At 36.9% G+C, this 116526-nt stretch overlaps 5 protein-coding genes and 2 long non-coding RNA genes across 37 annotated transcripts; 4 read left to right on the forward strand and 3 right to left on the reverse strand.

Moving 5' to 3' along the window:
• Nucleotides 1-5978: 5978 nt before the first annotated feature.
• On the reverse strand, nucleotides 5979-31416 carry LOC111246774 (mpv17-like protein 2). 12 transcript variants are annotated; one of them, XM_086985031.1, is made up of 6 exons: nucleotides 28274-28412; nucleotides 23110-23262; nucleotides 18893-19175; nucleotides 16248-16433; nucleotides 13807-14010; nucleotides 5979-11365 (listed from the first exon to the last, which is right to left on the reverse strand). In XM_086985031.1, exons 2-6 carry the CDS (start codon nucleotides 23143-23145, stop codon nucleotides 11226-11228), a joined length of 849 nt encoding a protein of 282 aa, XP_086841157.1. In that variant the 5' UTR covers nucleotides 23146-23262; nucleotides 28274-28412; the 3' UTR covers nucleotides 5979-11225. The 12 variants fall into 12 exon arrangements, with proteins under 12 accessions (XP_086841157.1, XP_086841158.1, XP_086841159.1 ...); XM_086985032.1 differs by lacking the exon at nucleotides 28274-28412 and adding an exon at nucleotides 25522-25689; XM_086985033.1 differs by lacking the exon at nucleotides 28274-28412 and adding an exon at nucleotides 25485-25504.
• Nucleotides 16305-19249, forward strand: LOC147757138 (uncharacterized). Its single transcript, XR_015324856.1, has 2 exons — nucleotides 16305-16445; nucleotides 18400-19249. It is a non-coding gene; the product is annotated as an uncharacterized LOC147757138 (long non-coding RNA).
• On the reverse strand, nucleotides 31290-39745 carry LOC147757139 (uncharacterized). Its single transcript, XR_015324855.1, has 3 exons — nucleotides 38743-39745; nucleotides 37989-38149; nucleotides 31290-36618 (listed from the first exon to the last, which is right to left on the reverse strand). It is a non-coding gene; the product is annotated as an uncharacterized LOC147757139 (long non-coding RNA).
• Nucleotides 39746-39912: 167 nt separating this feature from the next.
• LOC111247567 (tetratricopeptide repeat protein 38-like) lies at nucleotides 39913-53039 on the forward strand. Of its 4 annotated transcripts, none has more exons than XM_022798659.2 (11): nucleotides 39948-40405; nucleotides 41411-41551; nucleotides 42950-43107; nucleotides 43253-43415; nucleotides 45091-45174; nucleotides 45901-46047; nucleotides 46623-46759; nucleotides 49198-49295; nucleotides 50275-50398; nucleotides 52157-52259; nucleotides 52602-53039. In XM_022798659.2, the coding sequence occupies exons 2-11, from the start codon at nucleotides 41416-41418 to the stop codon at nucleotides 52682-52684; spliced, it is 1233 nt and encodes a 410-aa protein (XP_022654394.1). In that variant the 5' UTR covers nucleotides 39948-40405; nucleotides 41411-41415; the 3' UTR covers nucleotides 52685-53039. The 4 variants fall into 4 exon arrangements, with proteins under 4 accessions (XP_022654395.1, XP_022654394.1, XP_022654393.1 ...); XM_022798658.2 differs by having other exon boundaries at nucleotides 39963-40405; nucleotides 52481-53039; XM_022798660.2 differs by lacking the exon at nucleotides 42950-43107 and having other exon boundaries at nucleotides 39913-40405; nucleotides 52481-53039.
• A 14706-nt stretch (nucleotides 53040-67745) lies between these two features.
• On the forward strand, nucleotides 67746-80934 carry Usp7 (Ubiquitin-specific protease 7). Its single transcript, XM_022800141.2, has 5 exons — nucleotides 67746-69589; nucleotides 71505-71826; nucleotides 72177-72284; nucleotides 75014-76396; nucleotides 77486-80934. The coding sequence occupies exons 1-5, from the start codon at nucleotides 68307-68309 to the stop codon at nucleotides 77741-77743; spliced, it is 3354 nt and encodes a 1117-aa protein (XP_022655876.1). The 5' UTR covers nucleotides 67746-68306; the 3' UTR covers nucleotides 77744-80934.
• Nucleotides 80926-96029, reverse strand: LOC111248220 (protein LZIC-like). 14 transcript variants are annotated; one of them, XM_022800147.2, is made up of 8 exons: nucleotides 94478-94929; nucleotides 94015-94078; nucleotides 92334-92376; nucleotides 87591-87690; nucleotides 87200-87299; nucleotides 81699-81828; nucleotides 81325-81496; nucleotides 80926-81202 (listed from the first exon to the last, which is right to left on the reverse strand). In XM_022800147.2, the coding sequence occupies exons 3-8, from the start codon at nucleotides 92336-92338 to the stop codon at nucleotides 81143-81145; spliced, it is 567 nt and encodes a 188-aa protein (XP_022655882.1). In that variant the 5' UTR covers nucleotides 92339-92376; nucleotides 94015-94078; nucleotides 94478-94929; the 3' UTR covers nucleotides 80926-81142. The 14 variants fall into 14 exon arrangements, with proteins under 14 accessions (XP_022655882.1, XP_086841166.1, XP_022655883.1 ...); XM_086985040.1 differs by having other exon boundaries at nucleotides 94015-94143; XM_022800148.2 differs by having other exon boundaries at nucleotides 94466-94929.
• On the forward strand, nucleotides 95070-107897 carry LOC111248219 (uncharacterized). 4 transcript variants are annotated; one of them, XR_015324849.1, is made up of 9 exons: nucleotides 95070-95291; nucleotides 98672-98728; nucleotides 99301-99405; nucleotides 99569-99732; nucleotides 99882-100158; nucleotides 100326-100538; nucleotides 100706-101860; nucleotides 102541-102629; nucleotides 102907-107897. XR_015324849.1 is itself a non-coding variant. In XM_022800143.2 (8 exons), exons 1-7 carry the CDS (start codon nucleotides 95237-95239, stop codon nucleotides 101815-101817), a joined length of 1983 nt encoding a protein of 660 aa, XP_022655878.1. In that variant the 5' UTR covers nucleotides 95070-95236; the 3' UTR covers nucleotides 101818-101860; nucleotides 102907-107897. The 4 variants fall into 4 exon arrangements, 3 of the variants coding, with proteins under 3 accessions (XP_022655878.1, XP_086841155.1, XP_086841154.1); XM_022800143.2 differs by lacking the exon at nucleotides 102541-102629; XM_086985029.1 differs by lacking the exons at nucleotides 95070-95291; nucleotides 102541-102629 and adding an exon at nucleotides 95348-95435.
• The last annotated feature ends 8629 nt before the right edge of the window (nucleotides 107898-116526 follow it).

Consider the following 116526-nt stretch of genomic DNA (forward strand, 5'->3'; position numbering starts at 1 on the left):
GATTGTAATTGTGAGTAACGGATAATTGCATAGGTGTTCTGTTAGACAAAAGCCTACGACGACCTGATTAAACCTGATCAATGGAAAAATGTCGTCATTGTTTACGAACCTGTCTGTACTATTGGCATGTTCAATTTGCTTGTATTCATGCACAGCTTACGAAGTTTCGAGTTTGCAAGCCACGCCCAATGCGCCTGCGACATATATCTCTAATTAGATTGTTTTGACGAGTATTTTAAATTAGAAAGACGTAGTAATGGTATAATGGCTGTGCATAGCAACCATTTTTAGGGACTTAATTTTTTTTAATTAAAAGCAAAATAGTCAGGCATTTGTGCTAGTTAGTTTTGACTTTGAACCTAACTTTCTAGTGGACAGGCACTGGAAAAACAGCGACGCCCGATATAGCTTGGACCATTTGATAGTAGAGTGCTGCGAAATATGTTTGCTCAGGTTGTGCTAAATCGTTCTGCTATAAATATATCGGGAATCCATCCTACTTCATTCGCATCTGCAGTTTTGGACGAAATATAGAAGCAAGCAAAATGACAAAACGCAAGCAAAAAAAACGAGTGATTGTAACTGTAGTAAAGAAGTTTTTGATGAACATAAATCAAATTCCGTTTTAATATTTACACGACATAACGCCGTGAGCCTGAAACGCTTATTGAGGTGAAATATACAGCCATATCACAATACAGAAGGGTTTATCATATTATTATAAAGAATCCGTGTTGCTAGCTTTTTTGCATGCCCCAATTTTTCTAACATAGTAACTCGAATGCACTTATTTACACATGTAAACATACAGTCATATAGAACGGTAACATCAGCAGTAAGAAAACCATATAATTTCAATCGTCGGTAAACCTCGACTCCTATTTCAGTCCTTTTACGTGTTAAATGACTGCAGTATCTACAACAATAGCTCAGACAAATATAACAAGGACTGGTATGCTTATTAAGAGATACGCTAGTTTATTACAATGTGTTCATTGAAACCTTTGGCCCGCCATTCAATAAGGCAAGTTTTACCTTATCTTTTAGCAATGTGTCTCCAGATAGCTTGAATTCGTTAAGCAGCACCGGAAAGCGTTCATTGGAAAGGCAAGTGGGTGGACTATGCCAAAAACGGAGCCAAGCCCTGCTGGAGAACATGAGCTCATCTGCATAACGAATTACATTTAAAAACGCATGCCACCCCTTAATTCTGGTCAAAAAAGATCAACGATCAGAACAGAGAAAAGCAGTTTTACGTATGCATAGAAGAAAGTTTGCTTAATAATTTTTCCAGTTTCTGATATCATACTCGACGAAAACAAGGTAGTTTTTTAATAGCAGTGGTTTTAAGCAATCCTGATATCTTCCTGGAAACACTGTTTTAACCAACTTGTTTAGAATTAATGTCCTCAATCCAGAATCAAACGCTGCTTTAAAATTATTACGCAGATTTTGTCAATGCTTTCGGTGTTCTTCTTCACAAACAGCTTGATGACGGTCATCTTGGGTCTCTACTCTTGAAGTCAATTTTTATTCAATAGCACTTTATACATTTCTATAAAAAAGGAACAACTCATCGTTCAACTAAAATATAACAGAAGGCAACTTCTACAATCAACACTTTCTGTCATCTCCATGTCAATGGTTTCGTCGGCCATTTTTTACTCTTCGGTATGACAACCATGATGTTTTCATTCTACAATCCATAAGAGTCCCGCCACACGTTAAATAGCTAAGTCGGATGAAAGACCATTAGATAAGAATCCTTGAAATGCTCATTTGAACGCATCTACGCGCATCGAAAAAGGAATTGGAACTAGAGATACCTCAAATAATTTAAAAAGTATTACCCAGGAATCAACTTCAACCAGAATTCAACATTCATTCATTCAACAACTAATGGAACAAGGATAATGCTGAATTTCGTGTCGACTTTGCCATCTCGACAACCTCAGTAATGCGCTAATAATTTTAGTTAATTTTACTTAAAAGAACCTTAATCCTCAATAGATTGATCTTGAATAATAGGGCCACCCTTAAGAATACAGAAAAAATATAAATTTGGGTAAAAAATGATCTGTACATGTTGCTGCCTAGTCTAACAATCAATAAATCAAACGAATCAATTGGCGATTATAGACATCGTGCTCCATTAAAATCATTGCGAGTACCCTATTCAGTTTCAAATCGTTGGCATACATTTACACACAGTACCCTGTACATATTGTGTATTACGTGTGGATACTCAGAATAGAAAAGAGATGAATAATTATAGACTATCAAACTTTGATATACATACATATATATATAAGATGGTACATTACAGCTGGGGAAAACTTTAGTGGGTTGCTTGTTACTACGGCCATGCGTTAATTTTCTGCTTTGTACTTAATGAAGGCCTGTTCTCTCTAGAACAAAGCAGTAAATTTGAGCGAATATGAACTACTATACAATATTTCTACGCTGAGCGAACTACCCTCTAATACTAAAAATGTTCATTTTTCTCGAAATCGACAGTTGATTTTATCCTGAGTTTTCATGCGGCCGCTGAAAAATCTGAGGAGCAACTTGAAATAGACCAAAAAGATCTCAGTAGAGTTTAATCTAAAAAGCTCAAAAGCTCATCGAAATTATAGAGAAACCATATCATCAATATCGCTTGACGCACGACTTTTGTTACAAAGTTATTTGCGGATTAGGGTGAACTGTAAGTGACTAGTTAACGATCTTGGTTTCCATTTGAAGGTTTTATCACGGTGAATGGTGATTATATAGAACAAACATGACTGTCAGGAGTGATATTTCTAACACAGAAAAAAAAATTTCGTTGAAATATCTGTTTCTGTTTCGACATGGTTTTAGAGGCAATTTAAACGCGGCACCCTGTATATATATTCATATATGAGCAGTATCGCTTTCTAATTTAGACAGTGAGCAACACGAGCTAATAATGAGTCTTGTGATGGACGAACCCCGGTTATTGGGCATACCCTTTAAATACAAAGGGATTTTGCAATTTTTCAAGATTGCCTGTCGAGTAAAGACTTTATTCCCCTGTTTGCCTGAATTGCACGGTGCATATCTTGCAGGTGTCTTTAATCATACTACGTAATTAAAATGCACAAAGTTAATGTCTTCACGACTGTTTCTTAGATGGCATCAACAAAAGATGCCGGTGTCTTTTACACAATGTAGATTTAATTGGTAAAATCTTACTTCGGTAAGTCAAAGGCTCTACTGAAACCATTAACCTCATCTAGGAAGCATTACACATGCCGGACCTTTTGTGCTCCGATGAGTAATTTTGGGGCCTGCCTAACAAAATTAAGCTTGCCTGAAGTTTACGTAATCGTGCGAAAATTGTATTGATACTCACGGTGAATTACTACTTAGAAACATACCTGTATTTCATGGCAGTAAAACACCACATCATTTTACAGGCAACGGCCTTTGTGTTTTGCTTCTATATAAGATCCGAATGACGAACCATTCCTTAGTTAAGAGCACATGCTGCCCTTCGGCTTTTAAGTTTGTCCGTAAGGCCATTTATTACGTTTTGAAAGTTAACAAATCCAGAACACTTCTCACTTTCCTGTTGAAGTACGACATGCGGGGCACCGAAAGGATCTGTTCACGGAAGCGAGTGCGCTCACCTGCCGGTTCAAACAGGTAACCGCGACATCCTGATATTCATTTTAAAGTACAAACGAACACAGTGGAAATATACACCGCATCTATGACGGTATAGAATAAGAATCTAAGGAAGGACACATCACATCACTGGTTCCACTCTAAAATTATAAATTCAAGAAGACTATCAAGGGATCAGTATTAACAAAAAACGGCTCTAATGTATGAATATAAATAATATTAATGTGTAAATAATAACGTCAAGTTTAGTATATTTACGCGACTAAAAATAATTAGAAGTGATGCTATTACTTCAATTGCAAACTTCTTTTGATAAACGTCTTGAGTTCTCTTATATACTTGAATATTTGTAGAAAAATATAAGGAGTGACAGAGCCCAATGAAATAATAATACACCACCGAAAAGATCGCAAGTTGCACAGGCAACTGACGATCTTTCTGTCATTAAACCTCAACACTTATGCAGTACAGTATGTCCAGATTTTATTAAATAGCAATTGAAAAGCTATCACTGCGTGCGTAGCTCATGAAAATATAAGCTTTCCATTTCGATTGAGAAAGCATAGTACGCATGCTCGCAGAAAAGGCTTCGCCCTTTAATGCGGCCCATACTGGAGGTAAGTTTATTGAAACACAAGCAAATTAGATGCAAAACTCTTGGTTCTTCACCCTTAATATTATTTCTTATATAATTACATCTAGTTATCTATGTAATCAAGCGTTGGAACAAACTAGAGTCCTTGAGTTGACTTTTTTGATAAGTCCAGACATGTCGCTGGAATCAAAAAAGCAGGCTGACGTAGACTCTACCAACGCAGTACTTGGAAAACTGAGAGTAAAATTTGAATTACTTTTCACAGTGTACCTCTTTATTTCAAAAACTTTATAAATTAGTAAAATTAATTAATAAAGTTCTAAGAATTTTTTTATCTGTCTTGTCTTTTTTATTTCTTAGTGCAATTAGTACAATATCTTAAAATACCATTTACATCTTTTAGAAACTTATGCATCAGTTTTATTATTTCTTATTTTTATTTGAATATCATAATTTTGTCTTCAAATAATATTATTAAGATACAATGTTGTATGAGTTTGTAATTATATTTCGCTAGAAACCTCAAGTAAAGTCAATGGCGTTACTCTACTATCAATGAAATATAAGTCTGTCGATAAACAACATTGGCTTGACTACTTATATTTATAATATACATTTTTGTTAGTCCTATCCTCTAAATATACCTAATTTATCACTTAGGTATTATACACGTTTATCTCGTAGTGCAGCTAACATCGTGTGTCATTTGTCGGTTTTATGATTGCTTCTGCAACTACCATTTTGAAAGCAGTATGGTTTCAAATTAAACGGCTCCAAACATATCTATAAATTTTGTGTGTGCCTTATTATAGCCGAGTTTTATTAACTCTGTTGCGCAAGCCCTGGTTTTCGCTGATTTTACAGCCCTCTCCTGCGCGTAGTTGTTTGCTATTGGATGCTAAATCCTGATTATCACATGGCATTTAATCAGCCTGTACAACACGTTATGTTTGTCCTGTGACATGAAACAAACTGCGGCACCAAATGAGCGAATCTATTGGGAGAGTGATCAGCTAACTATGCGGATGGGAAGCTTGAACTTAGATACATTTTAGTAATGATATATTTGTTTGTTATAATTTAGTGTGTAAAGGACCAATGAATGTGCATGGGCTTGTTTACGACAGATTGGCTAACCACTTAGCATTTCAGTATATATATATATACTCTACTCTGAGCAAACGCCCAATTTAAATTCGGACCAATATAGCAGAATGTAAGTGCTTATTAAATATACGAATAATTTTTCCATGCATCTTACAGCCCTTGGCTCCAGTAAATAAAAAAAATAAAATAAACCGTACACGATAAAATGTATACCGAGTTTATTGATGAATGTGTATCCATTGATGACATTGCAGTTATGATGATGATAAACATTGTTATATTATATAACAATGACAAATAACATGTATAAACTATCAAAAGGTTTTAATTGTCACAATAACTACCATTACGGATAGAACTGTCAGCAAAATGTATATACAAAAATGTATAAATGTTTCTGCACTAAAGCCTAAACTTAAATGATAGACGTGTTTCTATTGATAAAAAAAATTATTTCACAAAATTAAATCACAGACGACAAATATAGTAAAATCGACGATTGCGAATCGTAAATTTCATTATCCCAGCAGCAGTAGTAAGAGGTTTTGAAAAGGATAACGCCTCTTAACGCCGATATCTCTACAGTCGACAATAATACCTATAGCACGATAAATACTGCCTGATAATTGACTATAGATTGAACCGGTTTATTTAGATCGAAAATGCAATAAATGTACATCTATAGAAAAACTTATTGTTCGGTATGATACCAGAGGAACAAACACCCGCGAATCAGCCAAGTGATTATTGCCGTTGATTGCGTTGATATACTTGGAGTAAACTATCGGTTGTATAAGCGAAACAATACGACTAATAATACGAAATATTAATTGCCGTACTATATGTACGCCAGTAAAATTTTCATTCAATGCAGTATATACATCATGATGCTTTGGCCTTATAAAAACAGAGGTGTCCTCTGCATACGGTTCAGATTCTCTATTTTAGACGTATCAAAAAGATTAAATCATACTCTACAGATTCTATACGTATTAAATTAGTCAATAATAATGAAAAGAGCCTTTCATAAGGAGAACCCTAATCGCACAGAGGAGGAAGAGGTTGATATCAGCACGTTATAAACGAGTAGATAAGATCATACGTACTACACTAAGATTTTTTTGGCATAGTGTAATTTATGGGAGTCAAAGGTTCTTGGAACACAAGTAAATTTGCTCTGCGCTTAGTATACGGATTTGGTCTCAAAGTTCAAGGAACGGAAAAAATGTGCGGTAAAACGTCTATGGAGGTTTAGATGTACATTATTTTCCAAGAAAATTCTTTCGAAAATGTCGCTCCGAAAAACGAGATAGTTATTAGTTACCTTTGATTCGCTTATCCCCACTTTTATATCCGATTATGTATTTTTTTAACATGTCAGGAAAATCCATCTTGTTCGATGTACCGCGTCATAGATTGCTACCGATAAAGCACAATTAGTAAGTGGATAGCCTGTACCTAGTCATCAGTAGAGGATGCCGGTTTATATTTACCAAGAATTAAATTAATAATTAAATTCAAGTAGGAAACGTCTCAGGAATTACATAGCTATACTCCACTACTTCAGCCGATGATTGAAAATGAATTATAATAATGACGAAATGAGTGACAGGCCATCTGGTCCCGTTTCAGCACTCTACAACAGTCCAACAGGACGTCCATTGGTAAGCCTATCAGAAACTATAAACCAATAATTGTCTTCTACATTCAGCTCGAAGCTATTCGGGCAATCAATTAAACATTTGTGCCTTTAATCTGTTTTATTTAAAAAATGCAAGAAAATGTAGGATATAAATCAATTACTGGTACAAAATTATTGATTTGATTGATACAAAAAATTGATACAAAATTAATTTTTTGTATCAATCAAAACAACCGTCCGAATCATATCCAGCATTCAGTTCATAAGTATATGTAAACCTAATTAGTTAAGAACAATACAGACAGTAAAGGATCTGAAGACTCAAGTATCCTCGAAAACCACTATTACCTCTATATCAATGCGAGCGAAAGTATAACCAAATATGTACTTCCAATACAAAGATCTGATGTTTCAAGAACATGTGTAAGAACCCATTATCCGAGCCTGATGGCCGGTCTTACATAGCAGTCTCCCATAATAACGTAACTGTTAATTGTATTAATTAGTTAAGTACACAGGTTTCCCGCAAAGCTTTTAAGGGGCCATGCACCAGAGATTAGAATTCATTTAGAGGAATGTGATATAGTGTGTCAGAAACATATAAAACGCTATCACTTGCATGCGGGACCAGTGACGTGTCAAGGAGAGAGGAAAAGCCTGGTATTCCTATAAACTTATATTCATGAAAAATTTCAAAGAACTTACTGAAAAATTATGAACTCTACAATATCATACTACATACGTAATTCATTTCCATTCCAAATTAAAATATAGTTGAAAACAAAGTAGAAGAGAAACTACTACACAAAATTGTGCATGGCTAAAAGATGAAGAGTAGAGTTTTAGATCCTATTTCACGTTTGGTCAAAACCTATTTCCTATTTTATATATTACTGAAATAATTGCGTTCCGAAAAAAAATATCTTTGAAATCAGACCTCTAAATAAAATCTTTTAATCATGTTAAAACGGTGGCATGCCAATGAAATGAAAAGAGCGCGAATATAATACACATAATCGAACGACATATTAGGGGCGGAAATCAGCAAGCAACTTCAAATATCTATGCACCTTAATATTTCCAAATATGTAATTAAACATTGTTTTCAGTTTAAAGTTATTAACTAAATACGTCATTATAACTCAGAATATTATAATAAAATTAACTTGATACATAATGATATATTATACACATAGCCTATAGGAACACTTTTAAAGACATTTAGGTCGTTATTTTGGGAATGCAGTTATCCATCAGCTTGACACGGCCTCTGGATGGAGATGTGCTCATGATGAGCTAAACGGGAGCTTCCAAAAATACAATCAATATCTTAATACTGAGAAGGGTCACAACCAATTACCACTGTAGTTTACACTTCGCGCATAACCATGCCCGCAGATGAAAACTGTCCCTCTATGTTGAATGTTTTAAACAAGATGTGTGATAGCGGTAATAATAACGATGACTAGTATTAGCTATAGAGTTAGATTGTAAAAATTATTTTATTAAAAAATGAAAAACTTCTTTTAGATGACATTTTCAGTCCTTACCACCGCTTTTTGTTCGACGATGTACCAAGCATATTCACAGCCGACATGCTTTATTTTTGGAGAATAGGGGATAAACTTGAGGGTAGGAGCTTAGGAACGGGCCGTAGCAAGTATCTTCGAATCTAACTAACTGCATCAAAATGTAAAGCAAATGAGCGTTGCAATCATCTATCTCGATCACGGTACGCTATTTGATATCAACCATCACGACATGACATGCATAAGGGCCTTCGAGTTATAGAGTGGCCTAGCTAGACTGAAATAAAAGCTTCGACAACATTTAACAAACTCTTTACAAATAAAGTGCCAGAACAATTTGTCCAAGATCGCTGGAGTTATAGGGAGTTCTTAAGGGAACGATTGCTTCAGTTTCCTTATAAAGAAGTATATAACCAAATTTCGCCTAAGTCTTGAGTTTTACGTCCGAAGCCGCACTCCTCACTGTATCAGACAGTGCACTACTCTCGACTATTTGAGATTGAAGTACCTCAGCAAGCACCACACTTCCTTCTTCGTCGGTGGTTACGTAACGCTTCTCGAGCGCTCGGAACATATATATATGTTCCGTATATACTAAAAAGGGTATTAATAAAAAGTTTTGCTCACAGCACGTTATCGGCTAGAGTAGCAGATGCATGCTTGTCCATCTTACAAATGCCAGTGTTCCTAGAAAGTCCCTATACGTGCCCATCGTTCGTTTATTAAACCTTTGTCGTGTTATTCTCCCTAAGTCGAGGCAAAATTTAAATTTTCAAGCGGTTCAAATTTGAACTATGCTTGACTTTCGCTGGTGAAACTCAATTTTCAAGGTACATTTCTAGCTTAAACTTTTCGGTATTTACAGCTTATTGCAATGTAATGCCAAACATTTTCAAACTTTCAAACCTTGTAAGCTACTTTAACACTGAGTGGAATTTCAACTTTGCATATAATAGAAGTCAAGCAGAATATTAGTTAAATTAACTAATGAACTATTAATTAATTTAAACTTCCTAGCTGTGCCTGTATACATAAGAAACGTATGATGAAAATGCCTAGGGAATACATCTAGAATGCCTCGTATTTTTTAATAAGCAAAGCGTGTTTGCAGACAAACAAATATCACGTCTCCAAACTAGCCACAACCGGTTCGGATTAGTGTTGGGCGGGCTTAGTAAAAATACAGAAATCTCAAACAGGCATTTAAGAGACACTGGAAGCGCCCGTTGCTGTTCTACCCAGTTGGCCAGTAGGTAAAAAATGATGGATTCTGTAGCAACGCAACTTTCAACACTCTGTTATACGCTCCATCACTTTTAGCTTCACAGACTGGCCGTCCATTTTCTCTATTCCTGTATAGCGGCAACTCGCTTCCCACTTACACTACCTACAATTTACGGCAACACCCCGTGCATCAGCCATAGCGATAACAACACCTAGGAGTTATTATATTGTATATGTATATATATATATATATATATATATATATATATATATATATATATCTAGCATGCTCTATTTCCTTATGTTTTACATTATTAAGGTTGTTTTTGAAAGAAACAAAACCTTTGTATTCACATAGCGCGCCGTTGAAAATAAATAGTAACGCCTATGTACAAGTGAATTAGATGTTTACATGGCATTACGATACATATGATACCCTAAAAAGCATCATATTGTTATTACTTCACACTCGTAAATGAGTACACGATGTCCTGTTTATCAGCTGTAAAACTTTTCATCAGAAAGTCACTTAAAAAAACAACCTACTCTGGTACTCTTGTCATTGCTTGTAAAGAACTTAGAAAGATTAGCTCGTATGAGGGTAATGTTGCTATATAGGACAGGAACCGGATGGGCAATTACGTCCTTCTAGCAAGAGAGGTTTGATTTAAATCTATTTTTTATTTTCTAACAAATTTTATTTTCTAAAGTAACAATTCTCCTACATTTTTTTAAGTGCACGCGTATCAGTAACTTATGCAGTTCGCGTTACAATTGTTTTCTTTAATTGTATTTCAAAAAGTAGAGTGAAATGGCACAGCCAAATATTTTTTCAGATTTCATAAAACTTCCCTAAGCTACGCTTTTAAAAGCAACTTGAAGGCAAGTTACGTTTTATACAAGTTCTTACATGCACTTTTCTTACCGCCCTGAAGGTTTGTTATGTGTTTTGCCATGCCTGAAAAGCCAATGCATTTTGGACATAGATGAAGCTGGAGAAAGTCGACGCTAATTCAAATAAGTGACTTCGGAATACAAATTCAGCTTGGTAAAACTGTATATATGTGATTATATGGTAAGTTAAAATTAGACATCGTGTTTTCGCACTCGCTGTGTCACATGATATTGTCAACAATATGTAACATGTTGGTTTTAAAAAAATTATGATCTTAGTGCCATAGCACGTAGTTCGGATAAAACAAAACTGTCAAATTTTGCACCATATTGCGCATAATTACGATCTCAATTCACTATGGAGAATTATTAGGTGCCCACGTTACTACTGTTCCTCCTTACTTTTACGACTAAACGTAGTTCATGTACATACTAATATTTTTGCTAATAAACCCAGCTAGAACTGTATGAAGGATTATGGTAGAGTAATCTGCCTTACCTAGAGTTTCCTTTTTAGCTTTGATGAAAGACTAGCTTCTTCGGTCAAAATCCTTAGTGTTCTGTAGAACTTATTATAACTAGCCTATATAATTTGACTAGACGCTCTTGCTATAACGATTTTCGGTCTGTCCAACAGTGAAGACACAATCCCGCCATGTTTCGTTTTCTTAGAACACACGCCACAAGGTTTACTCACTGGAACCTCAGATGATGCAAACCTGTCTGAATAGATCATAACGAAAGTGTTTAGGACTCTCTTGGTTTTATCGCGATTAATTGTTATTCTAATTAATTATTATTAATCATGGATAACTACGCGACTAGTACAGGACTTATCGAGTCTCCTTTGGGTGAGTGACATCCATAGCTGTCATTCAAAATAATTCCTGTAAAGTAACTTCTGTTTAGCTATGCTGCTCCAATAAATTTTCTGTTCATTTGACTACCAATATGTGTTTTTGTTGCAAGAACACAATTACACTTAGGTAACGCTTAATTAAAAATTATAAGGGTGGTATCTGAATGAGTGTTTTGACAGGCTTCTCTTCATACAAAATTATTAGTGGCACATATATTCCCATCTTTGGTTCATATATTACCCAACCTGGTAGGATCACGTGGGCCAGTGATATGGGTGCCTTTAATCGTTTATATACCGATATATCCTTTTCTCGTTCTTCCTTTACAGAAAAATTTTGACTCTATGTAACCCCACTTTCCCCTACCGTATTTTTAAATATCATTCATTAATTCGTAAGTTTATACAATACGCATTAATAAATAATCTAATAAAACAATTCTGTATTAATAAACTTCCTTTTTTTGTGTTTGATATTGTGTACTTATACTTAGAAGGCGGTTGGCTCCCACCATGTATACCTAAATTTAGCAAAGACGTCACTTTTTGCACTATCAAAGACGTATTAACGAAAAAATGGCTGGGGAGCAACCAGTAGGCATAATATTTCCAGGTTTTTGCATTAACTTTACTAATAGATGGCTATATAATCTAAATCGTATGTTCTTTTAGATATTTACTTTTAGATGTGCCAATCACACAAAGTTGGTTTAATCAAAAATGCAGGTATATTTAATGAACTGTTTCAGGTTTCTACGAAGGGTCTGTTTTATGCTAAGGGCCGCCACCTATTACTGAAGCGACTACAATGCTTCTGTATTGCTCGGATTACAAAATTATTTCGAATTGAGGTCATAAAATAAACTACTTTCGTAATAGTAGCGGACAGCTTCAAAAAAATTGTAAAAGATAAAAAACAACTATTTTTGATTCAAACTGTAACTGTTTTCATATCCTATCGTCTGCTTCGTCTATTAAAAAGCTACAATTGTCTGTAGTCAGTCGAATCGTTATTCTCAAATTCGTTCTATTATTCATATGATATTCGCACGGACCTTCCTTTGATATTATATGTTTTACCCTATAAGATGTTGAGATCGTAATGATTTTTGAGAAATGATTCACTCAGAGGCTTAATCTGCCCTTATAATGGAAATTAATAAAATTTTTAAAAACACTATACACTGTCTGTTTCACGCATGAAGCACTACACCTTCTAAAGCTATTATTAAAGCGTTAAGTGCAAGCCAACGCAACTGGATATACATCTAAGTAATCTGTTACGTAACTTCTTTGCTTGTATATCAAAAAACGTTTATCATAATATTTACTTGTTTTTCATACATACGAATATTGAGAAGATTGAAGCATTCAATAGAACCCACTAAACGGCGGTTCGCATTATCTTTTTATTAAGGTTATGGTTAGTGTGTAGAGTTTAGAGGTTAACTTATCGTTCCCTTGGTACTGCATCAATCATAGTCTTAGTAAATTGCCCATTCTTTGGTTGTATGAGTCAACAGATGTATAATTATTAATAAAATCTGCATGAAAGTAGTGAATCGTAATTTCAATTTGCTTTTAAAAACGGAATGAACAAAATGAAGAAACTGAAATACACAACAAAGTTCTGACGAATTGCCCAATCTTGCATAGATTTAAGGAGATAAAACTTTCTTTTAATCAACCCGTACTGCTGCTTAGCCGGAAAGTGGTAACAAACAAATATCTGTGTCAGATGAACAAATCTGAAAATGATGAAGATGAAAAAAAGAAAAAAAACGAAACAAAATAACGTGTATTTTCAAACAAATATATTTTAAAATCATATGTAATTTTACGCTTACTTCCTATGAGACATCTCTTTTGTTTACTAATAGTTTATTTCTAACTTTGAAGTGCAGTGTGTTAGTCACTACTCTAAACGGTTGCAAAAAATATCAATGCAATATGAATAAACTCTAAATTAAGCAAGCCTTTACTCACTCTTTCTTACACGCTCCTATTCGAAAAATAATGATACTCTAACAATTCATCACTATTAGCAAAATGTTGGGCTGCCTAATTCAAGTTTTCAATATTGTTCCTTGATATTAACAACGACAACTTACTCTCTATAAAAGTATACGCGCCACTCAATTTTATTTTCTTTTATTCAGTCTTTTTGAACATGTAAAATTAAAATATGCGGCTTTTGTTTTCATATATTCTTGCCGGGAATAGGTCTGTTTGACAGTGCCTCAACCTGATTGGGAAGAACTAATTTAGCATTGCTGGCTAATTTTGGATGGTTCTTTTTGAATACCTGTCTCAGAGACGTTCTTGTAGACTATTTGTCTACTAAATTTACGCTGGTCGCGATATATGATATACGGAGTGAAGACGTCAAATCCAAATGAAATAACAGTGTCGAACACCACCCGATAACGCAATGGTAGGTAGTAAAAGTTAAACGTTTGCGCAAGTGGCCATATCAACCACTCGACTGTATATACGGTACTGCCTTTATCTGAAATAGAAAACAAACGTAACCACTAGTTCGTCAAAACCAAATGCTAGGTATTTCAGCATTCATACAAAACAAAACTCTAAACAACCTTTGTTCATTTTGATTTAAACGTGATTTGCATTTGTTGGCCATACTTCGCCTCACGCACACTTTCCAATTGTCACTCAATAGACAGAGTGTGTAACTCGAACCTCGCTCCTTTTGTTTTCGGCCTACCACGAATAAACGGATTTGTAAGATACAAAATCGTTCTATTAAAGCCTCCTCCCTTTTGCTACATTTTGTACCATTAGTGTCCTTCACATTTAAACTAAACGGGTTATTAAATAGAAGTAATTACAAATTCCACGAGCGCCCGCAAAATAGCACGCCCCATTTTCTTGGCTGCCAAGCTCAGAGGTGACTATGTTGTAGCTGGTCCGTTGCTTCCATTTTTTGGACGTTTCTTTCCAGTAGTGTCATGGTTGCTTCACCTTTCGTCAGTAACTACGTTGAGTTATTTCGAACTTTTTAATGGTTCCAGCCGGTTGCTGTTTTATCTGTCATTAGCAAAGGTAACATTATTTCGGTAAAAGATTGTCTATGACCGCGTATTCATGTATAGATTTAGAATTAAGTGACGATGAAATGTCACAGGTGTTTGCTATTCTACGCATCAAGGTTCGCTTGTCTGGCAATGAAAATCAATTGGTATCATTTCTCTCAAAACTGCTTTACCGGGCACTCGGCAGCCGTCCTTTCAACTGCGTTTAAATTCAGAAATCTAGCAACAAACAACTGAGGTGCGCGGTCATGTGCTGGCCCTTTGAAGCTTCGAATTGGATGCATTTAATGATTATGCTAATGCCTTTTTGACTCGTATGAAAATGTACACCCAGCCTATTTTTCTTCAGCAAGCTCTGAAATCACAATGAAATTTCCGACTGCTAAATCGGGGCTGGCTCTAGAAACTGGCTGTGCTCGTTATAAATTATAAATATAAATAAATAAAAAATTTTGGAGACGTTTCCACTGTGTGGGAAGATTGTATGTAAAAAAAAACAGTCTTATTGAAATTCACTAAATAGAAAGCATTGAACGTCTAAATGAAAAAACCACGTTCACTCACATTTCCCTGAGTTATTTTTTATGTGACTGGGACGAGCAAAAATTTTAGTAGATAAATACAAATCTTGCAATCAACGTACGAGAAAGTCATAATTTTTAAAGGCAAGTACGCTCAACTAAGTATCTACATAGTGAATGTAATAAAAAAAGCAATCTAAAACAACCCTTCCCCAAGAAAGGAACCAGAAAATTCATATAGAAATTATTGTTATTTAAATACGTTCTCATTATTTCATTTGTAATTTAGATGTGTTATTTCATTATTGTATATTTTCACATACATGTTGATCCATCGATTGCAATGCAATCACTTTTCAACGGAATATCTTGAAAATGACTGGACACCTTCAAGTACAACCTGTTTGCTCTTGTTTTCGTGTGATTCTTTTCATACTGCGCCGGCCATTACAGGCTGCATGAGTGCCTCTGTGATTGGCACACCAGTTTTTTTGGCGACACTTCTAAGGTAAGATTTAAGATTGACCTGTAAACCTGACGACTTCCCGCATGGCACATCAGTGACACGTTATCAGCCATTATTGCTTTTAACACAAGTCACGATTAACAACGCTTTGAGCACAGTGTTAAGATCGGTGGGCTTTAAGGTTAAATTGAAACCATGTGATTTACAAAAAAATTACCAAAGACGATTTGATGACCTTACAAGCAGAAATTAAGAACTGAACGAGCCTGTAGCATGGTACTTACCCCTTGCGGTTATTTATCTACCGACGCCATAAGTAAAGCTACGATAAAGGTTGACAATGCAATATGCCAACGCAAATAAGTGCACAATCGCCAATTTATGTGCCCATTTATTTGAAGATTGCGTATTTTTCTTATTCGGATTTGAATCAACTGGAGTTTGAAGTAAAAGTTTTTGTACAGAAAAACGATACTGTATTTGCACATTTATCTACACTCACACAGTGTAAACGTAAACAGAGAGAACCATTACGTTGCGCTGACGGAATGCATCTGTTCGGTTTATATAGGCTTATACAGACAACCACAGTAACCAGATATAAACTACATATATGAAAACAGTAAATGCTTTATATTAGGCTTTATATATATGGCAGAACTATGTTTTGTTCAAATGTATGTGGTATACAAATTATCAAATTTACCTGTGAGTTCATGTTTAAATTTATCGTAGTTGGATCCGTCAAGGATGGCGAGTGTTCCAAAATATATGGTGAGACATATAGGCGAAAAGAGAATCTGATCGTAAAGAACCTTCTTGAGCACAACTTTTGCCGCTCTACTTTGCCACCAGCGATCTAAGAAGTTGTACCAGTAGTGGGTTACGATGCCTGCGATAAAAGGTAAAAGAATGCTTTTTAAACTTGTTGATTGAAAAAATTGCTAGGGGATTTTGTACCAATGAACATTCTGGAACTATACTGAACAGACGTCTATGCTCAACTAAAAATTTACCTAAGCTATTTTGTGCTACGGTAAAGAATTATGATCAACAATCTAACCTGTCAGGTTAAACTTCCAAAATTACTACTTAACGACGATAATTAACGACGGTAACAATAATCTTCATAAGCATACTAGCAGGTGTAAAAATATCTGCGCTATCTATAAAGGTGTTTTACGTGTGCCCTATAGAGTTTGAGTTAGACACCTCTGATTCCGCTGTTACCAACGCGTCAATCCTTCAGGCTATACTTGTTAACAAACAGACTGTTTAAGTCGCTTTTACCTGTTAACATGAGATGATACAAGATGCAGATTTTTGTTTGTCCTTGCAGTTAAACAGTAATATTTACGATTGTATGAAATTTACCGACTGTGTAGGCCAGGGGGGACTAAGTGTTTATACAGAAGAATCACACCAATCATGCAAAGAAACAAATCAACCGCAATAATAAATTCTTATAATAAAGAATAAAAAATTCGCAAAACAAAAATCTAAAAAGCCTAAAATAACATTGTTATGCTGTACACAATGACGATAAGTTCGATCCAGTATACAAAATCCCTGTTATCCCTGTTACCACTTACCCGCTTTGTGTCATTGCTTACCTATTTTTACCTACGTTGCACTTGTATAGTAATATATATTTTTAATATTTGCTTTCACGTTTTGCCTATCCCTGCCTTTCCTAGGATTTTATGTTTTTCTACGATCTCTTGCAACTTTTTCTGCAGCTATCAACGTATTCGAAAAGTATTGGAGACTTTTTAGATGGTCGCCTTCTTCTTTACTTTTGTTCTATTAGTTTAATCATCCAAGGAAGTTATCTCTCTTCAGAATGTGTACTGAAATGGTTTTTATCTCAAATCTAGGCTTTCAAAATAAACGTTTCAAATGGAGAACATTTGCATTCACTGCATTTTATCTTTTACTGTTTTGGTAGCTTTATAAGTTCAATAAAGGATATAACCTATACGTCGTAGACCTCATGCCTGAAAGAATTACCTAAAGGTGGCTTGGTAAGTTCAATAACGGCATCTTGCTCGAAGCTATGGTTCCGTCCTGGTCGACTTACATAATCCCAGAGGAAATTTCACTTTTCTCCATTTCAAGAAAATTCGCGTTCAGTGGGGCTAGAAAGGCCCTGTACACTGGGAAATACTGAAGAAAGCTCGGCAAAATGTGTTTATGGCTTAATTGCATCGAGTAAAAAAGCCTGGCTAATAGTAAAGAAATATGGTAAAGGTCGCTAAAACCAGGCTGCAAAACCCTGAATGGGAAGTAGTTTTCTAGCTAGTTTATACTCTGGATATCGCTCTGTCGACTACTAGATTTTGCGAAAATAACGGCAAATTCGATTATAAACCATACTTTTAACAACTTAAAGTGTCGAAAATTTGCTGGGCACCAAATCCGAAGGAATCTAATCAGAAGAATTCGATATTGGATTCGATATTGGCCGAAGGAAGTGACGACAAATATTTGGCTAATTTGTTGCTAAAATTCGAATGAACACTACGTTTTTATTAGACGGACAACTCGCCATTACCTTCTGAACAGTTCGATAAAATCGGCAAAACAGCCATTGAAAGGTATACGGCGTAACGTTTGAACGTCAAAAATACTTTAACCGGAACATTATTTTACTTTTTGGCCTTTTTTCTGATACGTTTTAGTATTGTGTCTATACTCCAGTAACTAATTAACATTTTTTACAAAAACCGTTCTGATCTAATTTTCCTTCAAAGGCATACCTTCCACAGTACAGATCAATATATTATTTTTTTTTGATGCATACAGAAATTGATTGAATAATCATTCTATACATAAATCGTCATTATACCGAATTTCAGTTGCAGGAGGACGAGGACTCCAGAACTAATAGGCCGTGGGTGAGATCTTCTATTTACGCTCGTTGGTTTGTAAAATGTTACCAGTTCTGCATATATGCATATATATTATTCAATCAATTTTTATATGCGTCAAAAGTGCTGAAGAATTTGAATAAATTCATATAAATAATTCTCCACTAAGATAAAAAAACCTAGAAAATATGTGATAGATACCAAAAGATTACTAGTGAATTACGCACTTTCTTAAATTAATTGAATATCGATTGCTCTGTGTGTCTTTCTCTACTAAACTTTGTGAGATGACTGCCAACTAAACAAGGATAGAGTACTACAAAATTCAAGTGGAAGTCGGTACGAAGAGTTTCAACCCAAACAATTCAAAATACTATTCATAACAGTAGGAATGTATGTGTGTTGCTAGACCTAAAGCTCCAAACAGCTTATTTCTAGTCATAAGTGAAATTAATAGTGCCATAATATGTTAACAACTAACCGGTTGTGAAACCAGCAGCCCCCATGTGCATAGTCCGCTTGATGTGCAGCTTGTCTTGAAAACTGCAGGCTACTTCATAGTACTGCTGCACTCCGTCGCCCGCCAAGGCCATCGCCGTTGAAACGGCCACATTTGTCAGCAGCAGATGCTGTCCAAACATTCGGTCACTAAACGTCCCCAGGCGACAACCCAACCCAAGCAAGAATTGCCGCATTGTTTCACACGAGCACTCACCTCGTCCACCAAACCAACAACCAGAATGTATCTCACCTATAACGCTTGCCTGAAATATCAGATTCAATTCAGTATTAAAGTATTCAGTCACTAGTTCCTTTCCTTATTTAACGCAAGTAAGAACTGCTGTATTTATTTTCTATTTTGTAAGCGTAGCAATTGCTAAATCAAAGAAAAACTAGATAGGATTATATAAACTTGCATAAATTACGAAAGATTATTAGGTATATTATAAAATATATAAACTAAGTACGTGTAGAAGTGATGTTTCAAAAGTGATAACAATCTATAAAACTCTTGTACAGAGAATAATGATTTGCCATCGAGTACTGTACTAAATTGAAGCTAAATACTATATGTAGAAACAACGCTACACGCGTTATAAGCAGTAATACCAACTCTTCAAACTCCATCCAAGAACGTTTTTTATCTACGAATGTAATTAATAAACATTTATATTTGAAAGCTGAGATAGGTCATTTTGGTACTTCTTTACATGTTTAGTATGTAGGCTGTACCACAGCTTTTTGAAGACAAAATGGTCACTATCAATACCGGTCAAAACTTTGTTGAACATTTGTTCTTTTGGTTATATGGTATCCTTGTTTTACACCAGCGTCTCTGTGAAGGGAAGGTAAATCTTGGTGTCGACCAATAGCTCATCATGAGATCATCAAGAGGTAAGTCTGATGGAGAATCAATGAGGCATTTAAACTCAAGCTTTGGCGGGCTGTTTGTCATAGCGAGCGTGCTCCGGTTCGTTATCCTTGGTACCAGAAGACAGCCAGTTGTTGCTACAACAAAGCTTATCATAACGGAACACAATTGCATCGTTTTTGCAATATGCGTAAAGATCATCTTCTATTCAATGTCTCCGCGCTGAACAAAAAATAATTTGTTTTTAAAACTTTACATTTGTTGTCAACCTGAAATTTAATTCTGTTAAAATTTCTCGAATAAAACTTACCCCGACGATATCTTTACACGTTCACACTTTATATCGGTAGATGCGTGGTTGAATGATATTTGCAGTATTTTTAAGCACTAACTAGTGAGTAACAATCCCGAATTTTAGGGAGAATCAGGGTGAATGGTCGTTATATTAAATAAACATAATTCTCACGAACAACACTCTTAGCACGTGAAAAAAATTCGTGAAATCTTTTTATTTAGATACAATAAAAAATATTCTTTTAACCCCCAGATTTAAGTAGCCACAGCGTATCTAACAGACTATCGTTGCTGTCGAAATTTAGCAACTTTACATACCTAAGAATAAAAATTAATGTCTACGCGAGGTGAAGCACACAAACAAGGCGCTAGTAAGGATAAATGGATTCCAAAGTCTTCTACTCACCGATAAACTCAAAGCTATCACATTGTTTCTAATCTAAAACAAGTCTGTACTGAGCCTAAAAAGAAAGTATTAATGTATATTAAAAAAACTGATTTCAGAACGTTCCCGTAACGATACCAAGGTACCAAACACACGGACATGTAAAATGGTCTAGGTCTGTAGCACTCTGTAGCAATGCCTCGCGTAAACCGAACGTAGAGCTCGATAATATTTATCGTTCAATCGGCATTACTTGCACTTTAATTTAGGTTTTTTTGAGAGTCCGTAATTAACGAATACAAAGGATTCTGAATCTCGCTGGTACTAAACTTTTTCTAATATGGTAGTGCTTAGGTATATACTGTCATGCAAAAGAGAAATCGTTCCAAATGGTAAATTATTATAACGCTAACCGTGACTTTCATATCGTCAAGAATGTAGAAGAAATCGTCCCGGGGAATGTTTTTGCCCGTATAAAATAATTGCTATAAAAAAAAACTGAAAACGGCCATTATGACCTCATGCCGAATTGTCGGAAAAAAAAATATCCGTGCGAAACAATATACGTGCGTAATGATATAGCAAACAAATTGTTTTGAACTTTAGATCCGGAACTGGATCAGAACGGCTACCAAACTGCTGCGGAACAAACGTGGTTACTCGAAGAATTATAAGCCCTTATGTTTAGCAAAACATTGCTACCGAATCATTGCAGAAATTACTATTCCAGTTAGTTCTACGTAGTTGGTACCATGCAACCTCCATGTTTCGTGTGGTATTGATATTGTTCGAACCGGTAGTCCTTTCTTAGTTTATTCTTTTGTCCTTGCCCATTACACGATGATGGCACGCTAACAGATTAAAAGTTGAACACAAATTCTCCACAGAAGGTCTTGTTAAATATCTGTGCGAATGTCGGAATTCGAACACACAATTTATAAAAACAGACCTATGATATCAGCCTCACTATCGTCCAAATTATAGTCAGCGTTAGTTTGTATCGCTTTGAGCAAGATATTGTATACAATTATGCCTTTCCTGTAATTTTAGGTTTCGGACCTAAAATTATTGTTAAATTGTTGCGCGGTAATGTGATCTAAGCTTGATAAGCCCCTACGATGTTTGAAAATATTGCTATATATTTTTGAAAAGTACTATACATTTATCAATACGTAAAGCCCCGCCCTTGCTGCAGAAAAGGAATCTCTGCTACACAACCACTGCAGTTCAAGAAAATCATAATTGTCTTTTTCATTTTTGAAATTGCGATGGCTTAAAACGCACACATGCTTTGCAGTGAATTGCATGATCGGATCTTGAAAACTAGTTTGATTCTCAAGTATCTATATCAAGTATACAGACACTAAACTTCTAAACAAGTCTTACTATATACGTTTGAAAGATGATGGTACAAACTAGTCACGGGGCTGTAGAAATATGACCTGTGTTTCACGCTTAATAAACGTATATTGTAAGTCTGTATAGAGACGCATAGCTAAACTGCACGATATGATAAAACTTTTCTAGAAACTACTTTTCTAGAAATAGCTGGTCGATTTATGTTTTTTTTACTTCTTAAGAAAGTCGTAAAAAGAAGCTGCATTGTTTATCTGACAGTCTAATTCCAGTGCGATAACGTACACGGGCCCCAACGTATTTAAAGAAACCAAATTACGAAAGCTGAAGCTCGGTATGTTCAAATGTGCAAAAATTAGTGCAAAATATTTAAATAATTTAAGTAACATTTATTATACAAAAATCGTTGATATTCATAACATGATGCAATTTATGTAATTAAAGGTTATGTGGTCTCAAAACTGCAGAATCATATACTTAACTACTGTGGTACTAAATCAGAAGAGCGGTCAGTGTACTTACTTAAAAGAGAAGATTTTTGTCAGTGAAATGCGTGTGTTGTATAAAAAGATACAACCATTTGCTACAATAGATAGCACAGTACTTTGTTAGGGAATATAGATAAACTTAGCGATTTCTCTTAACCACTTTTCAGAAAGCAGACTAAGAAGTTCACCCAGAGAAAGGGAACTGAAAGGCACATAACTACTTATTATCTATTTTTTACGTAGAACGTTACTGACTTGTATAGAATTGGTGTTAGGTTAGAGCCCTTGCAGGCGAAAGAATTATTAATTAACGCGACACTTACCATTTGTTCTTCATATTGTTAGATTAAACGGCAATGATCTGATGAGCAACATTAATATAACACTTTGTCTTAAGCGTACCATAGCTGGTATCAACTAAATATTTCAGGATAGAGTGAGTAAAAAAGGCATGATGAGCTCAACCGGTGGCACACAACTTTTCATTTACGTACTGGCATATATACTTTTCCATACGAGAGTGTCCAAGTTTGAACTCACTTACTCACGGGCGTACAGGACGTCTTCACGAAAATTAAGAACTGTAAGCTATTAAAATCTATTATTTTTGAATATAAGGGTCAGATGAGAGGCGTACGCGCCAAAATATTGATTACCAATCGACAGCCATTAAACCAAGCTGTGGCAGAAAGCAGTCGCTTTCTGGAACGGTGATGCGGAAGGCTAAGCAAGAGATGAACGAATTACGACTGAACCCTATCTACAACACCTAAGTTGTTTATCAATATTTTACCAAGACATACGGTCCGCTTGTTTTTATTGTATTCCGAAGAGTTCATAAAACGCAAATTTCAGATCTCGAGCTTCAAGGTAGTTCAAAAACACTCCCAGGTCCATGTGCAGCCTTTTTCCAGCACCTTGATTAGCTTTGTTGCACGTTAACTCCTTGAAAACACCTACAATGTTAGAAATTAAAAAATTGGATTTAAAATGTTTCAATAATAGAATAATTTGTAGTAGCACAAGCATACTAAAACATGTGGAAATGTTAGTGGATCGGTATTGACCAGGGCTTTGCGACGATACTATGCATTATATTTAGGAACCCAGTCGATCGTGCTGATGACTGTTAACGTTACACTAATATCAGAGTTTTTATTAGCCTATTAGAGGGATTAAACATTGCAAATTCGATATTATCGTACAAGCTAATGATTGAATTAAGCTAACAACTTATTCTTTTTAGTTTATATCTAATAGATAATAACTTCGTAAGTCAATGCTTTCGTTCGAGCTACTTCCTAGTAGAAAATATTTCGCCATATGTACCGCAAAGCTACGCTTAGCCGCCGTACTCATCATTACATTCTTTGCTCGTAATATACTAGAAATGGGTTCTAAACTTGTCACGCTGTATGGGCGCAAAGGTTTCAGCCCCCAAATAACACTCGAACAGAAACGTAGTTTCCCACGCGAAACGAGCTTTTCTAACTGTTTATGCAGCAAGCTAATAACAAATATTTCTAAAACATGAGTGACAAAAATTAAGCTTAAGTTGGGAAGGATGCCTGGCTCCGGTTGACAAGCTGAAAATACGTGATAAATTTATGGTCGTGCATAAAAAAGATGTCTCATAAACGAAGGTCTTCGAAAATCATATCCGTGATCAAAGACTAGAACGTACCCCCAAGAGGACAAGTTTTATAACGCACACCAAAAAGCGCCTCCGCAAAGCTCTGTTAGTAATTTCCTCAACGAAAAACCTTCCAACTATCACTAGCATTTCATGTAATCGATCTAGGGAATGGGGTTAGTTGCAAGTTTAGTTCGAAACTTTTTCTCGTCGGCTAGCCATTGTTAAAATAACCGACTGCGGTCAAACCTGCGTAGCTCTAAAAGAGTATTAGTGGATACATAAATGCGGCCAGAGCAAGCCTGGTATTTGTAAGCCTTATGACAAGCTTCTTCTCTTTTCTAAAAAACGGCAGAGATAAGGACACAAACGTAAACAAGAGCCTGCTTAGAAGAGCTTAAAAACTATTAACCCGATATTAAAAACAAAGGAAAGTGCAAGGCAGGTGGGTACCGCTATTAGATATGGTCGGTAAACTCCACATTGAGGGGAGTAACTACACATGAGGCTCAGTATCCTTAAACATATTGCTCATAAATCGCCTAGAGAACAGTTACTGTTGTAGCTGACGAGCAACAAAAACCGATATGTATCACGTATTTTCTTCAGCATGGTTTAAAAGAGGATCCACAATGTAGATACAATGCATATACACGATGCAAAGACGATGTATATATAGTAAGACCGGACTTCACACAGAGCAATCAATCTGTGTCAGCCTGAATAAAGGCTTCTCAAGTCCAATATGGTCGAACAAGTACCAGCATATTGCAACTTCTTAAGCGATTCAACGAGGCCAATTTTTAAATGGTCTCGTCGAAAAATTAAAGTAATTCTACTTAGTATGCTTCCATAACGTTAAGTTCTGCCAAGTATTTCTAAAGAAATAACAACGAAAAAGTAGCATTTTTGATAGAATATATTACTGGAATAAGGATGCTGCTACTAAAGTTATGAAAATATAGAAATTAACCACATTATAAGGTGTTTTTGTTCAATACTATGGAGGTTAGATATTCACAAAACGTGCATCTGGAATATGCTTTAAGAGCTTGGATTCTGTGGATTCGTTGACTGCATTAGTTGAACATGTATCCTAATTTGCAGAATACTCTTCCCAAATCTGCAGAGTCATCTTCAACCCTTTTTCTTCTTTTCAAAAATCCTTGTTACTACAGTTTTTTTTTTCATTCTTAATTCTCATAACTCTTTCCAGACATACTTGTTTGCGCTCCCACTCTGCCTGGGAGGGGAGCATTTTAGCGACCATTTTCTTAACCGTAAAAGTCTGAGTTCTGCAAATGCCTGATCGGGTCCTATTTGTTCTAGTGCTGCGCATCGCTCTTCCATGTAATCCTAGTTTCCGTCGGCCATGAAGTGCACGTATCCGGCCAGATGTTTTTTATTTAAATTGCAAAGATTTAAAGCTATTTATGTCCAGTTCCTGTACCAGTCTACTCCCGAACCCTCTTCAATCATATGACACTTCTCTCAATCGTAAGGCCCTCTCGCATGGCTTGCGTCTCACCAGGAGAACTGACTCACACTTATGTGGCGTGATTACAAAGCGATTGTCAATCACCTAGCTGTCTATTTCGGCGAGGGCAGCATTTGCTGTTAGCTCCAATGAATCCTGCGTACGAGCTTCCATGAGCAAGACCAGGTCCTGGGCATACGCGATTAAGTAAGCGTCACTCAGCATGCTTGATGTTGAGGGCACGTCACTATAACGAAGGTTTCTTCTGTTGGATCGACTTAGCCGAGACTGGCATGTAAATGCCTTTGATTAACAGCAACCTGTTCTTCAGATGTAACGAAAAGAAGCCGTCTTAAGTACGACGAGATCTTTATTTTCCACATCCAACAATAGAAGAACCAAAAACTATCGCGTTCTGAGCGACTGCCGTCTGTCCTCAGATGCAATTTACAAGATTCTCTTAGCCGGCCTGAATATGGCTCTTTCTTCCAAACCTGTTTCTTCTCTCGTTTTCAAACTGAAACTATTTTCCCTAATTTATATACTGCTATATTTTCTATAACTTTCAAGAGGCAGACCGGACAACAAGGAGATGATCCTTAATCAATTGTTTTGCTACGGTGAGAGATCAAGTCCCGCATTATATCCAAAACTGCCTTGAAAAATTGCCGAAAACGAACTATGGCGAGAGTCATAGGGCTAATTTCACGTTGTCTATAATACGTGTATCAGTTAAAATCCTTAGCGATATCATACAAATATTGTTGTGTCACGTGCCGAATGTCGAATATATTACGGCTGTACAGTGTGGTGCAGTATTAAATGTTGAAGTTACGCTTTTGAAGATTTAGTTCTCAAGTATGCGATGCTTTTTAACTGAAATTACTTTGACCGATTTTACTCAAGGAACAACCAGCTGCTGTTTTGAAAAATCCATACCCTTCTATAAGTAGATCCAGACCGTTATTCGTGATAGTATGCACTAGTATCTCTGTTCGTTTTTCAGGCTAACTCTTTTAAGGATTTTGGCTAATTCTTTTGAGATTTTTTTCACGCGTCGTTATTAAAACAGAATAAACGAACGCACCTTTTGCCAAAGTTTCTGCTCTTTGGCAATTTAGCGAAAAAGATGAAGGCTGCCAATACATTTGAAAAAGTGATCAACAAGAAATTTACTAATTAGCAAAATTACAAAATATTTGCACTTTATAGCTAAGATTCAACAAAGCTTGACGGCTAAAAAGTTTAAGTGGCTCGCAACCACATGAACTCTGTGTGACGAGTGCCAATATGTTTTGTCTTGGGATAACGACGGATCCTGTAACAGAACGTAGCATATTAATAAGGAATATAGGGCACTAATTATCTAGCTAGGCTGAATATACCCGTTCGACTGATATATATATATATATAAATTACTCCACAGTGATATGATTTTGTTTAGAGAAGCAGCGCTTTATTTTAAATAATTATTTATGCCATCATGAGCACTCTATGCTCATACCACTTCATCGCAGGCCTTTCGTACTACGATAAAGACATATCTTCATAAATAAGATCAACAAAAAAAAAAAAACTTTTTTTAAATAACACGCAGCAGCCTCGTAGAATGTTACTAATATTCCCAGCCGGATTTCATCAAACTCTAATGCAAAGATTTATTAGACGCACGATATTAAAGAATGGTCTACTTCGTAGCCAACTTTATCTAAACATCCTTAATTAAATGTATTAAAATGTGCATGCTTGCGTTTGATACAAATGAGATTGAGCGTGTTGAGTAGTGTCTTATCAGGAGTAACTTTGCCACCCTAAATCAAGCTCTTCTGTAACGCACAAACCATCTAAAGTTAAAACGTTTTGTTTTATCGTTCTCTCTCTCTCTCTCTCACTCTATGTATATATATAGATAGAGTACTCTATATATATATATATATATATATACAAATTTGCATGCGTCCAACCCGATTAGAACCGGAAACATTCTGGTCTCAAGTTCAGGACGCTACCGCTTACTCTATCTTGCGACCAATTTAAAGGCAGCATATTGATGCTAGAAAATTAGATTATAAACGAACGGCCGGCCAACATATTAAATCAATCTATAAAAGAATTACCTATTATTTTCTGCCTTTTAATTAACCGGACCCACTGAACAATCAGTTTTTGATTTATTTTATGTTCGGGAGGCATGTATCATCAATCATTCATCAGTATATACTAACGAGTGGCATGACAAACAAATGCCGATGGCGGCTTTGGCAAAAGTAAATGCTCAGCCATTTCAAACAGCCGTCCCGTATCTTAGTAGCCAATCTCAGATGTTGAAACCACGCTTCAAAATATGAAAAATTAACTAAAGGTATTTTCTGCAGCCCCGTTCCATTTATATTTGTTTTAAAGTTGCGTGGATCAAGAAGTCGATACCTTTTACATCTTTTATATATGAAAAACCAGAGATAGCGTAGAGGTAACGCAACAGCAGCCAGCGAGGTTCTACATCACGTATTTATAAAAAATATATAAGAAGCCTTTGAGGTTTGATTGTTTATTTCCCGTAAATGAAATATTCAAACCGGGTATTTGAAATTTAAAAAATTGCTTTATCCATATAAATCATGCTAAATATATATATCTATATTAAAAATACAACAAAGTTGACAAACGATTGAAAGAGGTTTGTGGAACATCCCGAGAGAATGAACTCCGAATATACATTCCAAATAAATGAATGACATCTAATATATTACTAAGGTGAAAGCATTTTTGTCTTTTTTTTTAGTAATTAATTTTAATTTAACTATTTTTTTTAAAGTTTATTCGTTTGGCAGGTTATGAAAGCAAAAATCAGCCTTACCATTAAATCGAAAATGTTTGCCACATTTTTCTTCAAACTTAACTCCGATTTTCCGCCATTTCCAGCTTTTTATGATTGCTATCGCTTGAGCGCACTCGTTCGGATCGCCTTCAAGGCAAATTACGCCCGGCTTTCCAGGCAGGCAAAAACCACCAAGTGATCTTTCTAGACTCAGTTCAACTAGTTTTCGCCTCTTGACCTTGTCATATATGTGATGCGAAAGTAACCACACACGATACGATTCAACAGGCGTGTCTCTAGAATTTTGAGCACTGAAAGTAGGACCCTAAGCCACAAATAAATCAAGCATGTGTTGCATTATGTTAAATATCAGTGTTTATCGCTTTTACGTCAAACAGGGTCTGTGGTACATATACATCATTAGTTTCGTACTTGATTGTATTAGCATTTAAATGCCTGGGCTTTTCGTAAGTAACCCCGTACTGAAAACTAAAACTCCTCTAAAAACGACTATAAGTTATGTTCAAGTGCTCTATTTTGATCTATCTTAATTCAATCATGCAAGGAAATTTTACATACTGTATTAAAGATTGTTCTAAACAAAGAATTTTAATTTTAGAAAGCAGGCTATACCTGCTATACCATAGACCGCAAAGAAAACGGCGGAAGAATAACTGGTTGACGGATCAAACAGCATTATTTTACCTAAGTTCTATTTTTTTTAGACAAAAACTTTACACATAGATAGTTCAGAGTTTAATCTACATTTATCACCTGATCAGGCAAGTCACCATCCGGATTTTCAGCGCACTTTGTATTGACGTAGTCGATGATGAATGATATGCAGTAGGTTCCTGGTTCGTGTTGCTCGCATATTAAATTAACAAACTCTTGAAGATCCCTATTATTAACTCGAGAGTTAATACTACGAACTGATGCTCTAAGCCGCAGCTCGGAGTTCGGATAAGTGTGAGGTAGGGTAACTTCGACCTCAACAGGAGGGCTTTTATCTAAAGAGATAAAAGTGAGCATTGTGATCAGTATAAATTAAATGAAGGACCCACTAAAAATTGGAACGGCCAATCGTGTTTAATAAGTTTGGTCAAATATAAATATAAAGTGGGTTTTGTCACATGTTTTAACTATGTAATGAGGACTACTTGCAGGGGTAAAACAAATAGACGTAAAAGGTAAATGCTTTGGGTGTTCTCGACACGCGGCATCTGTGCCCATTACTATACAATAGTCAGCAACTTTCACACCTAATTTATGAAACTGGGAGTCGTACTTCTTGCAACAGAGTAAATACCAGAATGATATGAACCTCGACGGACCAAAAATTTTATTGTATCTTTTATCTGTCGACAGAAACGGATGGTTAACTTTACGACTTATCAGTGCCTGAGGTTAAAAACTCATACGTTAACAATAAAATGGCGCAAAGTACGTTAGAGCAATACCTCTTTGGGCCAGAAGGCGGTCTTTACCATGCGGCGTCGACTTAAGTTTTCATATCTAAACCCCCTTAAATCCACTTATACTGAGTTACATTTTCATTTTAAAGTAGGCAACAAAAAAGCTAAAAGTAGACAACTCTACAATACAGTGTACTCCGTACAGACTAGGTAATTGAATTACCTGAATATAGGTTATCGTAGCTTTAAAGAGTCTTATTGCGCAGTTACTAGGTAAATATGCGAGAAAAAATCTTTTAAGATTTTAAAAATTTAGAAATCTTTTAAACAAACGAAGAGGTCGTACTTAAAATTGATACGTTGTCTTTATAGTATGTGTACTAATTACGCTCGCCGGATTTCAATAGCTTAATAGTAATGATAGATATCTGTTAAGCGTATTTATATATCTTTTACTTTGTTATTGTAGCCTAACGACGTAACTTCCTTTATTCATACAGATAATATTGCTCGTGAAATTTCCATAGATAACGAAATGGGTAAGAGGATTTGAATAATACACACTTTCGTGAGAACTTTTTAATGCTACGCATTTTTCAAGAGGGGACAAGGTCGATAACGTATGGTGAAGATTGGCTAACGATCGCATAAAGGTTTGTAAATAAACTACATAATAATAATGAATGAACCAAATTTCAACATGTATTACCTTTAGCGAGAATCACGCACGTCAGTTGATTATGGACATCGTCTAGTTCGCCATTAACGAAGGCTTGAAATTCCTCACACACACTGTGAGGTGATAGCTTAACGAAGCCATACAGGTTTTCGAGAAATACGATTTCATTTAGTTGCGCCTTAATGTTTTCACGAACACATATCATTACAAGCTAAAACAGAAAAAAAAGGTCTTACAAGCTTCCGCAGTAACATACAAAATCAATGCTAGGACATTGTCTAACGTAAGATGGTAGAGCACCCTGACGTGATCGAACTACTAGCGGGGCTGTCAAAAATACGTAGTTTTATAGATATACGTAGAAATTGAAAATTGACTGAGCAGATAACAGAGGTATGAAAGTATTCAAAAAGCATTCCCAGAAGAGTACCTTGTTATCTAAAATAATTGTTCAGCAAAATTATACTATGATACAAAAGAACTGAAGCCAAAAGTTTTCATTACGACTATATTAATCAGACGACGCTGAAATCTCAATTATTTGAAGACAACTAAATATCATAAACGTTATAATTTAAGAATTGGACAAACAACGGTGTGTTAGCGTGAAACATCTAGTGTATCCTATATTTTAAAAAACAAGTAGAAAAAAAAAATATGCTAGACTAACAGGACTAAATGGCGAATAATGTAACGTGTCGCCACTAAAAGTTCGATTACTCTAAGAAATACGAGTGTTGAAATGCCAGGAGCGCCGGTCATTTAAGATTTTTAGGATTAAGCTACTATCTTTTATATGAAAATGTTGATCTTCTCACCTGTGATTGGAAGTAAGTGAAAATTATATTGGGAATTTGAGTTCACGAAAATCTGCGCGAGATGGTGCTCAATCCGGTAAGTAGTCACGTTTGACCAGTAGATACCAAATCCTACATTTGCACGTCAAGAACGCTGCTGCGAAATACAACGCGATATATCCAAAATTAGTAGATATGGAATCTTATCGTTGGTCAAAAAAAATTGCGTTTCAATAGAGAATTAGCAGAACTTTGAAAGACGGTGGTAGAGCACAACTAAACACCATTTCGAATATCCATCACTTAAAGGCCTCCCGATGAAAGAACGGCTTAAAGGACACATCGGCCAACTGGTGCCATCGTTGTTTTTCCGCAAAGTCGAGCACATCATTGGTGCGCGTGTGCAGCCTGCGTCCATGATTGTTGTTCCGATAATTCACGTAACGACTGTATTGAATTGTTGACTGAAGGTACATCTTTACGTTTCGGGAGAGCTAAGGTAAATATTTTCTAAGATATAGAAGATCGGATGCACACATAGCAGCACAGGCTCGAGGACGCAAATATTAATAACAGAATTAGCTTGGCTGTGTTATTTATGCAAAGTTTGTAAATGGTTGCATGTGATAAATAAGTAACGCAGATGTCTTACATCTCGTGGGTAAAGGTATTAGATAGACCCATAAAGAAACGTAGCGAATGGTAACAAGTATAAGAAACAACGATTAAATGCGATTTTTTCAAATAGCTTATATATAAGCTATTAAGTTTATAATTTAATGTACTAATCTCAAATGCAAAGCGGAGCAGGATGATTGCTGTTTGGCGCAAAGAGTGCAGTTTATAATCATTACTTACGCACTAAACTAATAACGTCAAAATGATAAATGTTCTTGTACTTTATTCAACTTTGGTAAGTTTGATGATACGATTTTATAGTAATTTAATCACTCGAAATAATGAAATACTGGTTTGAGCAGTTTTCAGCCCGCTTCTTAAAGCCTACTTCAAAGTGATTATAGTGAACTTACAAATTGCATTTATGGTCGATTCCAGTGGGCGTTTTTAATTAGTTGACTATCTTCATATTCGCCGAACTTTCTATTTTTAGTGACATTTTATTTAAGAAACAAGTTTAAGTATTGGCGTTAATTTCCCTTTGGTTAACTTTAAAGCTAGAACTAGAGCTTAAGTAACCAAAAGCCAATGTGAAATCTCGTTTCAGCACAAAGTTGACATTATCGACGGAACTCAACAATTTTAAATAAACCCGCTTTCATGATAAGCAAAGAGTTGGCTCAAAAACAGCCGCAATAAACGCGCAAGTATACTAAATTGCAATGTAGTGTGAACGTATCATAATTTTTGTTCTGTTTAGCAGATTCCGGATGTCATAAACCAGGATGTCGTTAGCTGGGACTTTGACACGTTTGCTTGCGTCTCCATTAGCCAGGTTGGTGACTCCTCCGAATCTCCTATGCAATTCAACATCGTTGCAGCAAGTGAGGACATTTAAAGATGTGGACGTACTCGCCAAACGGTGCAAGGACTGTTACTTCCATAAAGACGACTACAGATGGTTAGTACGATGTTCTTAGGTTTCTTTATTTATGTCACTGACTGAACTCGAAGCAGCAAAATGTGTACACCTTAATAGACCTTAGGACCCCTGCTTCGAGTTGCGCTAATGATAAATATTTAATTTGTATAAATAAAAAATGTGTGCAAGTACATATACAACAACAGCAGAATTCAACTAATATAAGTCAGTTCCATGTTACGATGATGATTTTATTAACGTACACAGGTACGTATTGTGTCGTACGCACGGTCGTCACAAGCAACGTCAGCGAATACCAGATGTCAGGAGCTTTTGGATTGTCACACATCGCACACACGGGCCGCGTAAAAGATTCGAGTAAATTTTATCTATGACATTTTTACGAGTTACGCTCAATACTACTAATAAAAATAATTTACCATTATAAGTCTTTGTAGCAAAGAAACAATGTACTGTGTATTGAACTTATACTCGAAACTGCTATTTTTAAACATTGCTTTAATTCGCTAAACAAGATAAATAATACAGACACAATTTGAAGGCAACTTTACTTTCAAATAGAGCTCGTGTGTTACACTAAACCGTAAAACTGCAGTGATAGCGTGACATAGCGAAGAAAGCCTGTCATAAAATAGTGATATTGGATCTGTTACTGAAATCCCTGCAGTTACGTCTGTGAAGACGCAGGCATAGGGTACCGAGTTCTATAATGTTCTAACCTTGATTCCTAATGGGCATTGGCTCGCTTGCATTTTTGTTCAGTTAGGTTTTTCGATCCTTAGCGCTATTTTAAACCTGTAATTACTTTGATAGGACTGATATTTTTTTATAGTTTAGGATAGTTAATGAACTATCAGAACTTTTTACTCATATCTCTTACCCTATTTGATGAAACACGACTTTAATAGATACCCTCATGGGCATCTTTTAGTTTCATTTAAAAACATAATTCCGTAATTTAACTATTTAAATAGGCAAGCAAAGGGTTCTATTTACCGACCTTACTAGCCTGGAGGAATATGGTAGGTGCAGATGACTCAGATGGATAACCAGCATTGTATGCTGCCCATCTACCCACATTATCCAATATATATATATCTTTGTGTGCACTTTCTACTTTAATCTTTCAACTTTGCTAAAAAAGAGGCTTTCCTAAAAGTTTCTTTTTAGGAAAGCCTTTTCCAACAATTCTAAGTATTGCGCTTTTGTATTATGCGATTGTCCAATTTTTAGCACTAGTCATATAAGGGAGTTACTGTTGCAACAGCTGTAACAGAAAAGAGAACTGTTCGGCTTATATAGCGTAACCATTTATTTACGTTCGATTCTAAACAGGTTTTACAAATTTTAAAAGAAAACAAGTGTAACTTCCTAAGGGCTACATTAGGTACATTTACGCAGTAAAACCCCTCAGTACGTTATACGTGCCATGAGATACATATCGATTATGACTGAATGAAATTTGAAAATCTGACTTTTATGGATCTGGATTCCGCAGGTAATAGCCATAATATAAGGTTTCTTCTGCGAATATCAGTGAATTCGGACATAGAAAATTCTTTACTAAATGCATATCTAAGAGGCTTTATATTTATGCAAAAATACTTTTTTTTTTCAGGTCAAAAACATCAGTAAATCTCTTAATCTCAATAACTAATTTAGGTCAGGAAAACAGGTACCTACGCTAAACTTCCCTATCGCTAAATCCGTTTTTCGGCCAAGGCTAAAGTGCATAGTGTAGGTTAAGATAAATTTAATGGCTCAATCTGTACAAGCATACTTTACAGTAAAATTAATGTTATTTGATATATTGTATTTAGCAAAGTTGGTGTATACTTGTTGTAAGTTGATGTTACTGAAGCTTACTCGAACCACCGTTAGAAATGAATTCTGTGATTGTACCATTGGTGTGCCACTTTCGTCAGCCTAGGTAGCAGTGGTTTTGTACTTTCGCAGTCCATTATCGTCCACTGGAGCTTTCGACAGCCTGTGTCGTAGAAAACAACATTAGTTGTAGAGTAACAAAAAACATCCAGAGCACCAAAACACATACAACGAAGTTCCAACGATATGGATTGCTATGTTGATAGTCCGAAAACAACACTACTGTACTTGACCACAGAAAGCGTCGCGTCAACAAAAGAAAAGTAAGCAGAGATTGCTATTTCCTTTATTTTTCACAAATCATCGCACTGTTTTTGTTTACTAGCAGGCGTGTCACTTAAGCGATGCATGACGCAGCCTCGACACAACCTGAACAAAAACAGAAAAATTATACATTTGAGGTAATCACTTGGACTGATTAGGCACAAAAATTGTATTCATTTTCGATTACTTGTATGATTTTCAGTGATTTAGAGCTATTTTAACGTGGAAATTTATAAGCAAGATGCTCACGCTAACACTTTTAAAACTGTATAATAAATTACATTTCTTAAGAATTTTATGAATAAATAGTGATATGATTCGTTTATGATATTCATTTCAAAACGGGCTCAAGTGAGTATTAAGCTCGAAGGAACCAAATAGCACGCTTTGCATTGCAAGTACTCAATACCTGAAAAACGCAACCGTTTTGGGCTACGGTTAGCTTAGTGGTGGGAGCAAACCATTACTATAACAATGAATAATTTGTTCAGTCGGTTTTGTCTTCTTGTGCATTTGTCTTCCTAATCTGGTGAACTTTCGAATCATTTACCGACTTAAGTAAGAGCTGTATTTTCATACTGTATGAAATCCACTAAATAACATTTCTTATATTCTATACAGCTAGCAAGCATTGTGTACAAATACGTTTAGAATAACAGCATACCGGAATTTTCATGTTATGGTTTTGTCATGCCCAGGCAGCTCTTCTTCACACTTAAAAGTATCCAATGTGTCCTCCCGTGTGGCACGCCTAACTGTTATACAATAACGGATACGATAGGTTGAGCAGAAGACGTACTATTGTTTAAAATGCAGATGCTCGGCAAAAAAAGAGAAAGAAGAGGTGCGTATGGCACGGCTTGTTCGCAGTATTACATATTATTACAAAACCATAGGCAAATTTTGACGCTGATGCGACTTGCTTAGACAGAAGAAATGCAGACTGAAAAAAAGAAATATGACAACATCTTTGTGGTTGCCTGGTACCGAGTAGTACAGAACATATATTTCTATATCGAAGTATATGAAGAAGTATAATGGATCGTATCAAATGATTACAGTTATATGACCAGAAAAATACATCCACAAAGCAGCAGTCTAATTTAATAAAAGAGGCAGGCTACTGAAATAAATGGTGTTATTGATCCGCCTTTACTTCTAAATCTCTGACATAATTTCTGACCGGTTTTATGCACGTGTACGATAATTTTCTACAACTCCTAGAAACAGCTTTCGGATCCCAATCGTAGGTATGCGTCTCGGATCTGCTTTGATTTTGTTCTTGAATCCTTTTATCTTACGGGTATTGGTTAAGCTTTCATAAAAAAGGGAAAAATCACAGGGGACTGGATCTAGCAAGCACAGGATTTGAAACAATACAGGTCTTGAATTTTCCTGCAAAAAATTTTCCTGCACAGAGAATATCGTGTAAACCGGTACATTATCGTGGTGACCGGTTGTAGTCAGAATTTGAACTAAATTCGAGTTTGCCTGTAAAATCCTCGGTGTGAGTTATTCGTCTCAGAGTAATTCTCTAATAGTTAACCCAGTATTCCGTTAGCATACGTTGTTCAAATATTCCTACGCCTTTATTTGTATTGCTGTGATAAGTCGCCTAGGACGATGGTTGTCTTTAAGGCCCCTTCTTGTGTGACACCAATTTCACACTCAACATTGACTCATCGTTTATTCCCCAAGAGCTCTTTGCAAGAGTGGCGCCGCTTGTAAGTGCTTGACTACATTCTTGATACGAAACATGACCAATGCTTTTCACATCAATGGGTCTGCAAACAAAGACACACATTTGAATGCTCTGAAATGTTGACTGTGGATACAAGATACAGAGGCTAATGTGACGCAATATGCCCAGTTACGAGCCTATTAGATTGTCGAAAATGCTTGAACTTGCTTTATAGAGATAAGCTATCTGACGATGTTACCGTTATACTAAACACAACTGGAACGTCTCCGTACCTGCAACACTGAACGAACTAGTAATGGGATCAAAAGTATTTTTTCGACAGCTGCAGTTGTGAACGAAATAAACATTCTGATTATCGCAATTCAAGAGAGCCGAATTCACAATTATATCACCTACGTTCGAGACCTGTAATGTATCTTTGTAGCAGCGTGCAGAATTGACTCCACGCAATAATGTCTTAGGACGAACTGAGCACTATGTTCTTGAAAGATTATCGTTTTCCATCCATCCGTTCTGGCTATAGCTCGCGTTCTTGGCCATATGGGAGACCACGCGTGGGACATTTAGTTATTCGCTGTTGTCAGGATGGCGCACGCTGCATTGGCACAAGCGGATCAGTCTATCGGATTCCGTAATTTGAGCGTATTGTTGATAATTAGGTAATAATCTTTTGATACTGGCCAAAAACATATTCCAAAGCGCAATGTTTGTTCCTAATATAAGAGAGATTCAGTATACTCGTGGCTAAGTTGTACAAATTGAAGCGTTAAGCTCCGTCCCTAGGAATCACCTAGGTCGCTTAAAAATTTGAGACATGTTCAAGGAGAAATTAGTTTGCCCTTATGCTGTAGCACAGGTTTTCGCCTGTGTGCGGTGCAAGATACAGGATTCTGACTGTAAGGTTAAAAATTGTTATATCTATAACGTAAGAATATATGTTCCATCCAAAAGGTTAGGTGTTTAAGTTGAAAGCCATAACTCACCAAAGGTTAAGCCAATGAATTTTAAGAAGGTAAATTGTGTTGGAAAGCTAGTTTCGATCTGGCTCGGAAACTACTAGAGTATCGAGGCTTTAACGGCGATTTATTTATATGAAGTCTATTTACAAAACTAGCGTATATATGCGGCACATTTTTCTAACAGCACATACATAGTAGCATTCGATATATGTTGAATTATTTTATACAAACATAAGATTAAAGTATTTTATTTTTAATTGGTACTATAAGCATTGTAGGTTAGCTATCAATAATTTTCAAGTAATACTAGAATGCTAGTAAATGCGAAAGTTCTATATAAATCGACAATAATAGGGACGTTTTTTATCAGTTTCTCTCATGCTTCAACACATTTTGTTGAAGCACTCTATATTTATTTCGTGCTACACATAATCTAAAAAAACTAATTTTTTACATTTAGATCCTTCAAAAATTTTAAGATTCAAATGCTTACCACAAGTACTATTGGTACAATTTCTTAACCCTTTGAAATTTGGCTCTCGTTGTTGGAGCCCATATGAACTAGAAGCACACAATTTTGATAACTTCCGTAGACCAAGCAACATATGACCGCCAAGACAATACGATTTCACTTGCTCACCAGCATGAATCGATCTGAAAAGATGAAGTCGATTCAGACATGTAATTCATTCAAAACAAGAAAACAAGCAAAAAAAAAATGTATTGTTGCAGGTTGAAGCTAGCTATAGCACGTTCGATACCTACAGCGCGGTTTAAAAAAATAAGAGAGTACTCATTAATTTCTACATGTTTATAAAACATGAAGTCAAGATCTGCTTTCAAGCGTGGATCTACGCTAAATTAGTTTTTCTCTAATTATTACCTATAGGGTAGCTAAAATGGTTAGGCAAACGAAATAAGATAATGGGCTATAGCTTTTTATTGACCTAAAATCGTTTCGTATGATAGCTTTGCTTAGTTGCCTGTACTACACGAATCCAGTTTGTATTAAGTCTGAAAATCTCTCAAAATATTTAAGGAAAAATAGAGTAGCCCCTATAACATTTTATCACCATTTTTGAAAATATTTTTTTTGCACTTACAATTAACGAAGTTTATCGAACGCATTCGTTAAACTTTAGCAAATATCTAAAATTACAGTATATTTATTTTATAATTACAGTACGTGACAGAGTTCTGTCTCAAGTATTGCTAGGATGAAAAAATATATGTGTAAAGGAAATTACTTTTTCTTTTCCATATCTCTATGTTATTTCCAATTTCAGGCTAGACACAAAGCCACAAAGTTCGTCGTTCTCTCTAAAAGTTTAATTGAGTACGATAAATCTCTCCTATCAATCAATAAAGGTTTCATTCTTAAAGCCTCGCTAAAGAAGAGCAAATTTTGTAGTGTGTTAAAGATTATCACGAAGTACTGACAATCTCAAAAATCAAAATGCATCGAGCTCCGTGACTGGCACAAGTTTCTGCTTTCTACAAGAGAATCAAGTTGATCTTTATATTCCATATATGGGCCCAGAAAAACACCAGATTTTAAATGTTGCCGAATCGTGAAAATAATCGTACTGCTACTAATGGTGCGTCATTTACTAATCAGGTCAGATAAAACAAACTAATGTAATCATATTAACTTTTTTATACTTTTTAAATAATAGTAATTGTCTTTTTCTCATTAGATGATTCGGGACAAGTAATCAGCTTATTCTGTTCATGTTTCCCGCTTTCTAAATTTTTTTGGCATTAAACATTTTTGGTTGTGATCTTTGCTTTACCTACTACAAACGTGACAATCTTGGTAAGCATATATTCCTGAGGGTGCCATGAGTCCACCATATAAGCGTTTTTTAAAACAGATAAGCTATTTTTAATATTTGTCAATTGACGAATCTGATTGCACAGATTCGATTGCACCACATACCTACTAAATAATTATCTTGTTAGAGTGTCCAAGCTATTAAACCGTTGAGTGTGATCAAACTATATAATACTTAATTTTTATTTATAGTATCTGGCAATGACACTTAGATAACAACTTAGTCAAGAAGCAACAACAGCAAACATGGTTTCCTGATACCAAAAACTTACTATCCTTAATTTACCATTTAAATCCAACCCATTACTCCATTTTTTGCAATCTATATGAATCTTTTTCATTCAGCCTGTAAACAATCACTAGAACAGAACTATAAGACAATCATAAATACACTACTAGGTTCGTAAAGTGGACACAAAAACCGCGGTTGATGTAAAATGAATGTATTACGAACTAAATTTTTAGCGACATGACATAAATTTAAGAAAATAATTTAATTCAATATAACCTCATTTAAGTATTTTACTTCGTTTCGTCTCAACGATGACCGGCGGCTAAGCTCGTTAAACTGGTAGATAATAAATAAGCCAACCGATTACTGAATATATCTTACGTGTTCGGTCTCCATGGATTTTATAAAAAATAGGTTAAGTGCTTTGTTTGGGCCATCATTAAAACATCCATTTGCAAAGTTTAATGTTTCTCAAAGACTCAGAGACTAGTAGATAAAGAATTGATTAACTACAACATGCTCTAAGGAATCGTTAACGAACACTGGAATCGGTAACTTGGTAAAAGATGTTGGGGGCAGCCGACAGTTGATAAACAACGATAGACCGCGGGCTTAGGCAAGCCGCCGAAGAAAGGGCGCGATGCTATCGAATTTCATAGAAACAGAAAACGCAGTTCGCTTGCATCGGTCACAAACTGAACAGGAAAGCTGCTGCACACAGTACTTCCGCGTTGCTACATCCAGTGACCACTTATTGGTGAATTGAATCCGGGCCTAAAAGGGAGAGAACACATCAGCTGTTTCGCGTGACGATTCCTGGCTGCATATTGTTCTTCATAAAAAGGTTTATACTGAGTTCCTTTCATTTAATTAATTCCTAAATTGTTATCTTTCGATGTGAGTTATGCTTTGTTTTAATATAAGTAGATAGTAGGTAGCAAAACCGCCAGTAACTCTTATTTGAAGCCATTATTACAAAATGATTGTATTCCTCTCCATAGATCTGTGTACTGAATTGCTTTGAATTATGTCCTGATAAGCGAATGTTATAAAACGACTCTGATACTAGCGATCCAAATCTACAGAACTTTTACCCTCCTAACGGAGAATAGGTGCGAAGAATGATCAGGTTACACATTATCCGAAAGACAATAGCTACTGTTCAGTGGATATCCCGAGTAACCAACTATTAAGTTTTAGATATGCTTTTTGAATCTCGAAAGGAAGAATCATTGACCTCCCTTATTAGCCTTAGTTGCCGTAGTATCATCAATTCTCTCAGAAGAGTAATAATATATTGGAGTATCACATGCTTCACTCCTTATTTCAAGAGTATAAGTTAAGGTAAGGATTCTAAGTAAAGGATTAAAAACAGCTCTTCACGAAAGTGTGTCTTAAGCGCCAATGCTTTCATAGTGCTTTGAATCGTTATAGCTGTTCTGTAAGCTAATGCTTACTACTTATTAGTCAGCTACACTTTACGATTTTATGAGCTAGTGGTGTCTACAGTAATGCTAGTTATAATATAATAATAATAATAATAACAAAGTTCTAGGTTGCTACAAAGTGCTAAGAATGTCTATGGTCGTAGCTCAATCTGCACAGGATTAACCCTTGAGTGCTCAGGCCAAGAACTTGCTGGTCTGGGCTTGCCATGCGTGTCTGCATTACGTGTCAATAAAACATAGTAAAAGACGTGGGCGAATTTTTTATTTTTTATAAACACGTTAGCGGAGTTTAAGTGTGACCCATGGTGTTATCTAAATTCTGTCGATATTTTATAGCGATAACACCATGGGTTCACACTAAAGTTTAAATAATCATTTGAAAAATTAACTTTTTTTGACAGGCGAAATGCCGTTTCATGTGTACCGCGATATAGCTGGATGGCAGTCTCAGAACCTTCCAATTACAACAACAAGCAATGAAGCATCAAGGATGTTCGACTCTTGTATATCGCAGTTTATTGCGTGGAGGGAGGACGAATATGGTATGTTTTTTACGTTATTGAAATTATCCATATTAAGTACGATCGATACATTTGAAACGCAATATTTGAAGTACTTCATAGACTAGATACAAATATTTTCTTGTCTCTCGATAAATGTTTTCCATTTTCTTACAGTTAGGTAAATGTGAGATTGTAATAGTGTACGGCGGGTGGTTCAAAACTATTAATTTTTTTTATAAGTTGCCGAAAAACCATATTTGGTGGAAAAATACCTGCCTTTAATTCGTTACATACACACAAGTTAGTAAAGTTTTTTTAAGAAAAGTTTTAAGCCACAATCGATTAAAATCCACGGGTAAGGATTTGTATTGACCGTAGCTAGTGTTTGTTGATATACGGTTAAACATTTTGTAACACATTTGCTCTAAGAAAATCCATAGTACGGTTTGCATACAGTTAGCGCAAGTCTTGCAACTGACTGATGAGGAGAAGAATGAAGATTTGTGTCGACTTTCAAGTTTTAATCGACTAACTTAGTAATCCCTGGAACACATTTTATAAAGACCTAAGCACTACATACAAAAATTGATCCTTCAAAGAATCGTTCAAGGCAGGATGGACGCACATGTAGTTTCAATACATTAAATTTGTCAGCGACTTCAATTAATATTATTAGCAAAAAAATGACTTTAACCTAATGAAATGGACAAATCGTTGCCAGTGTTAGATAAATTTGATCTGATGGTTCCTACAAGTTTTAACGAATGGCATTGCAAATTTTTCTCGATATAAAATGATCGGAAAGCTTGTCAAATAAATATATGAATGAGTCCATATCATAGTGGGTTCTTGATAGTAATAATAATGAAGTGGTCTAAACCTAGAGCTAATAATATTGGCTACACTCTACACTTCAAGATCTCCATGACGATGATTGCCTCGATGCATTAAGATAGGTAATTCGTGAAAAAAAATAAATAGCGAAATTAGAAAAACAGTTAGCAACATAATCTCTGAAAACGCTGGCGCTAGTGTATAACAATAAAAGAGGGTACATTTAAATCGCACTAAAACACCAGCGTTTGATTTTGTCTTAACTTACAAAATTATGGTAGTTTAAAGAGGAGGAAGTTTAAAACAGACAGCGTGTTTATATGCATTAATTGATTTTCCGGGCAAAAAAAGTCTAATTTTGCCACACAGTGTTGAGATAAATGAGAAGTGTATAACGAAAGACACGTAATATTAATTGAAGGCACTTAATGATATCTTATTTGAGAAACAATGACATTGATATCTTATTTGAGAAGCTTTAAATATAAAAATGTCAATTAGTCGTTATGCGTTTGCTGTGATCCAAGCCGCGCGCCGATTTGGTACAATATTAACCGCTCGGGTTGCCTGTTATCTACGTTGTACATATCGTTTTTCCCTAAGGTCTGGGCACGGCGATGGAAAAAATGGTGTCAGCCGATCCCGAATTCGTCTTAGGCAAGGTGCTCGTTCACACTCTGAATCTGATTGGCACAGGTGATTCCGGGAAAAAAAATCCAAAGATCATCGAGGAACTCAAATTTTTACGCGGCATTGCCAAAGTACGTTTGATACCCTAGCACTAGCTTGTCAAGGTGTGAGTTTTCACTCGTAATCGGTGACACTGATGATCAACCGGTTTTCGTGTTCATACTCTGGTGAAACTTAACAGCTATGCGCTTGAATGATGCGGCTTCTTGTTTGCAGATTCAAGGTGTAAGCGAACGTGAGAGGCTGCACCTTGAGGCAGCCTTGCGTCTAGCTGAGGGTAGCATGCATACTGCCTGCGAGGTTTGGGAGAAGATCCTTCAGAGTCACCCAACGGATATGCTGGCTATAAAGGCTGCACATGACTGTTATTTCTACCTCGGTAAAGACATAAGTAGATTAAGGGAAATTTCAGCATCAGTGGAGCACTCAACCTCGTTAATCCTCTATTCAAAGCAAATACAAATCCAAGAGACTAACTGCCTGATCGCAACAAAAAATTGATTACTGTATTTAATACCGTACCACATTACAATGTGTGCACCGATCAAAATTAGAATCATATAACCTAGAAAATAAGATTTTTTTTGGTCCGGAACAAATAAATTACCTGTTGTTTGCCACGATTCAGATGAAAATAACGAGATTCTACGCGCAGAAAACAACATTACTGAGGATTTCAAATTATTTATTTAACAATTTAACTTTTATGGTAGCTAAACATGCATATCAGACAGGGATTCACTTCGTTAGTTACATGGATTTCTTATTAACTAAATGCGACCATATCTACCTTTCAATAACTAAGTCATCTCTTCTATGCTAATATTTTTCGTTGTTTATTTTTATATAGGATATGCAACCACAACATAGCTAGGGCCTTCAAATTATTACCATGCCAAAGTTATTACGCCCTTCATATGTTCTTTTTACTCTCATTTTGCCACCAGCCCTCACAGCAGTTCAGGCCTGTCGTTTTTTTAAAATATACGGCAGATTTTTCATAGGGGTGTTCCACTACGAGATCTTAACATTGTCCCAACTCTCACGTTGTGGTGGGGTAAAACAGTCTGCTAACCCTAGGGATTACATGGGTTCGACGTGGAAGCCTTTCTTTGAACAAACATGATGGCATGGAAGGACTGTTGGCTGATGGAGATAGCTATTGCCTGTCAAGCAAGCATAAAATCTGAGCGCGGTGAATAAGTTAAGCTGTCTTGGAGGGGCATTAGAAAGAACAAAATAACAGATTTCAACAGATGTGTCTTTACACTATCATAAATGACCGTTGACATAAGTTAGGTCAAATATTCAAACAGCAACGCATCTCACAAGAGATATTGAGCTTCCATGGACATTCTGTATCAAGCGATTGTTTTTCCAACTGTGTTATTTGCTGGCAAAAACTGCACATTTTAGTTTTATAACCCTTACAAGCATTTTGTTTCGCCAAGGTTAAGGAATGTTATTCCAATGCTACTACGCTTTAAAATAGAAACGCTATTTTCTGAAATATGCCCACCTCCAAAATGTATTCGAAAAATATACATATGACAGAGGACCAGACGTGGAGTATAAAAAAAAATCAAGCAGATTGAGATACTACCGCAAAATAGTAGTCCAAAAAAAAGTGAGCATTAAAAAGATTCAAAATGTTTGACATGGAATACATTGAAACCACCGCATTGGTTATACATTGAAAAGTATGGGTTATACATTTTAATCCATTGCTGGTTTCAAATTTATCTTTTCTTTTAGTTGTATGTGTTTCATCCTGTTGTGCTTTTTTCTTCACGAAACGCCGAAGCTATAAATAAATAGCATTTGAAATGTTTAAAGATACTTCTAATTGTATAGCTGAGGCGAATTCTTGAATTGTCAGCTCTTTTATGTGCATATACTTACATTACCCCCGTGAAACTAGATCATTCTTTCGTTCTTTTCGATTTTGTTTTGGTATTCAGTTCCACTGTTTACCCCACGAGAGGAGCGAAAAGCTAAGCGTAGGTTTGTTATAGGCTAAATTACATTCAATGGTTCATATGCTGTCTTTCCAGGCAAACAACAGGATATGCGCACCTCGATTGAGAGAGTTATGCCGAAGTGGAAAACAGACCTTCCTCTGTACAGCTACCTTTACGGTACATATAATATATCTTATTATCAGGATATTAGACAATGAAATGACGACCGTATTATATGATAATTGCAGGGCTACGGGGCCCTTTTCTGTAGTAGTGTCCTGAGCACTTTCGAGCTGGGAGCTATGAGGCACCCAAGGCAGAGGATAGCTGAAGGATCAAATACAAATGGTTTCAATTGCGTGCGAAGATGAAAATATTAGCCTTTATGGAATGTCAGATCTCAAAATGGAGAGAATAGATTGTGAAGATGTATTGAAAAGTTGATAATCAGAAAACACGTACTGTGCGCGAGGAATGTCTTAATTCGAGATTGCAAGAGAGTCATTTCAGTTTTAAAATGAGAGATTTCATTACCAATTCACTGTAGGGATTGTTGTTAATTTCTTAAGCTCAATTCTTTGTATAGTATACTATATGTAAATGTTCCCATATGTTAATTTAGGTAGGTTGCTGAATATTAAGAGGCTAGAGACGCAAATTAAGCAATCAAGCCTACAGTTAAGAAAAAAAACTCCCAGTTATTTAGACACGTTTTATACATACGGCTAAAACAGATAGTACAGTTCAGCATAGACCTGTAAGCATCGTTTTTGCGAAGCGTAAACATATACTATTCTAACTAAAGACTCACATTTACTAAATTATGAGCCTACCTTTGTTCCCTTACTCTATTTGACAATATTTTTCTATTATTATTTGTATTACCGAACGTTTCGATAACAGGTATGCAAGCATTTGGGTTATGTGAAACCGGCTCTTATGAAAAGGCATCACAAATGGCACTTCGGGGCTTAGAGCTTAATCGGAATGACGCGTGGGCAACGCACGCCAACGCGCACGTGTTCGAGATGACTACACAGCCCAGTCAAGGTTATTCCGATTAATAACGGTTTGACGTTCTATGAAGTTTATATAACTTCATAGAACGTCTATATATGTAGACTATATAAATATATATATATATATATATATATATATATATATATATAGAGTGTATATGTCTCCGCATCACCACGTTTTAGCTAGCGCGAGCAAAAAAATCCCCCCCCCCCCCCCCGTCGCAGCCAAATAATGCAATTCCCATGCACTTTTAACAAAACTAAGACATGTCGACGTGCATAAATCGAAGATGCCAATTGATATAATTATGTTGTGTCAAAACAAGAACTTATTGCAAATATCTTATAAATAATCAGGCAAATGCCTGATTGAAAATCTGATTCCCCATATGTACTGCTATTGCTTTCTCGCAGCGAAGAACTATCGTAGATATTATCTACAGTACCATGCGTAGAATTGTTTGTGCCGACTTACGGCAAACCTAATGAATGTTTAAAACTGTCGTTTGGCCTTGCTTAAGACAGTTCATTTAAAGCAGACCTAAAAGACTGAGTTTGAAGGCTATTAATTTATACTTTTTTGATTCTGTATAATTATGGTCGCAGGAATATCGTTCATGTCTCGAACGGTTGCAGATTGGCAGCCATGCGGCCTCTTGGCATGTCATAATTTCTGGCACTGGGCACTGTATCACATTGAAAAAGGAGAAACTGAGGCAGCCATCGACCTTTTTGATTCAGAGGTAAGCCATTCCTTTTAGTGCGTATTGTTTTATCGTACGTAGTCGTCCATCTTATATTTGTTACACTTTATTCATTCGGCGCTAAAATTTCTTGTTCTTTCGTCTATTTTACAAGAGAAGCAATACCGATCGTCGATAACAACGGTGTATTCGTTGGCTAACTTTTTTTTTTGTTTCAGGCTTCGTCTCTTATTTTCATTCATTATCATCATTCATATTATTATCAGAAGATGGTCTGAATTGCATTTGCGAAATTTTTTTACGGGTGTCATTCCTGCTCAAAGTTTCATATTGTTGTGTTGTGCGGAACAATTGAGAAAATCTAAAAACTTGTATAACTTCTAAACATTATAAAGGAGAATAAAGAAGACAATATTTTAACAGATATGTATTTCCATTTATATATATACATTGAGGTCAGCTATTTGGGAACATCCAAACAGGTGTGCATTTCTAATTTACATTGGTATTTGCACTCGTAAGTATCGCTTCTCTAAGAGAATCAACGGTAGATTATATAAATTTGAACCTAATTTGTAAAGAAACCGTTGTTTTTTTATCGTTTAGTGTTTTCGTTACAGTTTCATCGGTTTCACAGGTTTCGAGGCATCTCTACTGAAGTGATAGGAAACCCGTTGTTCAGGTTATGTCTTGTTCAAAGTCTTTCGTGATGACAGCAACTTGTTCTTCCATTTGAAATCTTGAGATGTAACTACCTCGTCTGTGGCCTTCAACTTTTTAATCCCCGTCATTTAATAAGTGCACCGATAATAAGCTGTGATTTTGTTGCAAACTGTGATAAAGAAACTGTGATCAATCTTCAATGGGTTTTACCAACGCTCTTACCTTGTATAAACAAACTAGTCGCTACGCGTTGATTTCCGCAACCAACGATATCTGTGCCTCTAAACGTATTATCCCCTAATGACTTTTAAGTTGGTTACTTAAAGCTACCAGCTTATAGTCACAGATAACCAGAATTATCTAAAGTATTTACTAAACTTCGTTTGTCGTAAAAAGCTATTCTAAATTCTTAACCCAGACGGATGCTTATATGTAACGGGCACCAAAGTAAATTATTATAACCTTAGCACAAATGCATATCCTGACAATTCACCAATTCCTGTGTTGCTGTACACTGTTCAATACAAGTAATTACTCTGCAAAACATACCGTTTTGATTCAGGTTGAGAGTCTGATGATGAACTGATTACGTATGTCTATCAATTAGTTGAATATCCAATCAGCGAAGCGATCATCAGGGAAAATAAACTAAACTATCATGACTAGCTACTTCTATAAAAACCATAGGAGTACAAAACATAACATTGAGAGCTTGAATGTTTAGCTGAGACCAGTAATGAGAGCGCATTAGATGTCCAAAGTAATGTACTTTAGGAAATCAAATAAGTATTTTCGTCGAACTGTCGAAATGCTTAGGATGCGTGTAGCATTTCTATATAACGTGAGTTACTGGCGAAATTTAAGTTAAACCTTAAATATTAACATAATTACTCATCACCAAATGCTTGCAAATTAACTGCCGAGTCTTTGCTCATTTCAGAAACAATCTTTGTTGCAAAAGTGTCTTTAAGTGACAATTTAGCTTTCTATAGGAATACTCACACCGGAACTGTTGTTCATTACTGAGTACCTTAACACCTCTTAAACTTTAGCGAATGGTGAAAACAAAGCTTAAAAAGGACTAACTCCAAATACGTTTGTACTGAATGGGAAGGACATGACCTATATATGCGCAGATTTCGTATTAGCTATCTATAACAGCAGTAAAATGCAACCCTTCATTCATTCTTCATTTTGGCTACACAGTTTTACCTTAACGGCTGCCGTCATTGTTTTTTGATAGTACGGTAGCTGGTGATACACAAGAATAGTCCGTGAGAGGTACACGCACTTACTCATTTGCAACTTTTGTTCAGGCCTATAAAAGTACGGTAGTCCTAAACATTGTACATCTGTCTATTCTGTTTATTTTATGTATCTCAAGCCTCCATTCATCGTAATTTGCCAAAAGAAGTTCGAAGAGATACGGATAGTAGTATAATAGTGACGCCAGAACTAAGTATTAATTATGACCTTTTCCAACTTTTTCGGAACTACTGTTATCTATGTGCACTGCAAAATGAATGATTAAACAAAAGCAGTATTTGGTTTTATTCGAATTGCCTTTTTTGCTAGATTTACGTTGGTTATTGGCCACTGGGTTGGCTTTGTGCATTACTTATTACTATTATGCACTATTTTGTATTTATTCTTGGATAGCTGCCGCTACTGACAGACTGAGTCATCTTTTGAATAATTCTTAGGCATTTGAGAATCTTTCGCATAAATTACCCGAATAAGAGCAAATACCTTAAATTTTAGCTTTTTCGTCTATATGAGGTATTATTGATTTCCGCATTATATGGTTGTTTTAGGTTGAGAAGCGTTGCGGAAGCGGCTCTATGCTGGATTACGTCGACGGCGCCAGTCTATTATATAGACTCGAACTTGAAGGAATCAACGTTGGGCGGAGGTGACTAGATAAAGATCATAATGCGGTTATTTCTACATTTTAATTATGTACCAAACAAACAAATTACATCAAAATGATGTGAAATGCATCGCAATGCCCTTACATACTTATGTTCAATTATCGAAGTATGATAAAAGTATATAAATTTATTCCCAAGAATCATAAAAATGCAAAAGATGAAATCTTTCATCGAGTTTAAATTTCGTATTAGATTCTGAAGTTTTACCTAGATTGACCACTATATATGAACGATCCAGTGTTGATACTTCGGCTGGTTGCTAAGGTTCGCTTTTGAGTTATGATTACGTAAATTCTCGCACGTATGGCTTGTGTATCTGCAACTGAAAAAGTTCCTTGATATTTTACTCTTGATACATTAGCTTCTGCAAGAATCGGGTAATGGCAATGCTCTATACTATAGTGGAGGCTCATCTTAAAAATGATATATCCAACGTTCGAGGAACATAATACGTAGTTGAGAAGCATGCCTAGCTAAAATTCGTTTACTAAAAAAAAGTCTGCAGAATATAATAAGCAGTAGTGTTCGCCCTTCTCTATGAAATATGATTAAACAACGTCAGCATACTATCCGGCTTATGTGCTATACTGATGTACCAAATAAGAACGGTAGAGTAAACTTTGTTTAAACAACCAGTGAAGCAACATAGAAAAAGCCAGCTGGCTCGTAAGTTAGGCACTGACAGATTTATGACTTGCACATTAATCATCCCTTGCGCGTCGTTTCATGGGCAAATTCACATCCTGCATATAATTGTGAAGGTTCTTTTTCATTGCGAGCAAAATCTCCCTAAAATTTTTTTTGTATGGATTTCGAGATTCATACAACTTACAAGCTGTTTGAAAATACCAGCCTAAGTACTGCCTCAGCCACCAACGGCATGCAGAAAATCAACTTATCAGAGATCAAAGCGGACTAACAGGACGAGCCATTAAGTTGTAAACGATTATTCCTTTTCAGATGGACCTCACTGTATGCGGTTACCAAAGAGCACCTGTATGACCACATTCTAGTATTCAACGATGCTCACTTTGCCATGACCCTTCTTGGACTTAAAGATAAAGAACACTTCAATAAGTTCCAGGTATATATTTGGAGAGCAGCATTAAGTGGCTTCATAATCCCAACTCAAGACTGTGTGAAACATTTGTGGGGTGGAAGTCATTTGAAAGAAAGGTAGATTTTGATAATTTTTTGGGAAGAACGTTCCACCCGACAAGGAAAATTTTTGCGTTAAAGAACTGATGCATGGGCAGATGTATTTTCACATTCAGGAATACAAAAGAACTGTATGGAAGATCTGTGGTATGGGTGGACAAGGTTTCCATACTTCAACATTTCTTACCGCCTACTGGAATCGCAAATGCATTTATATATTTTGTAAGTCTATTATTTAATCACGCTTATCGAGAACAATGCTGTCATCGCTTCAGTACTGGAAAGGTCTAGGACTGTTAATAGAATATAGTAAGGAGAATGGGCTCCCTGGGTCGAAACGATCGACATAAGGGAAATGTTCTCGGGACCCGTCTTCAGCTGGTAAAGTTCTGGGCCTCCCTGTTGAGCTCAAAAAAAAGGCGACTGCCTCTAGGCTAACCCGCCATTCCGAAAGTCGATCAAGTAACACAACTTCAAACCCATATAGCAAATCGAACGAATCTGCACCCAGAGACTGTAGTATCAGTCGTAAAGGCCTCCGCGGACAATTTCATGGCAAGGCTGCTTTAGCAAATAAGTTAACAGCCGTTCCATACTCGTGCAGGTTGTCTACTCCGGCGGTTCATTCAATATGGGGCAGGTTACGGCAGGTTTAGCACCACAAAATTTTTATTTGCATTGTTATTGTTAACGAAATCCATGCTCTATGAGATTTCTAAAGGGCAGACAACGCTTGTAACCCCTGCCTATTAATGTAAAAAGGAGGGGAGCATTCTATGACATAGTAAAGTCTAAACTTATTTTGTCGAAGTGCATTGTCATAATATAGGCGCCTGGAGCCCGGCAATGCTCGCGACTTTTCTTCATTATTTGGCGTACTCCAAAATGCCTCCCATATTCCATGCGGCCATTCGGCCGGACCCGGAGTTGCTGACCTACAATGGTGAAGCACGGCACTTATCACTAATTAAGGAATCGTTCCGTCTTTCAATAACAGTTTAATCGTGCCGCATTACCGTCTTTCAGTAACAGGCTAATCTTGCGACGTTACCGAAGTATAGTTTACACAAAGCAGGATTAAAAACCTTTTTTTTTTAGAAAATAATAGGCAAAGGCCAGAGTCTCTTTCGAGAAGCTAGAAGTACCCATTTCAACAACTGTAGCACCAAGAATCTCAGACCACACGATACAATATTAGAATTACTATAAATCGACATGGCGCTCACTATAAAATTGACGAGCGTAACAGACTTTTCTGTTGTCTTTTCATTAAACTGCCTAGTCAGTCAATCTAATTCATACGTTAGGTGAGAGCCTTTTTGGTTTGGATAACTTAAAACCCTGCTCTTTAGTCGATGAACTTGGGAGGTCAAATTATCGAACTAACTTATTCAGCTTCTATTTGAAAACACGCGAGTTACTCGCTTCAGGTACGATTCGATTATTATGCCTCCCAAAAATTTTCCTTTCAGTTATTTTTCATTTTAGTGTGCGACTTGTCTGCAGGCCAATACAACTTGATAAGAAATCATTATTTGCACATGTGCTCCAATTTTCCTATATTCCGCATACCAATTATGAAATATGCTATAAAAACTTTAGAGCGTAAAGGCTATTTAGAATGTAGATGCAACGGAGCTTGTGTGACAATTTTTTTTTCTTGTTCTCCTACATTTCCAAACAGGGGTCCTTGAATTCCGTTGAGGATGTGGCAGAAATAGATAATACGAAGATAACTACGCTGTTTGGTAAAAAACTTATCCAAGCAATGAAAGACTACAGTGAAGGTATCCAACAAAATAGCACATTTTTAGTTGTTCTATTATATTTGCCGGCGTTAAAAGATTACATCATTCTGGCTGCTCGGAATGAGAGTGTTACCTTTTCATTCATAAACGATTAGCCAAGCTTAGGCTGTTATCCGATTTTCTAGCAGTGCGAATTCTTTATCAAATATATATATTCAGCTGATCTTAGCAGAATTATCCAAAATAACTTGCAAATGCAGGCAACTTCGATGCATGCGCTTCGGTGCTGATTCCTCTTGAGTCTCAGCTGGTGCAGATGGGGGGATCAGACGCTCAACGAGATGTTTTTAATTTGTTGCTGTTAAACGCGGCTATTCGTAGTCACAACCACCAAGAAGATGCGAAGAAGCTCCTCGACTGCCGCGCGGCTGTGCGGAGAGCTTCGCCCATGGTTAACCGGCTGAAGAAACGTCTGGTGCCTTAAACATTCACATTCTTAAGATTAAATTTCAAATGAAGGAATCGATCCCTAATAGCACTATTACTGCGGTGTAGTGCGTTACGAACTATGAAAAAGCGTCTTAAAAATTATTATGAAGTTCTTAGAAAACCTAATTACACATTACTGGAGCCTTTTGGCTAAGGAACAACATGGTGATCCTGTTATCGGTTGGTATAAACGGTTCCAACAATTAAGCTTTTATCTAGACTGTGCTTGAGAAAATCATAATCGATACTATGAAAACACACTGAATTTAATTGATATCAGAAATAAAATAAAAAAGGAGGCAGTTTCGTCAAGTTTTGTTAAAACTTAAACCCTTATAGAAATCTCTAATTCCATTTCTGTCGAAAAATTAAGAAATTGTAGAGTTGTACATATGTAACATAACTCCGCTACAGCACGCACGAAAGCTCTAATCATAGGTATTTTCGTCGCTATCGCTACAAAGTCCGGATGCCGCCAGAATAAATTACATTTATGTCAGTACAGGTGCGTTGTCACCATATTTGGTTCCAGCGGGGGAAGGGGGATATCATTCGAGTCAATTGTGGATTAGAGGGAGCGTTCGGCCAGAATACGACGCTAAGGTCTGTCGTAGAACCTTTCGCAGAAAGTGGAGGAACTCGTGACGCCACTAAAAATTTCCACTGAACAACTCATGGCCGACGCAATGAAGTAGGTCATTAGAAACGGCAATGCGTGTCTACGGCTAGTCGCACGAGCACACGCTGAGGCTTGCTTGTGTACTTTTGCCGGACCCAACATAATGGTTCGAACTGCTTGGACGGCACGGGAACGTGGAAGCGTATCTGTTTGAGCATTTAGGGTAGGAAGCATCATGCAGAGAATATTGCAGTGGAGAATATTTTATCCGTACATTCTTACAAGACGCAAAGGAATCGTATCAGTATGATGGCGTTGGGAACAAACTTGTTAGAGCGTAACTACCGGACTTCATATCCTTTGCGAAACAGCATGCAACTACTGCGCTGATAGGTGGCTGCGAACGCACCGTCAACGGGGTCAGCTGTCAAAGTAAACGGAAATTGCTTTAGCGGCTAAAAGGGCAGAATTTTTGTGGAACAATTCGCCTAGATCGTAAACCACACTATACACCGTACGTTAAGCTATATACGACGAGTACCTACGCTGTGTATTTAATCTTCGGCACAACCATCGCTTTTGCTGTAGGAGTTAGATGTGCACCGCAATTCTGCCGGAAATGTGCAGAAAAAAAAAGCTAAACGTGCACTCCGTATGGTTTCTAAGCATGCGTTATATATCTATATGTACATTCTATGGTCATTCTACGATGAATACATTCTGAAGTAGAACTAACGAAATATTAAACGAAAACGATGTGTCGAATGACATCTCGAAAACGGTAGCCACACGTAACAAATCTAAAAAAAGCACAACCCAAAAACGCATTTGTCTGTATCGATGTCTTAACACGGTAAATACGTTATATAGACGTATGCATTGTTTATATAAAACTAGCTCTTTTCTGAATTTAAAATAATCGTGCATTTATCCCGTGTAATTTAAAAAACAAAACGGTTCGTGATCTATATATGTATAAAACAGTTATTTTACTGCAAAGACCAATGGTTCACACACTATCTTCGTTCGATACTTATAAACAATGCAAAACAGTTAATTCTTTCTGACTAACTAAAAATCACTGCTAGTGTTATTCTACATTCACCCAGTCAATTAGAGACGAACGAAACTCATTTAATATATATATATATATATAAATAATTTTATAAATCTGGAAACTTTAATTTTCCTGATATTGACGACTCTTTCGGGTTGTTTAACACAATTCTGCCAACGAGGGTTTACTTTGAAATTAAAGCAATTACCGAATTAGTGGAACCTGCTGATACCGAATAAAGTATGTCTTTCAAGAACGCATTTACTATTTCAACGTAAACTCGTGGTGTATAACATAAATGATTAGATTTTTTGGCTTCCGTTATGATTCCACCACTTCACTATTTGCGGTGGGTGATCTTTTTTTTGCGTCTGCTCTTACGAACAGGACATACGAAGCTAGGTATTGCACTGACACTTTAGGAAATGTAGATAATCTAATAATTTGTCCCCTAGCGTCATACCGATTTCAGATTGCACGAAGTTTCCGATTGGTTAAAGATTCACTAATCGAAATCGAAGGCGTTCATCTGGTGTACAGATATCAATTGTTATCGTTATCCTCTATTATTTTCAACGCGAACGCATTCAGCGAAATATTTTCTATAGAAATTTTGGGATTTCTGCAACCTGAAAAAAAAACCTGGAAAATTAAATTATTTAGTAAACCAGAAGTCCCAAACACCTGCGAAAGAGTCAAAGTACGAACGTTTATACCGCCAGAGGGCAGATAAACTCGTCCTTAAAATGGCCCCTCTTTTGATATTTGGAGATTATAAAAACTTGGTGGTTACACTGTTGCAATTTATTTTGGATGCTCTTCGTAGTATTGGGCAATGAGTCCATCTCACTTTTGGTTTTTCCAGTGCAAGGACTTATTAAAATGCATTTGGGTCATAGTCAATCACTTCTTTCCCACTATCTTCGTCATAAAAGAAAACACGAATTCTGAACGGACTACTATGCGGCTTTCATCATGTTTTAAACTCTTAAACTTCAGTTTATTGCAAGAGCTCAACGTATATCCGATTCCGCATTCATCGCTACATCGCGTTAACTGTTAAATATTCAGGAGTGTCTAGACTCTAGGACTTCACGTCTCTGTTTGACAATGATTTGCTGATTGCACGTTCTATCATAGGAACTGGCCTGTCCCTGGCGGACCAATATAATCAATAAAACAAGCCATGTGTACGTATACGAACTCCAGCTCCGTATGCTTACGTTCGCATATGCCTATACTCAATATACTGAGTGCGAAGAATTCAAGAAGATAAAAGCAATAAAAGGTTTAAAGAAACCCAATATGAAATTGAACAAACACACTTAACAATTTTTCCTTCGTTCCTTTACTATAAGAGCTTCATGCAGCTATATAAAATCACAAATTCTGTCTATTCGCGTTCTATTTAATAGGACACGATGCTTCCAGGTAACGTCAAAACCAAGATATAATTTAAAATACCAACAGAATACAATTGAACAATAAACACTTATTATAGAATTTGCATATCACGTCGCGCTTAAAGGAGGCTAAACAACAATTTTTACAAAAACATCATCGAGTGTTTTTTTTTCCTGTATCACAGGTTTTGGTAAAAAGAAAGGTGGAGTTGAATATATATACACAATGATTACCATTCTTAATACTTCTTTCGAAGTTTCTTATTTTAATCACGCTTTTGCTTGTTATGTATTCCTGTGTGGGCTTCTATCATCCTTATTCATCATGAGTTCCATCATTACAATACTTAACCAAGCATCTTTTCTTTTGTTTTAATTTTTATAAACCTAAAGCTTAAGCCAATAAATAAAAGCGACTTTGACTTAATTATAGGCATTGGCGGTTTTATAAAAATGTGCATGTCACAACTGTTAAAATTCGCACGCATTTATCTACAAAAAGGCTCAACTTGTCTTAATATAATGTTTACATTGTCATCGCAAGCTTTGTATTTTGCTCCATTAAAAAATGGCGTGTACATTTTGCCTTTAAAAGGAATGTACAATCTGTTCTGATACCGATATCCATATTGTCTTTTTTGGAAGCATTTGTTATTAACTCCACCTCATCCTGAATTTTTTAAAGTAACTATTTAAATAATACAAAAAATAAAACAGATTTCCGAAAAAAATTCAAAATTATGTCAAAAAATATATCTTTTGGTTACGCATTTGGAAGTTAGCTTTTAAATACTACTAAAGTAGGAGATGCTAAAGAAGCAAAGCTCATTTGTATATGGATTTACTAAGACAAACTTAATCGACTTTCCAGAATGTCGCCTAACAATTTTCTGAAATGTGCTAATTTAAAAATACAATGCGTTGTAACTTTTATAGGGTACTATGTTGTTCATCTTTTTCATCATAATATGGATAAAAACTTAACTTTCAGGTAGTGCTCCGAGTTAGAATGTTCAAAACTGAAATAGTAGTTTTCGTAAATAGTACTCTAAATAGAGATTAATTCCCTATCACAGAGCAACACAATCGCTAATAAATCTAAGCACACTCACCTTTGCATTCACCATGAGAACGCGATAACATTAGATTAGGAAAGACGAGGCAAGTGGCTAACGCTACATTAACATAGGAATATGTCAGTTGAAAAAGAATTGCAATATATGCAGTAACTTCCTTCACGGCGCATTTTATTTAACCTTTCCTTGAGTTGGCTAGGTACATTAGTAGCAGTTTTCTAATCAATTGAAACATTAAAAAACTATCGAACTATAAACTGTAAACAAATGCTTTCGTATAGATCTTGGGATGCCACAGCTAATTCTCAATTATCCTTAATTGAATCGACCATAATTTTCTAATAGTAAGATTACAGAAAATACTCTAGAACGTACTGTTATCATAAGTACAAATGTTTTAACTTCCTTTTTTATACTGTTAATACCAGTAGTGGAAAATTTGAAGATAAAAAAAAGTCTGGTTAATCTTAAGGTGCAAACATGCGTAGCCAAAAACAAGGTAATTTTCCGTCCCGCATCTTCCATTATACCACTTTCCGTATACTTAGGACAATCATTTCAGATTTTATGTGGAATTCTCGATGGCCAGTGTGATTCAACAACTTCAGAGTAAACCTTTTTCCCTTTCTATCCTTCACGCTTTTGTGCACAAAAATTTAGATCATTCAGAAAGATTACTATGCAACAAAGTTCTATCGACGCCAACAGGTCCTGAAAATTATTTCACTTCAGCTGTTCACAACAGATGTAAAATCTTTGAGACCCCCTTAGAAACAACTGCCCAAAATCTAGGTACCACAAGGATGATACCATCTTAGAATAACAAAATTTGGTATAGTTATACCGTGCCTTGAGTCTTTGAGATCTACTCCCTTCTGTTTTATTAAAATGCGTATAAAGCGGATTTGACTGTTAGTAAGAGATTTATTTTCATTATAGCAAAATGGCTAAATCAAATCGTAGACCAAGAAACCTAAAACAACACAGGTTTTAATCGCTATGCATCTGATCGACGTGATTTGAAAAGGGTCAGCCGCTATTTATAAAAGCTGCAGTAAAAAGATTACACCTAGACGGATATTAAAATAGCTAAAATAATGAATAACAGATTTAGGACTAATTGCCATTCGAAATGCATGAGGCATAACTACCACATCTGTATCGTAAATATTGTATTTTGACTTTTAACCCACCTGACGTCGAAACTATTAATCTCTTCTCATAAACATAAAAGATCTACAAAAAAAATCCGTAGTGCATTTTTCTGTACGCTGACGGGTCCCCCCAGCTGATAATCTTTGGGGTCCTTATGCACTATACATACCCTGTATACTGACTAATTCAATTGTTTCTGCCTTAATGGAAGCTTTGCGTCGCATACCTACTGTATAATGTTAAGCGTTAATAAGGAGAAACGCACACATTTGTAAGAGGTAAACCGAAACAGTAAAATTTTGAGGACTGGGCACCATTATTAAAAATTGTTTCGTTTAACAATCTGGCCAAATGTAATTTTTCAATAAATATTTGCGAATGAAACTCGATTTTTTAGATTAGTGCCTACCTACAACGACTACGTTGCACCGATAATGTTAGGGAACGACTTTGCAGTTCTGAAACTTAGTTCGATGTGCCGGGAATTTTAGTCTAAAAACTAAGAAAGAATATAGCCCCAATAATCGTGTTTCTTTCCTAACTGGTGCAATGGTTAATAATACTTGAAAAAAATGAACACGACAAACCTACGTTTGATTTCTCGGTATTTTGTGCATAAGTATTGTGGACACTTTAGGTTTGTAGACCGTCAAAGAGGATTGGGCCGAGGGCTAACCTATTTATAACACCAGGCAATTGACATTATATATTGGCAATGATTACTACAAACAGATTGGTTGGATTGAAAGCTCTTATTCACACGATGCGACCATTCTACTCTCTCATATTTATTTAAGTTTAGCGCAGTTGGTAATTTTGATAGGATTAGACGCGTAGTCTATTGAGATGGACAGCCGTAAATAAATGCTACGAGTTCTATGTCCTGTACTTGAGGCACCAGATATAGTTTTAAATAACTGGCTTTCAGTAGGAAACGAAGTACGTCTACGCACGTACTCGAACCTAAATCACCGCATATTTCTAAGTTTAGTAAAGACGGACGAACAGCATTGAACAGCTGGAAATCGCATAAGGTAGTCGCTACGTATAAAAGTATCATTGTATTGTAACATCAGGTTTGAGTTAAGAATACCAACAAGTATCGTCATCGAAATAAAATGTCATACTGAACAATAGAATATTCCTGAAATACTTAATAAAAACCGTATCCAACAGTTCTTTCTTGTGTCAATAGATAAAAGCGGCCCTACATTAAAAATATCTGGGAATGGGGCAACACCGGCATAAACTCTTAAAAGATATATCGAATGGCCTCCTAAAGTTCGTAAATGAGAGCACTATTCTACGTTTGCAGACTTGAATTTAAGATTTCCGTAATGGCGTGGTTCACGCTGCGAGAGAAAGTTGCATTCGTAGAAGCCTTCAATAACTTTTCTTTTTTAGTAGTAGGGGTCAGTCTGGTAACGAAAATCAACAATGCATCAATAACCATAACAACAAGAAGTGAATCATTACTTTGTTTGGCCTCAATACATAAGCCAGGTGTGTAAGACCACGAATCGGTGCCGTTTGATGTTGTCGGCCCAATCACGCAGAGACTAAGCTGTCCGGCTCAAAATTACGTTCATTTAAACTATTCTTACTCTGAAGTAATACTCAGTACAACTTAGAAGTATTCTTATTTATTTTTGCCTAGTTGGAGCTAATGTCATAGGAGCTTTTTAGTAGTTACACATTCCTTAGATTCATTATTTACTACTCCTTTAGCATAGATATAAATCTTTTCAAATCATACCATAGCGTAAGATCAAATGCTTTTTAACTAGACTGACTACTCCTTAAGCCGTTTGATACGTTTATCTTTTGTGATATTTTGTAAACGGTTAAAATATTTTATTGGCATGTCATTGTTAAGCAAAAGCTGGTACATGCTAGGCTCATAAATGTCTTCTCCAAAACCTGTAATAGACATTTGGTGAAATAAGAAGGACATGTTCTCTACTGAATAGAAGAATCGCCTCATCCGGGTAAATAAAGTGATTAGCTAAAGACCGCTTATGGACGACAAACTCTACTCATTCAACGGCCAGAGCTATCGCGTTCAGCTTTACTATATATAAAAGCACTTTGCATTTTGCTATTAAATTGCTAAACTCATTAAGTCACTACCACCTCAACTAAATTGCCTGAATACGTAGGTATATAGCTTTAGAAATTCTTGCTATGAGGTATTGAGTTCAATTCTTAGGTTTATGGCAGCCTATCAAAAGCACGATAAAAGTGAGAAAAACAAATAAAGTTTAGAGTAGTAATCAACGAGTAACCCGTCCGCCATTTAGAACGATATAAGTCTTCGAGATAATTAGCATAGTGGCTAGCAACGTACTAACAGGGCAGAGAATAAGATCATATAATTTACCTTCCCATTGTGATTTCAATTCTAGGTATAAAAATATAAATCTGTTAAATGTGAATTAAGCACACAACCTAAGTACGTTGAATTAGTATGTTCATGTAAAAATCAAATATATCGCCTCTCGAAGTGCCCTTATCAAAAGCAAAACAGTATTACATGAAGCGTGAAAAAAACAGTCTGGTCCTAAGATAAAACTGTGCTTATTCAAGGTGCAAACATAGGCCAATCAGTTAACGTGAACAAGAAGCAGCTATGGTTCAGATGCATCTTTAAGTTGCACTGTAGCAGCAGAGCTTGAAAAACCAAAAGCCAAAGCTTTTTTTCGAAAAATCGAAACTCTTTTCAGCCACGTACAAGAATACCTAATAACAAATGGTTTTATCATCTATCGGTCATTACGTACACTTACGCATTACGTACACATTACGTACTTACAGTCTAAGGTAAAAGTTAATATAAATATGAAAAATTGCATTATCAGAGAAGATTGTTGCATGCATATGTACATGATATTACCCTGACGGGTATTCCAATAGCGGCTTTCGCTCGCATTGTCGCTTTATGTCTTGGATGTATATTTTCTATTTGCAAGATCGATGCGTCCTGAAATTTCATTTACTTTAAGTTCTTTATCATTATTACGTCAGTTGAGAGATCCACCACTACTGATAGGCAGAAAGTTGTCCAAAAACCAAAGAACTACTAACATCGGGACTGTATTTTAGTTTGACGTCATAAGTGGAAAGCATTCACTAAAATGTCAAAATTAAGCTGCCAATTTATTGACATTTACTACGAAGCATGGAGGAAATCCACCATTGGGCAGACCGCAATATTATATACTGGAGGGAATAAACCTTCAGTTAGGAAAAGGTATGTCCACAGTTTAAAATATATGCTGTTCAAGTTTTAAAACCCACTTTTTACTGCAGACGTATTTTTTTTTATGTATTATATATATACATTTTTACCTTAATCAAATTTACCTTTTGCATTATATATATATAAAACTTGATAGATGCCAAAGCATTAGGCTTTTCTAATTGGTAATAATCTGCCTATCTGTCAACAAGTAGTGGAAAAAAAAAATGATATGTATATTTCTGTCTTTATGCTTTCGTGTACACAAGTCAAAGTCATAAAACCATACAAACCCAAAAATATGCCATAGTGGACCGGTATGGATCAAACTTTTATTTGTTTGATTTATAGGTTTGAAATCACATTAGCTCAATTTTCTTCCCATGCAAGGTTACTATATAATCGCCTTTTCACATTTAATCCACGAACGTAAGATTTTCGGAAAACAACATTTATAGGGAAAAAGCCAAGGCATACCTAATGACGCTAAGTTAGCTTTGTGAAATGCTGCCATTTCTAAGATTTTACTTTTGTTTTCATAAAAGCCAGTAAAGGTTTTTCATTTCTACTGATTTTACAAACAGCACAAATTGTAACCATTCGTCTGTTAGCACTGCGGACATTATAAGTCGTGTTCCTCTAGGCTCAGGAGCCAGCGGGTTATTTTCGAAGAAATTTGTCCACCTCGGATGCAACATTGTCACTCACAGCCTTAACGTGGCCACCATATAATTTCACATGGAACTTCTATGGTCGCATAGCTGCTATTATCGCCAAGCGATCCAGTTTCCGAGAACTTAAGCTTAACGTTTTTTTAGGTCATACACTGGCAACCGTAGGAGACCATATATACAATACAAAAACAAAAATGATCAAATTTATTATATACAAATAATGGAAAGCCGATCCGAAACGTTTTAAATATTCATAAAATTTGTGTTTTATGTAGTGTGTGTTACAATATATGTACGTAGGCATAAAAAAATTATCGAGGCTATCCGTCTTTAATAGCGGAAAAATTACATTGATTCACTATACGATCTCTACAGAGTTCCATGATAACAATTACGATTCGTTCAATACAGGTTTTGAAGATTCAAAAATCAGTTTATGTGTATTTTCAGAGATGTAAAGTTTGTACTTCAAAATTCTTCACCATTCTTCTTAAAAAACCCAAACGAGTGACTTCCGCTTTGAAGAAGTTTTCGGCAGTGTTTCGCTACTTTGAAAAACTCAATTTGGTCGTCATCCATTTGACGAACTAAAACACTTCCACCAGATGTTAGCACCAGCATATAATCTGAAATATGTTAATAGGTTAAAACGGACCCGTTACGAAGTGTATTGTTTACAAACAAATTTGTTTTATACTACCTCACCGCGATTGTCACGTGGTAAAAAGCATATCGGGGGACTTCTACCTCGAGGGAGCACAAGTTACACAACACCACATGAAAGATAAAAGTGAGGCTGCACTGAGAAGCATGTTGTTGTTTCGTGATTGAATACATATATTTCAAGGTTAAGTGAAATTTTATACCCGAAAAAACCAAGGACGAAATTAGGATCACTTTTGTACATGATGAATAATCGACAAATATGATAAATGCTTCGATACAAGGTAACAAATTGTCTACCGCTTGAAAACCGCGCGCTTTGTTCTAATTTCATAACTACGTTGAAAAACGTGGTTATTGACTTTGCATGAGATTCGCTTTTAAATCTTTGAAAAATGGATTAAAAGTGATTTCATTATGACCAAAATTCTAGAATTACATAAGTTTATTCTACGTTATTGGCGTCGATTCGATATGTCCATCACAACGGTTAGATGATAAGGTGGTTGCTGAATTCCCAGGCGTGTACTTTGGGTATGGATTTGCTAGATGGCATTTTCTACGTATAAGGGTTGAAGTCAACTGGTAAACTGACGTAGGCTTCTCATATAAGTTCCTTGCATTTATGGGTTTAACGCGGATCACTCAAAATAGCGCAAGTCATCGTTTTAATTTATAATGCGCAAGCGAAATAGTAGTGCTTTTTTACTAAATCTGAAAACAGCATGTATCGGGGGCGGTAGCAGGATAAAGTAAAAACACTGATTTCCTGACTCAGTTCACAATTCCTAATTTATAGATAAAGCTACGCTAGTGCTCAATGAAGCTGCTACCAAGCGAATGCGCATTTATTTACCTCGTAATCAACAATCATCTCTTCTCCTTTTCCATTTCTTTGTCTAGGCCACAGGGCTCTTTACCTATTACTCCTTCGACCACTGCTGCTCCGACACAGCGACCCACTCGTGTGTGTCAGTATTAGCCATAGCTATCAGAATGGGAAAAAGAATTTAATAACCGACACAGTTAATTCGCTCAGAGACGGCCTTTTTTGATCTTGCCATTGTTTCCGACGGCTTACGGGAACCTCGCTGTGAAAATTTTCACCAAACGTCTAGTAATATAATTTTAACGACATCGTATAATCATCAAGTGCAACTTTCTCAATGTAAATTTTCTGCATTTTCATTATTGTTACCCTTTTCCCCAGTGGTAACCCTATACATTTATCAGACTATTACTACATAACCTGTGCGAAGTCATACTTGAATAATTTGGCTAAATACTCATGCAATCGCTTGTTCCACGACAGGATTTGTATTATTCTAGATAAAAATAATCCTCCTATTTTATTCTTTTTTTTTGTTATATGCTTTCGTTAAAATTATTTTTGTCTTTTGAGTTATGGGGTGCCGCATGCCTTTAATTAGGCGTCGTCTGTGTTTCGAACAATATTCTTTGTTGACAATAATGTATTTATATTTAATTTGATCTGATTATGTAAATCACGTGGGTTAAGGTACATGAGATATAACTGAAAAGACAACTTCGAGCACAGTGCCGAAACAATGAAGATCAATCTGTGTGAAAAAATCTAGCTAATAAAAGAACATGTAAAAACAGTCAACTAATAATAATATAGTAATTGTTAATTAACTGCCTACTAAAAATATGGTGCTATATTATATAGTAGTATAATATTTAAAGAAAGGCAGTGAAAAGTATGGAAATAAAGAATACAGTAATTCGTTCATAACAAAAACCATGTGAATGAACTTAATATTTTTAATGTATTGGATAGGTTGTGTACCATCATTTGCAAATCGGAAAAGAAACAGGTTCAAGGCCATTCGAAGTGCATTGAAAGAGTCTTTTTGCAAGTATCTGCTTTTTAGGGCATAGGTGGCTTAATTTCAGTTGCTGAATAAAAATTGGGAGAACAGTGTTGCTTGACTGAGTTTGCGAGTACTATGCTGCATTAGCTACGTCTCTCAGCAATGAAAATGGATTCCATAGTTCTTGTCATTTCCTCAACAGAAAAAAACAAGACAAAAAGCTAAAAATAGAATTTCATAAAAATGCCAAATGAGTGAAGTAAATTATTATCAACAGTACTTCTTGAATTTCCGCTAAACTTAAAAATTTTATTTTTTTAGACATCTATAGGTTATAAAAAGCCTCTGTTTAGTAGATGTTACAGCTGTACAGTACGATGTACACAAATGGAAGGATCGCTAAGAAAATCCACGGCCAGGAAGTTGCATGTAAACATGATCGCTCGAATCGCCAAGATTAGTTGAAGATGCTATGGGCAAAAGCTATATCTTCAGGCGCTAATAATATATTAAGAAATCAAGCTCTTAGGTACTTATTACTGGGTTAAAAAGCGTCTAAAAGAGGCTCATTATATTTTATACTTATGCTTATGAATCCATCAGATTTAGAACTGCTGGTTAATGAGCCTAGAAGCAAACGGGGCCGAAATCTTGCATTTTTAGCCTTGGATCAGTAACGTTTGGTTTGAGACAAAGTATTTGCTGAAGCAGTATCTAAGCTAAATGAAGATTAGTAATGTCCCCGTGATGGTTTTATGGTGAGGTGTTTGCCTACCAAACTTAAAAACCGGCCAGATAGCATAGATCGAACGATAGGTATAGTATGGTTGAGCTTATGCGTAAACACACTTCATTTTATATTGGAAAATCCCATTCGTCTGAAGCAATATCAAGCGGCAGTATAGAACGTTGAACTCGAAGCATTTTATTTGGAATAAAATTTGCGCGACTACCGTTTCTAAAATCAGAACATGAACTAAATGAATCGTCTATCAATACATTTGCTCACTTTTTTTGTTTCAAAAAACTATGATTACTAGAACATGCCTTCTTTTACGTTACTTTATGTTTGGTATAGACCTTTACTTGAATAATTTTATTATAAAGCAACCTGGAAAATCAAAACAGTAAAACGTTAGTAACTAATCATAATAAAGTGGATTTTCAGATAACTGAATTTATAATTTATGTCCTAAGGTAAAGTAGAAATACCAATTGCTAGAGCTTTGCAGTCTGCTCTTACTAATATAGTTTTAATATTTGATAGCTGTTTTTCCAATTACCTGCATTAAGCACACATTAGTTAAATTAATAGCTTAATGCAAAACGAATGAAATAAAAATATACTTACGGTTAGAAAAAAAATTTGCAGTTACACCCATTCTCAGTGCTTTAGTGCCTAGAGACATTATCAAACCCAATATTCGTAAAAGGATTCTTAATTAAGCATATAATGCTCTCCGTGTGTTCACCATAGGCAAGTTTAATGAATTGTTGAATGAATATGCCCAGCATGGATAAGTTCAGTACTGCGTAAACACAGTATTAGCGATCAATACTACGTAGCCTGTAATACTAATAACTGTTTAAAAAATTTGGAATCTCCAGACAACGCTTAATAAACTTTTTAAATGGGCTCCTGAATTATATCACCCAAGCGGATCTACAGTGTATCGTCTACATTTATAAGAACCCAAAATAAATTCTGTTTTCAATACGTTTTATTTCCAGTGACTTGAGAAGAGAAATAGCATCAAGCCAAGGATTTGTAAAAGGCTAGAAAAACAATCATGGCGCAAAAAATAGGTTTGGTTAATTTTTAAAGAGGCAAGATTTCCCTGTCCACCTCGTAGATTATGTGAAAATGTCATTTGGTCTTAGCTAATAATTAATATATTATCCTGTGTACTCTATAAAGTGATTGTTATTATTCCCAAATAATTTTCAAGTGGTACGTATAGCGCGTTCTGTTATAGACGGAAGCATAAACCATGCCCATTTAATTAAACTGTATACCTTATCTAGACAAGATCGTTGTTATCATGCCTACTGGGATCTCTGGAACCTAAATCCGCAGGTGGTGCAGTTGTTATTGGATCATATTTGACAGCAATTTAAAGCCAAGCGCCACTATGTGGCCTTGATGTCCTATCCAGCGCTCCGGCAACCCGGTGCGACTCGCGGCACAGTAAAATCCAGCTCTACGACAAAAATGGCCGATAGCTGTCTGCTGTCGCCATCTACCCCAAAAACCAACTTCAAATTATCCATATTACATGAACACTTATATTTCACATATTTTTCTCTCTTCACACTTGAGCTTCGCCTATTACGAGGTAAATAGTAGTGAATTGAACTCACGAATAGCGCGATAACTCGTCAACACTAGTCGTGACGTCAGACAATGTCTGGTGGCATCCGATCAGGGTTGTTTTATACCGCGGTCATAGTTTTGTTATTCGGCTGGATCGCTGCAGTTGGTGGTGGTGAATTGAGCTTATGCTGCTGTGTGGTGTTGCGGCTTAACTTCCATTGGTGATCAGCAAGCATTGGCAGTGGTGAGACGACGGTCAGTCAACCCAGCTTGGATTTTGATTTGAGCATTTACTTGAACAACACATTTTAGTGTCAACCCATCGTTGGACGCTTTAGGTATCGTTGCTTACGGCCGGTGGCGGATTGTTTAATGCGCCCAGCGGCTCCAGTTGCAGTAGGAGCCCGTTGGGCGAGTGACGAACCAGCGAACAAACCAACGAGTGTACTTGTACTGGTAATAGTAGAAGTAAGCAAGCTTTTGCAAAGGGCTCCTGTTTTTGCAGGCCGTTATCGTTTGTCGGCTGCTGCTCGCGAGCAAGTTAGTGTCTCGTGAAGGGGTTTGAGTGGATCTGAGTAGTGAGGATTGTTGTGGTGGTGCCGTGGCCGGTGCTATCGAGTGCGGCCGCTGGGTGCCAGTTAGTCGCCGCGCCAGGCGCATGCGGGGCCTGTCGGAGGACGGTGAGACAGTCGGTTCTTGTAGCCGAGTGCGCGGTTGGGCGCGCACCCCCCACGGCCCAGCAGAGGGACGCCGGTGGGACACCCGGGGAGCAACATTGGGCGAATCGCGAGCAGGCACGCCCACGCGGGGGGAGCCCTCCACCAGCAGCAGCCGGGAGCAAAAGGTGCTAATAAGGACCAACAGCTCAAGGCCGCCAAGCACGACCACCCCAGGGCAGCCCCGATTAAGGGGGACAATACCAAGACCGAGGCCAGAAAGGCTCCTCTTACTAACGACGTGCACGCCGGTGACGGAAAAACACAGGCTCAATCCGGTGGTACAATAACATCAACAACGACAACAACGACTGGTAGTAACAACTGCCGGCAAACACAAGAGTTGTTTCATCGAAATTCAAAAGATCATACCAAGGATCACCATTATCTACTTGTAAGCAGCGATACGAAAAATATCAGTAAAGTGAACAAGAAACAACATAAAGCCGCTAAACGAAGTGAGTCGGGAAAGACGAACCCTAGCAACGTTGTACACGGCGACGATAACACCAACAACACAAAACAAAGCAAAAACCACTCAAAGGAGAAGGCCAAGGAACAGCAGCCACAACATAAGGACGAGAAGGAGACCAACGGTGCCGAACACGTTCATAGGCAGCACAGTGGTTATACTCAAACTAGGCACGAAATTTCCTTAAGCGAGATTTCCGACAAACAGCTGATTCGTGATCCTTTCGATAAATACCACCACAATCATAGTCATTCTGACACAAAAAAGGAAACGGTCAGCGAGGACAAAGCTGACGGGGTATTAGTGTCAAAACACAAGGATTCCCATTCAGTGGGACGAGTCTCAAGCGTCGAGCTGGCGGATAAAAAGGAAGAAATGCTTATGTGCAACAACATTAAAAATAAGTCAGGGGCCGGTGACGAGGAAATGGACACACTCGAGGATATACCTGTGGGTGCGGTGCGATACCTCAGTGAAGGGGAGGCTATGAATCAGGATGAGACTGTTGTTGATACAGCTGCTCAAGGGACTGCCACTGGAGCCACTGGCCAGGATGAGCAGGATGATGAAGCGAGGGCGGAAGCTACATTCCGCTTCGAAGTTGATCAAATAAGTCGATTAAAGGACACAAGGCTTTCACCACCGACATTCGTAAGGAACCTGCCGTGGAAGATCATGGTGATGCCGCGGCATAATGCAAACTCAAATGAGCGTCCGCCCTCAAAGAGTCTCGGATTCTTTTTACAATGCAACGGCGAATCCGAGTCGTCGTCGTGGAGCTGTTCGGCTCAAGCTGAGCTGCGCCTTATTGCTCAGAAAGACGGCGTCGAAAACTCTGTACGTAAGATCACACACGTCTTCTACAACAAGGAGAACGACTGGGGATATTCGCATTTCATGACATGGAACGACGTTATGGATCCGGAGAAAGGTTACTGTAAGGATGACACGATCATATGCGAAGTTTGGGTTATGGCCGAGGCTCCACATGGGGTCAGTTGGGATAGCAAGAAGCACACAGGTTTCGTTGGTTTGAAGAACCAAGGTGCAACATGCTACATGAACTCATTACTGCAAACCCTCTATTTTACAAACAAGCTGAGGAAGGCAGTGTATCAGATGCCGACCGAAAGCGACGATTCATCGAAGTCGGTTGCCTTGGCCCTGCAAAGGGTCTTTCATGAGCTGCAATTCAGCGACAAGCCCGTCGGAACAAAAAAGCTCACCAAGAGCTTTGGATGGGAGACTCTCGACTCGTTCATGCAGCACGACGTTCAGGAGCTCTGTCGTGTCCTTCTCGACAACATGGAGTCGAAAATGAAGGCGACCTGTGTCGAGGGTACAATACCGAAGCTCTTCGAAGGTAAAATGATTTCGTATATCGCCTGCAAAAATGTAACCTACCAGTCGAAGCGCATTGAACCCTTTTACGATATCCAGTTGAACGTCAAGGGCAAAAAAGATATTGTCGATTCGTTTAAAGACTATTGCGCCAAGGAGACGCTGGACGGTGAGAATAAGTACGATGCGGGCACACACGGGTTACAAGCGGCTGAAAAAGGTATCATCTTTAAATCTTTTCCACCCGTTCTACATCTTCACCTTCTACGTTTCCAATACGATCCAGCCACAGATTCCAATATCAAGATCAATGACAGGTAAGTGCTACTGCAGGTCAACTGCGTTAATATTTTTAATGGAAAGTGACTTTTTATTACTACGGTTGTATTACTTCAGATTAACCGGCGAATCCCCGCCGAAACACTGTTTTTCCCCTCACTGGGTCTATATGCGCCACCAAGGCCTCAGAATTATTAAATCAGAGGAGTACTTGTAAAAACCGCATATTTATAGTGAAATTGTAGTGAGGCAAGCAGTTCCGCAGTGTCACAGTCGCAAGTTATTTATTCATCCATTTGGACCACTGACAGGACACGATTCTCCATTGAACCAGACACCAGAGCAAGTCAGCCCGTACACAGATAACAACATGCCATTGTTGCAAAACTTAACAATTCCGAACAAAACACATTTGATTACATGATGAACAAAGGTGGACGCTTGGAAGTAGTTGATTTATACAATAATTAAAAAAAATTTTAATTTATTTATTGTATAAGTCAACTTTTAAAATATGATTGATACTGAGAGATCTAACAAAAAGGCTTCGAAATCTATCGAATAGGTTGATTCGAAAGATTTATTCATATATGCGATACGTTGATAACATAAGTGAGATATAATACTCTATCCCCGACTAATTTTCTTTCGTAAATAGATTCCTTCCGTACGATAACTAATTCGGGGACGTAAGGCTTATTGTATTGTAAATACATCTGATAAATAAGACATCCTTAACGAAGTTACCTTTACGTATCTTCTAAGAATTAATAGGCTATTATTCGTACGAAGTTACCTTTACGTATCTTCTAAGAATTAAAAGGCTATTATTCGTCGATGTTTATGGTTGGTAACGTTTGCAAGTAATACAGTACCACTACCTTGCCTCTTCATGCTTGTAAATTAACAGTATGTCCATCAATTGGTATTTTTGCAAAGACGCCACGGAACATTTAATCATTCATAAATATGTACATAACAAATTTGACTTCACCGACTGATGTTTAGCATATTAAGCCGAAGAATAGGAAAACCAAGTTACTAGTTCATGTTTAAGATTCATTAACGTTAGTGATAGTTCCTTCTTTAGATAAAATATTGTAGGGCTTCAACATGGTACAGTGGTGTGTGCATTACTAAACAATAATAAGTGGATAAATCAAGGTATAAGTATGACTTGGTTTATAAAAGAACTGATTTTTTCCAAAAATGTAAACACAAGGTTTTATGGAGGACTTACTAGTGAGCATTAACAGCATTAGTATATTTACTATAACAAAGTGCCCACAATATTCAGTGTAACGTCTGTTACACTTACTATTACATTTTTCGTGGTTTTAAACATGTACGTTACAGTTCGACTGATTTTTGTTGAAGGGTAGTGTTACGACTCTAACCGAGTTAATCCTACGTAGAACTGGTACGATTGCAAATACTGGTATGTGGTTTTATAAAATGTTAGGCTAGCAGCCGTCATCGAACCATGAAGGGGTAGAATAAAGTGGGCTTTTTTTGAAACGTGAGTCTCGAGTTCCGTCACCCCTTCTGTTGACAGAATAGTTTTTTTTTCACTATGAACATCGTTGTATTTAAGCTCATATTATATAAAGTAAGACAGGTGGTTATTTTGCCAATGTATTGCACAATATACCTTCGTTTTTTTCCCGTTTTTAGTTCGCATACATTTAACATGCATTTAGCACGCATAGAATAACGAACTTGAATGAGGTGGTTGAAGGGTGACTAGCGCAGAGTAACGCCAATTATCGCACGGGGGTCTTGATCATCACTTGATGCTTTTCAGTAGGTGGTCAAACTGATTATGCAAGCAACATCAGTGATTATTATTACTGTTATTAACCATTATGGCGTTTTCGAAAAATGTTCCCATTACACTATGCTTTGTGATGTTATCCATGGTATTGTAATGCGTTCTTTTATCGTGTATTTCAGGTTTGAGTTTTCTGAAAAACTTGATTTGGATGAATTTCTAGAGCAAAAGGAAGCTACTCCTGCCCACTACACGCTCCATGCTGTTCTTGTACACTCTGGTGATAACCATGGTGGACACTATGTGGTATTTATTAATCCGAAAGGAGATGGAAAGTGGTGCAAGTTTGATGACGATGTTGTCTCGCGTTGCACCAAACAGGAGGCGATCGAGCACAATTTTGGAGCAGGCTCCGATGACGAAGTTGCCATAAGCCGCCATTGCACGAATGCCTATATGCTTGTTTACATTCGTGATTCGGCCCTCCCGGACGTTTTACAAAAGGTACTTTGAATCTGCTAAGCTGTACAGATAATCAACAATCTAGTCAATTCTGTCCTCTTCGTTAGATATAACGTACATGAACGACAGAGGTTACATAGTAACTGTTTTAGTTTACTAAAAGCTAAAACAGTTACTATGTAACCTGTCTGAAGTTTTGTTCTTTTTTAGTGGCTTTATTATTATATAGTAAAATTAGTGTTAATAGAAAAGTAGAAAAGTATGTATACTTTTAGTAGAAAACTAATGCCATTTTCTGTTCTATCTATAGAATTTAAAAAACAATCAAATATTTTTTTCTATTATATTTATAACGTTGACATTGCGTGAATACTGCACCCACTACTTCTTAGGTAGAGAAAGAGGATATCCCTGAGCAGCTGATGGAACGTCTCCAAGAAGAGAAGCAAGTGGAAGCACAACGACGGAAAGAACGGAATGAGGCTCACCTTTATATGCAGGTAAGAGCTATTAGAGAGCACAAGCGTTTTTTATTTGCAGAAAAAACGCTTCCACAATCAGATGTGTAAAGTGACAATGATAGTCTGCCGAAATATGAGGTACCGTATGCTTTTCACTGTAACTATCTGGCCAACTTTCCCCGTATCTGTGTGTTGTTTTTGCGTTTGCTTTGCGCAATCACATGTTACGGTTCAACCAGCAGTGTGTGGAATCCATTAGTACTAATAGATACTTTATTGGCTCTGCGTTTTTAAAGGTAGGTTTTTAGAGTATTGACTCATTCCGATCACATATTTTTGGTTAAATGTATTAATCACATGTTTTGATTATTTTGCCATACTAAATTATGACTAGACGCGCCTATAGCTGTCCAATGTAATCGGGGCCTTACAACATAATTGCTTAAGCAATGTAACTGCCTTATCCCTTCATCTTTGCTTGGTGAACAACCAATCGACATATTGGGGTAATAGAATATGAGAATTACCTCAGATTTCAGATCACCCATAAGAGATTAAAAAGTTAAGGACAGTGGCAGTTTGAAAAAACGTTGGTAAAATCTAGTAGGATTTTTCATCAAATAATATGCGACAGTTTAGAATTTCCTAGAGGACCTGAATTGAGAAGTTGTGCGCATAATAAGCAATAAAAGCTAGGCTAAAAGTACAATGTGGTCTACTGATTTACTGCTATTTAAATGCTTATCATTGGTAAGGCTTTTGAGCCCCAAGTAATCTATATATAAGGAAAGATTTAAATTGGTGCAGAAGTAATGGCCGTTTGTTAGTTTCAATCAATTTTAGAGATTTAATGAATATAATAGATGCAAAAGATTTATCTTCCACTCAGGCTTTTCTAGGACGGCTTTCAAAAGTCTTTGTCGTGTGAAGCCTGGTATGATCGTGAAGGAAGATGATTTTGCCTCCTCTATTGGGTCTGTTCTGTTGGCTTCGTTTAATCGATTTAGCTAAGCCATATACAGACCCTTACTGTTTGATTTTCTCAAACACTTTTAAAAAGATAAGACCCTTTTAATTCTACTAAAAGCAAATTATTGTCTTTTTGGGGGTGGAAATTCGATTTAGCTCGGAGCTTAGACCAATGTTGCAGAGCTGCCCATTCTTTTCTTTGCTTCGTGTACACTACATAGAAGTCTATGGTCTGGTGTGCCAAGTGAGAAGTGTACGGTTAATGTGAAGCTGTACTTTCTTGTACGCTTCATTCAGTACATTACATACATGGCTAAGTTTTGAGACAATTTTATTCATCCAAAATGCTTAACTGCCCGCACATTATTTTCTTGGCCATTTCCTATACGAGGTGCTATCGATTTTGGATAGGCGAAGTATGTTCTCGAGGCCTGGGAATCCACCTTTGAACATAGCAAACTCCAAGTAGCCGTTCGGTGACTGAAACCTCGTTGCAACAAGTATCCCAGGTGATTGCTTTAACAGCTTTTTCCTCAGCAAACGGCATTTAAGATGTCTGAATCCTACATCTATAGAGGCTAAAATTGATGTATAAGTCCGTTCACTGCATAATAAAATTGCAACGAGTTTGTAGAAAAGCGCGATTTTGAGTAATGTAAAGAACTAAACTAATATTAGAGAGGTAGAAGGAACATTAAACGCTCGTTACTTTTATATTAACCTTATTGATATCTGTATTGGGGTCGGCCCGTTTGGCGAATTCTTCTTTGGTTTGAGCTGTACATTTCTGTGCAGCTGCACAGAACTTTTCCATCATTTATATATGGCCGCTGGCCATCGTCATCATGTTGCATAATGGCTGCTTTCGGTTGGTGGCATGAACAAACTCCTTTACCTCTAGACTTACATACGAAAATAAATACCATTTGGTGAGAAAAACCAATTTCTCAGAAGATTAGTAGAAAAGGCTAGCTCATCTCGATCCTTTGATTCCCAGGATCCCTGTCGATAGCGTCCACTACTGTGCATTATTTCCCCATATATATATATATATATATATATGGGGAAATAATGATGCTATACAAAGACAATGCTCTAGCTGCGGCACTAAATTCTCTAAAATAAAATCTCTAAACGTTGTCGGTGTTAAAGGCGAAGTGCTGCTGCTGCAGCTTTTGCGCAGCTTTTCAGCGTAAGAACGTAAATTTAGCTAAAGGAATGAGAATTATTTGAAGTCGCCTTCAATCGGTACCAAGATCTACTTTTTGTACGCGGATTTTCCTATAAGAAAGAGGATCCTTGTTCAGGAGAAGAAACTTGGACACATATTTCCAATAAAGAAATTTACGTCAGCAGCTATAGCTTTACATACATTCTTCACTAATAACGGACAATTCTTCACATTCCACCTATTACAAAAACAGACCCCATATAAGTCAGACAATCCTGGCATTAGTAAATGATATTAAAAGATAATAGTACTGAAACACATTCAGGTTAGCAACTACATGGAACTCTATAATTATTAACATAGCTTTATTTCTGTGTTTTATTTTATCGTCGTAAGAGCAATCGTACACAGTGAAAATCTAAAACGTGTAATTGAGCAGTACAAAAACGTCAGTATAAGAACGCATTGGTTTGGTGTGGTTACCGGTGATATCCTGTCAGTGTTTTCAAATGACTCAAAACATTTCGTTTTTGCAGTAAAATAACCAGTATGCAGTAAAATACTTAATTGACTCCATTGATACTAATGTTGTCGTGATACTCTGTTGAATACTTTCCTTTGTTCCTAGGTGCAAGTGATTCTGGAAGAACATTTCTACCTTCATCAAGGAACAGACCTTATTGATCCCGACAAGTGCAACTATCGTACTTTTAAAGTACGCAAGACAGCCACCCTAAGTGAGCTCATGGAACTGATTGCTGCTCAGCTCGGTTTCCCTGTCACTGCAATTAGACCGTGGCACATGGCCTTACGTACCAATCAAACGTTCCGACCGAATGTAATAGACGAGGCAGATATGTCTCGTCATGTGCAAGATCTTTCGGATCAAGCCGGGTCGTGGACGATTTTCGTTGAAACCGTAAATCCCGATGATAGCGATCGGGCTAGTTTGCCGTTTTTCGACCGCGAGTCAGATGTGCTCATTTTCTTTAAACTTTATGATCCCTTTGAGAAAAAATTAAGCTACATTGGCCATCAGTATATCCCGATGCAGACTAAGCTTCGTGGGTTGATGGCGGAATTAAATAAGCGGGCAGGATTCCCGCAGAACACACCTTTGTTGGTCTTTGAAGAAGTGAAGCCCACGCTACTAGAACCCATCACGGAGCTCGACGACCCGCTCGACAAATTGCTTGACGAGCTAATGGACGGGGATATAATCTGCTTCCAGAAGTATTTGCCTCAAAATGAGGCTGCTAAACTGGAGCTACCTAACGTTCGGGAGTACTTCAGGTATTTGCAGAATCGGGTCGAAGTGCTGTTCTGTGATAAGTGTGACCCCAATGATCCTGGCTTTGTGCTCGAATTGTCGCTTAAGATGAACTACGAGGAGATTGCAGCCGCAGTCGCTCGACACCTTGACACCCACCCAAAGCTGCTGCAGTTCTTCAAGACGCAGTCATATCGTGACGGACCAGGAAATCCGCTACGCTTTAGCTTTGACGGCACGCTCAAGGATATGCTAGCGGTCTTTAAGGGCAAACAGCAGCGGAAAATGCACTACCAGCGCTTGTCCATCCCAATTGACGAGCTTGAATCAAAGCGACAGTTTAAGGTGTTATGGGTCGGTTATAAGCTCAAAGAAGAACGTGAACTGACTCTCTATCCCAACAAAAACGGAACCGTTGGCGATCTGCTTCTTGAAGCGCGAAATGCCCTACAACCGTCTGATCTGGATGCCGAGCACGGAACCGGAAAGTTGCGTCTGTTAGAAATTGTTTCTTACAAGATTGTTGCCATCCAGTCTGAAACGACGAGCCTAGAGTCATTAAACGTAAGCAATAAAACTTACCGGGTGGAGGAAATCCCTAAGGAGCAAAGTGATGAGAACGGAACAGGGCCAGACAGCGATCATTCAATGCTCATCGCATGCTGCCATTACCAGAAGGAGATATTTACTACCTTTGGAACACCTTTCCTGCTCAAAATTCACCACGGTGAACCTTTCCAGGTGTGTAAATTGCATTAAATAGTATTTGTTTCTTATAGATTTTTAGTTCAGTAAAAAATTATTTAATTTTTTACTTATTTTATTTAAAATGCAATGAAATGATGCCTTTCTCGCCCATAATTATTGCTTAAACTATTATTTGAACCGATTTTCGATAGTTAATTATTTCTTTGTATATATATAGCCTAGCTCTTTGTATATATAACCTAGATATGTTACTACACACATACGTGCACACAACAGGTGGCATCACGTGCACGCGCTTTTTCCTGTGAAAACCAAGGGCTATCAACCTTGAACACGTGATCCGCACTTAATGTACACACCATACGCAACGTCACACTATCCACACTTTCAATTCTGACCTGAACTGGGTCAGAACTATTTAGCCTGGGTAAGAGTACTCATTTCAGAATCGTTATAGTTGATCTATTACCTTGTTTCGTCACTATAGCCTTACCACCGTTGCAGTTATTCTATGGTTTTATTACAGCTCTGTCATTATATTTCTGCCATCACGCCATTTTAGTAAACAGTATTGTTCCAGCCACCCTTTGTTGTGCTATTATATTGTCTTATTTAAATGATGACTGCTATACTTTAGTAATTTCATTGCTCTGTTCAGAACGTTCAATTTTTTTTTACTTTTTATTTTGGCTCAGATCATCCCCTATTGTGTCTTAGTAATCTTGTAACATTGCAATCGGTGTCCCACACATTTGTATTTTATCTTGCTGTAGTAATTGAACCCATTATTATCCCAAAATCCGTTACGGCGTTACCTATTCCCTACCTCAAGGCAAGCTCAGCTTTCAAATTCCATGTAGATATCAGGCCACTAAAAAAAAATCAAACGAGCAATGACTTTTCTATAGGCAGGTTCTTCTTCTTAGAAGAAGAATTTAGCATAATAAAAAAAAACAACAGGAGAATAGCAATCGAGAGCAACTACTTTAATCATCGAAAGTTTAATCTCGACTTTGCCGGTTTTGTTTTTGAATAAAACCCCAGATGTCACAGAAAATTATTAAAAATTAACATAGCCGATCTAACTATCTTTAAATACGATTCTGTGTTCTCATTACACAGGCGGTTCGGGACCGAATTCAGAATCGACTGGACGTACCAGAAAAGGAATTTGAGAAATGGCGTTTATCTATCGTGACGTTGGGCCGCGCCCAATATATTGAAAACGCACGAGATACTGTCAACATCCCACAGCTTACACAGAATGGGCAACAAGGCACAATGAACTCTAAGCCATGGCTTGGTCTCGACCACATTAACAAAACACCCAAGCGGCCCAAGTTCAGCTATCAGGAGAAAGCCATCAAAATCCACAACTAGATTTGCTGACAACTCATATTATCAAAAAGAGTGAGGACTCGTATAGACAGCTCGAACTGTTGCAAATCGACAGACCCACCTTTCGATTTTGTGGGATGCCTTACGTGGTCACTATATTCTTATCATTAATATTATATCGGGTGCCTCCTTGACTGGAATGCAGCGTCAATTGGACTCCTTTGCGCTCCGCTGCCTCGGGATCCCGCAGAGATATTTTCACGGCGTGGTAAAAATCTCTTCTACTGGTCGATTCTTGCACATTTACGTGTAAGGTGTTTCCCGTGAAGAAGGTTTCAACTTGGGATATTTCACTTCAGAATTTCAGGAGAAAGACTCCACCGGTCGTGGATCCCATCACAACAAAAACATGGTTTCCTCAGTTTATATTTTGACACTTGTTGTCGGTTCGTCTGCTCCGTATCAAGGTGGCTGCTTGCAAAGGACACACCCACCCCATCTAGTAAAAAGGCTATACTTAGCAATGTAACGGAAGTGTGCCACTACCAGTAGATACAAAAACGGCGATGAACTGTTTTGTAGAACCATGAGAAAATTAATAATAATGGATGCCTAGGTAGGCGTTGAGTGTGAGAGGGGCGGAGAACATGGCGCAACTAAATTTTGCTCTTAGAAAGTACATCATTTACGCGACTACAGAGGGACTACGATTCAAGATGTAAACTGACGTTTGCATTAACAATGGGGTTGTTACCGGAGGGGTGACTGGTAGTACATAAACCTGATTTACTAATTTTATTTAACTAATTTTCGTCTTTTCCTATTATTTGGTCTATTGTGTGTTACAATGGTGGTAGTTGTAGTTGTCTAGTGGTTTTTGCACAGCCAAGACCACATATAGTGTGAAATGACTAAGAGGTTCTTAGTATATAGCTAACTGCTTCCAGGTGATTAAAACATGAGTTTTCTCCACACCGTTGCGACTGCTACAACCATATAAGTAGTAACGCCGTTGCTGACGATTGATAGCTTTGGGTTATAATGAATAGAAATTGAAATACTATTCTAGATGTTGATGATAATATTCTGACAACAATAACTAATTTCCCGTTTCTAAAAAGGGAGGTTACGAGAAACGCAGCACTAATGAATCGTTATCTTGAAGCAGTCGTCGTGACAGCATGCCAATACGAACATGTTAGGAGCATCGGCCTACACAAGCAGGTTACCACATGTAACATGGTTAATATCACTAGGAGGAGATTCACTATGAGAGGTAACGTGGAAAATATATGTGGAGAGTGTTTACCCCCAATGAGCAGTAGCACCAAAGGCCAGATGACAAGAACATGACAAAAACAACCTTCTTTTCCGTAAGAATGTGTGATGCTACGATGAACACTAATGTTCAGAATAATATCTAAAAAGTTGCGGTGTCAGTTAGCGGCCTCAAGCCGCGTAAGCGGAGCAAGCAGAAGGAAAAGATAATCGTTGAAAGGAAAATCTAAAAGAATTCTTAAGAACAAACGTTACTTGACATCACAGCGTGGAGCTACCAATATTGATTCAGCATAGAGTTAGTTGACTGAGGATATACACGTCGACAGTGACAGTATCAATGACAAATGTGTAACCGTGAAAGCTGAGTTCAGTTCACGCGAGGAACTTCAAAAAGCTAGTGAACTAAGTGTAAAACGAAAATAACACGGACTGCAGTGACGAAATACAACCTAACAAGTCATGTGAAGAGGAACTTGGTAATGGTTCTTCCAAGGCGGTCGAGAAGAACGCGAAACGACAGCGCGATGAGAATGAAAACCAGGGACAAAGAGTATAGATTAGATAGAAGGAATGTTACTATTTATTTATCACAGAAGATCTGGGAGTGAATAATAGTAATAATAATGGTAATAACAATAATAAAAATGTGTTATGCCAGCACAGACACATACGCTGGAGAACACTGAGAGAGCTATGTGGAACAACTTTTTTGGCTCCACTGATATATAAAGCATACGACCACAAACTAATGATGATGCCCATGGCGGTAATTTTGACAGCAGCAACAACAACGTCTAAACAATAGATTATTAGCAAGAGTGTGCTAACGAGAAAGAAAGACCACAAGCAGCATCAACAACCCGAAAGATTATAACTTACGAACCTCAGTAAGAACAATGTCCCTTTCAATATGGCCTTATCCATGTATGAATTAAACCAGACCTTATCCTTAAATTATCGATCGATTTAGAATGCGTAATCGTTGTCATCATCATAATCATATGTAGCTGCGGACTTAATGCCTTCTATGGCTGGTAGCCGTCGAAGTAATCACCAAGTAATGGTTACGTTTATGCCACGGCTGTTGCTGCTGCAGTTACTGCTAATCATCGTAGCAATATGATGACGATGGTGATGATGATGGCGATGCAAGGGAAAGGAACTGAATGGCAACATTGTTGAGCGGCCGTGGCGATAAAGAAAAAACCGATCGACTGGAAACGATAGGCAGGACAATTTCTGTTTGTATTTCTGCCTCTTTATTTTTATTTGTTGCGTTTTTTGTTTACAATGACCTCATCGAACTTTCATTTTAGCTTAAAAATTCCTTTAACATTTTCTTTGAGGTTAGATGTGACAAAGAACATAAGTTTTGCTTAACAGGCTAACCAGCGATTCGAAGTACCTTGCTAAATTAAATAATGATGAAGAAAGTAAGTTATATTGAAAAAACACAAAACAGATTGATAAAAAGGGTTAGCAAACAACGCGGTAGCAACGCTGTTTTGTCATGATGATAATATTTGATATAATTTGAAAGACAATAACAAAGGTACATAATAAGTAGATGATGAAAACCAGGAGACAACAACTGAGCAAAGCAACTAGAGAGACTGGCCGCATTAGTGTAAATAGGTGATTGATGCTATTGTCGAGAATGATTATAACGAAACAATAATTATTATTACTACAATGATAATGAATGTTGGCTGATGTGTGAAGGAGACGCTACAGAAATCATTTATTATAACTAATTAATAATAATAATAAAGGCTAATTTCAATAATGTAGGTGAAGAAGTCGAGAAGGTGAGAAGGTGACAATAAGCCTGTTTCTGAGGTTCTATACATCTTGTATTGGTAAGAGACGTGCAGAAACTGTAACGGGAACGACAACAACAACCACACCAACAACACCACCAACAGAGACGAATAAAGCGAATATCGTGATGAGATTTTGTTTATTCATTGACCATTGTATATCAGTTGATCTGGTTACTTTAAGATCCAGTATATTTAGATCCACTATATATCCCTTAATAAGCCTCACGTAACTTTTATGTGTAAATATGAATTATATATTTCCGAGTTTTATGCGCATGTCTTTTACTGACACCATTTTGGAATTCACACATTTCTCAGTGTTTAGGCGGTACTAGTTTTAGTTATTACTGGCCATTTGGAGAAGCTTCTGTTCAGAGATAGTGACGTCTTCGGAAACCTAAAATTAATAAGAAACACGCTATATGAGAAAAACGCGTTAATAGTCATGCTCTTAACACAAATAGCAGGTTGCAAATATCGATTATATTGAATTTTAATAATTGAGCAAATTTGCACGACCTTTTCGAATTGTCTCATATCACTGTTTGAGTGTTTCTCAACGAAGGCGGCTTCCTCAGATGAAAGCTCTTCTCCCAATTTCCGTAGTGCCATCAAAATTTCTAACTTCTGACGCGTGTGCATTTCTGGACTCGATCGCAAAATCTTCATATCTCGTTCCAACTCTGAGAGCCTGTAAAACACATTTATTCTAAACAATCTAACATAATTTTTGTCTAAACCTAAATTTGCCGCCAACCCAGCTTTATCCCTAGTGAAAATATTGATGGTGAAGTGCTTTAGCCGTAGCAAACAAATGGGGTTCCAAACGCGAAGTCATTATAGATGGACACGACAAGGCGGAGATTATAGAACGAGTTCTTTTCTTATCTCACCGAAGTCGGAGCTGCTGTGGTTGCTTCTTAGTAAAAAGCCGAATAATTTCGGGTGTCTGAAAGGCATTCGAAATGGCTGCCTGAATAGCTAGCTGGACTCCATTAAATGAATCTACCAACGTCATGTCACCTGTAACCAAGCAGAACAGGACTTCTAACCTATTCGATCGACTATTGTGTAATGAAGTAAAACATATTAGGCTACTACGGCGAATTTTAACTTTTCAATGAGTTGGCTTAGATTGATGATATTTTAATATGTGTTAGAAGCACTCTCTATTTTTTAACGCTTGCTCCAGCCCTTTGGCAGCTTCGGAACAGCCACACCATGAGCCTTTTCATATGTAATACTGCTGTCTAGGGTTGTTTAAAATAAATCGGTAGTGGAATATATTTGCTTGCCAATTGTTCTTTTTAGAGCATCGAAAGCCCTATAATCACCTGGATCGGAAAAATACGCGGGTCAAAGCCAACGTTGGATATTCTTTTGCCAAAAAATAATTGAAGCATAGCGATGAGGTATGTGGTTGACACTCAATAACCAAGCTGTCTGCTTTTGACCGCCGTGCCAACGGTTCATGGGTCTTTTGAGAAATTCGATATATCAAGTTCTATTATGTTTTATTTTTGGCGAATATCTCATAGTAGCATATGGCTCTGATGTCCATCGAAAGCACTTCCATCATTTTATGTCGGAACTTGCTCAGTACTGCGCCCAAACTTGATTTTTCTCCAAGACAAGGCCATTCCTTCGTTTAGTCTTTTCCCGGCCGGCGATAGGGATTGAACATGCCTAGTCTATGATGACCGTATGCTCAAAACAGGTCCTTGATTTATTAAAGTTCCGTAAATTGCAGCTGGAATACATCATTGGCATTTACGACTGACCTAGAATAATTCGTAGGGAAATATGTTTTACTCCGTTTTCGTATTTTCAGTATTTTAATTATAATTCTGTAACATGACTTATATGAAATGCCACCTTTAGCCAACATAGCCCTTAGACTCTAAGCTGTGTTTTGAAGAAATGTTTTTTCCATTGCGGTGATTCATTCTTGTTCTTCGGGTCCCGATATCATCTCTTGGCTGGCCTTCGACACTCTGATGTTTATTCTTGAAGCATTTGCATTATTCACGTACTGTAGTTTTGTTTAAGGCTTCCTTGTTTCATGTCTTTACCAGTTTTCGATGAATCTCCGCAGCGCTGTAGCTCTCAAGGAAAAAAACTTGACTACAGAGCGTTGATCTTCGAGATTGCAAGATGTTTTCTCTTCTAAATTCATTTCTCCTGTAGTAAACTTCATTGGTCCTTACCTATAAGTATCTAGAAGACCGAAATATTTATTAGCCAAATTTCGTCTACTAACGGTGCGTAGTTCAAAAGTTATGCAATCTCAGACTTCACCGGATTGGCTCTGTAATGGAGCGCAGTGTTTTCAAAAACAACCGTAGGCTTTTGTTACTCGAGTCTAATTAATCCTTTTACAATTTTTTTTTATTTGAAACAATATTAAATCTATAGAATTAAGCATGACCCTGTAAATAAAAGTACGTTTTCAGCGCCTACTTTGAGGTATGGATTTTGTGCCTAAAAAGATTTCTGAAAAATGAATTCTATATTGGAATTCTGGATTTGGAGGGTGCATTCCGCCTTACTCGGCCGTCCGAAACTGATCAAAAGGTATCTTTTGAAAGCACTTTTGGAAATAGAGTGCTGCCAAAGAATTTATGAAGTGATTGCAAAGATAGACTTCGGTCATATGACTATTGTCAGGCATTTTGAATTTCGGAAGTAAACTTTTGAAAAAACTGGGGCAAAAAAAATATGAAAAGGTCGAGTACCGGACTTAGAGAAGATGGCCAAGCAGTAGCAAGAATTCTTGACTTATTCTGTCTCACAATAATTCAACCAAGAGAGTTTTTGAAGAATAGTGATTTCGCATTTAGGAAAGGAGCATCCCGATGATCGCACAGAGAACAGTTGCCACTAGGGTGGCAGGAGCGTAGAAACGGTGTCTATACAGGCGGAGCTAATCTAACTCGTCCCAAAATGCGATCTTTGCATTTATTAGCTGACGGAAAGGCCTAGTAATGGATAAACGAGCTGTTTGACACGAGCGCAATCAGAGAAATAACGCTTTCAAATGGTAACATCAATGGATATAGGGCAAGAATAAAGCAAAACTTAGACTATTTTTCGTTTATCCCCGACCTCGGGGAGTAGTATCTCCGATTTGTTTGGAGAGCTAATTTACTACGTGGCATAGATATAAGTTACGGTATATTTAAGACCTATACGGCCAAGATTGTCAAGGCTTTGACGGGCATATGCGTACTGTGCATACTAAGTAAAAAAATATAGACGATCATGAAGACACCATCATGCAATGTATTATTGTTCTTGATAGTACAGCAATAGGTATGCCGCAGGAAGTCCATTGTCAATGTCCGACAAGGCCTGGAAAAAGGGCTCCGCCTTCTTAAAAAATGGTGAATGTACTTCGTAACGAGTTACCGAATCTAAGTAGCTAAGTAGCAATACAGCAATAGATTTGCTATGACTCAACCCACTTTAGACTGTTAAGGCAGCTCTCATATTACAAATAAGTTTCAAACATTCAAACGATCATTAAATTAAGTAAATAATAAATTAACGAACATTTGCGAATGGGAGTAGTTCATTTTTTAACAGTTATGGGGCAAGTGGTTCCAAGTTAGGATGTATAGAATTTACTTAAAGAAATATACGATTATAAATATTTTTGTGTCAAAGAAATATTAATGAAACGCCCGATGTTTTTTTGATTGAAGGTCGGCCCGTGATCAGATGGTGTTACACTTGCTTGCCTCTGCCAATCACAAGCCGGGAATATAAGTGATTTTCTGCCGTGCTTCATTTTTTAAAGGCGCAAAGCACAATCGTCAGAGTATCGCTTCAATGCGAACTAGACCAAAGGTTCAAGCACGAGGGTAAAAAAACTACGTTTCTTTTCACCGTCGTTTGACGAGTTGCATATTATGAATTCGTGCGGAGCAGTTCTGCTGTCATAGGTCATGCCGAAAGCTTTTAAAAAGCTTGTGTAATCCTATACCCCGAACAAATGCTTTGAATACTCGAAGGACAAGTCGCAGATTGAGTACCACAATAAAGTACCGCCGACGCGTCGCCACTTATGTCATCCCTTTTGTAGAAAAACCCGATGCATGTGTAATTCCGACCCCTGAATTTACTAGATCTATCCCTCTGTGACTTTTACCATTCCCAAATCCCATCGGAAGGAACTACAGGAAAGGAAAACGTTTAGACATGATTCAGGAAAAAAATCTAAAAAACCATAGCAGAACTGAGGTTAAATTCAAAAACTGTTTTAGCAGAAGCATTGAAAGCAATAAGGATTACTTTGAAAGGGCAACAAGAATTGGATTATTGAGGTATGTATAGTTAGTAAAGTATTCTATTTTCGATACTTTTTCGAGCCAATAAAGTATAATCGCAAATGTAGATAATTTAGATTACGCATCTTTTGATTACCAAAACTGACTGAACATAGATGGCAATGTTTAATGTCGCTGTTCGTCATGTATATAAAAATAGTACTAAGGCAAATATATGAACGAGGTTTATATGCAAAAATAAAATATGAACTAAGAAGGAGAATAATTATTTTTAAAACATCTGTATTATTTCATGTTAGCGATATCATTATCCTGGTAAAAGAGAGTGCCGGATTGCAGCAGATGTGAGTATGGCAAAAGATGGTATGGCCACTAGAATATGATTGACTTTCGACAAAAAAGTGTGCAAACGTGACCTGCTTAGCAAACAGGGAAAACTAGCTATAGAAACTGTACCAAATAGACGCAACTATTTCTAAATGGAGCTTATGAATAGAAATGGTCAAAAATGTACAAAAAATACATATAAAAAAATTTACGCATAAGCGATATATAAAATTACAGTGTTCATAATAACGTGCAAAAAATTCGGCAAATAGTGTATTAAGAGTGTTTGTTTATCTACTATGACAAACCCATAATACTAAAGTAGTATGACGTAGCATCATATACTTTAAACAGTAGATAGGAACATCAGGTGATAAATAATATAATGACTAAAATAATGAACATAGTAATATACAAAGTAATAGTAGTATTTTAAATGTGACGAGAAGCACGGAGTATGTGAACGGTGTGTAAACGCGTTTCTAATACGAACGAGATTTTAGCAAAAAAAAAGTAATGAATAAGGTTTATGTAAAATGTACAGGGTGAGTTAAAATCACAGGATAGTTTTAAGAGAGGTTCATAACGGTATTTACTTTACGTCTACGGAAGAAACGAAATGAAATATGCAAGTGATCGTACTTATTACTGTAACAAAGAGCGGATTTAATTACATAACGTATTCATAACAGTGATACCCTGATACCATCTCTATTCATAAAATGGTATGTTATAATGCTGTGGCACTAGTATCTGTCTAAAACACAATAGTCATAACAATAAATAACGCGGTGGTTCAATTGGTTTTATTCTTTAGTACCCTGTAGTATGCTAATAACATTATATAATTGGAGTACAAAAATTATAATAGGGTGCACTTTATTATTACAGCAATTTGCGCGTTTCGTACTACTTTAGCGGTTATGAAACTGAAACTCTCCGACCGTCCGGTGGCTTTTGGCTCACTTTATGTGCATAACGTGTTGTGATGCAAAAGGGTTCCAATCCACTTGAACTAAGATTAAAACAATCAGGTTTCATTATGTGAATAATAAATAGTAAAGCTATAAGTAGCACAGATAATAATCTGTGCTAAAGCTAACTGCGGACCTGAACTGCGTTGAAGGCTGAGTTCGACCAATCTCAGCTGTAAAGTTTCTACAATAGGTACAGCAGGTACTAAAATTAATTTAACCTCTCTCGCATGCAAGCAGCTGATAATTCTATCAGTTTCCTTAGATTTCGGACTTAGTATGCCGTTTCAAAGGGTGACGAGTTTTCACATTACCAAGCTTCTAGCAAAATTACTTTTATTTTTATAATATTTACTGAGTTGGATAGACTCAAACATATTCTCGGCATACACCGGACCTTGGTTGATTAACGAAGAAGCCGTTTAGGAAAACCCAACTACACGTCTAACACACAAATCATCAGAAAGAATTGATGTATAAGATGAGATGATGGTGCAATACAAAAGGGATACGTATTAGCAAACAACATTTTGCGTACACCAAGAACAGTGTGGTACAGCTAAACAGTATGGTGATGTGTACAGAATACTGTTTTATCTATTTGTAGGCTGAAAGGAATCACAATAAGTTTCCCAATGAGACGTCCTATGACAGGTTTTTTCAGTGGATCAGTCATGCAATATTAACCTTCAGAATAATATTAAACCTATGCAATTTTCCTTAGCTTACTACATCATAAAAGCAAGTAAAACTTTTTCAAAGTTGAAAATAAAAAAAACCTAAATAAAATTCGAATCCAATTACCTTTGAGTATTTTATCGAAGCTCTCTTTAAACTCTTTTAATTGATCAAGTGTATCCTGTTTCGTCTCTTGGTACTCGTCCTCACTTAATTCGTGGCGTTCCTGAAAATAATATTGCGGTCGCAGCAAATACCAACATTATTGTTTGTACCGGAATCACAATATTAAGTTATTTAGTTCTTCGCTCGATTATGATGAGGTTATCTTAGTTAAATCGAATCAATATATATTGAAATTTGCCGAAATCTCTTCTCGATTGAACTTTGGAAGCTACCAGCAAGCTCATCCACAAAGTAATCATTCAGTAGGGTTCATGAGACCATTTGTTCGACATGGGTTTGACTATAAATTCTGAATAGAAACCAAGGAACAACTACAGCTTCTATTTTAAACCTGTTCAAGATCAGCAAGTTGGTCGACAAGTCTGTCGAGCTGCTCCTCCAGCTTGGCCTTCAGTTGCGAAGTTTCTGCGGTGCCACGTGACATGTTGGAGCTGAAATCAGCAAATTATAATATAAGGTTAGACGAGTTTTTCTTGAGCCACAGCTATCCGCCCGATCTCTAGGCCTATCATCAAAGTTTCATAATGAACAAGTCTGCTTCCTCAAACGTTTATAAAATCTAAACAAAGCTGAAGCAGATGCCAAACAATCATTATGATTAATAACTATTTAAGGCTATTTTTTTTTTAACAGTAATGCTAAGTTTAGTCAGAAACTGCAACTACACCCTTTGGCTCAAGCTACTAAACACTGCCTAACGTTGAAGCTGACTGGCTAATTCAGAGTGCTGTATACTTTATATATACTTGTGTTCGAAGCACGCAATTGTTGACAACTTCTTTAACAACAAATATTATGTGAGTAACAAAATAAACTAGCAGATATTTTCTTTTTGCTTACTAGTTGCTCGTCAGGAACCAGCTTTGGTACTTCTTGTTTCTCAGAAAAGTTCAAAAGTAAATATTCGAATGACGTTAGATCGCATAAACAAAATAGCCCTGACATTATTAATTCTCTAAACAACACGTCTAACTTAACGCATTGTTTAAAAATTCATAGTTGTAGAAGAACTTAATAAACTCAGTGTACATTGTTAAATTATTTTATTTCTCTTTGTCTGTAAAAAGAGTCTCTACTGTTGTATATACTCTACCGTATAATGTTGTACAGAAGAAGGTAAATTATTGCTTGTGATAATCGCGCACTTATTAATGCTGTTCGCTAAACCGAAATTACTTTCAGATCAAACTTTTGTCTCATTTGACTACCCTCTGGAAAATGGGTTTCATATAAAAGCTAAACAACCCAATTTACAGTTCTTCATTAACGCGGGGGAATTTTATTATATCATTGTCCTCAATATTATTATTTACCTCTTCAGCGAAATCGTGGCTGCCCGCTACTGCCTTATTTTGTCCCAATCCGAGCTCCAGTGTCATTCAAAACAAGATGTAAGAACAGAACCAATATCTATACTATATAATAATGTTATAATACTCTAAAGAGGAAAGAAGTTGTTGCTAACTATCGTATAAGCTCTCGACAGTAGCCAAACGCACATAAGTAATTTCCTGGCTTTAGAAAGTGACTTCAAGTTACAACTCAGCCAGATTTGCCATGAACTCGATGACGTTGGTATGTGCCAAAGTGTTTTCAGGTGCCTTATGATGACTTTCTCATCCGACAGAATGAAGCAAATCTGGAGGTGCCCGATTTTATTTTGAATAATATTCTTAGTTTGTAACTTTTCCAGTTCCGACTAGCTCTGGCTGATGCACGGTCTTGACAAAAATGTCTTTGTATTTCATATATACTTTTCTGCGTCCCGCCGTTTATTTCCTGAAGGCCTTTTTTTCGAAAAGATTCTAGCATCGTAAGCCGAATTATTTTGCATCTTTAGTAATTGTCTTTTTAGTAGGTGATACACTGTGCTACCCGGGTCGCTGATATCAAGCGCTCTGTCATAAAGTGATAGTTTTCCAAATTCGAAATTTCCATGACAAACGCGTATGTTATCAACTAAATTAAATCCTCAATTTTCTTAATAATTTATTAATTAGTGAGATTAACATATGCTGCACTACCATTTTTACACAAACTACATAAGCCTTATCTATGCATCATGAGCGTAAATGAACAGTTCCACGAGAACGTGCACTGCTCAGCCTGATTGTTCAAACCACTTTTAACACCGGTATCGTCCATTTGCTGCTGACTGCGTTTTCTCAGATATCTACGATATAACACCCGTCTCGGTCTGCTCGAGAGCGCAGCTTATATATAAACTACAGGAAAAAACTTATTTAATCAATTAATCTCGAAAAAAAGAACTGTGGCAAAATGCCATTTCAGAGTCATAGAACCATTTTGGAATTATGAGACTTACGCAGAGGTTTATAAAAAAAATTCAAAATGCTATTTAAAGGTTGCTAGTAATGCTAGTATTTAAAGGTTGTACCAACTATGACTGACGCTGACGCAGCCGTCTAATTTAAATAAATATGGAGATTAAGCAGCGACATCTTGCAAGCAGCGATGTCTATCACATTATCACATTCCTGGAGTATATGCTGAATCCAGATGATTCTATTGTATGTTTAGCTTGCATAAATAAAGGCGCTCTTTGTTGCCACATTAATATTATTCGTCCATCCAGCCTATTTCATACTTATTGTTCTGGCCGCATCTTTTTGCCTCCTATCTTCATGGCTTAATAACTCAGCTACTTCGGATGCAAGCCATGATTTTTGGTTACCCACGGACTCCAACTTAACGCGCTGCCAAATCGGCAGTTAAGGATATTATTATCGTTCCCTTATCTTTAGGGAAGAGCAAAAAGAGCAAAGACAACTGATTACAGTAATTTCTTCTAATAATCTGCAAAGGACAGCGGGTACTCTAGCGGGTTTGTACATTGTCAATACAACCGAAACAGATATACCTCCTTTCCATAACAATACCCAATCTTACTCCATTTGCTTAAGATCTCATTCGGCCCAATTCGAATGTTCTTAACGACTCGTGATATATATAGGTGTATTATCTGTTCCTCAGTATTGTTAATGATATTACGTCCAAACATGTAGTAAATCGCAGCAACAACATTCCTAGCAACCTTTCCTTTTCTCGTGGTATTTTGGTGTGCCCCGCCATGGACTGCGCTGTTGAGATTTTAAATCTTCTTCAGTGCTTACCTAATTTCCTGCCACTTTGAAAAGATGCTTTTGTGTGAGACACTTTGCTTACGATTGCCGCGTCTCGTAACCTTTAAGTACGGTTTGGTTTCTAACTTTTCTTTTTTTCGAAAACACAAGTTATGTACTTTAGCTTTTGTATACCACGTACCGATGATTTAGCCTGTACTGCTCTGATACACAAAGATTCTCCTCATTTAATACGCATAAAACTAAGCTGTATTATAACTTTCAGACTTTCTCTAAGCGCTTTCACATTATCTGGTTATCTAAAATCCCTTTGCATATTGATCTCACGTCCTGTGCAATTTTATATTTCAAACTCGAACAATACGATGACGTGCGTTGGTTCCAACAAGATCCGAGCAGGCGTTCCGAACGAATTTAGGAGGCATATTCACTCAGCTCAGTTTGCATTAGTCTACCTTGATAAAAGCAGAAGACGCACTCGTTTTCTTTCCTTACTATTACTGAAAATTTATAAGCGCGGTTTCCTATACGACGTAAAGCTAAATGGCTATAAATGCCTTAATATTCTTTCGCTTAACCGCGAGGCAAACAACGTATACACGTTTTATGTAAAATTAAAGAAATATGTGATTTTCTTTTAACTAAAACAACCGAACTATTCAACCACGACTCAACCGTTGACTTTTCGAACTGATGCAGCGTTCGGCCTGTGTGTTAAGTTTATTTAAATTTTTGATCAACAAGAACAGCTGACTAATATTTATAGCGCCTTTGCTTTCATTCAGAAGTAAAAGCAAAATTATATTTTAGAAGCAACGACTTAAGTCATGTTAGATGCGCCTTTACTACTAAAAAGACAGCAGTTACCTAGCCACATTATACAACCGCTGTAGCTCTAGCCTGTTTACTTAAATATATACACCACTCCTTGTTTATGTGAATACAAAGTATTACTTCATTCACCTTATGAAAAGTCGACATACATAACTGGCCAAATAAGGATATAATGATATAATATGCTATGTGTTCAAAGCTTCAATTTCCTTAGTCCTGAAATGTGGAGCAGGCGATTCTACGTGAAATGCATCATAGATTTGTGAATTGTTTTTGTTGTGTGAATAGAACATTGAGTATATAGTTGAAGACGTTACGACAACTCTTTGATACATCTTGCAGAGTCTTTCATTAGTGCGCAATTGCGAATGATTTTCTATTCAGCTCTCAAATATCGTACGACATTTCGTCGAAACACAAATACACCTTGAGAACGATCGTATTGAAGACCGTTTGTGCCTAATGTTACGCCTTCTGAAGAAGTGCAGAAGATTAAGAAGTATGCACAAGCGTTATATAAGCAATGAGAAAACATTCTATTTTGTTGGAGCATTTATCCGATGATATAGGAAGCTTTTGTAAGAGCCCGTTGATTGTATACTTCCCGAGCGTTCTTTTGAATTGTCTTTTAAACTGCCTCTCCCACGCTCTCCTATGGAATTCTCAATTAACAACGGAGTACTTCGTTGCTCGCCGCTTGCTGTACTTAAGCGGACCCCTTCCGTGCCTTGTCGATCGAACGATCTTGAAGACCTTTTCATTTTTTTGCTCTGTTTGTCTTCATTTGTCGTATAGCTACGTGCTATCCGACTTTGGTCAAGCTCTTGCTTCATAAATATACTGTTTTTCAACATTTCTTGAACCGTCCGAAAACGCGCTTCGGCCGGGTAGATATCCTTTACTGCTTTAATATCATAATCGAGATCAAATACACGCCCTTCGAGAGCACGATCATTTCTTACGAGCGCATATTGCTTTTCAACAAGTCCTGGAAGACTTTTCCGCACGTGCTCCTGTAGACGATAGCACGCAAGGGTCGGTTCATTGGCGATTATATGTACATTATCAGCAAACTTATTGCTCACAGAGCGAACCCGGTGATCTAACTCTACGTCCGCAGGTCGTCCTAAACCCACCACATTTCCGGCAGCGTTTCGCGTCAACGTCTGTTCCGCAATCCTGCAACAACACGCCAGAGCATTGTATTGATTGAATTACTATTACACTTAATATTACATGCGACGTTGGCAAAATGACAACACCGGCCACTTATTTACCGCAGCAATTCTTACAGATAAACTAACAACAGATAGATAAATGCATAAGCAAGTTAATCAATCATGCTATGTTTAATACAATGCTCTGTTGTGTTTGAGTTACAGAAAAAACGGTTTATTGTACAGGACAATGGTATCCGAGTCTGATATGGAAACTTCTTAAAACAGAGAACGTAGGTTAAATCGCATATTGATATCTCATTCTTTCAAGTGTTCATAGAGACCCATCGACATCGTCGTTGGATGAACGACCCCATCAAAGTATCATACTGTTTAGGCACGACGCAAATACCAATATGGGGCTTTTCGTTTTCTTCTAGTATCTGTATCTATATAGGTGAACTTTATTGTTCAATGCGGTCGATTTCGTGCCCGTTATAGATATTTATCGACCGATAGTGATAGCAGTGCTTCTAACCTAGGGCGCCTTCAAAGCCTTTAAAACCTCGGATGAAGAATTATCAAAGCGTACCATACTACTAATGTGATACGGAATCGATTACATAGTGTCGTCAATCTCGAGTCGTCACTATTTGACTAAGGTGTCTAGAGCAGGGTTTCGGTGTGACTAGCTATATTTCTAGTTGTAAAGCAAGTAGTTTCTACCGATTGCTTTCTGCTAATAATTAAGTCTGCGAAATTTGCATAGGAGACAAAGAGGGCAAAACTACAAATAATGCTTGAACAGAAGCGGAACATGTTAGTAAAGAGATCTTAACAAAAAAAAAATTTGACTGTACGCCTCGCATGACACCGTACCGCTTCAATGGGATTTTTCTTTAAGTGTAGTATTATATATGGTAGACGCATTAGACGGCAGGGTTATCATCACTAAATAGGTCCGAATTACTTGGAAGTAGGCACACCCACAAACATGCACAAGCCCACAGATGCATAATAATTTGCTCTTTATTATGGCTTGTTGAATAACTTTTTTGTGCAAGTCGTCATGCTCGATACTCGCCACTGTATTTACATTTTAGAATAAGTTGTTAACACGTTAACTTCCTTTTCAACAAGTAATGATAATTACATACAACATAGTAATGGCTCTAGGTGTTTCGTTAATATTATTGCTACAAAAACGAGTTCTCTGATACAGGCTTCATGCATTTCGTTCTCCCATAATAAAATACGGACTACAATTTCGTGATTTGTAAACTACTAGACAACTCTCCTAATCAGCTTCAGCCTAATTAGCTCCTATTCAAACAGAATCTACCTACTAGGATCTCGAATATCTTTGCTGAGTTACACTTAACAAAACACCTAACACTGACGCAGACAAATATGACAATTATTTTCTTCTACTAACTATGGTTAGATTTTTACGTCTGGTATCGTTCTTGTGCATTTCATCAGATGCTTGAAACCAGGTGTGTTTATTCCCGGCTTCGGACCTAGACCACAACTTGTCCCTATAAGCTGCAGACAAATACATTACCCACTAAACTATTGCGGAAACATTTTCCTTTACTAGCCTGGCTATCGTCACCTAAAAACACTTTTAACTAATCATGTGCATTCTTCGCTTGCATACCTTCATTTGTCAAGTAATTTATGTCAAATTTGATCCAGTGGAGTAAATGGTGGTCCCGATTAGCCTAGACGACAATAATGAACATAGTTAACCGCTGACTTATTCCAATGCATGTGATATCACGTTCACCTGAGGAAATAGAACTAACTTTCCCATTAAACCAAAGTACTACTGTACTCCTAAAGGTTCTTTTTCTCCACCTAAAGAGCAGCTAAAGCTACTAAAGAGCAGCTGCTTCTCCGAGCAAGCCACCGTGGAAATAAGTATCATGACTTTTAGGTTTGACGATTAAGAAATACATTCATACAAATGTTTACTTACATACAATGTTAGAAGTACGAAGGCAGGTTAGTAACATGCAGCTTCGCTAGCGATAATTGAACTATCAGTGGAAATACCTTTTCGTCATGGTTACATGAAAGAGTCTAAAAAGTTACTGGAATAAACATACATTATTACTCACATGCCTGGAACACTGTTTTGATTTTCCTTTCCGTTCCACCGAATACAACTATTTAAATCTTACAGTTTATTTAGTCGTCGTCATCGTCGTCTGATAGGTTAAGACGGGGAAAAAGACAGCGCCTAGCTTCTACAGACGAACATCAAGCAAATGGCAGTTTCATCCACCAATTTCTGGTTGTTTACAGGTTATTTGGCGATAGAACAGTCCGCTAGACTATTACTAGTAGCACACTACTTATTTTTGTGCATTGACTTCTATAATCTTTTTGCTTTCTCTATCATTTTTCATTACGTATATGTAATTGTAAGTAACATATTTTATAGCAGAAACTAAACTCCACGGCCGTTTTACATGATCCGAAAGTGCGAAAATATATCGATTTCGTCTGCGTCTGTTAGCTCTTGTTCGTCGGCCACTTTGTAGACACTCGTTCATTCAATTGGCCGCCTTCTGCAGGAGCAGCAGCTTCTACAACAACAACTCCGGTGGTTTCAAGTGCTGCTGCTCCTGGCGCTGCTGCTGCTCGTAGCTGTGTGGTTATTGAAACCTAATAAGTGCTGCCGTAATGCTGTGGCGGTGCTAGCATTGATTCTGCTGTTGTTATATGCTTGTTACTGGCTGGCTGTTCGATTAGCTAGCTTGGGACAGGCAATCAGCAAAATCAGTTGTTAGGAGCAGTTGCTCTGGCAGAGGTGGAGGCGTCTGCTGTATGGTGGCGCTGGGCTGTCTGGAGAGTGGAGCGGAAGCGGTACAGTGATGGACAACCCCTGGACTATCTGGGCAGCCCGAAATGGCATACCCGTGCCCTCAGGTTGGTGCCATGCCAAAGCTACGCTTGTATAAATGCAATCGTTTGGGTTGGAAAACGTCCTACTGGGCCACTGACTGTAGGCCACGGGGTTAGAATCCCAGCCGACTTAAGTAGTCAAATCGACCACCTCAGGGATATGCAAAGGTTGTTGTAGTGCATGAAGTTGCTTGATGCGAGTTTGCGCATTCTTTCCCCTGACCATAGCTTATTGCTTTCTACAATACAATAACTATTTAATAGAGAATGTGATTTGGGCTTGGCTGTTGATTCTAGTCGGTAGTTATGATGAGAGTAGCTTAGTGTTCACCGATCAGCTGTGCTATATTGTGCCGTATCTTAGCATTATCACTGTGTCGTGCTGGCCGCGCTCGCTGTTTGACGGTGTCTCCTAACGCTTATCTCCATCTAATCAATGTGTATATCCATGTCCCTCTTCCTGTATTGATGTGTGTGTTTGGGTGTACGTCTTAGCAGCTTTGTATCTAACCTCTTCGGATTAATATATATATATTAATCCGAAGTGTATATTATATATATATATATATATATATATATATATATATATATATATATATATATATACTTGTAGTGTATTGCTCTAGACAAATGATGAATGTAAGGATGTGTTACGTACTTGCTTGCTCAAGCTGCGGGTGAGTGAGTGTCTTTGTTGTGGGGATTATGAGTATGTACCTGTCAATTTAACCTAGCCGGTCCTATCTTCTTGTGTTGTTCACTGAATCCTACAATCCTTGGCACCAGCGGGTGGACAACGAACTGTTAGAGGGGGAAGGACACCGGTCTAGCGAAAGACCATAGTTGGCAATCTGGGAGATTTTCTGATGTTTATACATGTGGGCATGTCAGATCCGCAAATAACGTGCAGGAGGACGCACAATACACGATGCGTGTGTATAGGCGATCCACGTGTATCCTACACGTTGAGTTGACGAACTAAGATGGAGAGGGTAATTAGCCCAATTACGCACCTTCGTCTTTCTTTGTCTCACTAATAGCTAATTATCGACATTCCATTTTTCTATTTACGGCTATAGTCTTGTTAAAATTTGCGGCGGATCATTATCGAATTGCCATTTTTACAACGAGGTCTATTTAACAGAATGTATATTTTTTAGAAGGGTTGTTATTTTAGCTTTACGCATTGATATTTCAAATAGGGTCGAACTATTTTAGACGTCTGAGGACGACGTAATTACACAGCGCTGACGGTTATTTTAGTTCAATGATTGTGGGAAAGGGCCTACGTCTTTGTGATTCGAACACGTTACATTACCAAAAATCTCCACATTAATCTCTACCATGAAACCTTCAAGTGAAGGCTTTTTGGTAGCTTACATTTAGTTGCTAGCAGACTCCCATACCATCTATTATTTCTTGTCATTGCGCGCAACCTGTGAATTGATGGAATGAAGTATTCAATAAATGACCCGAAATATTTGTGCCTATTATAGAGGGGTCTCTGTCATTAACAGAGGATTACTCAAACGTGATTTACTAAGCTTAAGGATGTCATCTCATAGGTAGAAACCGTGCTTTGTTCCGTTTGTTTCTTTTGTTACAAATTTTATAACAACCATCTTTCTAGAAAGTCGACCGCAATAGTTTCTTACATTAAGTTGAGAAGAATACCATCGGTAAACTTTCCATTTTCTAGTTGAGGAGCTGGTATGGTTCTACATGATTTTATATCCTGATGTACACAGGGAGTTTACAGCAATAAAAGGATATCTGAATGGTGCTAACTTTTGCCTGGAAGATCCTTCTATGATACTGAACTAATTAATTAATGAAGGAACCAGGAGTTTTAAATGATAGGAAACTTTTCTGAAACAGCAGACAATACACAGCAAGCAATTTTAAACGAACGTGCTGTTATGTATTTTGTCTCTTTCCCAGAATATTTCTATGGAAAAAAGAGAATAAATTTACTAAATTTATGTTGTCCACTGGTTTAGATAATAGCTACTGTCTGAAATGGCATAATTTTTGTAGTCTCTAAAATTTGCGGTGTTCTAAAATAATAGTATGCCTGGCTCTTTGTTTATCTGAGTGAAATTAAGTGTACAATAGCTTTTAAAATTGGAGACCATAAAATAGACTAAGTGCAATTAACAGATTTTATCGGTATCCAGTTTGGTCGATAAAGTTCTATGATAATTACGAGGAAGCTTTTCTGGGGTGCACGCAAAAAATTCGAGTTTAACAACTAGAAGAGGACGCGGTCTTGAAATGCAGTATAACCATTAATAAGGCAAATATTTGGTTTAGATGAGAAATTGAGATCCGAACCGATATGAAAGTCAGTATGCTCAAGAAGAATTTAAGAATTAACCAAATCAAAGAAATTGAAGTCATGTTGAATATTGGCTATTATAGTACTCTCTTTGAAATTTTTTTATGAAGATTAGGTAAGGTTGGTAATACCTGCAAAAGTAAATATAAAATGATATTTGTGTTTTTTGGTTTATGGAAGAACAACTCTTTGCCATACCATTACCTACACTTTCAAAATAATCCTCTAAGTTGCTTCTGATTGCTAAGTCTCTAATTGCTAAGAATAAGTCTAACTCCTAAGAGCTCCACGAATGTATTCAAACAATTAATGAAACTATTTATCACATATGTCCCGGTATATCTTTTATGTTCCCCACGAGTTGGGACGAGAACGAAAACATTTTTAGATTATCTAAGCCACAAAATATGCAAAATTTGCAAGAGCTAAAAATTATATCGGTAAATTGTTTGAAGATACCAAGTGTACTGTGTTAACTCATAATTAGGTTTCGTATGAAAGCCTGCTCTTAAGATACAGAATATTCGAGAAAGCTACCAGGCAAACAGCTGTAAACAAGTCGCGTCTAGGCATAATAAAATTTTATATAACAATTTATATAAATAGTATATATAAATATAATAATATAAATATATAAATTAAATATATATATATATACATATATATATATATATATATATATATAACTTTATACAGCTTATATTATATAAGAAGCATATCCAAGTGCCTTAGTGAACGGAGTGGTTTGAGGGGTATGGAGAATCTAGCATATGTGTTACTTGTTTTAAATCATCTTCCCTAAAACGCTTAAAACTTAGTTAGTTTTCTCCTAATTGTATTTAGTAGCTGAATGCTTTCCAATTCATTTTTGGATATCATTCTGTGATACGGCATATAGGTATATTGGACGGCTGTATATAATTGCTAATCTAAATCTCGTAGGCTAGATGCACGTGCAAGTTTCAACACCAAAATGCGGTACCTTACGGAAAATGCTTTGCTCATAATATTTATTGTAAGAATGCAATGCCTATGTCAGTAAATAGATGTTCATCCTATTTTGCAGAGGATGATCCCCCGGACTGTGAAATTGAGTCGGATTCGATGTTGTTAAATCGGGAAGGTAAAGTACAAATAGAAAAAATTATAGTAACGGTTTTATATTAAGTCTATTCATACGGAAATTGACAGCTCGAAAATAATGAAGTATATTCTTAGCACAAGGAAATGGATAAATTGACGGTATGTGGGCTGATTGTAAAACACTAAACACATCAATATTTAATTACAAGATTTGTTTTCTTCTCAGTAATACATTGACTCCTCAACTATCTAACGAAAATCCCTCAAAAACCAAATTTCATACGTACAGCTTGACACTACAATAAATATTTGTTGCTAAAAGCCATTTGTCAAGGAATCGAAGCAAAGTTGGACTTTTTTTCTTTTAGGTTTTGCAAAGTTAGACACAAGTGATATTCAGGAAAGTAAAAAAATCTATCCAATAAAGCCTTTATAGGTTTGATTTTAACTGGATGATTGTTCTTATAATCATTACTGTTATATTACCATATTTGAAGAGAATTGTAAATATTTATTTGGTGTCCGCTTTACAATGTTGTCACAGGAACGTGTCACAAGAACTATTTGTTTCGAAGTTAAACAATATAGTTATTGATCTTTATTACTTCACAGATGCAGATCTATTTGGACTCTGTCCAGCATGGGACGAGTTTTACCTCGTCCGTTGCAATGAATGCCATAAGGTACTCAAACCAATGGCTCTTAAGCATCATATTGGTAAGTTCAAGGCCTTTAACTTAGTTATACCTAGCTTAGGACACTTTATTATAGACGATGTAGTTTTAGTTGTTCGGTTTGACTTTAAAAAGGTGAAGGGTCTTGAATATCGATAATATTGTGTCATTACGATATGTTTTATGTAAAATACTTCATGTTACAGAATTTCGACACTCTAGATCATCACGATCGCCGTCGACGACGTCTTCGGAGACATCGATTGAAGCAATTAATTCAAAAAGTTTCTCTTTTAAATATCACAGTAGTAGCAGTAGTAGTACGGCCAGCAGTGCCAGCACCAGTCGAAATAAGCCTGCGTCCGTTAAGGTATGTCCTATAAATAGTTATGAAAACATATTTCTGGTATGTTATATTAAAGGTAAAGTTACTATTAAAGAGATAAATAAATTTGCCGAAATAGTACCATTTCAATTAGCTCTGAGAAACATGTATACATGTTTTCCTATCGTTAACAGGTAAAATTAACTACCAAAGTTGCCACCAAGGAGGTAAATAGGGATAGAGAGGTTAACTTGATTCGTTCCCAGAATTTCCAAGACAACCCTGCTTACGGCTGCCAATCATCAACCGGCAAAGAAGATAGTGAGCAGTCGAGCAGCTCAAGTAGTTCGGTCAACTCTCCGGCCGATAGTGCCAAGACGCTCGAGATACCAGGTTCGATATCGAGCTCGGTTTTTAGTTTACGGGGTAGAAGTCCGACCATCTCAGAAGATCGCGTACTCGCTACGCCTGGTAAGAATATGTTCGTCGTTCTGAGAATATTGCTTGAGGACTGCTTTGTGCTGGTACTCACAACACAAGTGTGTTACAGTTATAAAGTTAAGCTACAGACACTGTTTAAAATGGTTGGTAATTTGTCAGTTGGATTCTTATCAGTTCTTACTTTCATTCTCTATTAGTTGTTGTCTTGACAAAGACTCTGCTGGTCAACCCGAACTCATCAACTTGTTCTTTGCTCACACCCGACCGAACCACCGCAACAGACTCCCTCAAACGGCCGCTCGCGGCGATTCCTGATAGCACATTGCCCTCAATTAAGAAGAAATTTTTGCCTTGTAAAGACCGTGAATACGACCCAAACAAACACTGTGGAGTCATTACTTCCGATACGGGTATGTATTGACAACGAACGAGACTTTCATGACGCCGTGTCCTACTATAATATTGAGTAAATAATCAAATAAATTTAGTCTATATTTTTAATTGAAACTTATCACAAGGAATTGACCATGATTTCACTCTTTTAAAGGCAGAACTTAATATTGTATGTACTTCTTAGGCAAACCGTGCACACGTTCGTTGACGTGTAAGACGCATTCGCTAAGCCTTCGACGTGGAGTACCTGGTAGGCTGAAGGGTTTCGACGATCTCCTTGCAGAGAACCGTGCCGCGAAAGAACAAAAGCCTCCTGTAAACATTACGTCTGGGGATTCTGCTCCACAACTATCTCCTCCAGCGGTACATCCCAGTCAGTTAGTTCTGCCTCCGTCACCTTCTGCGGTAAACGTAATAGATGCGCCAGCGCATAGTTCGCCTGTTGGCGACGAGCACATTTCATTACACCATTCTCCGAATGGGCCCTTAGTACCATCGTTAATCCAACAACAGCAACAACATCCAAGTCCAGCTTCGTCTCGATCGACATCACCCTCGTCACAAGTGGTATTAGCCACACCGGATGGCAAATTGACTTTACCCGTTATACGCTTATCTGGATCACCACCACCGCCGCCGCCTCAGCTTGTGCGCCATGATCCTGGACCTCCTCTTGCACAGCAGCTGGCTCAATCAGGTGTCGGAGGATTAGGGGCGGCAGCCGCAGCAGCTGCTGTAAGCGTTGTAGGGCCGGTGGGTGGTGTCCTGGCAGGCATGGCCAAAAATAAAACAGGCGGAGTGCGTGGGGGAGGACTATTATCGAGTCTGCGGAGCGCTGCGTCGCCCGTCCGATCTCTAGCTGTGCCCGCCGAAAATACCAGTCACAATTTTACAGCAGGTGTACAGCCTAAACCAGCTGCCATGTGCACATTCGGAATGCGTGTGCTTAGTTCGTCAAATGTGGTGTTGCTTGATCGACGGTGGGACGCAACCAGAGGGGCGCTGGCAGCTGCTTTGAGTCCGCAGATATTACCAAGTGGGCAAACCTCGTTGTTGATCAATCGACAGGGAACTGGCAGCAGCGCTAATGTGGGGGGTCCAACGACAGGAACAGCGGGTTCACGACGGAGGGTTAAAGGGGCCCCAACGAGACCCGCATCACCGAAACAACAACAACAACAACTGGCTAGAAAACTATTGTCCAGTGTACGCGTTGGTGTCTCAGGCCTTTCAAGCTTAAGCATGGTTTCTCCTCCTGGACAGCTGCCCCCAGCTCAACTCACAGCTGGCCAGTGAATCGCGCGAGAGAGACGCGTCACATTCCTACTTTGGCTAAAAGGTATACCTACGCATACGTCTGTTTCGTACATAATACCATTCTGGTCAAAAAGTAGCATCAGCTTTGCTCAAAAACCAGAGAATGCGTTCAGTGATCTGGATTTATTGCGCATTTTATGCAGCTTCTTTAGAAAATAATACAACAATAGCATACATTCGTACTTTCCCCTTCGAAACGCTTATTAAATGCAGATTGGCTTCACTAAGATAATTCTTTCACTAATTTTCCTTTACTTTTATGTCAAATCTACTCTTTTCAAGTATTTAATAGGACTTGGAGAGCATGCAGGTCGGGCTGAAAGATAGAGGCATTGCAATAAATCAGTATTAGAACAGCGCGTAGATCAATAGTTTATAATAGTGCGTAAGCTATTAAGTTGCCTTTTGTCGCTCTGTTGTCCTAAACAAAATACCTTTAGTCCATATTTTTCAAACATGTCGGTGCTCTTTTGTGACGATAGGGCCATACTACGAAAATTCATTGCTCGCAGTGACCGACACGATTTGTCGTTGCTTTCCACAGTTAGCGTTTCTAGGGCAAAGGCTTTTCGAGAGTGATTCCCTTGTTGCCATCCCGGAAACGACTGTAACATTTTGTAATAAAAGTTGACTACTTTACACTGTATGATGCAGATTTTCTGCTTCGACCTGTGCATGACGTCAGTTACCTTTTCTTCACAGTTCATAATGCAGAAAATGGAGGTACAACTGGTTCAAGTGAATCCATATTTAGCTTGAGCAGGGGTGGTTAGTGCTACTTTCAATAAAAAGTGAGTGAACCTAACTTTTTGTTTTACGCAAAACACAAAGGTGATGTTACTTCTTGAGCAAATTGGCATAATTCCAAAATTTTCCGAAATGGGAAAATTACATCGATCCATTTTATATAAACCGCATGTGTATATACATGTCACAATAAATTTTGGTATTTGTGTTGTATCGATAATCAATATAGGCAAATGGAGAAATTGAGTCATTTCAATGACCCAATTTCCAACTCTTTCACAACTTCCACCATAAAAAGAAATTTATATTTGACTTTTGCAGCTCCCAAGCGGATTTCTGTGTAACAAGATCATCGGTGCATTAATCAAGTCAGCCATCCTGCTTGTTGATCGCTGATCAAAGAAGTGTTGTTTCGACAATAATCTCGGCAAACGTAGTCTTTAAGCCTAAGTCTGAGTTTCAGCGTTATTGCTATCTTCTCGAGACGATTGCAGCTAATGAAGCAGTAATGATCAAAAAAGATTAACTCAGTCAGTTTAATTTACTGGCATGTGGTCCCGATCGCCGGTACCGATGCATCACAGTCTACAACACTTTTGTCTTAAACAGCCCTATTTTGTCATATCCACTCCAAAATGATAAAAAAAAAGTACGTATTTAGGAAAACAGTTGTGGCATATGTGAATACTAAATGCAATCCTTTTTGGGGTGAATGCCTGATCTACTTCACAGTGGCACTCAGAGAAAGGAAAACAATAAGTAATAATAACTTGAATTGATCAACAGGAAACCAAATATTTTAATAATTAGTTTGTTTTTAACTTATTAATGGCCAAACAGCTAACACGGGGTAGGCGATAAAAAACATAAATATTTTTGGCAACAGTGAGTATCTAAACCGCACTGATGTGTTATCGCATCTTACCGTCGCCTCCTGTAGTTTATACGGAAAAAAAAACGATTGTTCATAGTCATATTGTATAGGCGTCAATCTCACAGTAAGGAGACAGACAAGGCCAAATCTAAATTTCTTTACAGAGGAAAAGTTCTTTGTATGTGTAAAGTAATAACAACAAACGAACGTATTATAAGGAAATCAACTGCTATAAACATATAACACCAAATGTTCCAATTTCAGTATCAAATGGTTGTCCGACCTTTTTCACCAGACCGAAAGCTACTTTCAATAATATCAGTAGTTCCTTTTATGGGCGTTACTGGTGACAGATTTGACGCCGACAAGTAAGAGTGATTAAGACCACATGGTTTGCTGATTTTAAATAGACTCGGAACAAAGTTATTATAGTATCGCATTGGAGACAAGTGGCGTGTAAAGTTTATTAATAAAAACGGATACAATTAACAAATGCCGGCGGTAGAATCTGAAAAGTAGAGCTATACACTGCTCTCATGCTACTTTTTTTTTCAACTACCTATAGTTTCACAGCTAGTGTCACTTTTTATTTCGTAGTTTCGTAAAACGAGTGTATCGTTAGTTCCATTTTTGTGAAAACACGTAAGTAAATGTCCACAAAAATTGGAAAAACTGCCCCTTCAACAGAGCGTGAAAATATATGTTCATTGAGATCATCTTAAATTCATTTTGCCCGATGCACTGAATTTAGTTCTGATCTACACAAGAAGTTACGAAGTTAACAAGGTAACTGACTTTCGTTTCCTTCCGCGCATGTAAGCACAAACACATATATAAAAACCAGCGATGGTTTTAAGTTATGTTCCAAGTGTCGGCCAGCGATGATTTTAAGTTATGTTCCAAGTGTCGGCTTAAGTCTTGTCACGAACGAACTAGCCACCTAATTATACACAACGATGCCGATGCTGATATTGTGGTATCTACGGAGAACACATCAAAACGCTTAAAATCAAACAAAATCTGCATTATGACATAGATGTTAATTAGAAGGCGGCAATCGGATATATACTAGCCAAGCAAGAGTTATCAAGCTCAGTTAGTCATATTTTTTACCGCTAAGAGACACCTCCGAGGTTAATTGTGGTAGAATGATAGCGTGATTGTCGGCATTAAAGCTACCGAAATTCGAACCTTTTTATTAAAAAGAATCATGTCAAAAAACACTTTCATGTCACAGAAAGGGCTGTCCAAGTTATAGAACTTCAAAAAAAAACAAAGCAAACCGACTAGAAATGCGAAGTTATTTGCATTTATTTGCAGGTGGACTGTTAATTAAGGAATTAATGGTTTCTTATTGTAATCCGTTTTGCATTGCGCATAGAGCTTGAACCTATCCGAACAACCTAAAATAAACGAGTTGCTGTAGCATTGTAAATTCGCTACTCATGAAGTATTAAAACAAATCCATTTCTAAAAGTGGAAATGTAGATCATTTATCAGTTTTGTAGTGATAAAGAGGAAGGCAAGAATGATTCGCCGTAAATGGTTCCTCCTGCTAAGCAAGGAGGACAAAAGTAAACGTGAAAACGCTGTAATGGTTGTGGTAATTGGGGCTAAATTTTACCATCGTAACCAATATTTTATGTGTGGTTATTAAGAAAAAGCACTGAATTAAACTACAATAGATAATGATAATCACGCGTGTAATCCAATGCGATGAGATCTCTAGCTTTCCGAATTTGAATTGTAACTAAGCGGCATTACAAGCGATACTCCTGTTCTTTTAATAGCGTTCCGTTGTTCCTGTTATACGGATGCAAACGTTTACTGAATACACAACTTATGAATAGGTGAACGAGTGGGTTATGCGATGTCGGGTTAATTCTTGATAGGAAGTCACATTGCGTCCATGTTTAGTTTCACCTAGGATGCGTAGTTTAAGAAGCGCAAATGGTAGGAACTTCATTGCCTTCAGCATTAGTTCCGAGGAAACTAAGTGACTGGAGTCGCCAATGATAAAAACAGTACCTTATTAACGTTATCATTATTTTGGTAAGGATAGTAAGAACTAAAAGAACAAGAACAACACAAAGTAAGTTACGATGAAGTAGAGTGACAGACAACAAAGAACAACAAGAATGTGATAGTGCATAGTGGGGAGAAGAAGCTATAACAATAACAACAATATGATACACAATTATTTATTTAAACAAAATGTTCTAAAATGCGATGTAACACAGCAAAGTATGAAAGAAGGGCATAAAGGGGACATCATACAAACAAAAAGAAAAAAGTAACCCATCGATAAGAAGAAAGAAAGAACTGACGAAGTTTAGGTCTGTGTGTGTCTGTATGACTGTTTCTGTTAATAGAACGGTTCAAATATAGAGCTGCTGTGGTGCAACTAGAAAAGACGATTTGTACAACAATAGTAATTATTATTTATAGTAACTTCATAGGTGTACTTCAATTTGAGACTTGATATAAGAGGAACATTCACTTTACAAGAAAAATTTAATGAGGGTACTCAAAATTAACATAATATTGAATCATAATAATAAGAATAATAGACATAATAATAATCGATAAAACTAGTTCTAAAAAAGAGTTATCATCGTGCGATAATCGATGCGGAATAGCTGGTATCGATTAGTGAAAGTCATACCCACAAATAATTGTGATAGTAATTTAAAATTCGAACGTCGATGAGTTTATCATGAGCATCTATTGTTACTAATTACAGGGCAACAACAACCTCTAGTAAATACATAAAAGCATATGAACGTATACGGATACATATAAGAAATGAGAAAGAAGCAGTGACTCTGATATATATCGGTAAACGATGATGAAAAATTAATAGCGACGAGATGGTAGTCGGAAGAAACTCGAGAGTTTCGAAACGCCTGATGAATACTAAGAAACTGCACAATGTTCGGTACCGGCGAGACGGCGGGATCTTTTGAGATCAAGCGGGCGAGCGATCAATTGAGTTCATGACATCCGAGTATATAATAGACGACAACTTCGCGGCGCACACTTATTAGAATTATAATTATTATTATTTGCTGGTATGTATATCTGTATTTGTTAAATCGATGTATACAGTAAACAGAGTGAGTGGTTGGTATTACTGAATAATAATAATAATTATTATTATTATAATAATAATAACGTTCATTGGTCTCTCTAAGTATGATGAGGGGATGATACAATGCGAAAGGGCAAGAGAGAGAGCATATAAAGGAGTGACGATTGATAGAATAGTTCGGGGGAAAGAAGGTACGGGTTAGCGAGCGCTCCGACTGCTATTGGTTTCATAGATAGCATTAAATGATTACCAGGTTTATAATTAAGAACGCCAAGGTTATTGAATCATTTCAGCAAAAATAACAACTAACAATTATTACCGATTACAAAAAAATGAAATCGACATTTTTTAAATAAAAATTATTGTTTTTTAAAGAATTTTCTTTTCTGAAATAAAGTGGACGGCGACGACTGCAAAAAGAAGCTAAAATTGAATGATGATGAAAAGCAAGAATGAGAATGGTGACTCTCCGAATTGTTAGTTATAGCATTATGTAATTCTCATGGATGTGCTAGTTAGCTTTTATTGGAAACGCTGATGGCAAAAATACACTAAAAGTTAATTCAACAAAGAACATGTAAGGATATTATGTAAAACTTATAATAACATTAACTATTGGCATAATCTGCAAAATCCTTAGTGTGATTGTCGAATCGCCAACTACACGCAAGTGGACGGAGCGTAAAGCAAAGCTGAAACAGATGATAAGATGATGGTGACGGTGAAACTGATAATGCCTGACAGCTGTACCGAACGCAGAACACTTATTAAATGATAAATGCTAACCCGCTTGTCGTACCATGAGAGTATATATAATTGACGAGTGCAGTACGGGATAAATGAATAAACGAAACTATAAAATATAGGAGTATAAAAGCAAAATGGCGACACCACATAAGCAAATAGGAGCCCGGGAATGAATTTGCTAAAACTATTTCTCCGTCCGCGAGTAGCTGACAATTTCGGTTTATGCATATGTGTTATATATATGAAGTAAAAAGATAACGGGACGACAGTATTCAATGGGTGGTCTCTCCATGAGTAAATCTGGTAATTTTGTTGTGGAATATTCCTTTGGGTATTTTTGCTGTGCGTTAGTGAAAACTAACCTACAACTACTAGCGTCTTTTTTAGTGTTTAAGCTTTCTGTAAAAAAATAGCTGGTGTATTATAGCGGAATAACTATGACGGAGAAGTATAAGCAGAAAATAATTGTACTGTACATAAAAAAAAATTGAACATGTTGAAGAATCGATAAAGGTGATGATGCTACTAGTTACGGTGACGATATCGATGACATTAATAAAATTCATTCGTATTATATATGGTCATTCGGAACGGAAATAACTGTCAGCCTTCTCATTTATGACAACACGTGCAACGTTTTAAGTCGGACTATATTTCTCTTCTAACGAAATGAAACGGTATTAATTGAAATTATTTAAACATCTATTTATTAAAACATCTATTTGTTACATACTTTAAAAATCAACTAGCCAATAATATAGAGTAAAGCCTGTACATACATACGCAGTGCAGTGGCTACATCCAGGCGGCTTCCAAATTAAAATTCTTGTCGTAAAATACAATCGCAGTCTCCAATCAGATATAAAGTACGTAATCAGAGATAGTTTATCTATCGACATCAAGAGTATAGCATCGTCATATTGGAATCATGAACGTTCACGTCACATGGAAGTGTTCTACGTTGTTGTCAGTAATGATACTGCTTTCACAGAAATTCAGAAACACTTACGTGCATCAGCGCGAAAAATTCACAAAAATTTTCTGAAAAATTCCAGCATTCATCAAGAAGGCATTTTAGTGTATACTTAATTATGCCAGTATCTCTATTCAGAATTTAGCAACCAGTTTTCTAAACGTGCATATTTCATCATTTGCGTGGATCCTAAATAGTGTCGTATACGATTAATCTCAGACGGAACATCTATGGAAACGAAAACGGTAAGAGCTTTCTTTGCTCCCCTGTCTTCCTTATTTCTTAGTATAAACGAATCCGCTATTTTAAATTTTTTTTGAACTAGAAAACTCGTACTTTCGATGCAAACATGAGTCAGAGCGGACTCATACTCTATCCGAGGCTTGTTTCTCATTTAGCAATGATCATTTTTGTTTTGTAAATGTGATAAAAGTGCGAGCCAATGCTAAACTTCTGCCATTCAGAGGGTAACTTGTTCATTTCGCTCCTGTACAAGTTATGGATACAAGAGTCTATGAAGTGATGAAAGGCAATCTCGACGTCACGTCGAGGATTGGATAATTTTTCTATTATAGTGTTGTCGAAATTTTGAAAAAATTATCATGCGTAAGCGTAATGTATAGATATAGAATGACAGAAAACTTCTAATTGAAACCCTCGAATTTTTAACATTGTGTTTCTTGGCATGCGCTGTCATGCAATAAAAGTGGTTCGCTAGTTTTGGCTGCTTAATATGAAATTCTTTTCCATCATGTCCTCCATTTATGAACAGCACACTTCAGCCGTAAGAAAGCTTTAGTGAGCAATCCTTGGATAAACAACTAAACAGACGCTATAAGCACCTGTGCATTCGCTTCAGAATGATGTTCCGTCGGTTCAACTCTATCCATTCCTCAATGTGACTATCAGTGGTGATTTCAGAAAACCAACTTTTTATTACAAGAACTATTCCTCAAGAAATGTGAAAAAAAGAAAATGAAAAAAATGATTGTGCCTGTTCTTAATTTTTGTTCAAGCTACGCGGCATTGATTTATCCAATTTTTTTACTTCATTGATTTGACCGAGGCGAACAAGTATGAAACTTTTACATACACTAAGTCTATGTGCTAACACCCGCACACTTTAAAATGAATCGGTCTCCAATGCAACTCTCAACTCTTCATTATTCATCTCCACAGGGGTGTTCCACAAGACTTAATTTTGACCTCAAACTTTGCTTCTCTTTTTTTTTGAACCATGGCCGTACTGCGCTTTAATCACGAGACCTTTATCGAGTATAAGGTTTATACGGTAAGCTGTCTGCGACTCTGTAGTTTCAAGACATAACTCCTATTCCTTAATCACTCACTGCACTATTGTCAAATACTCCCATACAGATATAGATAATTATTGTTTGTCACGTTTCATACTCAGCGACAACATTTATATATATATATATATATATATATATATACATATAGCGTATATATATGTAATGCTCAAATTTAAAAGAAGAGCAACCAAATGTCATTTTGATGTTGCGCGCCGTAGAGGTTTTGCGACACACTTCAGGTTTGACACGTATATGGGGCCATTTATTACAAAGATGTACCAGTTATTCTATAGCGTGACGTGCGCCTTGCATCAAATGAGTTAATCTCCATAAAGTTGAACCTCGTACAACGCTCCTTGAAGCACAAAATAAATTGTCTTTTAATTCTGTCCAACCTAGCTTTAGTTTGAATTCGCTTAAAATGATTACATAGAACACATCAGGAAGCCTAAGTCTCATATACCAAATAGTTCCTTAAGGGTTTTTGAGTAAACTAAGTTGTCAACTTTACTTAGGTGATATGGAGGACTCACTGACACAGACTTAAGCACTATTGAATAGCTCAAAGGCTCAATTTTCCAACTTTACCAGCACCCTTGTAGGCGTGCTCAACTGTTCGACTCTTCAAAGATCCTCCTGTGAAAAATCAAACCACTGCATCCGTTTGAAATGCTGCTTGTCCCGTGGTATCTAAATCTCGGCTAATTTTTTGGATATAAAAGAAGCGAAGGCGCTGTATATGTATAGCTTTGTTCGTTCAAAGTATCTTCCTTTTTAGTGGACTTCCAAAAACCACTTGACATAAGTAAAAACGACATGTAGTCACGATATTAAAGCTCTCACTGCACTGATATTCAACCGCAATTGTGCGAGCGTTTTATGTATACATATATGTAAGTATATTCTCGAAAAAGATTCATCTAACGTGCAGAGAAATATGCATCACTCAGGATAATAAAATACGTTTCGTAAAGTGTACACCGTCTAGCAGAGATGTGTACGGTGAATCTCATTCTAGCATGCAGAAGGCTTACATAGCAAGGTGCTTTTTCCAGCTACAAAACACGAAAAACAAGTCAAGTAAGTAGATCGCTTTTAATGTAACTGAAAATAGGCTGTTTATAAGGTTGTTACAGAAAAAAAACAATATTTTACCAAAACGCTACCTATATCCTTGTGTAAGTCAATGGCATACCTTCCTTGGTTATATTATAGTTAACAATTATAGATTAAAACGCAATTAGAGTTAACTTACGCAGGCTTTTTGGTTCGTCGTTTTATTGTGTATTTTTTGTATCGTGTACCATGCAAAGGTATGGTTTACAGTGTTTAACTATTTCGATGAATATTCTTTCAACGTTTTTTCAATTGAGGATCTTAAGTTATATAACCTAACAACGATAAAAGATTAGATCCTGCAAAATGAAGGCGTATATAATTACTAGTATACGTTGGAATGTACTCATACTGCTCTTTGAGCTGAAAACAGCATTAGATATTTAACACGTTGTACAATGAAACAACTACAACTAGGATGATCCATAGTATATATATTATGACATTGGAAATAGTTTTTATAATAGCATATTTTAGTAAAAGTGTTAACTTTACTGCGCGTTTTTGATCCGTGACAAAATTGAATCGACTGAAGGTTACGGTGCATTGATATATTCCCTATTTTTGGCTTCGGAATAGCTTCTGCTCCGCCTGTGTAAAATATATACTTGCCAGAGAGTTTTTTAAAATAATAAATAGCTTTAGCCTCAAAGTATGGCGCGCAAAATATGGCACCCCAATTTGGACAGGTTTTGGCGGATTATAACGAGCATGCGTTCATCCGCCACTATTTGTAGTAGAAAAACAGCTTACTTCTTAAAAAGGAACAAACTGGTTATGGTGAAAACTAAGAACTAATGCGTCGTTTTCACAAACTGAGTTAAAATGAGCTATTAATTACCCTATTCGTGCTGGCTAGCCGTGACTTGTGATTTTTTCCGGTTTCTAAAATAACGGCCTATGCTATTGCTAACTTCCATGCAGCTTTTAGTAATCAGAAGATTTCTATGAGGCAAACCAGAAGATCCTTAATAGGTTTTAAATTTAAAAGGCTCACAAATGCATAAAATTGGCTCAAAAAGCAATTTTTGTTATAAACATGTTTTTCGTAGAAAAATGTTGATTGTTGATTAAATCGTCCAAATATGTCTCAATACGCCAGATATGCTAGTTTTTTTTGAAGCTTTTAGAGATCCTCGTTTTGAACCCCTACATTTTTGAAACTTTAGGCTCCACCAACCATCTGCCTAAACTTAAATTCCAACAGAATTTTTTGCATGTGGCATATTTGAGCGACATCATGAGTTTATATTAAACTAATATCATTTGACGCATAGTCACTATTAAATTTTTTTTTGTGGATTAACAATGGAATATTTTAACTATGGCTAGCGGGTAATTTAGATTCGGAACCAAAACTATAATCGGAATAACACTTATATTGAATAAGCATGACCATCGTGGATGACGCTTCTAGCACATGTTGGAAATTTCATTGAAATATTTTTACTCAGGTACAGTCCTAAAAACAAAGCACCAAAAAAAAGTTCCAATTTAGGTACCGTACCTTGTATATATTCGAACTCAAGTAAGAGCTTTGTAAAACTTTAGAAAAGACGAATGCATTGGAGAAATGGGTATTGTTGACTTCAGTCTTAGAGACACAAAACATTTGGTATGGATGACACTACGCAGCTGCTGTACGTTCAATTCCAAGGGCAGTTATCCTGAATAATGTTATCATAGTCATCTCGGTGAAACGACGATTTTTAGTATTTCGTCCTCGTAAAAGCTTAGTGGTAACGTATTTGCCTTTTAAACCTAGAGACCCGTAATAGTCTAGGTTCGGCACCGGTAGCAGATAGGCTTCGCAAGACTCGACTTTAATTTTGGTAAGTTGTTATGGTATGGGCCACATGCCAAAAAGGAGATGAACCAGTACTGTTCAAGCTCTCTGTATACGTTAATAAGAAATGCGTATGATACGAACTCTGCAAGATATCAACAAATGGCATATCCTTGTGTCGTGGCTGAACGTAAATAAGTTTAAACCTAAATAAGCAAAACAATTAGAGCACGTAAAATGTGACATAGGAACACCTGAATTTTATCCATCGTAGATAGTTTAGAATTCAGAATCTTACCATCTCTTAACCGTCTTATGTAGGAAATTCCGACAACGCTAGGTGTTGTCATTATTGTTTTAACTAGCTTCTATCGAAAGAAGAGAAGGCCAGGTTCTCTAGAATGGACCAGTTAACCGCATAATAATACAATTAGTGCGACGCCTGCATAAATAGTGAAGCAAAATAGAACAGATTTTAAAGGGTTTGCGCTTGAATGTTACACGATTGCATAAATGAAAAGAGCAGAGGTCACAGCAAGTCGAAGCGAACAGGTTTGGGTTAGCGCTATCAGTCGATATGGTAGCCGAATAGTGCCATACTTCGCAGCTGGTTACTTAAACTACTGTAGGCAAGAAACCCAGTTTACAAAAAAAAAACTTTAAGCAATGACAGATACTTTTAGCGCTGCCTATGCGATAATCTTGGTGTGTTTCAGTGCAAAGGGAGACGATGGGTCAAGCATGAGTTCAGGTTTCTGTACTGTCAGTGTTTCCGCGTGTTTGTTTTCGTCTATACCCATCAGGCACGTCATAAGAAAACCGCAAAGAATACGAATATAAGTGAAGAGTATAAAAGTGCAGGAGTTGTTAGACATCGCTAATGACTAGCAGCCGCATAAATTGAGCTATACGGACTGTTGTTGTACAAAGTATTACTATACGCCATAAAGTCATGAAATAAAATTAAATACATTGCAGTCGACAATGACCTGCACGGTTGCTGTAACATCTTTATTACTCTCTCTTGCTCTGTTGAAACAGGAATAGAACAGTGTTTGTATTACTAGAGGTGCTAAGTGTATCAGGGATCGAGGCGAGACTTTCTATTTGGCGATCTGACTGATCAATTTATTGGAATGCCTGTATATACGATGTAAATGAGAAAATCTGCAACAGCTTGCGGACAAAGCAGCTTTTCGAATTGTATATGAGTCAGCGTAAATGTGCTGCCTAACGGTGTATAAATTTACACGAACGGACACATAAGCAAATTGCAGACACCATGATATCCTTCTGTTTCCTGGAAAAGGTTTAAAGCCCAAAAGAAGAAACCTAAAAAATATCGAAATCAAGGATTATATTAATCAGTATACTAAATGTTTAAAAACAAGCTTGTATATAAATGCATAACAATAAAGTATAATACTATGTATGTTATTACAGAATCGCTACAGTTTCTAAAAAAAAGGTGAAGGGTCGTGTTTAGGCAGCTTATGCTGATAGTGCCATCGATTTTCAACCCTGGCAGTCCGTTAAGGTAAAGATGTCATGAGATTGGGCCGCTGGATAAAGTTAGAATTGACGTATTCTATCACAGAGTAAATAAAAAATTGTACAGCCTAACAAAAAATTGTTCTAATTATGGAAGCGCTGTATCTCCATTATTCCGGGTGGACGGTTAAATATTTTGAATTGTATTTTAATTCGTATTTATACTTTACACCTTCAAATTTCAGACCCGTTAGTATAAACAGACATCATAATTTACTTAACTAACGCTTAAATACGATTTGCAGTGAGCCGAATAGTAATATGCAGACAAACTACTAAGCGCATTCCAGTAAGAGGTGCACATCTATTAAAATGTAAATAAATTCGTTTATTCGTTATTCTTAGACATTGAAAAACGCTCATGAAATAAATGGACAGAATTGTATTTAGGATATAGACGAAGACTGACAGCCTTTTTCTAATGCTTTTGCGCTGCACAAATTCACTAAGATCCTAAGCTTATAACATTGATATATGTTGCGATCGTTATACGACTATCAAAACATTCGAGAAAGATCTAAGTGCATTAAGTTTGTAGCAAGTGAGAAAGTTAAAGGATGTAAAAGTTAGTGTAAAAAGGATTACGAAACCCATACTGGTTGTTTTACATTTAACCTTTATTTTATAAAGCGGTGAATAAATACAATATTTTAGATTTCCTCAACTTTATCAAGATTTTTTATTAGGTCCTAGACCCATCATAGTCTTCTATTGGTCCTATCAGCCTCAACGTTTCTGTAGCTCCGCCGCACCCATAGCTATAGCGAGGTTTAAAAAATTAACTCTTGAAAATCGCTTTTATCGAATAGTGTGATTTGAAAGATATATTTCATAATGCAGATCCACTTTATTTAAGTATGCACTTGTTATAGGCTAAATAGAGTACGGTTTTCTATATATATGGCTTAGAGGTAGGCTTGTAATGTTACCTTTATGAAAACTGCCAACGATAAGTAAATTTAAAAGGTACTTCTTTAGCTCTAAAGGTAGTTTCTTCGCCTGTAAGACCCGGTTTCCTTCCACGTAACATGGAACGCCGACCACAAGCTGTAGTAAAATCTTAGGGGTTGCAGGATTCCTTTGCCCTGAATATGTATTTTTTTTTTGTCACTGTATACAATTAGGAGTACATAATATCCAGTCAAAGATCGCTCTATTGTGCCAAAATGGGAATTGTTCTTACTACTACTATCATCGCTACGGGAAATAAAACACTAGAATTAAAAAATATATTATTTTTACAAGATAAGTAGACATTTTTGCGTGGTAGAGTGGTAACATCGTTGCTTACTAATCTGGAAGCTTAAGTTCAATTACGTGAATAACCAAAAATTATAGAGAGTGGGCCGTAATAGCATCCTTCTAGCTAAATTACTCACCGGTTTTTGCAGTAGTTCCTAACTATATTTTAGAGCCAGAAGTTGAGCGGCGTTCCAGCCCGTGAGTCGGCTAAAAAAGAAAAATCATGTTGAACAAAATTAGCTCAGTATGAGCGCTAAGGTGTTCCTTTATGCAGCCATATTGAAAATATTCTCTGTACATAAAAAAAACAACCGTAACCAATAGAGTTAACAGTGATTGAGTCAATTACGTAAAATTACAGCCATCTTTTTCTTCTTATTATTGCAATTATTATATGAAATACGAATATGGTGTTTGACTAAGATATAAAAGGCTCATGATTCGTGAGTTAACCCATAACCCGCAAGTAAATATTCTAACTTACTTTAACCTTTATAAACACATGTGGACAGGAATGATGTTGCGATAGGAAGTAATCAAATTTAGCGATGTTATATGTGTAAATATATGTATATATATTTGCTGATATATCTTGGTTTTAGCCGCGTGGTATCGTTCAGGGCTTTTATTCTCAAAACAAGTCTGTATTTTGTGAATATATCGCTTACGATTCTATAGAAATTGCGGTTTGCCTAAACGTTCCAACTAGAGTAGCCAGCGATTGCCGATCTTTGTCAAACCAGACTATAATACCCAGTGGAAAGATCCCATCCCAATAACAACAGCTTTTTTATTCCGTATGATATGATTTTTATACAAATTTTGAGTGCATATGCACTGGCGTCACCGATATCTGACAATTGCTCAGTTAACGTTGCAGCTCGAGAAGAGCACTACGTAACACATTCATTATTTGAATGATAAATTGAGAGAGCAATACAATATATATTGGATTTAAGCAATAGGACTATTCGCAACCTAGTCGTGTTAATCCAGGAACATAGTATGTATGTCATATGCGCAGTTAATGGTGTGAGTGAGTCTGGCCTGACATCCTGGTCTGATAACAATAAAGGCGCAAATCTGTGGCATGATTAAGGAAGACGGCAGCGACACTGCCTATGTGTACTAGAACCTTTGATAACTTGACTCCAGGATATGCACTAAAATAAGACAAATCCTGTATTAATATAGCAAGTGAATGTGAGTTATAGTGTGTCAATAATTTCTTTGGGTTTTCCATGATTT

The sequence above is a fragment of the Varroa destructor genome, unplaced genomic scaffold (genome assembly GCF_002443255.2).
Source record: "Varroa destructor unplaced genomic scaffold, Vdes_3.0 BEIS01000003.1, whole genome shotgun sequence".
NCBI classification, from domain to species: domain Eukaryota; kingdom Metazoa; phylum Arthropoda; class Arachnida; order Mesostigmata; family Varroidae; genus Varroa; species Varroa destructor.

Coding starts and splice junctions, on each gene's coding strand:
- LOC111246774 (XM_086985031.1), bottom strand. CDS start 23,145: ATGAACTCTTCGGAATACAATAAAAACAAGCGGACC. Junction 19,176..23,109: donor ACAATAAAAACAAGCGGACC/GTATGTCTTGGT, acceptor CTGATATTTCAG/GCAAGCGTTATAGGTGAGAT. Junction 16,434..18,892: donor GGCTGCTGGTTTCACAACCG/GTTAGTTGTTAA, acceptor CTTTTATCGCAG/GCATCGTAACCCACTACTGG.
- LOC111247567 (XM_022798658.2), top strand. CDS start 41,416: ATGCCGTTTCATGTGTACCGCGATATAGCTGGATGGCAGTCTCAGAAC. Junction 43,108..43,252: donor TTTTACGCGGCATTGCCAAA/GTACGTTTGATA, acceptor TCTTGTTTGCAG/ATTCAAGGTGTAAGCGAACG. Junction 46,760..49,197: donor TCGACCTTTTTGATTCAGAG/GTAAGCCATTCC, acceptor TGGTTGTTTTAG/GTTGAGAAGCGTTGCGGAAG.
- Usp7 (XM_022800141.2), top strand. CDS start 68,307: ATGCTTATGTGCAACAACATTAAAAATAAGTCAGGGGCCGGTGACGAG. Junction 71,827..72,176: donor TCCCGGACGTTTTACAAAAG/GTACTTTGAATC, acceptor ACTACTTCTTAG/GTAGAGAAAGAGGATATCCC. Junction 76,397..77,485: donor ACCACGGTGAACCTTTCCAG/GTGTGTAAATTG, acceptor CTCATTACACAG/GCGGTTCGGGACCGAATTCA.
- LOC111248219 (XM_022800143.2), top strand. CDS start 95,237: ATGGACAACCCCTGGACTATCTGGGCAGCCCGAAATGGCATACCCGTG. Junction 99,406..99,568: donor GGCTCTTAAGCATCATATTG/GTAAGTTCAAGG, acceptor TTCATGTTACAG/AATTTCGACACTCTAGATCA. Junction 100,539..100,705: donor AGTCATTACTTCCGATACGG/GTATGTATTGAC, acceptor TGTACTTCTTAG/GCAAACCGTGCACACGTTCG.